Source organism: Mugil cephalus, chromosome 13 (genome assembly GCF_022458985.1).
Source record: "Mugil cephalus isolate CIBA_MC_2020 chromosome 13, CIBA_Mcephalus_1.1, whole genome shotgun sequence".
NCBI classification, from domain to species: domain Eukaryota; kingdom Metazoa; phylum Chordata; class Actinopteri; order Mugiliformes; family Mugilidae; genus Mugil; species Mugil cephalus.
Window position 1 is genome coordinate 9,085,528 of NC_061782.1, and position 116,888 is coordinate 9,202,415.

General features: G+C 43.6%; 3 protein-coding genes and 1 long non-coding RNA gene across 4 annotated transcripts; 3 read left to right on the top strand and 1 right to left on the bottom strand.

Annotated features, from left to right (window-relative positions):
• Positions 1-18,001: 18,001 nt before the first annotated feature.
• On the top strand, positions 18,002-24,749 carry btbd3b (BTB (POZ) domain containing 3b). The gene is made up of 4 exons (XM_047603387.1): positions 18,002-18,985; positions 19,807-19,897; positions 21,621-21,739; positions 22,394-24,749. The coding sequence occupies exons 1-4, from the start codon at positions 18,675-18,677 to the stop codon at positions 23,424-23,426; spliced, it is 1,554 nt and encodes a 517-aa protein (XP_047459343.1). The 5' UTR covers positions 18,002-18,674; the 3' UTR covers positions 23,427-24,749.
• Positions 24,750-53,033: 28,284 nt separating this feature from the next.
• On the bottom strand, positions 53,034-81,597 carry LOC125018667. The gene is made up of 3 exons (XR_007113985.1): positions 81,469-81,597; positions 55,801-55,959; positions 53,034-53,129 (listed from the first exon to the last, which is right to left on the bottom strand). It is a non-coding gene; the product is annotated as an uncharacterized LOC125018667 (long non-coding RNA).
• On the top strand, positions 81,424-103,913 carry sptlc3 (serine palmitoyltransferase, long chain base subunit 3). The gene is made up of 12 exons (XM_047602715.1): positions 81,424-81,652; positions 83,600-83,791; positions 84,618-84,772; positions 85,947-86,095; positions 89,372-89,496; positions 90,815-90,908; positions 92,896-93,001; positions 94,148-94,367; positions 97,640-97,766; positions 99,501-99,636; positions 101,401-101,530; positions 101,647-103,913. The coding sequence occupies exons 1-12, from the start codon at positions 81,551-81,553 to the stop codon at positions 101,758-101,760; spliced, it is 1,650 nt and encodes a 549-aa protein (XP_047458671.1). The 5' UTR covers positions 81,424-81,550; the 3' UTR covers positions 101,761-103,913.
• Positions 103,914-106,076: 2,163 nt separating this feature from the next.
• Positions 106,077-116,404, top strand: ism1 (isthmin 1). Its single transcript, XM_047602716.1, has 6 exons — positions 106,077-107,115; positions 111,757-111,975; positions 112,814-113,084; positions 114,478-114,621; positions 114,701-114,790; positions 115,099-116,404. Exons 1-6 carry the CDS (start codon positions 106,978-106,980, stop codon positions 115,614-115,616), a joined length of 1,380 nt encoding a protein of 459 aa, XP_047458672.1. The 5' UTR covers positions 106,077-106,977; the 3' UTR covers positions 115,617-116,404.
• Positions 116,405-116,888: the final 484 nt, after the last annotated feature.

Below are 116,888 nucleotides of genomic sequence, written 5' to 3' on the forward strand. Positions count from 1 at the left end.
ATGAAACCATCTCCCTCTCCCAGACACCCTTGTCACTGGGGTTAGTGCCAGATGGGAACTGTAGGGAAGGATTTGACCTTGCCTGTCTCCCCATATCTGGCACAGCACCCGGCCAAATGATGAGGGAAAGAAATGAATAAATAATAAAGTGGTTAATTGGGGAAAAAACAGATTAGATTTGAGAATGTGAGAATCCACCGTATGTGGCAGTTATTGCCATTAAATGTAATATTGCCAGGCTGGTTGATTAAAGGCAACGTGAGCCGCCTTTCTGTGTCTGGGGGAGGGGAGGTGTGATCAAACGGAGTGAGCGGTCAAGGGTGCCAAAAGCCGGAGAGGCTCAGAGTTGGCATTGTGTTGGCAATGAGCTGGGTTTTTGGGGGAAGGGGTGGGGGGATCGTAGCCTGGCAGCGTCGGTCTATAACCGTAGAGGGACCACATCTCAATGACTCCTAAGCTGTCTGTATTATGCTAAGACATGTACCCTTGAGGGAGCATGGATTGGAGTTGAATGTCGCTCAAGGACGGAGAGTTGCTGGTGCCAGTTAGGGGAAACCAGCTCCGCGTCCTGGATGACACACAACGCTGCGTCTGCATAAATTAGTTTAAATAGCTATATTCACGCCGACTGCTATTTTTTTCGCCCTTTGAAGAATTCTGTGCAAAACACCCACAGCGAAACTCTACCCACGTTTTATGGCGATGCAGTGAGAAGCTTACAATTCACAGCAGTAAACACGGAAGAGATGCATTTTAGACGCAAGGTTTAATGGGTTAATAAATAGAGACATCTGCGCTGTGTTTGTGTTATCTCGGAGTTTAACTGCACATGTTTTGATTTCCACCGTCTGATATAAATCTCCGACGCGAGGAGATGAATTACCACCCTCAGCTCATTTCCTCCTCCTTGCCAACCTTTACACAAGGTGACCTTGCGTGTAACATAATTTACAACTGAATGACATGTTTGCCGTTCAAACGTCTGCCGGTGTTATGACACATGGCTTCGCCGGTCTGTAGAACTAAATGGTACAATTCAATGAGGGAGGGATTGCATCCATATGCCTTCCATCTGCTTTGCTTACACTAATCCTTTCTTTCTACAATGAGACTGCAAACCGCTGTGGCACGTACGGGTTGATAAACAAAGCGCAGATGTCATTTCAGTGTGATCAAAAACCCTCCAACTTCTCTTCCAGTAAATCATTGGCTGAAGCGCAGCAGAGAAGCAGGGCTAAACGTGGACTCAGAGCTAATACGGAAGTAAAAGCTCTTACAACACCCGACCTACTGCACAATATGTACCTACTGCACCACTATAACTGGACCTTCTTGATTTCTCTAGTGGTCCAAGTCGCAGGCTGCATTGGCTGCACCTCGCATTCCTGTCCCCGTGCTCCACCAACCAGAGCCTGATGATGTGAAATATTGATTTGCATGTCCAACCATATCACCACGCCTTGGCTTTGCTGTCAAGTTCATTTAGAAGATGCCTCTTTAATGGCGCTTTGGTGCCAGTCTTGTGGCAGTAGCCAGAGCAGAGTTGCAGGAGGAGGAAAGTAGCTTGGGGGTGAAAACACAATGCGGACAAGAAGGCAAAATATATATATATATACTGAGTAGAGATCCTTATACTCTAGTACCGGGTTTAAAATCAACAATCCGCTGGCTGCAGTGGTGTAAGAAGCTACACAAGCACGGTATTTAGGGCATAAACCTGCAGTTACTCATGCAAAGGGAATACGTTGCTTGGTGCATCAAATGAGCTTGTACACTATATTTCCCAATTAGTCATTTCAGCATGGATACATTCTTCTGCTTCATGTAAACAGCCAACAGCCTTGCCTGAACTTAGACACACATGGGGATACTACACAGTCACACAAACACACACACACACACATTCAGAAAGAAATGCTGTTTTATGAGTTTCTTCTGAGACAGGGTGGCCTTTGCAGAAAACACGGGGTAAAAGGTTACCGCGTTGTCACCGAGCAAGGGTCAGTGTTACGTCCTGGGCTCAGCGGTCTACAGACAGATTTCAGGCTGGAAACTAATGCCACACGAGACTATGTGAGAGATAACGAGGTGACCTTTTCATGTACAGGATTTAAATGACAAATTGATGGTAATGCCTTGACTCAAACCCCTTTAGTCTTCTTCCTCCAAACAGACGGGCCTTTCTGTTTCGTTTCTTTTAACGAGAACGACCGGGCCGAACGCCGCACAAATGAGCTGCTTCTAACGGTGTTGTTTTCATCCCCTTTTTTCTAGCGAATTTTAGAGGAAGACCACAACAGTTCATCACGAAGGAGGAGAAACCAGTGGCCTTTATTCCCGCTGCCATGGTCCCTGACATTGTCTGAATGGCAGAGCGGAGAACAAATCTACTGAGACAACAGAGCAGGGCAGACGGGGCGAGGGGAGCAAAGAAGGGAGACAGGAAAAAAAAAGACAGACAGATATGGTCTGGGGACAGAATGAAGGAGAGAGGCCGCATCAACGTCAATAAGAAAAAGACTCCAAAAACCACCTTGTGTCAATGTCAGGGCTTTTGAAAAATATACCACTACATGAAAGCCAGAACATTCTCTGATGCTATGCTGAAGTGGGCTGAGAGAGGTGAGCCACAATATGCACTTGAACTAGGAGAGGCCATTTCAAACACAGCCACACTGGGATGAATATTGCAGGCGGCGTTGCGATAGACTCATTGCGGGTGGAGGCAGAAGAGAGGAGGTGAAGGAATGAGTAAGACGGGATTGGTCTCCATTACGCTCCCAGTGTGAAATCCAGACTCTTTATTGTTATAATGTCATTAGCTCATCCTGTGTCCCACTTCTGAAGATTTGCATCATCCCCTCTAAACCCCCTGTTTATTTATTTATTTGCACGGAAAATATAGGTCACACATTCATGCAGACCATACATTTTTAATAGTTTTGCAGCTTTAATTCGAATGTCTGCAAGCCGCCCCTGCGAGGAAATCTGCCACAGACGCTGAGTGTGAAAACAACAGGCACAATGCGCAGGAGTGCGGGGTGTCTTTTCAAAAAGCCCGGAGTATTTACAAATACATCTGCAGTGTCACTGAAAAACATCCTGCTTTCAGAGTGTCTGCTACGATATTCATCGTGAGGAGAGGGCAGGAAACTCGCTTTTTTTCTGGCTCATTAACAAACCCAGTAGTTTTATTCCACGCGGCTCTTAAGTGAGTCATGGATGACGACAGCAGAGATAAAGCTAAATGTAGAAAATCTATTAAGCCACATCCCCGGTGCATGGCAACAGCCCAGTGATCACCTGGGTAAATAATTACCTCACGGGCACACTTTTGCATCACAACCGCGAATGATTTCGCTTTAATTTGTGATGATCCAGAGTTTCTAGGAGGCATCGAGGAGCCCAGAGGCTATAACTGGCCTTTTTCAATCCCAGCAGCAAACTTCATCATTTCCGCTCATCTTTTTGCAGAAGACAAAAGGGAGACAACTCACCGTTTGCATCCTCAGAGCCAAAACTGATTTGGATCTAACGTGCAAAGTCATATAAGAAACTGATAAGATAAGAAAAATAATCTGCAGCCATCTTTGAATGTGACTCGAGGTTTCATGAGGTTATTCAAATCCTGAAAGTCACGGGGGATGTCCCCAGGCCTATATCGGTCTATATCGCCTATCTCAGCCATAAATTAAGGGGAAGGGGAAGAAGCAAAATGCAAAATTCAAAAAAAAAAAAAAAAAAGCAATTTAAGAAAATTCTGGCTCAGTGTTTAGAATATGAATGGTTTGGCAGTTATACTAGCATTGGAGCGCAGCAACCAGAGCAACATTTCTGTGGTGTTATGTTGGAAATAAAGGAGCGGGATTGATATTGTGGTTCCGCTGGTTCATTTGACATCTATTAAAATCTGATTGGAGTGAGATCCAGACAATCTGTTTGCGAATAAGGGGATACTGACTTCAGCTTTAAACAAGATTTCTTCTGGGAGGTAACAAGGTAATAACTGTCTGTAGGAAGGTAACAGGAGACACAAAAGCAGCACGAGGAAGATGTTAAAAACTATTGGATTCTTCATTTATTATTATTCTCACATCAGCAGTTTGCCAATTGACACTGCATTTCAATTACTACCCCCCCCCCTTCCTTTCTTTTTTTTTTTGTTAAAGCCAATTGCTTTAAATGTCTGCCAAATTGATTTCTGCTGGTTGCTTTTGATCTCACTGGAGCTGCATCTGTTTCAGACGTGTTTAATTGAGTGTCTATTCTAATCACCACTGAAATTTAACTGCAAATAAAGGGATGGGGACGCACCAGCGCACGCAAAGCTTCGAGCTCTAATGTGATGTATAGTCGCAGCACGGGCATCGACAATTCAACAGGTTCTCTGGCGCCTCTGCACAGTTAAGGCACTTCTTTCAATTGTCATCCAACGACAGCGACGACGCCACAAATTAAATGTTAGTTGTTAGTTATGCCTGATAAGAGAAGGACAAGCTGGTTCCTAAGCTGAGAGGGAGCTGTAGTAGTATTATATCTTGAACGCATTAAATGGGCAGAATCAATAAACGTCTGCGCTGTCAGCCTGACAGACCGGAAAAACACATTTTTTTTTATTTCACGCTCTGTCTAAAAATGAAATTGCCAAGACAACAGAATTTAACCATGGTTAGATTAAGACAGAAATGGTTTATTTCTCTGTGTGGCCAAGCCTTCTGCACACCAATCCTCTGACTGCAGCCTCCAGCTTTAAAAGACATGAAAAAAAAAAATCTATTGGAAGTAAATTTATTATTTGTACTTCAAATCCTAATCAAAATCTTTTCTATATTTAGATCTGATAAAAGTCAGGAGGCACTCTTACATATGTTCTTAACAAGACCAACTTAAAGAAAAAGTAATTTAAGTGGCAAGATGAGACATATCTATAATCTTTTTTTGCCCTGCTACCTCTGAAATGGCATTGCTTCATCGTTATTCAGGAACAAACTTTCCTGCACTGCATGTAGAGACTCCCTAAGATAACTTGAAACAGTAATTGCTGCCAAAGGTGCTTCCACAAAGAAGTGAATTAAAGGACAGAATTGAAAACCAGCAAGTAGGAGAAGAAGAACAGATTTGAAATTAGCCTTATGAAACTAAAGCTGTGACACAGTGAAGTGTGCAAAATGTGCAGGGATCTAAATACTTTCTGAATCCACCGTACCATGCTAATGTGCTGTTTACTCCAAGGCTCGTGTAACGCAAGAAAATATAGTTGTTTTCTGACTTTGGTGGAAGGCACATCTGTAGTTGTTCTGAAAACTGAAAACTTAAAAGGGGGCGATAAAATAATCATTAGATGTTTTGTCTCCTCGCGTGGCACTTCTTCAACCTAGCTAAACCCTCGACGTCTGCGATTGGTCCGAGAAGCACTTCATTGAGTAGTCAGCGGTGTAGTCATACAACACAGCTGACACGACAGTGCACACGTATACTTTGACCCGCGTAGCCCCCCGTGGCGTAACCTCCATGCAGACACATTACGGGAGTATAAGCCAAGCTTTAATGGAACTGAGTCATATACATTTACCAGCGGTTTCCCTGCTGTGAAATGCTGTTCATTAAATGGACTCCTCTTGTGGCATGACTGCATTCCCCAATGACCAGGCCTTTGCATATCCTCCATTAGGTTACCCAGTCATTAGCTGGCTAAACTGTTAGCCTGGGTGGCCACCAAAGCTTATTTTGCAAGCTAACAACAGGGAATGCAAAGGCATCATGAAAGGATGAGGCTGTAGGAAATATCATTCTTCGGGAATACAATTATAAAGAAAAACTAACATAACCCACAAAAAAGACACTTTCATTGCCATTTTTGTTTTACGGTTTAACTCTGAAAACAATTGCACTTTTAAGTAACATTTTCGGAATATTAAAGCCAATAATATTTTGTTGTGTATGGTCAAAATGAGTGCGTTTCATGCTCTCTTGACAAGAAAATAAAAATAAAATAAGAGTTCATTATGTAGCACCGAGACAGCAGTTACTAGGCTACAATCTACGCTATAAAATGTATCAGTTAATCAGCAGTCCTCAACAGTGCTGTCTTGCTCGAGTGTCTTAGTTATTTACACATCTTCCTTTATCCCAGACAAACAATTTAATAACGTCATTCATTCTCCACGCAAAGAGACATGCAGCACGTAGCATCCCAGCTGCTGTAAAGGCAAAAATGCGATTTAGCCAGCTGGGTTCACGATTTATCAGGTTTCGGTGTAATGTCATTATATCATAAGTTAGTGGGAGCAGCTGGAGAGGAGACATCGTGAAATGGACGGAGAGTGATTGCACAGATGAAGCTCAGCACTGATCCATTGTCGAGTCAGTGGTTTGATTAGGTGTGCTCTCGGTCTGAAAGTTGATAAGAGCATGGTCTTGTAAAACGGATTCTTTCCTTGGCACAAAGTGAATAAATTAAATGGAGAGAATCTATTTTCTTCCTTTTGTAGCCTTTATAAATTATGGAAAAACGCAACATTTAACCTTTTTAAAAATGCCACATTTTAAACATTTTACATGCATGTGCAACCTCCCCACCTCCACTGGTGAGACTTCATCCGTGTATTCTACATGCGAGCGGTGGCATGTTTGTCAGCACGCGGGTGACTGTGTGGGCAAGTACGCACGTGTGCGTATATGTTTTCATCCCAGTGAGCGCCGCAGTAAAAGAGCAGAGCTGACAAGAGCACCATCAGCCCTCTGTGGCACATCAGGGACAGCTGGATGTTGTCAGGCTGCTGTAGTGCTGATGGAAATGGGCTGATTGCAGCTCAGGGGCCCCTCCCACTTATAAATCAGCTTCACAGCACTCGGGGGTGGAATACAACAGCGACAGGCGCCACCACACCTACTGTACAGCACAGGAAGCCCTGCAGCGAACAGAACGTTCAAATGTTTGTTTTGCTCTGCCAGCAGATGGATGGGTGTTTTAGTGGTGCCATAATATGACATTTAAAATCTACCTAAATTGAACTTAATTTGCCATTCTGATAAAGAAAAACAAACAAAAAAATCCTATAAATAAAATACTAGCATTACATGCTAATTCTTTTTAATTCCATGTATGTTATTTTTACTGGAAGCTTTTTAAACCCCCCAAAAAAGAAACTGAAGGATTAAATCTGTGACATGACAAATACCTCTGTTACAACTGTACGTGCAGTCTTTTCTCTTGGCATGTTTAATATGAGCTGCCAGGCGTTCACACCACCCACATAGGCTGCACCACCGTCAGACAAATCTGAAATTAGAAGGTGAAACTGTAGCACGCCGCTCCAAAAAGCGGTATCATACTAATTCGTCAGCTCTGGCGCCGCTTCAGAAAAAAAAAAAATTAACATGTAAAAGCTCTCAATACATTGTCTTTGGACCCACAGTGGCATTCGATTTGATTGACATCAGCATTTTTGAGAATATGAAAGCACAAAACATGACATAGCTCCAGGATAGCGATGCGTGTTATCCAGTGTATTTTGATCTCTTTGCAGTCAGGAGTATTTTTAATGCGCATCAATACAACCACGCAAACCAGCAAATAAACCTGAAATATTTGACATTTCCTGCCATGTAAAAGGCACCTTAAGAAAAAAATAAACCTTTGCATCTGTGTATACTTGTTATCTAATTTTCAATCGTGTCACAGATTAAAAAAAAAAAAAAAATAGTATCTTAATTAAAATGAGCCATAATTCATCATTCACTACTGACCTTTTAATAAAGTTTACACAAATTAATTGGGCTGGGAATTTACCAAATGCCCAGAGGCTGAGCACACACAACAAATGAGAACAAAAAAACAACAACAACAAAACGTAGCTTTCATCTGACAGTCTAACTGCCACTGTGTGCACATGTTTGATTTGCATAGACGGGGAGGCCAGTCTCAGATAGGGTTTTTCCATTAGCCCAATTGAAGCCAAAATATGAAAGCTTTTTGTAGGCTTTATCCGAGCCAAGCCTTGATGAAATTAATTTCCATTACAGCCTCACAGTAGGGCTTCTTGGGTCAGACAACAATACGGTGAATGGGGTAAGGCATCAGGAAATATGAGACTTTTTAGAAAAGGAAATTGTCAGGACGTCTTAAAACCATCTATGACCGTTATCCAAAGGGTTTCAATGAATAAACCAACCTCAAGCACGAGCAGAATCCTGAGACGAGGAACTCCAAGTCACAAAACACTCATCTGTGTGTGACCTATTTTAACATTTGGTCTAGAGGGGACGTTTGGAGACATTCGCCATCCAGTCAGCGGGTCGTCAAGACTGTTAACTTCTCTAATTTGCCACAAGTTGAGCACTTGAGCATAAAATCATCTCGCCATAAAAACAAACAGAAAATAAAGCCAAATAAAGTATGTGGTTAAATTTACACTCCTGCTATCCAGGGCTGCAAATTGAAATCAAATGGCACGCAATGTGTTTCAAAGGTGCCATCGCATTATCCTGATTAGTGTCATTCTGTTTGTATTGCTGATAATAAAATTGGAAAAGGTCATAATTTTCCCCTCGGGGGGCCGCGCCGAGGCTTTGGAGAAATCATGAGAAATTAGCTGTGAGAAGGTTAAACCATCCACTGCCTCCCCAGCAGTAGGTAATTAGTGTAAGTGAATACAAATCTAGGTGGCCGCGGCGTACACTAGATTCAAATTGGTGTGAAAAATTTAAATGTTAATGCAGTGTCAGAGATTAGACTGAAGGGAGGGAGACGGGAGGAGGTCCGGGGTAGAAAGGGATTAAGAAACAGCTTTGAAGGGCTTTTCCCATGTGCTCCACAGAGCCATATCTCACTTTTTTTTTTTTTTTTTTGCTTTTTCACTGGTTTCTATAGGGACTGTTTTCACTCAGTTCAGAAAACCCAATCTCCTCTCTGACCTTCTCCTGCCCAGCAGTTTCTGCTGATTAACACACACACACACACCCACACACATACAAAGCCACATATACAATTTCGGGATCAACAGACTGCATCCTTTTTGCACCAACCTATAGCATTTGACTGCAATGCTATAGCATCTTAATAGCAGCATTGCACTGTGAAGCACATCCATTTAGTGTCTGTTTGAACTCGAATAAATTCATAATCTGACTGTAAATGCATTTGTCATTTGTTTACATGTTGTTGTACTTGCTGTATCTCAATATCATTTTGTATAAATGCGATGGAGCTGATCTTTACCTGGTGCATCATTAATGCCATGCCCTCCCGCTTTATTGAGACAGTAAGTAGACGTCCAATCCTCCCTCGACAAAGGGACCCTCATTACAAACTATCTTTACATATCTTTTCCATCTGTCTCCTCCCCTCTCTCTCTTTCTCTTTGTTTTCTTCATGCCTGCGTGTGCCTGGTCAGCACTCCGCTCCTCTGGGGCTCCTTTGATGCAGCTTGAACACATAAGGAGCCTGTTTAGAGACTCATATACATATTTATCACAGTCCAAGATAGCGCAAGTCCCAGAGTAATATGCAAAAATATATATAAGCAGAAGACGCCGCGCATTATTGCGGTGCTCTTGCGCAAACATACATCTGCATCTGTGCTGGCTGCAGACACGCTAAATCACATCACAGGATGAACCATATGGTCAGCTCTTCGTGCACCAGTGGGAATCCAGCCAACAGCTTCGTCAACACCTTGCTTTCCATATTTTAAGTACAGCAGAATCCCGTGCGCTGCTGCTGCTGCTGCTGCAGGAGTAGGCATCTGTGTTCCACACACGTCTGTGAGCATGCAGGTTTTATCCCGTAAACATCACTAAAAAGCTGATTTTATATGACAAGAACCTCCTGCCTGCTTGACATTATGCTAATCGCGGAAGTCATCTGCTGATGGGATGTTTGGTCTGGAAGCCTGCACGATTTACGCCGAGATTCAAATATTTTTAAATTTTGCGGCAGGAGGTGGAAAATGCAGGTAAGAATGTGAACTAGAACTCTGTGAAACCCACCTTAAATGCAGTCATATAGTGCTGGTGTACCTTAGTGGCACACAGAGTGCTATTTTCCGTTCAGCCATTCATGCACAGCAGTTGTGTCAGATTCAATTAGTGGACAACTGAATCCACCACCTGAGCAACAGCTGCCAAAAAGATCCTGAAAGCCAGTGTCAAGCTACTGAGGAATAGTCTCTCAAAACAGGTGTCTGTCTGCACTTGGACACACACAAACATTGGTTGCATCCAGGTACACAGTTTGTGTGGATGCGAAAAGAGGAGTCGAGTCGGCACGTGAGGTTTTTCAAGCAAATACCTTAAGCCGCAGCGGTGGTTGCGAACTGTTTACTCGGTGTAAATATGTCAAGTTATAGATGCAGTCCCTTATTTTCACAAGTTCATTTCAGGCCGACTGTGCAGAACGAACAGAGCACAGCACAGAAAGTCTTTACCTGAATACGGGTCATACATTATTCAGATATTCATATATCAGCTGGCAACACCAGAGGCGCCACAACATTGCCCGTTGCCTCTCGAGCCTACGTCATTAGATGACAGCTGATCCAGTCTGCATGGTGATGAGCGTGCAAAGAGACAGCATATACAGCCATCGGGCATAACATTATGACCACCTGCCTTACATTGTGTATGTCTCTCTCGTGAGTTTTGACTCATCAGTGAATGGACACGAGCCTCCTGAGGGTGTCCTGTGGTGTCTGGTAACAGGATGTTGTTAGTGGGGGCCTTTGGATCCTATGGGTTGAGGTGAGGTGACCAGTGCATCCCGCAGATACTTGATCAGTTTATTTGAGTTGGACCTAAACCATTTTTGTGCGTGTGTCAGGCTGAATCCTGCTGGGGGTGGCGGGTAGATACATGTCCAAGTAACGTCCACACCAACGCAAGGTCCAAAAGTTTCCCAGATGAACATTGTATTGTCACAAGATGGTCAATGTTATTTATGACACTGACACATCTAATGTTGTGGCTGACTGGTGTGAGTCTTTGACGGGAAGTAAACTGATCTTTACAAGAGTGCAAAATCATGTTTTTTTTTTGTGTTGATGTTGTAGCCCTTAAGGGACTTTCTGAAAATCCTGGTTGCAGCCCCTTCCACTGAACCGAGGGTGTGTCTTCCAGCATCCCCACTGAGCAATATCCTGCTTCCTACAATGACCTACCAGAGGCTATGAACTCCTCCCACATGAGCCGTCTCTTCATGGCAGAGCAAATATTCTTAGGGTCATTCTGAGAAAACAGACTGAAATAAAACCTACAGAGAACTAAAACCTCATGCACAAGCGTGTTGTTTTATGATTAAGGTTGAACTCCCATTACACGACTTAATGATAATCCCAGTAGATACTTTTTCAAGGTCCTTGAGGTGCTTGGCGAGAGAAAACAGATAAGAGACAGTTTGTTAGACCTGAAAACACTTGAAATCCTCCACCGGAGGACTTCCACTCGAGGCGGCGGATACCTCACAACCTAAGTGGCACAACACGCACAAGTGAAATTCAAATGAGGACTAAATGGGCACTTTCTGAACCTTGGCAGAGCCCAGATTTCAGTCCGCGAAAATCATTCTATGCAAATGCAGCCAACTTCTGAAAAGACGAACACTTTAAAGCAGTTCCCTCTCTGAGTGTATAAGACCTAGTGTAGCTTCCACACTGAAGTAGCATCCTCTCCCGGAGCTCCCAGGGTAAACAGTCAATCTCACATCTAAACTCACGTCAACAGGACATTAAGTGTTTCCACTGCAGCGCTTTAAAACAACCTCAGTGAGCTACGCAAAGGAGATAAACCGTGTCCAGGTCGGATTGGTATTGCAGGACAATCGATGCTGGTTGTGTAATTTAGTACATTCCACGTCAGTGATTTTAATGAACAATATGAGCTCATAAAGTACTACTTCACGTCTCTCATAAATTAGTGAAGAAGCATATCCCTCCAGTCAGACTCCAGAGTTAAGTCTGCAGCCAAATGTGTTTGAGATTTATGAATCACATATTGATCTTGCTGGGAGAAGAATTAGAAAGAGGATGAGGGAAATCCTAGCAACATTATTATTTGCTGTCTGGAGGCATATACTATGTAATAATTACCAATAATCTTGATCTTCTAAGGATTAAACTCATTAAAAAAAGCACCAATAAAAGTCTACAGTGTTTTCTGCATAGCACTCAGAGAGGCTTCAGTGCTGCCTGCTGAATAGAGGGTGTGTTCCCCCAGAATGTCTTCAGCATTCCCACTGAGTAATATCCTGATTCCTACAATGGTTTACGAGAAACTCTTTGAGGTTCAAAAATCAGGAGCTAAAAATAATTTCCCATTATGTATTAGTACTTCTCCCATATCAGCCATCACTTCTGGAACAGCAGGTGCTCCGGTCTTTGCGGCCTACATATTCCTCTGCACAGTCGATGAAAACCTGCACCAGAAAGTCTCCATCTCCGTGACATCAATAGAGTGTGCCACCAGTGATGGCAGGATTTTTTTCACAATTAAGACATCCGGGGGGGTAATTTTGATCATGCGTCCCCCCACTTTCAGCGGTGATGTAATTTAGATTCATGTCCACTATCGCACCCAAATGAAGCGCAATTTTCTGCCTTCCACTCGCAATCGGAGCCTCTCATGCGAGAGCTGCCAGCCGTCCTCTCAAATCACAGTTGCTGTGTCTTTAAAGCTTTCTGTTTTCACGCAGCGCGCGTGCAGTTTGCAGTGATAACAACAGATTTAGCAATTAAGGTTCTCAGTAACAGATGGAACAATGAGTCCTTTGTTTCAGAAATATGGGGGATATTATTGTTGAAAATACGTGTGAAGAGTTGTAAGTCTCGGTGTCTATGAGTGCGCATGTGTGTGTGTTGTCTGGCACATGTATGAACATGTGTTAAAGTACATAAATGTGTAGTTTTGTTGTTTTGAGTGAAAAGTGAATAAGATTTGTGTATGCATCAAACCAAATCTGCAAATAGGTGTATGCACAGTTTATGTCCAAATAAGTTAATGGGAATGCTGGTTAATTATGAGTAAAATCTGAGAGTATTTAGCTTTTATTCTGCAGACCGCAGTTATACTTGAAGCCATCGCTTTTTAGTGAACAGGTGAAATAATTGCATACATCATTAATGAAGTAAATAAGAATGTTTTGGCTTCTCTAAAATGGGAATATTTGCATTTCTTATTATTTTATGTAAAGAGATGTCAAAGATGCTAGACTGTGTTCGAGCTTTAGTGCAAATACATGTTTTTCATTTGAGCAAAAAAAAAAGAAAAAGAAAAGATGTTTGCTTTAAAACCAAGCCCAGTAACTATTTCAGAGCGTTGTTATCGTATGAGAAATAATGGTAATGTCTGATCTGGTCTCTAAAGCTGAGAAAATAATTAGTTTGGCTGGTTGGCGGGCGGATGATTAATGCCTGTGTGCAGATTCAGGCGGCGTCAGAGCCAATCCACGCACCACTAGTTCAAATAAACCTCAAGCACAGCAGGCAGGTACAAAAAAAGTCAGATGCAATGGGAATGGGTGTGAGAAGCAAACACAATTTTAATCCACTCCTTAAAATTTCAGCATTGTGTCATTCTACTTGGGAAAGGGTAAAAAAAACCCACAGAGATTATTGCTCCAGGCACGCCGCCTCCGCGTATAGAGGTTAGTCTTCAAGTCCTCCATGCATCTGAAGGTGTTAATTGTTCTGAATTATCTTCGTCGGGCTCCTCCCAGGTGCTAATATAACTAATCTTCTAGTATAATCACAAAGTTAATAAATGTAGCGCCAAGAACAGACGATAACTCGCGGGGCTTAGACAACAAATAAGAAAAGGCCGCCGCCAGGGGAGCGCCGAACTACACCGCCGAATTAACTCTAAGGGCGCGGTATCCAACAGATCTGCAAAAGGCCACCTCACAACGCGCTCACAACATTTAATCACACCGAAAATTACGGTTATCGAGTTTTACATGACAGCGGAGGGAGGGCGGCGAGAGCAATGGGAGAAAGTGTGTGGGAGGTGGCGTGTGAGCACGTGGTGGGCCGGGGTTATAAGGTCCTCTCTGCACCTTCATTACTGTTTCCACGCACTCAGCAGCAGCAGCGGCAGCAGCTCACATGCACACATACACATATATACAGCTGCAGATAGATGTAATATGGGTAGAGATAGGCGCTGCATGTGTGTGGGGGATGCACCTGTGTTAGCTGGTTGTTCTCGTGGCTCTGCCTGCCCTCCTACCATCTCTGCCTTTTTTTTTGTGCTTTTTTTGTGCTTTCTAGGCAAGTAAAATTACCCCCATACATCTTCTGACTGTGACATATTGATTGTAAGCCATAGGAGAGGCTATCATCTCATCTAGAGTGTCCTCTCCGTTCAGTTAAAGTGTGTTTGGCTATTTGTTGGACAAGATGTATGGTAAAAAAAAAAGAGAAAAAAAAAATCATGTTGATGAGGCGCAACGGTTCCACAAACACACATTAGGTGCTCACATAAGAGCGTTTACTTTCACATGCATACACAGACAAACGCTCGCACTGTTCTCGTCCCCGAGTGCCAGCTCTCCCCGAGTTCCCGTTGGCCGGCAGCTCTCTTTTTCGGGAGCTCCGAGCCCAGTCTCTGGGCAGACGCCACCGCTTCCGTCCCTTCCACCTGTCAGGTGTCCTTGCCTGCTTTAATGGTGGCAGCAGAGAGGGCAGGCGGCGGGGAGGGCGGGAGGGGAGTGTGTGTGTGGGGGGGGGGGGGTGCGAAAGCTGGACGAGCTGCTGGATCGTGTCCCTGCCTTTTCGTGTGCCAGGCCCGCATCACAGTTCATTTCCCAGCCTCCTCTCTCGTCCGCTACGCTCAGCCAAGCCTCTCAGCAGGTGTCTTTTTGCAGGAGAGTTCTGTCACCACACACAGGACGGCATCTCTGTGCTCACACGCAGAATGGCAAGCAGCCACCTCCACAATATAACTAATGACCTCAGGACTCAGTAAGCTTTGAAATCTACTTAGATCTTTCAAAAAGAAAAAAAAAACTCTGTCACTACTACACCTCTTCTCACTAATAAGGCTTTTTACATACAAAAAAAGTACTACCCAGCACTACTAATCTAAAATCACATATTAATGCATCTTAATTTCTCGTGTATTGATGTCTACCATTAATTAAACAGCAATTTGTTACCTAAAGCCACAATAAATAAGTAATTCTGAATGTATTCGTTATCTTTTTGAATCTATGCAAACTTCTTAAGCTTGTTTAAAAATGCAAGGAAACGTGGCCGACCTGATGTTAACAACAGCAGAGATAAACTCACTCAAGTGTCCTCCTCCACGACCGCAGCACCTGACAGTTTGTACTCGCTTCTGCCTTGCACATATCTCACACCGGTGGCAGTTACTTCTTCAGAAGATGAAGGTGTCCCAGTGTAACTACTTTGAAGATAAGGGTGTTGCACTGAGTACTGTCATCAAGAAGTAATCAACAAAGGCACAGCTGGACTTCTGCTGCTTTTTAACTTCCCCCTTTTGAAGTGAACGCACCGAGGGTCTGGAGCGCGGTGCAGCCTTGAAAAAGGAGGGAAATGTTTAAACTGGCACACTTGCATCAGAAAATGAAATTATTTAATATTGTAAGTTTTGCAGTTATTGTAATATTGCCGCAAATTTGTGAGAGACAGGCAGCTTATCGAAAAGCGGCTGACACACTAGCCTGTGCACGCTTATTTCAGCCTGTATTTGTGTCCAGTCTCACATGGTTTCACCCTCATCGGCTGCCCGAGGAACTCACGGCCTTGCAGCGGCAGCAGCCGTGTTTTTCTGCGAAAACGGCCGACTGTGAGATGACAAAGCGTGAGACGGAGGTGATGTTGGCGCCGTGACAGCGCCGTGATTATTTCCTCCTCTCACTCCTACCTCCGAAGGTGTGAGTAACAAGATTACAATTTCTGCTGATGAATGGAGGGGAAATGCAATTAAAGGAAGCGGGAAGCCGTTTAGGCTGATGCATAGTGACACCTTATTTATCATATACGGTGTGCGGCCGCTAGACTATGATAATCACAAAACTGTTGGTTTAACATGTGTATTCTGTCACCAGTTATCAACGGCGACTCTTAAACGTTACAGTTTTCATTTAGTGGTTAGTGGTGACGCCCCAGTGGGGGAAAATCGGAGTAAAAATCACAGTAAATTCAGATGTACCTCGTTTTCATGAAGTCAAAGGATGCAGAATTAAATGAGGCCCTTTCCCTTTACAATCATCATTGTTTTTTATGTCTGTGTACTACATTTCTGTCCTGCTGCTGCTGCTTGTGGATGTGGTTACCAGGGTAACATCTCTAGTGGCCTGCAATTTGAGAGTATGGTGCCCTGTAATGTAGGCTCTATGTTACCATAGCAAATGTCTCTGTTCTAAAGCGTACACTGTATATGGGGGCTTAGCGGACTAATGCTCCTCGGTGCAGCAAACACTAAGACAGTTAATTAGGGTTTATGGAAAAATCAATATTGTGACAGCGGTTCAAGGAAGACTTTCTCCATTAAATTTAGCCACCTAATCCTGCTCTTTTTGCCAGCTTTATATCCAGTCTTACAAATATAACTATGCAAATGGACGACATCGAACAGCATCGATATTTCAGACTATACTACTATCAACGCGACTCACACAAAAGCAGGAGCGTCGTCCGCGTGGCGTTTTAAAACAAAATAAACAGAAACTGCTACGTAAAATGTAGCCACACATCATAACATTTTAAACCACCCCCACCAAAGAGCTAAATCATCCCAGCACTTTAAATAGAATAGCCACCGTGCGCTGGGCCAAGTACACAGGAAGAGCGAAAGGAACAGTATGCATTATACATTGTGTAAAGAGTGCATTGCATTCTGTACTCTCCGGAAGACATGACTTTACAAAAAAGAAAAAAAAAAAAGCTTAGGTGCCAGCATATCCTTAGAAGACTTTTGTGTTTTTTTAAATAGAGGCTCTGAGGAAACATAGAAAGTGGTCTTTTTTTAAATGCATAAACAGGACAAATCTGTCAGCGGTCATGTAAAGATACAGGAATATAAGCAGAAGACATGAGGTTAGATCAGGGCTGGGCAATTCATTTGTACATGAAAAATCTGAGTCGTGTTGGGGGGCCGAACCAACAATAACTCAAACTTAATCCTGCTCAATATTAATTTTCTCCCATTGTAAAAAGCAGGAAATTATATATTTTGGAAAACTGCAACTAGTGATCAGAATTATAAGAATATTCTGTAAATTTTTACTTAAATTTAAGAATTTTGGTGTAGGTCGAAGAGGAAAATAGTGGACCAATAGTGTAGGTGCATGAATTATTTTCTGTATTTGTATAAACCTTAGTAAATGTTAATACAAAGCAAGAAGCTGTCTCAATCATCCTTTTTGAAGAATTAACGAATGCAGATTCTAACAGCGCCATGATGTAAATAATACAAATAACACAAAATAAAAGCAACACAGTTGTATTACATGCAGAGCCTAAATACTGCGGGGCGTAAAATGCCCAGGTCTGGGTTAGGTGAACAAGATCTAGTCATAATTGGACAGCTTGTGCATGATGTTTGTTTTTGCCTTTGCAGGCTTAAATCTGAAGAAGTGAAACATTTCAGAGGGCCTGAGTCCAGTCAAAGCACTCAAGTGAATAATGATTTGCACATTTAAATGAAAGAAAGCCTCATTAAAAAGCTTTGTTATGAATTAAGCAAATTCTGCCCTTAAAAGGAGCATGTAAATTTCTAATGCCCTTTTTAACTAGAATTAGAACACCGGATTTACTGGCGTGCAAACTGAACACTGTGGCTTCAGGTAAAGGAAATATAAATATATTTCACCCTTATGGGGCACGGCTGTCACTTTAATTGAGACGTTGACAATTGCATATTTAAGTATGCGCTGCACTCGGCTGCCTCAGCCAATCACCGCTGCCGCGTGCTGCCATTGGCCGAGCTCCGGAGAGAGCCGTGTACTGTGCTGAGAGGGGGCGGGAAGCCGGAGAGGGGGGCTCTCCATCTCCTCTGCGCTCTCCCATTCAACCTCTGTAGTCAGCAGAACGAGCGGGGCAGAGCGGCGGCGCAGCATCCACGGCCACAGCATCCTGCAGAGGAGTCTGCTCCACGGAGGAAAAAGAGCCGGTGCCCGGGAGGGGGGGAAAAGAAAAAAAAAAGAAAAAGGGTAGAGCCACACATGAAGAGAGGCAGAGAGGAGGAGGAGCAGGAGAAGCACAGAAGGAGTGCAAGATGAAAAGAACTGAGTAAACATTGCTGCCTAAGGATCACTGCAGCCACACTAAATCTGGAGCTGTCAAGCCAACCCTCGGCAAAGCAGTGAGTGAGAGAGGCAAGGGAGCGGAGGAGGAGAAGAAGTGATTTGAAGAGCTGATCACATCACTCTGAATGGGCAGGGATGGGAACCCCCGGAGCCTCTCTGTCAGCAGATCAAACTTCACACGGGGAAAGTGCATTGGATGGCCAGCCTGAACCTGCCTCTTCAGAGAAGTAAAATTAAAGAGTCTTTCTCATACTTCCCGAAACCTCATACGGGATCCGATTGGTACGCAGCTTAGCACAGCCCAAGTCACCGCTGTCACCTTCCCCTCTCCTCCATCCTCCATCGCACCTGCTGGCTCGCGGCGAATGACTTCTCTGCGCGCTCTCCCACTGCTCGGCAGTTGAACACACTCATGGTCGATGCCAAGGGAAGGAACATGAAATGTCTGACTTTCTTTTTAATGCTTCCAGAGTCAGTGAAAGGCAAGTCAAGTAAAAGCTCAAAGAAAGGGAATGCCAGCGGAGGCTCCAAGCTGCCTCCCGTCTGTTATGAGATAATCACCCTGAGGAGCAAGAAGAAGAAGAAGATGGCAGCGGACATTTTTCCCACCAAAAAGTCAGCCTCCGCCACCACGGTGCAACAGTACCAGCAGCAGAACCTCAACAACAACAACACCATACAAAACTGTAACTGGCAGGGACTCTACTCCACTATAAGAGAAAGGTAAGCACGACTGCCGAGCAGGAGGAACAGTTTTCATCGACGTTACGCGGAGTTTGAAATGTTTACCTGGGCATTTCTCATACAGTTTCTTAACAGGACCCCAAAGAAATTTAAAAAAAAAAAAAAAGCACCACAAAGCTCTCCTGAGAGGTGTTTACTCGTATATACTGTGTGCATGTGCGTATGCGTGGGCTGGAGTATGGGTGGGTGCTCTCTCTGCCCTGCCCTCTGTTTACACCCTCTCCTGATCCCGCAGACTTTGCCGCTCTGACATAACAGAGGGCGGACAGGCACCGGGTGCGTTTGATATGCACAACAGGCAGAGGACTGCTCTGCACTAAAAGCAAAATATTTACCTTGGCCTATCAGTAAAAGAGCCCAGCTGTCCAGAGCGAAATGTGTGCTTTCCCGACCTGGCTTTGTTGTCTCTCCAGAACATCATGGGGCTGTTTACCTACCCCTGTGACATGTTCCACTACTCAATAATATATGAACACAGCTTTATTGTTGGTTCCATTCTTTCACAGTGGGGATTTTCCATTGAGTTCATTGTGTTGTTTCGCTGTCTGTTAGGTAGGAAGAATGAAAAACAGGAGAAGGGTGATAAATGAAATGTGTGTGTTATCATTTCATACAACTCCACACAGGGTGCATAGTAACAGAAATATAAATGTGAATGTGCTTTCACCTAATTTAAAGACTCTGGAGTTTCATTATTAATGTAACATGGAAAGAATAACTTTCTGCGTATCATGTTCCTTTTAAAATACCTTAATACCCCCAATAAATTTCTCCTGTTTCTTTCCCTATTTTTTTTTTAGAAATTCTGTAATGTTCAACAATGAGCTGATGGCAGATGTTCACTTTGTGGTGGGTCAGCCTGGAAGAACGCAGCGGCTGCCAGGACACAGAGTAAGAATCATCAACCGGTGAAGAAAAAAAAAAAAAAACGTGGCAGCAGGGAGGAAATGAACAAACAAGCTATCAGCTACCAGCCCGGCCCATTGTTGCTCATATCATGCAGGCATAAAAATAATCTTCCTCATTGCCAGCGGTAATGGAACTCGAGTCCTTTGTGCTCCACTCTCACTTCCGCACCATGTGTCTTTTCGAGACAGTCCTCAATTATTTATGCAAATGAGGCTGACAGATAGAGGCAGAGTGTGAGCGGCGGAGGAAGGGATATCCTCTTCTGCAGTCATTTCACACAGGATGCCTTTGTTTCTGCTTCGACTCAGGTTTTTCAGAAGCTGCTCCGCAATTACCCAACTTTTAATCGCCCAACAGCACATGATGATAAGGCGCAGAGTAAGCTGCATTCAGCCGAACCTCTCGCATCCGAGCGAAACTTTTGTATTCATTCACTTGATTAGCATTTGAATTTTGGAAACGACAACAATCCACTTTAAAATACTGCTGATTATTAGCATTTGTGCCCACAGTCGTCCAATTTGTGCCCGCTCTAACCTGCAGGTGGTCTTCCTGGCTTCTTTGTTTAGTCCACCCTCTGACCTCATTACTTTTTCAAGATGTTCACATAAATGATTAAGGTTTACATTTGTCTAGAGTGCATGGCTCATCAAAAAGCACTTTAATTTCTTCTCTATTTGAATATGATTACAGCATTCACAAAAAAACATGCCCCAGCTCTCCATTTGTCATATACTAGATCTGAACTCTGAAGCTCTGAATGGGTCATCCAAATGTATTATCTATGATTGGTAGCAGCAGTGCACTTTGTGCATATAGAGGAAGCAGTTATGGTCGGACACCAGGGATGACTTGACTGCACTTTATGCTGAGACATTATGCCCGTGGGTTATAATGGCATTCATTGCAGCAATCTTTATTGTGTCCATTTGGCAGGAGGTTATATCCTTCCAAGACGCAGAATGCATCTAAAAATGTAGATATCTATAAAATCTAATGGGTCAAGAGGAGGGACTAATGTTACACTAATATCCAGTATTTGTATAGTGGTCTCTAAACCCACATAAAAGGGCATCTGTCTTTTGGCTGAACTTGCTTCATGAGAACAAGGAAGAAAGTAAATTGAATTTCAGTGCTATTGTTTTCAAAACCCTTTTTCTTTTTTTTTTCTTTTTTTTGCAAGCCTCATTTTCAATTGGTTTCCCTGCAATTTGGTTCGGAGAAATTCTGTGTGCTTTTCTGAGAAAATTTATACCACCCACGTACACACCTACACATACTTGTGCTGCAAACACACATATAACAGAAGCATGCGCATACAGCCCGGAAGCATAGAAGTGTCTGAGTGTAATGACAGAATCCGTAGCCTTGATTACAGTGCTTATATCCAAAAATATTAAATACGTCATTCACGTCTGCAAAATTAAGTTCTGTCCAGTTCTGTCAGACCTCCCTGTCTTCTAGGGAAGTGACTAAGAAGTGCTGAGAAACTCAACAGATACAAGCTCTCAAGAATTGAAGCTTTGTTCAAGATTCACTGGGAAATATTTGAAGAGGGAGGCACATATGTATTCATTGGATTTTCTACAATTGCCATTTCAAAAGTTTTTCCAAATGTTACCGCATGTTATGCGGAATCACAGATGAACTCTGTTTTCATTTCTTTTCCCTCCACTTTCTTTGTTTTCTCTTCTCCTTTTAACAGTATGTGTTGGCCGTGGGCAGCTCGGTGTTTCATGCCATGTTCTACGGTGAACTCGCTGAGAACACGGACGAAATCCATATTCCAGATGTGGAGCCAGCAGCATTCCTGGCAATGCTAAAGTGAGGATTCTCCACTTTTTTTTCTGAATTCTTGAACATCTTCCTTCAGCCCTGCTGGTCTCGCAGTGCTTTTGTTGAATACTGTATGCACGGCTCCTCTTTACAAAACTGCCATTTCGATTTGGTCTTGGTGAAAGGAGTGAGATTTGATAAGGCTATTTTATATAGTCTACACGTATATCTCCTCGCACATCTTGCATGAAATTGTTCGGCGCATCCTGTGACAGACAAATGAGATGAGGTGCTTCTTCCTCCTGTATCTGAGATGGAATCTATATCTGTCTGTTTCACTCTAATTTATCTCATTACACTTTCCACTTCGAGTCCCTTGATACTGTTTCCTACCTACTCCTCGCCTACCGTTCATCACTTTTATTCCTGAGTTTTGTTTTCTCTATCCTTGTTGGTGCACAACAGTAGGGGGTAGACAGGGGTGTAGGAGGAATGCTATTCAGCACTAATGCTATGCACAGTGATTTCATTGTTTTCCAAATATCAGAGATGCCGTTGCTTACAATCATGTAATGTAGATCGATTTCATCCATAATAACTATTCATATTGTGGACTGGTCTGTTTTTACAAAATAATTATCATGTTAACCTGTCATGTCTGTGGAGTTTGAGCTGAGAAAGTTGTATTTCTATGTCTAACAGGTACATTTACTGTGATGAAATCGACCTGAGCGCTGATACGGTTTTGGCCACTCTTTACGCTGCCAAGAAGTACATTGTCCCTCACCTGGCACGTGCCTGCGTCAACTTCCTGGAGACCAGTCTCAGCGCGAAGAATGCTTGCGTGTTACTCTCCCAGAGCTGCCTGTTCGAGGAGCCGGAGCTGACACAGCGCTGCTGGGAGGTGATTGATGCCCAGGCTGAACTGGCGTTACGCTCCGAGGGCTTCTGCGACATCGATGCCCAGACCCTGGAGAGTATCCTACAGCGAGAGACGCTCAACGCTAAAGAGATAGTGGTATTTGAGGCTGCACTTAGCTGGGCTGAGGCCGAGTGCCAGAGACAAGAGCTCACGTCATCGACTGACAACAAGCGGAAGGTTTTGGGCAAGGCCATGTACTTGATACGTATCCCTACAATGGCTTTGGATGATTTTGCCAATGGAGCAGCACAGTCGGGTGTGCTGACGCTTAATGAGACCAATGACATCTTCCTGTGGTATACCGCAGCCAAAAAGCCTGAGCTGCAGTTTGTCAGCCAGCCTAGGAAGGGCCTGACACCACAGCGCTGCCACAGATTCCAGTCCTGTGCCTACCGAAGCAATCAGTGGCGTTATCGAGGCCGCTGTGACAGTATACAGTTTGCAGTGGATAAAAGGGTTTTCATTGCCGGGTTTGGACTGTATGGATCTAGCTGTGGCTCAGCAGAATACAGTGCCAAGATTGAACTGAAACGTCAAGGAGTACTGCTGGGACAAAACCTCAGCAAATACTTCTCAGACGGTTCCAGCAATACTTTCCCTGTGTGGTTTGAGTATCCAGTCCAGATTGAGCCTGATACGTTCTACACTGCCAGTGTGGTTCTCGATGGGAATGAGTTGAGCTACTTTGGCCAGGAAGGAATGACAGAGGTGCAGTGTGGGAAAGTGACATTTCAATTCCAGTGCTCCTCAGACAGCACTAACGGCACTGGAGTGCAGGGGGGACAGATTCCTGAACTTATCTTCTATGCTTGACAACGCCTGTGCAAACCTTTGACCGATTATCAGTGCACTTATGGAAAATAGATATTTATCACTTTGTGCATAGTGTCACTTTCTGTTATTTATTTTTTTGTCACTACTGTGCAAAAGATCTGATCTCAGACCTGTGAAAGGTTTTAATGTGATTTTAATTTGAAGAAAGGGTCCACTTGAGTAGGACACAAATCTACTGTATGTCTCAAGATGAATGGTCCAAATACAAGGATGAACTGTGATAAAGTCCTCAAGATAAAAAGAATCTCTTGCACTAAATGTGCATATGTATGTATGAATATATGTAAATACTGAAATGTATATGATGCCACATAAGTGGCCAATGCTGATCACAAAGATATCTTATATGATGAATATGCTACAGTATGTTTATTATTTCTATGCTAGCATAGAATGCACATATATATCAGCAATACTTCATGATGATCATTTCACATCGTGACTGGACCATCAGCATCACGATGGAAGTGAAAAAAAAAAAAAAAAAGCTGTGGGACATTTAAAAACAACTTGATTCCGGTCAAAAATGCTATTTGTCCTCTTGTAGTAATAGCCATCTGTATTTGAGTGATTTCAATGGAATCTGAAGCTTTTTGATTCTTTGAATCTAGTGGACAGGGCACTTAGAATGGGCTTAAGGGGTCTTAGATTAGGAAGCACTAGATTTAATGAGTCACACAACCCCTACAGTATTTCTCTGTAGCATGTTGCTCTGCACCTATAATCATCACGTCACTCCGTTTAGATCAGTGTCATCACGTTTACAGTGAAATTTAGTTAGGACTTGGAACGAATACCATTCACCACGACATGGTAGTGTGAACTATTCCTTGGGTTTTCTATCTAATTCTGCCTGCACTGCAGTACTTGCAGCATGGGCCGACCGGCTCCATTTCAACTGGTGTGCACTACTAATTGTTCTGGCGCCTCCGATATTTGTTTACAGCAAACAGATCAACGATTGATTAGGTGTTAGAAGCTGTTAATCTTATGGATTTTTTCTTCTCTTTGTTTGGGGTATTTGAAGAAGCATACTGTACATGTACATGCTACAGAATTGCACTGATGTTGGTCTGCTAATTGACTCGTCTGTTCATTTGTTTCACTTGTTCATTTTGACGAGGCAGTTCTAATTTACCGTGCTACTGAATATATTCTTTCTCGTGTAGAATAAATGTCCACAGGATGATCTTCTGAAGATAATGGAAGGGTAAACTGGTGTTCATGTCTGTGTTTACGTGCTACGGAGACCAACGAATGTGTATGGTTTTTGATGATGCCAATAAACAAAACAAGTGGTTTGCTGGTCGTGTATCCCATCTGTGAAAGTGATAATGCCACATACTTTTTCTGAAATTAGGAGATGGGGACAGATGATTTAGCCCTTTAGCGCTTCCATTGAATCAATGCCAGCTACAGCTGTCTGTTGATTGATGACCCCTGTCCTCATGCCACTTGCACACTCTGTTTTTTATCTGTCAAATCTGTTCTTCATTCAACCTCTGCTGAATATGAATTTAAAGGGATAGTTCTGTTTCTTCAAAGTGGGGTCATATGAGCTACTTATAAATATTCAGTGTATTGCCATGGCTGTCGATGTGACCCCAGTTTGGAGAAGCAGTTTGGAGCTTCACTGAAGCCAAGAAATTAAGTGTTGTGGACAGGGTCAGCGGCAAAGCTGATTTTAGCCACCTAAAACAAGAGCAAAATCAATATCAGTTTAAGTGCTCGCTATATTTAGAATATTATCACTGCTTCACCTTGCGGTCAGACGGCCTTTTCCACCAGGGAACTGAAGTCACTATTGATCTATTCCAGTGGTGTTACAGCCCGCAGACTAACTGCAAATTTTAAACATGGCCGAGCGCATGGAACTTGAATAATGAGAATTTCTTTACAGGAAAATAAGGGTACGTGTGTCTAACTGATATGCAATGAAACTGTTGCTGTGGTGAAATGGTATAATATTCAAGGGCCCTACGTAACCAAATGTCGCACCAACACCAGTGCCGAACGAGAGCAGAAAATTACGTTAGTGGCAGCTAGTCTGCAAAGCTTGACTATTGTTTTATTTCATGCTTTAAGATGGTAACTTCATAAGAGAGTGCCTCATTAAAGAGTCAGGATTAATGTGCTTGGAAAAAAAAGGCAGGCAGTTAACAACGTTAGCATGTCTAGAAACACAGTTGTGCGACCAAGCTGCTGTGTGCTGAATGAGCTGCCAACTGTTTTTGTAGCAAAAGAAATGAAAACAAAAACTTTAATGGAAGGCTGTAATGCATTCATTAATACATAGGATAAGATGTTACAAGGCAAAACACATTCAGAAGAAGCCCAGTCCAATTGAAAACCGAACAGTAGGCTAGCAGTCAGCTACCAGCTAGCAACCAAAAAGAAGACACCAGCTAACTAGCCTAGCCAATGGCAGTAGGCAGTATGCAGCACATCATCAGCCAGGACTAATATAGCCAATATACCTTATCTGAGTGACGTAGCCCTTCATATAGTTGTTCGTATGTGGCCCTCAGTGAAAATGTTTGGCCCACTGCTGATATATGCTCTTTACAAAACCAGATTAAAGCGTGACAGGGAGCCTGCATGTTAGATCAGGTAAAAATTAACATGTTAAAATGCCAGTGTCTTGGTGGATCAATAGTAGATCAGCATTTTCTGTGTTCCACAAGGAAATATATCATAGACTTTGGTCATAAAGAACGGATCCTTGATAAGGCCATCGCACCATGTCAAGTTTCAAGAGATAAAGAACCAATCATAATACAATTCAAAATGTCTGAAACCCCCATAGCGTTGAAATCCTGGCATACTGCTCTGGCTGTTTGACCCAGAGTTGATCTTGATGTGTCTGTTTACAGATAAAAAGAAGACAGAGAGTTATGAATGAAGACTTATTCGTATCTTTTTTTCTGATAAACAGCCTTTGGAAAGAGTCCTTGCATATTGGAGATGAAGTTTAAAAAGTACATTCCCAGATACAATTCCTATGTACATGAACAAATCAATGAAATAAAAAATATAGAGTTTGGGCTCTTTCTGATTAACTGATGCTGTAAAACCTGAAAACAGAATGAGACATCTACTGAATCTTGAGACAAGCCATATCTCTTCAGGAGCTGTATGTTCAAAAAGATAAACCCTCCTGGGAGCTCATGGCAGGTACTTGATTATGAAAGCACTCAATAATGCAGGGACCAAGTTTGACATCGCCAATGAGCATGAAGCCGTTGATGAATCGAACGCAATATGTTGGGGGACTCTGTGCTTCAGTGCGATTTTTCATGATTGTGGCGTTAATGTTGTAAGCAAGATCATTAATTGCTCTAGAGGCAAGGGACAGGAATGTGCCAGGAGTTAACGGCTAGCCGGCTTTCAACAGACACAGAGACACAGCAGCAGCAGCAGCAGCAGCAGCAGCAGCACAATTACAATCCTAGTACTGTTAGGTTCAGTTAAATGTGAGAACCACCGTATGAAAAAGCATTTGTGTCACTGTTGATGCAAAAGCAACACCTCAGATCTCTAGAGATACCTTTCTTTTTTTTTGTTCTACAGGAACAATTGCTCCTCAGGTCTATCAATTTGTTATTTTTTGGTGTTTATCCCAGTCATTTCAGTAGGTGAGCAGCCAATGGCTACCAACTCCCTGCCAAAGCCGTGGTGGTGAAAAACTACAAGGGGAAACGACTACTGAATCAATGGCAAGACGACAATGAGCAGCTCCAATTACCTGCAATTCAAAGGTAGATATCCCGAAACCTTTTAATACATAAATGTATCATAGACTAATTATGTGCTTAGGCTATACTTAATGAAAACACTGTATTTTAATGCCGTTGGAGGTGATGCTTATTGTGGGAAGCCATTTTAATTATACGAATGAAATGCAATTAAATCCTACAAGGGGTAAGAATAAAATGCATGGTTAGACGTCTAATTATAATTAGCTTGTCGGTAAAGGAAAAACAGGAGAGACCTTTTATTACTGATGAGGAAGTCTGTGTCAGTATTTGCCCACAAAAGTAAATGACAAATATCTCACATGTACAACACTGGCAAGACATTTTAATTGAATTAGTATACTGTATTTCATCATTTATGACAGTGTAATATTCGTCATTCGTCATGAATATGTGAAATGCGTGAATTCTTAATACAGCCTAGATAAGCTTTGTACCTTCCATATGGTTTAGATGGAGATGGGAAAAGGGAAAATGGAGCTGGTGGACATTGACTGAGAATATATTAAACAGGAAAGTCTAGCTCAAGGTTTAATTACTGCTCACTACAAATTAAGGATGAAACGATTCAGTTTGACTGGAGGCAGGACTGTGGATTACCCCTGATCAACATTCTTAATGCTCTCAAAGATCGATTGTTTCAAGTGCAGATACGTCTGTGAACACAGCCAAAAGGTCTTATGGTATCTAATAGGGAAAGTGTTGTTTCCTTACTCTGCTGCACATTTGACTACTGGGCATATTAACGTGGAGTGGGCTCAAACAGGACAGAAATGTCCTTAAAATCCATACAACAGAACAAAATACCACTACTCACTGAGAAAACTGCGAGAGACACTGCACTCTGTTGTGTAACCCAGGGGTCTACAATGTTTTTCAGGCCAAGGACCCCCAAACTGATTAAGTAGGGACCCCCTACCTACTATATGCTTTCTGTATTAAGCTCAGGCTACTGCTATTTATAAATACATTAAATAAATATGTCGTTATTATCATTTTGCATTCAATATTAAGGTATCTCTTATCCATTGACTGAGATATGTTGGATTCATGTTAACGCACATTTAAAGAAATTTAAATTTGTGGGGGAAAATTGAAAAAGTAAATATATATATATATATATAAATGTGGAATCAACCAAAGATTTTGTGACCCGCCCTGCAGTTCCTGCCTGGACCCCCTAGGGGTCGCGGACCCCTTTGTTGAGGACCTATGGCGTAAACGTTTCGAACATGGCCCCGTTCACTGCAGGCAATCACATATCCTGATAATTTCCATCCCGGCAAAATGTCAGTGAATTAATAATGGCCAAAGAGAGGCAGGGAGAAACCACAGCTGTGGGTTTAAAGGATTCATCAAAGAAAATAATTTAAAAAGTGTGTTTTTTAATCCAACAAATCTCAGAGGAAATCTCATTTTCCCCTTAACTCCCCTTAAACCATGTGTTCGCCGTGTATCCATATTGAGCTGCAAGTGTTGAAAGAGTGGGTTACGTTTCACCATATGAATTCTGAGTGCAAAAAGTTCCCAGTAAATGTTATGAGAGCGCCTGGCAAGGGCTGCTGAAGGTTACAATGCGTTGTTAATCGACAGATTAAGGAATCGGCCCCCCCCACTCTGCTACTCAGACTACTGGCAGCAATGAGGCAACTGGTGAGAGGACAATGGAAACGAGGGGAGGTGGAGGTAAATCTGGCTAGTATTCTGGTAAAGTGGTCGTTTCTATAATAATCATCACATAAATTATCGGCGGACGGCCAAAGTAGCAATTAATCACAGGTGAGAATGGCAAAAGGTCCTCGAAGATCAGATGCAGGGAGCAGGTCATGGCAGGGGGAAGACAGGGAGTTTGACTGATGACAGGCCACCGTCACCTCTTTGTCAAGCACCACGGTGCTAAAGAGCTGCCAAATGTAAGGGATGCTATTCCAAATAATCTCCTATCTCATAGCTGTTGACCTCATTTGGCTGGCGTGCACTGCAGGCACGCGATTGTGCATTTCATTTATGTATTTATTTATTCATTGCTACCAGGCAGAGCTAAATCGTCTCAACAGGCTAGGACGCCGAGACGCAGGCTTTTATGTCAGATTGGCCTGTTTATAGCGACGTTGCTCCGCTAAATCTGGATCAATACGGCTCGGGTTTCTGGAGGTAAGTGCCGCATGTATCAGGTGAATTATGATTACCGAAAAGAGTGGAAATACATTTTTTTGGCGGACAATGGGAGCTGCAGAGTCTATTCAAGTCAGGCGAAAACACAGACAACACAGTGACAGGGTATCAGGCCCACACTGGAAGTAAATGATATTATCGTCCAGTTGTGCAGAAGTAAATACCCTGTTTACATAATTACGCGTTTGTCCTATGAAATACGACCGCAGAAGGAATATGAATGCGGCGGTCGGGCAAAAAGAAGTTCTTTCACGCGCTCTGAAAGCTAAATTTGTTGGTGATGCATTATGCTAATCAGGCTATTTATTTCCACAACCACGGTTTCACATACCTGTCAGCCACAGCCATTACAGAGAAGCCTGATCAAAACCTTGAATGTTGTCAGCTTCCCACCGCGAAAGGTGATGAGGGGCTGAGCACGCTACTTTTTTTTTTTTTTTTTTTTTGTATGTACTCCAGAGGCTGTATTCATACTGAAGCATGTCCTCTAAGGCAGCTCCACGGCTTTGATAGTATGGTGCAAGAGGGCCCTTCTCTCCCCAGGGTCTGATATAATGAGAGCGAGCTTACTAAACATGATCCGCGGCTCTCCCAAATAAGCTACTTGAAACGGCTCGAGACTGAAACAGTACAACAAACAGCACTGATTCATTTGTACACATGCTCTCGCTCTGTCTCTCTCTGTGCGCTGAACGCGGGGGGTTGATCTAATCTGTTTTAATGCGTGATAGACAAGTGATGCAGAGACGGAGAAAGAGCACAGGAGACCAGCTTTATTTGCATTCATCCAGGCCTCCTGCAGGAAACCTGGCTTTCCACTTTAATTACTTCTTGCGAGCAGGAAGAAAGGAAATGGGAAGGTTTTAAATGACTGCATTCATAGTTTGCATTTGTGCACATTTGAATGGAAACGCACGGAACAGTTATTGCCTGAATAATGCTTTAACGGCGCCGCTTTCCGCTATCTGCTTTGGCATCTTATCAGTCAGCAGTGGGAAGTCTGGTAATCAACAGAGACACAATACGGGCAACAAGGGATTTCTTTTGTCGAACGAATCGGAAACATCAACTAAACTGGGAGTCAGCACAATTTAACAGGAATTGGTGAGTCCATGAATGCACATTAAAAAGTATGAACTTTATTTGCTGAATGCCCGTTTTCTCTTGATTTAACCTTTATGTGACTGTACATTTTCCAAAGGCAGCAATTCCCGTCTAACTCATTGTAAGGAGTATAATAACGTCTACAGTAGAGTGATAGCGAGTTCTTTGAAATCCAGCTGAGCGCTAACAGCCTGCTTTAGTGTCCTCATTTAAGAAGTGGAGCGCTGTCTCCTGTTTCCCCTGCCCTTTTATATGCCCTTCGTACCACAGGGAAAACCGGTTACTCTGTCTAAGAGTCCATGCAATTAGCTCAAGAAAAGCATTAGCTAGGCTGTTGGGGTCTGATGCTAACTGCAAGGGCTGGTGACGAGCAGTTGATTAAAACGTGGAGGCAGGGATTCTGTGTTCAATCAAAAGGGGGGGATTCGGAGCAATGCAATGCCGCTCCACGTTAATTTAAAGCGTCTACACAAAAAATCCCCGCAGCTGCACGACTCAGGCCTAATTGTCAAGCCGATGATGAAGCCGATGTTGGCGAAGCAAAGAATCTTTTCTCATCTTACCATTAACTCAGATAATTGGTTGCAGCTGCCACAACTGTCAGAAAGTAAAGCAGCTTGATAGGTGCTCTAAAATGTCAGAAGTTATTTCTGTGTGTTTAATCAGACGAAGAAAATGTTAAATGCACAGATAAAGATATTAAATGATTGTACTTTAATCATTTAACGTAACGGTGAAGACGCATCGGTTCAAAGATTTATAGCAGCTGCGATAAGCGATCATATGTCCTAACTACAAACCCTCCCCTGCCTATGCTTTTTTTTTTTTTTTTTTTTTTTGAGTCAAGCCTCAAACTATTCCCTCTCTGCCCTCAATAATGGCCTCAATTTAAGCTTTACAGTGCCTTACCTTCCCTTCCCTTTGAGATACCAAAGCCTTTCTCACTCTGAGCTGCTGGAAATAATCACAGGACATGAGATGAATGAAAGCGTTGTGTTTGTCGAAGTTTTCCCGGTTGACTCTGCGCGTTACGTGCTCGTCCGCGGGCAGTCAACCCCCGGCGTAAAGCATTATTTATGCTTTGGACAGAAGAAAGCCAGGTGACAGCGCTGATAAATGCAGCCGCTGATAAAGCAGGTCCTATGAAAATAATGCAATTATGTGCCAAAGATAGATAAAGACGGCATCGGGCCCTTATTTGAAGCGCTCATCCCAAACACACCCACTGTCTGCATGGCTGTGAGTAATATGTTTACACTGGCAGGCAATCATACATGTGCACAAGCGTGGGATGAACATTATGTATTCAATCAGAGGAGGTGGAACATACGCTCCATGTGTTTTTTTCACGGGGTTGCAAAAGACAGAGAATAATATACATGACTGTCAGCGTGTGGGTAGATGTTCAGTGTTCACTTCAAATCCACCACTAAAGACTACTAAAGACTTGACATATTTACAGTTTGGCTTTTTTATTTTTTATTTTAGTGTGATTAATTTGTGCCTGCTAAGCAATTCATGAAGTTGTTGCCTTTAGAGAGCAACAAAACTGGGTGATTCCTTTAGACTTCTCTGGCAGAGTTGCAGAAGCCCTTGAGCAGCCCAAGGCAACAAGAAGTCAGCAGAGAGATGTAATATCAACCAGCCAGTAATGCAACATAATATCTTTGGCTATCAATTATTTTATTGTCACCCAAGGCAGCGCTGAAGCAAGCAGAGCAAGAACGGAACATCGCGGCTGCTAGAACAGAAACGACTGCTGCCTTACACAATTAGCATTTGCGAATAAAGGTGGTAAAAGCAAGAATGAGAGAAAAATGCAAGGTCAGGAAATGTGCATTGGTACAGTAAGTATGTGAATAATAATTATAGTTCTCCAAAGTGCTGTTTAAACACGGGGTTCACTGAAAAGGCAATTCTTGTACATTCTACTCGCACTTACACTTATTAGTTTGCTATTAAACCGAATGAGATTTTAACACAGGTTCGGCAGTTCTGAACATCCCCCTACAGCATTCTCTTGCCAATCCCTTTACAGCAAATAAGAGGCACACAAAATATCAAAAGGCCAAATGCATCAGCGCTCGAGAGATTGGAGTGGAGGGGATTTTCCTCCAGTGTGCAGAACTGCACCTCCAGCAAACCCTCATGGCCTTTGGGGAAGAGGAAGAGCAGCTGGAATTCCATTTCTCAATGATGAAATTCTTTTCATCATGCCTCCTTTGCATAACAAAAGGTGTGTAAATCCATTATTTATGGCAAAATGTAACTGTAAACCGCCACAAGAAGGTTGCTCCGGAAGAGGCATCTATTTTCAGGAATAGAAGCAATCGACTGTACGTGCGGTGTCATTGCCTTGGAGAGGTTAAAAATATCCCCACCCACTAGCTCCTCAGCAAGGCAAGCGTGCACGAGTCGCTAACTGAACATTTTATGTGATTAAAGCCCTCGTGTAATTTCAAAAGTGATTTATCCAGTGACCAATATATGTGAGGGCCGCCATTTCCTCACGATATCCAAACCTATTTGAACACTTCCTTATAATTCGCCGTGTCATTAAAGTCACATGAACCAATCAGTTGTTTCTTTCGACCCCACGTAGAGTTCAGCGGAGCACAGAGAAGGAGGTTTGTAATATTTCATCAGGGGTCTATTATGCTGATAAAAGGGACGGGGATGAAGAGAAGGGCCATTACAGCCGAGGATCCATGCCAGGTGTCACTCTAATTTAATCGAGCCACTAAAGACAAAGAGGCGGCCTGAGGGAAGCCTCTCAATAATAAGCCTGACTGCAGATGACAAGTGGCACAGCGTGCTGTGATTGAAGGGACTGACGTGAGGCTTTGGAGCAGCCTACCCCGCACAAATGATGAGGGGATTTAAGGGCACCAAGGCACAAAATTTAAGATTGTATGAATGGCTACAAATTGGAAAAGGAAGAGATTTGCATTAAATGTAACCTCACATGTTCTAGATGAAAAAATGTTTGTTTGCATGATAAACATTAAGGACGAGAGCCGATAGGAGAGCGTAGGTGCAGGTTTACTCGGGCTTTTAATAAAGGAGATATTTCGAGTTTTCTTGTGCCATATTGGATTTGTCTGCGGCCTAACCATGTGCAACCAATAGCTTCAGATGTTTCTCTGTCCGCAGCTGTGTATAATTACTACTTAGATCAAGGTAATCCATGATAAGGTCTGAACAGATCAAAGGATCTGGACACAAGAGTCTTGACAAGCAGTAGATAAATCTCACAGGTCCGAAGTTTTTTTGTGCCACGGACTCGGTGTGCACCGCAGTGAAGAACAAAAGAAAAACGAATGTGGTGGGAGAGAGGAGGACTTATCTTGATAAACTAACAGGAACCGCTAGGAACGATTGTGGACACAGGGAGACGCATTATATAAATTATGCTTAAGCAAGGCTATCCGAGCCGTTCGGATACTTAGATATTCAATACAGCGCTTCAGGTCCTCAAGAAGATTTGCAGGATTAGAGGTTGTAAACCAGGCCAGCTCGATATATCGATCCCCCCCTCTCACTGAGAGCTGCATTCAATTTCCCAACAATTAGATGCACCTGAAGGTTAATATGGTGTTCTGTTAATCTGTTGTGATGTCTAAAGCTAACTCTCTCCTTTTTTCCCGGATTTAACTGTTTTTCCCAACTGAGACAAACTGTGCTCACGTCTCTGGCAGGGCACTAGCCATGCTGCCGCCTTTTAATAATTAGTAATGCAGTAGTAATATTAAGGCATTAGAAGAGAGGGTCTCTCTTCCAGTGCTGCAAGGTTAGGAGCGCCGCTGGCCAAAATAAATCAGTTTGATCCCCGCTATGATCCCGTAACCACACTAATTGCTCTCATGACCGCAGTATGGTTTTAGTATGGCTCCCTTGTACATCCGCGCTGTGGCAATTTCGTTTCCATCCCCGCTGGCTGACTTTATATTCCGGGGATGCTGCAGGACTTACGGCCATGTGAGAATAACATTTCTCACATGGGATCTGGAGGATATTTCTCTGGCGCGGCATACAATGCGCTCGGAGAATTAGAAATGACAGCAACATTACATGGTTGAAATGAAACCTCCATAATGTTATCCATTTTTATTCATAAGGAGTTGTGACATGCCTCTCATTGGTTTCCCTGCGTGAATGCACTGTGGCGGAGGGGATTTTGTAGCAATTCGCGGTTATAAATCACGGACAAGTGAGAATTATGGGGTCAATATAAATATAAAGTGATAGTATATCTCTGCATGTGGAGCAAGTATGGCTTGACACAGGGCTCACACGTGTTCATTTCTACACAGCTGCAGCCGCAGCCAGCCCGATGGATTCATACATCCTAATCTCGGATGAACGTGCGCAGCAGAGAGAGGAGATTCTGACCAACTAAGGAGGAAGGAGATTAGCCACAGAGGTTTTTACTGCCATCTGCTATTTTAGGGGGTAACTAATGGAAGCAGAAAAAAAGGCAAACAATGAGTGCAGATCTGTTGCAAAAGCAGCTGAAGAAGAAGTCCTTTAATAGTTCTCCAGGTGAAAATGGGAGATAATACTTGTAAGGTAGTAACTGTCACGAATGCTTCTCTGTAATTCTTGCTCTGGAGGCATTATTACCATTAAGCCGAGAATTGTACACCTGACGTTTCCATCAAAGGGCCTTTTTCTATCAAAGCAGATATTTTAAACAGTGGGGACTAATAGAGTGAAACAACTGGCTGTTTTAAAATAGTTTTCCTCTGTTCTGGCACAATGAAAACAGTTTTAGGCAGAATCCCTGCAGAGGATAGAGTCGTGTAGACTTTTCCAGCCAGCTATATAAGATGAGAAATTACCCCCGATGGAAAATATATTACAACAGCTGTTTCCTTAAAAGCCTTCGTTTTACACTTGCTGCAGTGTGGGTAGTCACACTTCTATCTCATTTTGCCCAAAAAAATGCACCAGATTCAGTGATCAATCATCCAGAACTGCTTACCTCACACAGAAACGACAGGACTCCTCTGGTACTCTTTTTTTTTTTCATTTAACCTCCACTCCAATCAGTGTAAAGGTGACCGTAATCACTAACCCACTGTCCCTACCAGGTCCCAGTCATTTTCACCTTCACCATCCTCCCCTTTGGATTGTCTGTCAGCTCTACAACAGCTGATTCTGCAAAACCGAGAAATGAGAACGGGTGTGAGGGCGGTTTTACTGTGCGTGTGTGGTATATTGCAGTTGATGTAACAAAAACTTACTTTAATAAGATTGATCACGCTGCTGTGTCATTTAAAGCCAGCTGTCCGTACTGAAAACTGATAAGGCCGCCATGACTCACGCTGAATCTGGCATTTAAATATATGACAGCTACACGTAGCCTCGAGGCGACTGATTCACACCATACCCTCCTATAACCGCCTATGAAAGCTTCTTTCTGGAAATATCTACAGTGGCACATTTGTCCGTGTACGTCAGAAATGAGAAAGGAAAAAAAAAAAAAACGTCAAGTAAGCTCTAACTGAAACTGTACGGGGTGCATATAAAGGATTTCCTTCATCCCATCTTCTTTAATTTCGCTTTATCCCGTAGAACTGGTAATTTAAAACATTAATTCAAACTCACACCGCTCTCAGAATCCTTCCATTTCCCCGTCTCCTCACACACACCCTCCCACTTTCCCCTCCCGGTGGCGGACGGAGAAGCGGCTGGGGGGTAGCGCCTCGGTAATTGGAGGAATGTTCTGAAACATGCAGATGAAGCGGGGCTGAGAAGGAGAAAGACCCAAAGTGGGTGAGGAAAACAGACCGGATTCCTAATTATCCACCCCATTTTTCTCCTGTTCTCCTCTTTCTTGCATTGACGGGGTTACAGTTGCGCACCGGAGGCTGCTCTACGTCTCAAGCTGGCCTCTGCATAATTAGGCGCAGTGTACATGGCTGAACGGGGATTGATGCTCACATAAAGGCCTGAGTGAGAGCGGAGGCTGGTGCTCTGATGAGAGGGTTAAGAGCACTGTCAGCACACTCACGCTTACACATGTAGCCATGAATCACCCTGTCAGCTGACACACAATATACCTTGCATGGGACTTGCAACACACAGCTGCAGTCAAAAAAAAAAACAACACACACAGCACATGCACTTTTGCATTAAGACGCATTAAGGTAATCAAAGACCAGTGCATTATCAAAATGGAGGTAAAAAAAAAAAACTGTAGCCCTAAAAAGAAAATAGACATCTGTAATAAATGAGCATGTTTCAGCAAGGTCACATTCATTTCCTGTCAGCTGGCGAGGAGGATGCGACAGGCTGTCTGCTTTTTAATATAGCTAACAGTTCCCCTGGTAGCGCACAGCAGAGGCAAGAACATGAAGGGACTTACACGGCTGTATTATTCAAAACAGTGCACGGAAATTGTAGCTATTTGCATCTACAACATATTGTGGGTAAATACCACATTGCATAAGGTGGCTGTGTCTCCGCGAGCCCGCTGTGCTGTTTGTGCACTTGTCTCATATACTGTATGAATGAATGATAAATACGGAGCGTGCGTTTCCTTCTGCCTCGTCAAACAGCACGCGCCAACGTGCTATAACTACTGAGTTAGAGGAGGAGATGGCGTGAAAATGCAAAGCAGATGAACCCAGCCTGACTCCGAGGCACCATCAAAGGCCCAAAACTCGGTCGTATTTTCCTGTGAACCTGGAAAAAAATATATATCTCTGACATGTAAAATGAAGAGGGGCAGCACAGCGGTATGATGGTTCGCACTGATGGCTCACAGCAAGGAGGCTCTGAATCTGAATCCATCGGCCTTTCCGTGTTTACATGTTCTCCCCGTGCCGGCGTAGGTTTTCTCCAGGTGCTCCGGCGTCCTCCCACACTCCAAAGACATGCTCGTTAGGCTAATTGGTGAGTCTAAAATGGCCGTAGGTGTAATTGTGAATGGTTGTCTGTCTCGCAGTATTAGCCCTGTGATAGACAAGCGACCTGTCCAGGGTGTACCCCTGGGATAGGCTCCAAAGGACCCTCCAGAGGACAAGAGGTTACGGAAAACAAATGCAAAACGAAGCAGACATTTTTCAAAATCTGAACCTTATGAGGCAGCTTTCTTGCGAGATAAGATCAGAAGGCCACATGGTAATCCCTACTGCCTGGCTTTGAGCTACGCGTTTGTGGCGGGGCTACTCTGGAGATGGATACCTGCCCTAAATCTGGACAAGTAGGACTCCATTCTTCAGGGACAGGCAGCGCACTCTGGTTTGCATCATACTGGAGCAGAATAATGAGCCCAAAGTCACGTAAAAGCTTTGAAGAACGACTTGAAGACCAAAAAGAGAAAAGAAAAAAAAAAGTACAAGGAGCGCTGATCATCATGGAATTCGTCTCCCCACTCACTTGACCTTAACCCCCGTTAAAAATGTATGGAGCCACTTGAAGATGGAAAAGGACGAGCATCCATAACATCACAAGGAGTTCTTTAGAACATCGTCGGGTCACGCTGGGATAACAAGGACGGGCCGACTGAAAGTTGTCTTTAAAGCCAAAGGGGGACACTCCAAAGACAAACGGGGACATAAGAACACTTTTCAGAAATGTACTTGAATTGTTAAGTTGAAAAAATGCATTAGTGATACAAATGATGTCTAAATATGGCATTTTCACAATCAATCTTACCACATTTTGCAATCAAAATGTCATTTTCTGTGTTATTCTCTTTTTATCAAAGAAATTCAATTCCGCGACAATCAAATGATGATGTAGACGACTACTATTACTCTTCTGCCCATCGCCACATAAAGCCTGCCCAAAAGATTTGTCTGGCAAGGCAGATCTTCGCCAGAGCACAATCTGTTCCCGACGGGGAGGTTTTGTGGGCAGGGGAAGCCTATTTCATTGTCTCGTACATTACAGATGTTTGACCATCCATAAAGTTTCCATGCAATTTAACTTTTAACTAACCCACACGTCTTCGCAAAACCTCATTTCAGGTGAAACGAGGAGACGGAAAGCTCCGTGAAGCGCTCTCCCCATGGTTAAGCCACCCACCACAGATAGAAAAGAGGCCCAGCGTGTCCACTTTTGCAGCGTGCCAAGCTGCTCTTATCACCCCAGCCGCGAGGCCGGACAGGGGTAATAGGATTGTGATTCACAGAGAAGGTGCCATGCTCACCAAGCCTGGGAAGGGCTGAGGCTCAAGAGAGGCTGCCGCGCCAGTCCAGCATCGTGGAAGCGGAGATGAGCAGGAGGGAAGGATGTGTTCTCCTCGCTCCATAAATAACTGTGCTAAATTGCGGGCTTTGGAGGGTCAGTGGGACACTGGTCTGTCAGTGTGTATCTGAAGGCCCGGATATAACCTGTAATCCTGTAGCCCAGAAAACGAACAGCGCAGCAGTTACGGCGAATTGTATTTTCTGTAAAATGGAAGCCTGGGCATTTATGAGCTTGGGGAATGAGAGACAGAGGAAGAAAAAAGAGAAAGTGAGCAGAGAGAGTTGGGGTTGGGTGGGAGGATTTTATAGTTTGTAGTCAGTGTCTGAGTGGTAGACTCCTTCCTTGGCTGGCTGGGTCCCAGCAGCAACACAGCATTCACTTTGTACTCGGAGGAAGAAGATGAAAGCCGCACTGGGTCAAACAGGGATGGAAGGGGAGGGAGAGGAAAGGCAGATGAGGGGAGGAGGGCTTTATGTGACAGACAGTCAGATCCTTCTGGTTTCCGACGCTGACTGAATGCGACTGCTACTACTCAGCAAGAACTCCCGGGGTTAAGCAAGCATTCAGAGATTAAATATGGACTAGGAAGTTGTACTGATTCTCTGTGATGATTTGAAATCAGAACCCTGGGGCGCCAAAGTGAAACAATGTTTTTTTCCGTTCGCCCCTCTGCTGCGCGCACGGTGCTGCAGGGAAAAACCATTTCACCTGTCTACAGTTAAGCAAGTGGGTGTGTGTTTTAGTTACATCAGGCGCTCATGGGAAGGGCAGTAAAAGACACTGCAGGTGGTGGAGGAAAAGACTAAGATGGCAGAGACGGCTGTTACGTTTCGTATTTGAGAATATAGGCGCCTGAGGCAGCGAGCGGTGAATTGAGGGCTACAGTGAAGATTTAAGGTTATTACTGAGAGGCAGGCACGGTGTGACACTTCAAGATGCACACAGGCGTGGGTTTGACAGCTGTATCAGATCTGCGAGATAGCAGACCTCCCCTCCAGAACTGATTACCCAAAGAGCTACGCACCACACACACACAAAGCATTTTATCTAGGATTGATTACAATCTCACTAAAATTGATTGGTAATTGGGCGCACAGAAAGGTCTGTTTTTGATTATGCTGTTGAGTCAGTCTCATCTGCATGCCACTTCACACCTGCATCACCTGTCTTCTGGTTTGATTGATGATGCCGTTTAATGCGTCGCACTCCCATCAGGATATTTCTTCCACACACACTGGATGAGGGCAAGTAACCAGCCACTGCTGAGAAAGTTCAAATCCATGTGAATGAATCGCATCTCTCATGTGGGGAAGCAGAGAAGTCAAAGGTTGAAGAGTTTATCGGTGTCCACGTTTGTAAAACTGCAAAAACATCTGGAAGCCCCTCTTCAAAGAGGAACCTGCACTCTCACTTCCTGGTCTGGTCTGCAGCGTTTTGGGAACTTTTGTGTCCAAATTAGTTAGCACCATGACATCTGGTGTACAACACAAAATCTAAATATTTGAGGAACTATGGACTAACAGGAACTGGACGTGGCACCACTGTATCAAATCCACATCCTTTGCTGCTCTTTGTGTGTATAAATGGATGGTTTAGATGCAGAGAACAAATTCATTTCATGAGTAAATACTTGGACAAAATAAAGCTGACAAAAATACCAAGTAGGACCTGGCTATTTTAAGACACCTTTTGTTGAGCCCCACATCCACCCACACTTAGATTAAGCAAACTGGAGGCCTACGGGCAGTATAGACAAGAGATTATTCAGTTATGGCCCTGGTGGATTATTGATCCGATGCCCATTGTGTGTGCAATTATGGAAATCTGTACTTTGTTTGATGTGATTGCCAATTAAATAAAAATGCACCAGTTTCAATCTGAGCAACCTGTTCTGACTTATATAATACATCACATTAAACTCTGTATTAAACTCTGTAGTAGCATAAGTTATAAAGTGTCCATGCAGTGAGCATTGTGAGTAAGGTTAACACTAATTAAGCTAACCAGTAACTGTAGTAGGGTCAAATCAGTGAAGAGTAGTTTTAGCAATTGTAAAGTCAATTTTGATAGTGAAAGTAATATACAGCATTTCTGCCAGGTAGTCCTCATACTTCAAGACTTGGCTCTGTATTTTATTTGTCTCTTTATGGTGCACCACGCAGCAGTGAGCGTAATAATTAACCTTCGAGGCCAGAGGGCTCCCACTTGTATCTGACGTCAATGCTGGCGACATTTGGTGATGTTTGGGGTCATTGTGCACCTCCCAATTTATATCACCCGCTGTACACAAAATTGTACAGTGTGCCACAAAGTGTCACGGGTCAGTCTTTACAGTCACATCCACAGATCATCAAAATGGGAACACAGGGATTCATAGACAGCAACATGTGACGGGAGATTGCTGCAACACTTGTCAAAGATTTCATTCATTTTCTGCAACCACTAGTCCTCTGGAGCCTATAGTAGCTGTCACTGGGCGAAAGATGGGGTCTAACCCCCAATTAACCTAACGCGTATGTCTTTGGACAGGAAGAGGAGAAGGAGTACCCAGAGAAAACCCATGCAGACACAGGAACACACAGAAAGGCTTCGTTTTTTACCTCTACAATCGCCCGAATATTGCAAAAAACTACTGGTAATTTTTGGAAAAAACTCTGAACTAAACTAAAATATTTTTATGCTCTCATGAATTGTTTTTTCAGACATATAACAGTTTATCGCATTGTCCCGCGGAATTTAAGAGAATTATGGGATATCATGAGATATCAAAGCACAATTGTACTTTATTGAAATTACAGAAATATTAATAGTAATGGAAACGTAGCTACTGACATGTTTTCTTGACAAAAATCCATCACCCAAAACCTGATTTTGAATTTAACCAAAGTCAGTCTCTGCATGTTAAAATATCAGTGAGAATTACACCAAAATCAACGTGACGGAATTTAATTTTTTCGATCATTTGGAAGGCACCAACATTTATATTATCACATACAAGCTGTGCATCCAACTGTAACCATGCTTCAGATGCAAATGCATGAAATTATAGACTCGCTGATTGCAAAACAAGATTGTAAGCCAATGTCACACGTGTCACCAAGGACACTGCTTCTGTTTTCCCTGCGTTTGCCGTGCTCTTAATTTACTTCTTGTCATGCTTGATGAGATAAAGTGATGAGTGGTAAGAGATGGTTGTCAGGAGAAGACAGGGTCTTTCTTTCTGGTGGCTATAAGGGGGCTCTTATCAGTCTGAGAGCATGTCTGTCACACTGAGACGGACACGAGGGTCAACAGGGTCACACAATGCAAACTGTTCCTTCTGTGACTGACTCGCAATGTACATAGTGGTTGTTTGATGTTTGATATATTTAACACTACCCTTAAAGAAAAATGTGAATTGGAAATGTATTGCATATGGGGTGAATATAGTAGAATGGATTCATGCAATTCAAATAATAACACAAAAGATAAATGTGTCAGGTGTGTATGTTCGTAAGGTGGATTTCTTTTATATTTATGCGATAAACAAGCTGTCATGTGGAGGCTACTGACATTCTGCATTTCTAAATTCAAATGTGCCATCACTTTGCATTTGATGATGGTCACTTGACAACTTCGGTTTGTTTGGGGTTTCTTTTTTTGTCCATTAAAGGATTTGGCTTTCTTTGCAGATTTTCTTTCATCTAATATTACATATAGAGTATTTTTTTTTCTACTTGTCACATAAAAGGCTGTTATCTGTTCCTCTGCTGAATTTTCTACCGTCGAATGTCTGAATGATCCACTGGTCTGATCCTTCGGGTAACCATATGTCTTTCCTAGCCTTTGTAAAACATGATATCTTGATACCATTGTGGGGAGGTTTCTCTCCATATACTGCAGCTATTCCTCCTTCAGGTTTTCTTTTCTGGTCTGCCACTCTCTCGTGTGCAAGAGGGACATACTGTACTTTGTTACTTGGTGAGCTTCTGCTTCAAAACACACAATCCTGTTAGGAATTGGCACAGCCACGTCCATCTGATGCCAATCAAAACATTACAGTCTGTTCAATGATGTAATTAGCGAAGGGCCTAATGCAGGCCATAATGACGGATTAGATTGTTTATAGGTCTACGTTATGCAGCACACATTGGATTATAAAAAAGCCCCAGAATCAGTTTACCATCTTTTTTTGCTTTTTTAATGCTTATGCCTGTGGTTATTTCTGTTTGAACCTTAGCGGCAAGACACGGCTGCTCTCGTGACAAAGCGATGCACTTTACTTATATGAGCCAACCGTCTGATCAGGATTCAGCAGGTGTTCTGGGTAGAGGAGACTGACGTTTGCTTGGGAGCATCCATCAGAGCTAAATGGCAGATGGTCCTCTCTGCGGCCAGGCAGGAAGTGCACTAACACAATTGCTGCAGAAACACAGGGAGCACTCTACCTGCTGATAATCCACTTATGCACAGACAAAGCTGCTTTAATCTGCCCGCTCGTTCCCTGCACACCCCCTCGCCACACGACAAGGCCAGGCTCCGCGGTGGAGAATCACCATTGATCCGCTACACGTATGCACACAGGCTGAGCACTGACAGGCGACGTTATAATGAATCCCTAATCACTCTCGCTTGTGTGAGAAAGGATCTCGGACAGTGGGTACACAGACGTGCGACAAAATCTTTAATTTTGGTTGTAGTTTATTTAATTAGTTGCAAAATCTATGGCGTATTGAGTGCGAGCACTATATGCTAGTTGTGCTTGTTCATCATAAACAATGTGTGATGAACTGGTAGCTGAATGGAACAATGCAATAATAATCAGATGAAGCAAAAATAGTTGCTGGCAGAAGTGTATTGTAAAACCCCAATGACATGCTGCATACTCCCTACTGCTGTTGGCTAGGCTAGTTAGCTGGTGTCTTCTTCTTGTCTTCTTGTTGGTTGCTGGTTGGTAGCTGACAGCTAGTCGGCTAGTCTGCTGGCTGTTTGTTTGTACAGGGCATCTGAATGCATCTTGGCAGAGGCGAGAAGTGTTGGTTGACATGTAGTCGCATATCCCATCACTTCTTACCTACTGCTGTTGGCTAGGCTAGTTAGCTGGTGTCTTCTTGTTAATTGCTAGTTAATAGCTGACTGCAAGCCTGCTAGTTGGTTTTCCAGTTGGACTGTGTTTTGCCTCAGATCTTGGCACAAGGGATTGTAACATCTCATCCTGTGTAATAATGAATATTGTTCAGGTAGCATGAATTTACTGGAAGTTTTCTTTATTTCCACAAAGAGACTGAGACAGGTTTATTAACCACTTTTTCCCTCTTGTCCAGCCTCTTCTCTGTCTTCCACTTTATCCCGTTAATCAAAGGAGCACATTCCCTCAGATCGTCAAAAGCGGTTGCTCTTCTCACTGTCCTTCTACTGACATCCAGTGTCAGGGGGCAAGCTAATTAATATGAGGAATTATTTCATTAGCAATTTAACCATTTAATTCAGTTGCAATCTATACAAAAAATGTAGACCATATTCTAACTCTAAACTGCAAAAGTTACATCCTAACATTCAATATTAGTTATTATTATTTTTACTAATTATTTTTTTATATCAGTCCTTTGTTTGCAGTTAGGACACATTCTCCTTCATAAATTTACTCTCCATCTTTCTGACAACAGTGACTTTGATAAAAAAAAAAAAAAAAACACTGGCTTAGATGGTGCCTTCAGAAAAACTTGGAAATTCTATATTGCAACTTGGAAATTTCAGACTTCAGAGTTACAGGTTAAAGAGGAGAAAAAACAAGTTTGTGATGTTTTCACCATTTGCTGAACATTAAAATATGTGCAGCAGCTATTTTTATTTTTTATTTTGGAAGCAGTCATTTCTGAGTTTGACAACACAGAGCTATTTTTCTCCCAAGTTATCTTCAATGTGGATCCCAACCAAACTTTGCAAGAACCACCCCACCCTACTTCTGATTGGCTAGTGATGTTAGTTTGGAGAGGGAAAGCTGCTTTACTCTCATTCCATTGGTAGACGAATTTTTCAATAGTGATCGAATGCTACATGCCAAAGATCTGACATGGTTCTGGAATACTTTAAGCATCGTACATGTAGGGAGACACACGCAATACTGGCTGAAAATGGTGCACCCCCTGTGATCTCTGGCGCCACCCTTTGGTGGGGCGCAGACCCCAGGTTGGGAACCACTGTTTTAAATGATCACACTTCACGCTTGATAATCAATTTCTAATCCTTAAATGAACGAGTTTATATTTCCACACTTCCTAAATACACTGCAAAAGACACATTACTTACAGTACACTGCCTTTTGAAAGACAAGAAACTGAAATGCAATATACCTGTAACTAACATTATGAGCCACAAAATGTCAGAAATCCTGGTACAGTGAAGGAAAATGAACTATTCAATATCAATATCAATAGATGTGATATATTTCTGTGGAGTATATCCTTGGCTTCAGAAGCTAGTATTGCCCCCTGTAGCAAAGAAAATTCTTGTAGGTTTGGATAATCGTCCTCCAGTCTCTGACATCCACTTGATGAAATTTTTGAAATTCTTTCATGCAAGATTATTCCAGTGGCAAGATGTTTGAAAATTCCCCCGCCTGTACCGCTAGTTTCAAATCCCCCTAAAACATTCTTGGTAGATTTTGCTAGTGTGCGCTAAGAACCACGACCTTGCTGAAAGGTTCGCTTCAAGTAAGCCTTCAGGTTTCAGACACATTCTTCTTGGCCAAGTTGGTGCAATCGCTATCTGATTGTAGACACATGCACTTTGACCAGTGGATGCAAGAGCTGCCTCCAGATTCTGAGACAGAATTTATCTCACAGAGGAAAACATCTTTTCAGATCGGGCTCATTGGTGTCCACAGCAGGAAAGAGAGCAGCAGACACCAGATGTCAGAAGTTAAGTGAGACAGGTGTTCTACTCACAGACATCTTATTGGATGTGAAGGTGAGATAAATGTGATAAATGCTGATGGATCACTTCAACACATGTAATTTACAATTTAACTCAAACAAGATCCAATGTTGACAATTCTATATCATTACACATGACTGCAGATTGTCAGACAACGTCTAAATCATCCGACTAAATTAAACTAATATTGTGTAGTTTATAATGCTCGTGTGTTTTCCCCAATTTTGGGTAATGTAATGAGTACAGATGGCCAATTAACATTTGTGTCCACAATGCTTATTAGAAAAACCGGACTTGGAGCTGGACTCTGGGGGTGCATCGGGCCAGGACCCGGAGGTCCCACAGGGAGTCATTATATGAGTAGATGAAGTTTGATTGAGACGGTTTGCCAGGTTGTTCCCACTGATTGGGCTTCATTAAACAACACGGACCCATTGAGGATGAGCCGGCTGGGGGATTTTACGTTCACCGCCCGGGTATCAGAACACTCTGCTGTGCCCAGATCAAAACGGATTTATAGCAGGTTTCACCTTCTGTATCCTGGGGGGGGCTGAGCTGCTCTTGCCTATGAACTCGTCTGTTTAACAGTTTGAATAACGAGTTGTCCTCCTTCCTCAAGGCGTGAGCGGGGAGAGTTCTGCGGGCAGGAGGTGTCAGAGCGGAATAAGAGGGAGAGAGGGAATGAACAATTAGTGTAGAGAGGTGGAACAGTTCCACGCCGAGGCAGAGGCGAAGGGGGAGGGAGCCGTGAAAGAGGCCAGGTGCAATATCACATCCTTCCTGTCAGGGAGCTTGAAAGGAGAGCAGAGGAAGAGTGTTTAGCTCCAAGGGACGCATGTAGAATGCTGACCGCAGGTTGAAAGAATCGACTATTCAGAGTGTGTCTCATCCATGTGCCCTGTTGGATCGGGAGGGGGTGGGAGGGGTGGGGGTGGGGATTTACCAAGTAAAAAACTGTTGCCAGCATCTTCTGAGGTGCTTGGAATACGTACAAGGAAAATCAGGGCTGCAGGATGAGAGATGACCTTGATCACAGCAGCTGCGACGCTCAGCAGAGGTTGCATGAAGTCAAAAGGAGAATGACAAACCGTACATTTGCCTTTTAATGCTTCATATGCTGAGAACGTCTTCTCCCTTTAGCAATAACAATAAATAATGAAAAAGACATTTAATATATATCTTTCTTGCGTTTCTATGTAACCACTCCAGCTTAACTTTCATTACATTAAGTCTGTAGATGTGCTGTTTTTTTCATGTCACCACTACAATTATATGGATTTGTAAGTGTTGCTTTGTTCCTCTACTTTACATAGTCTGCTCCAAATCCCCTACATTCATATTCTCTGAGGAGCATTGTTGGGTGAGTTACTTCAAAAATGGGGTTACTGTAATTTAAAAGTTACATTATAATATTACTGTCTATGAACTGTAAGGCATTGCATTACTCTTGCATTAACGTTCAGTCACTTTCACCAAAAATAACTGGAAATATGGATTTTACGTTCTCAACAGATCTTATTGCATTCAGTGTAGCTCACGTACACATCCAGTAGAAGGTGATGGGAAATGGCTTAGTGACTAAGCTAGGCTTAACACTAACATGGCGGTGTTATGTATGGCGGTATGGTTCATGGTGCAATACACATCGTGATATAGATAGTGTAAATTTATATGTATTCATATTGAAATCAATATCGCTAGAAGCTATTACTGTATATTGTAACCGAACACCTAAAAAAAGTGTTGCACCACGCTAAATGTTTCCTTAAATTACTTGTGCTATTTCGTGAGGTACTTTTGGTTTCGCACACAACGTGAACTTAACTATAATGTTCTTCATAATGAGCATATATCCATCTCGCGACTGTAGAACTTAATTCATTTCAGCAGTGATTAATTTCAGGTTTAAAATCCATCGCATCCAAATCCAATGCGTTACTCCCAACACTGCTGAGCAGCATTGTTTTCTTGTTTAATCATTTATATAAACTGTATTCTATCAATATATTTAAGCAAAAAAATTACAATATTGCCCAGAAATACATTTGGTATTTCAGCTTTAGGGGTTGTAAGGTACAGTAAAGTTAAAATAAAATAGTTATTCAACTATATCATGCACAGATATTGCCGTCTGTGTGAATTGAACTGTTTTCCATGATATGAAAATAAATACCATACCACTAAAAAAATATTGATTGAAAAATTGATGAAGAAGTACTTTGATTGTTGAGCAGAAGATCGGACCATAAATTATTTACAAGACTTTCCATTAAAACTATGCATCAGTAGTAGTAAGAAGATCTTTCTCCAATCCACTCTGCAACGGCCCTGAGCCCATAAAGGCTAAAATGTAATGGTCTTTTAATTTCTGATTGCCCGACTCTTTGAGCGCTACCCAATCTCTATTCAGCAGAAATTACTATAAGAACCTGTCACGCCAGTTAATTGGTTCCATAACTACACTTTTTCCTTGAAAGGGCTTCCAGTTTCTCCCAAGGGCAGCAGGTGTAGAAAGAACAACACCGCAGCTCTTGAAGCTAAGAATATCACCCCGAATTACACTTGCTAAGGAAATTCAAATATAATGGCAAATGTGAAATTATGTGCTACTAAAGAACTCAGACAAGTTTGAGATTGGTTTAAGATTTTAACTCATATGTTGAACGATGAAGTTGCCTTTAAATCATCAATGTGCCTTACAATGTCGGTGGTATCTTTTTGTTTCAGTTCAGAGAATGATCCCAAGACGCACTTGCTTTGTCATTTTTTTGTGAAGCAGAGAAAGGTCCCCGCTGAGAATTCTTCATGTTTGTCCACTATTGATTAGGCGGTCTCTTAAGAAAACGCACACACATCTCAATCTTCTCTGGTGAGACGAGTACCAGGTTCAATAACCACCCTCCGCGTTCGTAGCCAGAGTGGCTTTTCGCTCGTCGCAACTATGCAAAGCATGGTCTTTCAGTCTGTATTGGCATTTTTGTTCTGAAGTCAATATCAGCCACTTATTCAAACACTCTCAAGAACAGAACGCGTCTAGTAGATAAAAAAAAGCAAGGTCACAATTCTTTAAAGGTTTTGCCTTGTGAGAAAAAACATTTCTCCTTCACAAGGACCTAAGGTGAAAATGTTTTCCACAAAGTGTCTGTTTCAAGGCATTCGACCTCTGCAGGAATAATGACAGCCAAAAATATTATTGGTAGCCAAGTGTGAGAGTATTCCCACGCACACGTGTGCCTATTCTCTATTGATCACATTGGGGACCTCAACCCCAGTTTACTATTTTGGAAAGCAAATGTACTGTTTGTGGTGCCTCAAGGCTGACCTGTTTTGTCCTTGCAGGACTTTCTTCCCACACTGTTTTTAGAGCACAACACAAGACTTCTTCTGAAAACTTTTAGTTGGAAGAGGTGGACAATAGGCAAGTAATACATTAAGAAGGTCACGCAGACAAACCAGCACATTGATCTGGCACTTCTGACCGCTGCATTGGTAGGAATAACTTAAAAAAAACATGAGAAACAGCCCAAAGTGTTGACCTGGCCTCCAAATTCACATCAAGTATGTGTGGGATGCACTGAAACAAGCGTTTTGGAGGCACAAGGGAGACCTACATTAGGACCTATATTAGAAAGGTGATCATAATGTTGTCAGTACAGTGGTTTCGGTGTGAATGTCAACTGCCTTGTGTTGGAACACAAAAACCGTTACCATTAAACCACAGTGGTTTTAATCAGCAACAAACCATGAGCGACATTATTTTTCAGCAGCAATTGAGGTGTCCGCTGATGTTCTTCAGGGACCTCTAATGAATAAATGGCCGGACAAATGCCGCATGACTTAAGAACATGCTCCAGAGCTAAAAGCCTAAAGTGAGATTAATCACTGCTGCTGAGGGGGATGATATTCTTTGTTTCTGTTAATTTATGGTCTCTTTACCACGGAGACCCTGAACCAGCGCCATGCCTCTCGCAAACTGTACATACTCTGCCACTAATCACGAGCCGCTCCTTGGGCACCTCTTTAGCAAATGTTCACAGCAGCACAAGATGACTTGCACATAAAAAAAAGTAATTTGGATAAAGAGTAAGGGTTCTTGAAGCTGTTATTGTGTCTTCCATCTCCCTCCTATGGTTCACCCGTTCCGGATGAGTTTATGTTAAAGTAAGATACAAGGTTGATGCCAAGGTGGCATGACAGAGGAAGAACATATATATGCAGAAATGGCTTGGCATGGGAAGAGACAGCCTCTAGTCAAGAGGCCCAGCAGAGGATCAAAGTTAACAGTGACTTCCCTTAGCCAGGTCTGATCCTGAAACAGGATAGTCAAGCACAGCTCTCCCTGCAGTCTGAACATGACTCATGGTATAGTGAATATTTCATGGCAGGTGTCATGGAGCTGCCAGTAGTGTTGGCCACAGGGCGGCTCTGATGGACAGAAGAAAGCATGCGTCCAGCAGGATGTTTTGGGGACGGGGCATTAGCATTCATAGGGACGATCTGTACCTAAACATGCATGTGCAACTACAGCAGACACATTCAACTACCTAACATTTCCTATTTTAGGCTTCATAAGGCTGCTGGGATGTTGAGCAGAGGCTTACCCGTATACAAACATTTCCCCATAGGCATATTAGAGAGCTTCTCTTAAAAGCTTTCCTTCCCTTGCAAAAAAAAAAAAAAAAAAAAAAGCATACCGTTTAAACGCTGTGCGACATAAAGAACAGAGACATTTATCTGGTTAATAAGGTGCTTGGTTATGTACTATTTCTTTGTCAGCCACACATTTTCATTTGCTTACATAACAGCATGGCATAGAGCCAAACCATTAAATGCATTGTTGGATCAGTAGTTTCAGTGAGCAGCATTCAGCTTCAGAAGTGTGGGTTGATGGGCTCTCTGGAGAGGCCAAATCATGTAGTCCTATTATAGAGGAGACAAATCAAGTGTACCAAAACCCTCCCCTTCAGTCCTACTTTCTCAAGGTTATTTTCAAAGATAGCTCATGTCTTGGTACAGTATGTGGGTTGGGCTTTAAGACAGGCCTGCCACTTGAGACACGCTGTAACCCTGCGCAGTAGCTATAAAGGGGGCTTCAGAGGGCACAGAGAGATGGGGGTATAACTAATTTAAACCCCTAGGAGGCTTGGATGGGTGCTGGCTTTTGTCCCAGTAGAATAAAGTCAGGCCACTTTAGTTCTGGACAAGTTAGTCTTCACACACAGCAGCAGCAGCAGCAGCAGCAAAGGCGCTGTCGACTTGTGCGTGAGTATAACAGCACTTAAAGGTAATGAGATTTAGGCTTTCTGCATCGTAAAGTGTGACAGCTTTGAAAAACCCCTGAGACAATGCCGGCCGTGTTCTGCCAAGGAGCACAAACAGACTTACATCATATCAGAATCACCACACTCCACAGTGAAAAATGGTAATGGGCTCCAGAGAGGCATGCTCCTTCTGTCGGTGATATTGTAGCGTCATACAGTATATATGTCTTTCGCTGGCTCCACATAAGCTCGCAGGAAGAAATATCGCCGCTGAATTCAGACAGAGGAATCTCTGCTAACACCCCGTCCACTGCCATGAGGACGCTCCTGTTTACTCAGTTCACGAGCATTAATCAGCAATGATCACTTAATAGTCAGATCCCCTGTTTTTAAACATACTGCAGCGCAAAGATGGAAGCGACATTGTGTTCTTTTTTTGGTGGGAATCCAAGCGTCAGTAAAACTGATATACTTATACGGCAGCATAATGAGCTACCTTCAGTCAAGACCTATCACAATGCATTAATGTCACACGGGACCAAATGAAAGCTTTGCTGCCTTTCAGGCACTTCTAAATGCAACGCAGCCAGATAACTACATGCAGACAGACAGCAAAACAGGAACACCGTGCAAATGGTTTGCATCCAGTCACCTCAGCTTCTTCATCTCATGTGATCATCACCCCATGTTTACTCAGTCTAATTCATTCCATAAGTGCATGTACAGTATAAGGAAGTATAAGGAGCTATTTTAAGAGGCAAACAGCGATATGGAGCAGCACCAGAGGGTAAGACGTACACAGATGTTCTGTTTTTGACATGCTGTATAACATTATACAACAACTTCAGCTGTGACTCGGCTGCAGCCTCGCAGCCCCGTTGGAATATATTTCCTCTGAACGTATGGCATTACCCTGCAGTGGCATCAGAACATTGAGGCCTGAATTTATCCACCTTTTAAACAATTTATTGTCAATATGCACCATTATATTTTTAAGCATTACCTTCTTTCTCTCCAGTGATTTGATGTCATTTTCCCTTCCTCTCTGAAGAAATGAATTAATCAAAGACCCACCGTGATGGCATTGTAATAGTTGCGAGAGATAACGGATCAAATAAACGTGGTTCAGAAAAAAAAGAAAAAGTGCGCGCATTAGCATATCTTCAAAGCGAGCGACGCCAGCTTGCCAAATTTAACGTATTTGGAGCGTGACTTGGTGCGCAAGTGCTTATTTTTTTTTCGCAGGTATGTTTAGGGGAAGCTATTTCTCCTAAAAGACTTAACAGATGGCTCCAAAATGTGGCCGGAGCAGGCATCTTGAGTGCATCCGTTATATAACTTCTACATAAAGAGCACAACCAAACTGTACTGTTTATGTCGACCGAGCTTGCCCGAGGCAGATATTTGAAAACATCCAGATGGCACGGCTTTCTCTGTGTCTCTACTTTTCTCCGTTTAACTCCGCACAACTAAATCAACAAAATTATACGAACTGAGAGAAGTAACAATGGAAGAATGCAGGCTTGGGATGCGGCACGTCCAACGGTTGACAGTAGTATGTGCGGCACACCGGTGCAAGCAGATGTGCTGGCCTTGTCACGTGCATGCACTAAGCAGGAGTAAAGAATTGTCATCCAGGCAGGTAATTGGCTGCTGTTTACATTGCTCTTGGCAAACCCTCCTCCCCAGCTTGACACATCTGTAGTGTTCATTAGAGCCGAGGAGCTCTGCTCTACACTGTGTTAGCAAATCTGGCCACTCAGGCTGTTCGCTGTGCAATCTGAGTTGCCAGATCAGTGCTCAGATTCTTGTTTAGAGGGGGGAAAAAGATCTGGATATTAAGTTATGTATCCCTTCAGATTAGTATTAGAATATCAAATTATTGCATTAGATTAAGATTTGTTGAACCTGTTCAGACAAACACATGCTGGCGTTTCCTGAAGGACTCGTGTTTTCTTTTCTCTGTGTGTGTGAGAGAGATATTACGTATTATTAACGTGATGTTTCATTCTAATATGCTAATGTTTTGGTTGAAAAGCAGACCACAGGGCTGTGAGCGAGAAGCAAAAAAAAAAAAAAAAAACGAGGTAATAAAGACAAGGCGTGCAAAGAAATCGTTTTAGAGAGGGAGATGCGAGATGGCGAGGTAAAGCAGTTCTCGGAGAAAGGCTTACCCTAGGTGCTTCAGCGCCAGATGGAGAAACAGCTGAATCAAGTCCAGGGAATACATTCATCATCAGCTCCTGCCTCAAAATCTTCCGTTTACGACCCTAAAGATAAAAGATTTAGACAAAGTGAGAGAAGTAAAGAGAAGAAATGCAAACAGCAGCTTGAGAAAGGACAAATTAAAATTCAAAATGGTTTCAAGGAAGAGCGTTTCAACTATATAATCCAAGGCTTAATAAATTCTATCACAGTGCTATGTGCATGCTAACCTTTCTATTAATTGCAGCTTTCTGAACATGTTAATTATACAGCCATAGTCCATGCATGTGCGATGATTTGAAAAGAAAGGGATGAGTGTACATCATCTTCATTACTGAAATTAGAACGTTACACTGCAAATTAACCCTTTAATAAATTACAGTATGTGCGTCTCTAGTCACACTTTCCCTCTCGACTCTTCGCTAACGCCAGTGACATTTCTGTAGCTGTAGCTGTGGCAGAAGACACGTAGAGATTCTGTTTTTGATCAAATTAAACATGTACACCAAGCAAACCAACTGCTTCTAGGGCGTAGTCGAGTCCAAGTCATCAACACGTTGTTATTTACCACCTCCTTGACATATGTCTCTCCTACTTTTTAAGTTTAATCATGCACATCCCATTTGGCATTACTCGTATTATCATCTTAACAAAGGTGATGCAAAAGCCATGTAATGCCTAAAAGTAAGTTTGAATGTATTATTTACATTTCCGCGGCGCCAGAAAGTAGGACAAACTCTGGAAATAAAAATTGTATGAGATGTAAAACTAACTAGCGCTGATGCTGCTAATGAGTTATCACATCATCTGCTGAGACATGGGTAGGTCATAGATCACACCATTTTTCTGCGTGGCCGATTCTGTTACCGATGCAAAATGTTGTGCTCTGCGTCATATATTGCATCCTACACTTTAAATCATCATGACACTTAACATAAATGTGCATTATAAATGACTCCTAATGAACAAGGCTATGTGACAGGCTACATTATATAATATACCGTATTTATTAAATAATTTGTACTTGCACTCACTCATCCATTAACATGCATGTAAATTCTGTCTGGATTGCATTAATTGCATTTTGAACTCATTGCTGCAGCTTTTCTTCTTAAATTAACTTGCTACAGCTAATTTGACGTGTTCGTTTCCTCTACGCATATTAAAATCTGAGCTTCCTGTGAGGATCGCTGGATCTCAATTCAGTGAGACTTATGGTTTGCGATTATGAATTATTACATTACACGTATTATTAAGGCTTTAAAGCTGCACTGTGTAGTTTTAATTGCACCGCGCAACGGCTGTTTGCTCCATACCTTTTCCCGTCCCTTTGTGTTTCTCTCCAATTTAGGCAAAATTATATTCAACCAGCCGACTGGGAAATCATTTCACTTGTGGTGGTGGGAGCACGAGAGTGGGCTGCAATAACACATGACCTGCGAGAAATGAGATGACAGCAAAAAAAAAAATCTTCTCCGAGACGGCCAACTGCAGCCCTATCAGCAGGTGTGTTTCTGTGTTGTTAGAGAGGGAGGGAGATGAGAAAAAAAAAAATAGAAGAGGCTGCCAGTTATTTTGAAAGTACCCTGTGGAGTTTTAATTACCAACAGGCCTGGCTTCCTTCACATTGCGTGTACCTTCAGAGCTCAACAAACATGTTGAATGCATTCCCTGCCCTGTAAAGTAAAGCCTTTGTTTTTGAATGGTCTAAACTCTGCGCCTTTTTACACAAGCTTGCGGTCTTCTTCTCTTTTTACTGGCGCATTGCTACTTTTAGGACACGTTACTGCCACCAACCGTTAACACCCTCCGCAGCTGGCAGAAATCTGGCAGAGCTGCAGTTGTGCGACACTGGCACGCACGTGCAGGCTTGTAAACACGCTGGTGGGAGACACCGAACAAACCGTTACACCAAAGTCAAGTTTACCGGTCGCATTAGCCTGTGTGCGGATAACCAGTGTGATGTATAAGTACAGGAATTAACAAATAAATTAAAATTCAACAGTGGTATAAATAAGTGGCGCACGATAATGAGTACAGATAATTCCACACACAGCACAAGTGCTCATTAAATGGTTTGACGAGGATGAAAATTAGCAACACGGTGCTCTCCCCCATCATCATCAAAACTGGGAACTCAGTGAAGCTGCTCGGGCTGCCTGCACCCAACTGAGACTTTTTATAGAGGTGTTTCTTTAATTTGACGAGCATCTCTATCTGTATTTTTTAAACCCAGATTTTACAAGAGGGTCCAAAACTATATGTCAACAAATTTAGTTCTTGTGGCGTCTCCATCAGGACATTTTATTTGCAAATGTTAAGTCCCATTCCCGTATATCCCTGTTGCTCAGTAACGCTACCTGGGTCCCTTACAAAAAAAATAAATAAATGTTGCTTCTTATGCCAGAGCGTTGTTACTTGCCAGATTTCAGCATTTTAATGAGTACAGAATTTTAATCCAGATAATAATTTGTACCACATCAGTAGAAGTCTGGAGCCGCATTTAATACAGTTCCGTAGACCTCACAACATATCCCATAACAAGTGTACAGATGAGACAGTTGGAATGGAGACAGCAAATATATTGCCTGAGAATAGTTCCTTTCCTGGCTCCATCAATACCATGTCACAGGCTGGACAGCCCCACATAGGCACCCTTCACTTGTTGTATTGGTTTCCTGATTGCCATGGGAGATTAGCAGACCTTAGGACCTCAGAGGAGCTAGTATTACTCACCTTGACCATGGCCCCTCTGCTCGGCAGGCTTCCAATCAGAACTGGCGCCAAGCTCCCCATTCCCCAGCAACCACACTAGGAGGTCACGTCTCTTTCGAACATCTGCTTTTGACAAATAGCTGGTGGAGGGTTGGCCCACAGAGACGAGAAGATAGGGGTCTGAGGAAAAGAGATGGGGGAGAAGTGGTACAGTATGTGAGCAGGGTTAGGGTAACCCTATCCCCAGGCGTACAGGATGCTAAAAGACAACTGTAGAATAACACATTGACCAGAGCTACTGTAGAGATTTAGAGCAAGAAGTACAATACGGGAGGTTACTAAATGTGCTTTTTTTCCCCCCCAGAATCTACAACCATTAATTATGAATTTTATTTTTGGGGATATTCACTGAAAGTTTTATTCTAAGTAAACAAGCCTATAATTTTAATAACCTCAACAATCCGGTCTCCCAAATCTCTTTCATCCTTGCGTGCATCGGACTCTCACTCAAGAGAATTTCGGGTATATTCCTTTTTGATTACCAACTTAGCATATAACTTACCTTCGGTTCACCTCAAAACTTTCAAAAAAAGCACACTTAAGCAGAGGAACCGAGAGGGAGGGGGCGAGAGGAAGAGAGAGTTGTCGAGGCTAAAGATGTTTTAAACATGAGGGGCTTTTGTTGCCCGTGTTTTGCTCTCAGACATAATTAAATTCTTAATTAGCGAGCCCTGTGGAAGAAATACATCAAGATGGAATTCAATTTAGAGCCCTAACTCATTTTGCCGACAAAAAAAAAAAAAAAGAGACAGGGGAAGAGACTGTGCAGAGGTAAGGAGGCAAACCTGGCGGCAGTAAATGAGCATACTGTTTTAACTTCAACTCTCTCTGTGCAAACTTTGCTCCTCCAAATATAGCTGTACCCATTACATTTACAAGAAGATTGCAGCTTATATCACCTCCATCAACGGCGGCCCAAAGAGGAATGGGAGGCTTATACTGAAGGGATGTCATTAGTGATTCCTATGTCTTTGCGACTTTATTGTAAAAAAAATTTGAGGATACGACTGTGCTACTGCTAGCCCTTCCTGATGTACTTTGGCAAAATGTTTAAAGAGAGCGGGCATGGTTAAGACTCTCCAGATTTTTTTTAGTCTAAAAAAAGTACTGCCATTAAAAAATTCATCACATCTATTCATTCGTGCACAGCTTGTGATCCAGATCATCTTTCTCCTTAACCCTCAGAGTTAACCATGCCACGCTGGACCGGGAAGCCTCTACCCACAGGCTGGCCTGATAACTTTTAACTCATCGAAGTGGGAAATAGAAAATCCATTTTTTAATGTGTCTGCTAAGGTCTTTAGTCATGCCTGGCCTCTCCCAGCGCCTGTCTGGTCTATCCCGGAACAGCTGCGACATAGCTGTAAGGTTCTGAGGAGAAGTGCGGATTTGCCGCAGCCCTTTGATGTGTCAGCACTGCGTTGGCGGCACACCTCTGTGAAATATTGAAATGTGATGCAATGACGATAGGTAAGGGTGAAGAAGTGCCAGGGGGCGAACTGAATATATGCTCTGCCCTGCACGGTATTCCAGGTCCTCAATTCCCCCCATGAAATTGCAGAATGTGTTGCGCGTTCGTGTACGCGAGGATGTCAAGAGCGCATGTGTGTGTTTGTGTGCAGACGTGTGACTGTACTACAAATGGGTGCGCGTCTGCTTAGTGCTTAGTGCTCAAGGAGTTCAAGTTCGATGAGCAAAACAATAACTCAACAACTGTTCGTTTGACCCATTTTCCTCTAAAAATAGACTGATTTTGAAAAATCCTCACTCAGAGTCCTCACCCGACTCCAAGAACTGATGTCGAGCCAGAGTGTCAACTCCCAGGCGGATCCAATGGCCACGGAGGCAACCTGACAAATTTACTCATGGTCCGACCTTCACGGACAACGCCGAGACCTGCTGATCTAGAAGTAAGCATCCTGGGAGAAAGGGGCCCTCATGGCCGGCAGTGAACCTCAGAGTGAGAGGAGTGATTGTGCAGTCAGATCAGCTCTGCGGAGGCGAGGGTTTAGAGGCTTTAGCACATACGCAGCACATGTAATCCCCGAGCCCCAGGGTAGGACTGTGTGCCAGTAGGATTCTCAACAGGGCGGCCATTCTGACTGCGACGGAGAAAAGAAATTTAAAACTACATTCGCTTATTTGCAGGTGCAGCAGTTTTCTTCGTACACTCCTCAAAGTCAACAGAATCAGCGCTCCGATGTTTATCTTTCGGCTACATTATAAAATAACCCTGGAGGCAAAAGCTGTCTGCTCGCATCTCAACTTACGAGCGGGTTAGCTTTGATTCATCAAACACAATCGGCTAGGTTAATGAGTATGTGGAGATCCAGCTACAGCCTCGGTGCGCATCTCTACGAGATTACCCCATCATCTAATTATAATAGCAGATATATTATTCAGTGCATCATGGGTATTGGGTTGCTAATGTTTTGTTTCTTTACAACAACGGGAAACTCTGATCTCCACAACAAGAAGATGTGGGCACTGCGCTTCTTGAAGTTTATTGTGTTGTTTGTTCTCCACCTCCTCTTTCACTTATCTCTACCCTTCTCTTAGTTCACACCTCCCAGAGGGAGGCTGAAGAAACAACACATCAGCACTGCTGCGTTGTGCAAGAACACTGCATGAGAGTTAGTCACGATTGTTACAGTATGTTACCTGGTGCCTTTGCTGAACTTGAACTTAAGAATCATCCATATCACAAGTAATTTTCACGATTTTGAGAAGGTAAATACCACACCACACTCTTTGGCTTACATGTTACATGAGTGAGGTCACAGTACTTTCTTGACTAATGTTGGAAAACTGTTAGGTCCCTGAACACCTGGGTGACCTACAATCACAACTAGTGATAAAGACATTTTTAAAATGATTGCATTGAGCTTTAGCCAAACCGGGTCTTTTAGAGCTTCCCTAAAACCAAAACCAAACCCGAGCATGTCTGCTAAGTGAAAGTGCTTTACTGGCAGAGACTTTCGTTTAACGGAAGCGGCGATGACATTGCTTTATATTGTTGTCGAGCAATGTGCTAATCTGAAGGGAAAATACAGGGCTCCGTTTACAAAGGTTTGACGGTGACCCTGTCCTTCCTTTGACCTCTTCGTTGTGGAGTTATTCATTTTGCACAACAAAGAACGCTCGACTGTAAATGCATAAAATAAAGTGAAAATCTGTAAGGAAGAGCTTAGAGGCAGGTGTTAGTTTTCCCAATGCTCTGTATATCTCTTCAAGTGATTGGATCAGGACTGGGAGGGGCAACAATGGGGGAAAATAAATACTGGATCAGGACCAGTGTTGCCACAGTTACCTTGCAAATGTAATCCGATTATGGATTACTGATTACACTTTAAAGAGTAGCTTATTTACTTTCTTAACCTGATGATTACTTATTGAAAAAAAGTTGCCAGATTAGAGTTATTCAGTAACGCCGGCATCACCGATCAGGACATACCTACCTACCTACCTAGAACTTAGTGTTCGTTGATAGAAGAAGCACTAGAGCTGCTGCTGTGCTGGCATGCTACTCACGACATGCTTTCGTGTGGACACGGCTCTTCAAACCACACGATAGCACTCAAAACGATGGGCTCCTTGAAACAACTGACTGACGATCTGAAACCGAAGCTAATTGCTGCCTGCAAAGCAATGGGAGGGTAGAAAACTATATCAAAGCACTTTGCAGCGTGCAGTTTAGACTTTCTGCAAGCAACTGCGAGAGCAACTGCAAAAGACGGGGAAAGATCTGTAAGATCTACATTTTCAAATAAAACTGCGTGTCTGCTTGGCAAAAAATGCATGCAAAGCACAGCGAAGCCTCCCGTGACTGTAACAGTGCTGCTGGAGCGTTCAGCTGACACTGGAGCAGCATCATTAATGCACAAACAGGGTCTGCATGTAAGAATCATCGGAGGAAAACCTTACAGGCCACCTCATCATAAAATTCAATGTTTACAACCTACAGAGCAACATCCAGTATGAGCCAGCATCTTCCTGCAGACACACACCGAGGATAAACGGATTTCAGATTGCTCTCTTTGGCCACAATCACCAAAGGTGTGTTTGGAGAGAAGCATCAGCATCAGGGTGGAAATATCCTGCTTTGGTGTTGTGTTGTGCTGCATGGGGTTTCTCCAGCAGACGGAACAATTATCTGAAATATGCAAATGTCATGCACCCTGTCAAGAAAAGAGGCTTGTTTCTGTATCAGGATGATGGTCCAAAGCTGCCTGCAATATGTGACATGAACAACCAGCTGAAACTTTTAGAATGGTCCTTACAGCCTGCTAGCTTGAGCATCACAGAAAATCTGTGCAATGCACTGTACAGCCAAAACATCAGTCAGGCATAACATTATGACTATCTCTCTAAAATTGTGCAGGTCTCCCTCATGGCATCGCAATAGTTGTGACTCATCAGAGAATCTACAGTCAGCCTTCTGAGGGTTTCTTGTGGTGTCTGGTAACAGGATGTTTGGGATCTAGTGAATTTGGAGGCCAAGTCAACACCTTGTGCTGGTTTTCATGTTTTTTTGAGTCGTTCTAAACTGTTTCTTTTTATGTGTGTGTCTGTTTCAGGCTGCATCCTGCTGGGGATGGCCACGGGGTAGGGGTGCCTGGTCTGGTCTAGGTGGGTGGTACATGTCTCAATAACATCCACATAAATACCAGGTCCCAGCAGAACATTGTATTGTCACAAGATGGTCAACGTTATTAACTTTTGATGTCAGCGGTGTTAATGCTGTGGCTGGCCGGCGTATCGAACAGAAAGAACAGAAAGGAATTTAATTAAATTTAGCACAAATACTGCCTTGGACGAAAGGATGAAGTGATTAGAATTTTGTGTTTGGGTGTTAAAGGTTACCTTATGTGTGTCCCGCTCTCACAACCGCAATAAAATCTACTTTTCAGTTTTTCCAGTTTGTCAGTGGTAGTTTCAGTGACATTTCAAAAGGAGCTTATTCCGCTTGCTGCACGGGATTGTATTTCCTTCATTGTGTGTGCCAGTTCTGCAACATATTTAATTTCTCAAGTGGTTCCCAAACTTGTGCATTCAAATGCAATTTAAGTCTGCCAGAAGTCTTGATTGTGTACTTTTCCACCCTCTACCAAGACAAGAATATTCTTAAAATGGAGCCAATCAGTCCCCCAGGTCGTGTTCATTTTAATCTTGTAAAACTTAGTGAGGGATGAAGACACCTAAATGCAACAGAGTGCGCTGCTTGAATTTAGGTTTGATTAACTATTGTATGCAGTTGATAATGTCCCATTCAAAGCCAAATCACCGCTCCGCCTGTAATCATATCAATGCCAATTTCAAATCCTTGAATTAATTTTCCTCTTTTCTGACTAAACAGGCACTTCATGACACACTGTGAGCAAGTGAGCAACAGCTGATCTACCTCATAATTTATGCAATCAGATACGGGCAAGAACTACTTAGAGGATCTTGATCTTCTAAGAGGTTCTTAAGGAGAAATCAATCTCATGAGGACGTGAACCCTAAAAATGTCTGATCCCGTCTGACAGATACAGGATGTTGGCTTATTATCACAATAACTACATCACCGACAAGTCACCCTGAAAGCGCTTTGAACGCGTGGTGCTCTGCATCGATATGCATGAACAAATGAACAAATTAAATCAGATTATTAGATTAAATGTGTAATCAGCATCTTACGCGTCGGCGAAGATTCTTAAAAGTACCCTGTGATGTGCGCTCTCATTCAGCTCAAAAGATGAGAGATGAGGGAAGCTGTTTAGCCAATTACACCTTATAACAGGCAATCGGAGCAGGAATAAATTAAATTTGATCAAGCATCTCCGCGTCATTCTGCCAGAAAAGCAAAAGCCATGGTTCAGGGCTCTTTCTCTTTGCTTGCTTGTCTGCCATTTATTGAATGGTACTTATTTCAAAAATAACAGAAGCTCATGTTGTCTAGGATTCTGGGATGTGTTTCATGCAGAATAGCTGTCAGCTAGCAGACTACCTTGAAACAAGGGTATTCATACCAAAGGTATGAATACCCTTATATATTTCTCTTAGTCCTTGCCCTGCGTGTCACCATGCTGCAGGGAGTCCATGATATCGACCTCTATTAGGGAACCTGGCTTTAACACGAGGAGCAGCCCTTCCTGCCCTGCAGACTAGATTGATGGTTGCTCTTCTCCTTTTAAATACAATTTTAGGCTGGTTTGAGGGAGCTAATTGTATCTAGGGCACTACTTTTTTTTTTTTACAAGATCTAAGGATATGGATTTTTTTTAAAGAAACAAAAACAAAACAAAACAATGAAAGTTATGAAAGGAAAAGCTGCATAGGAAGAACAAAAAAATGTGCCTGCATATGTGCTGGTGCAGACAACAGACTGACTTGTGCACAAACACACACTGCTTAAGGAATCCACAAATACTACATTAAGAAGCCTCTAGAGCGACTAAGGCACTGGATGGATGCCTGGAAACTGGGTCATCTAAAGCTTTAAATGCAGTCTTCTTTTTTTATTTTTTTTTTTTACAGATTCTAAGTAATTCTTTTAATCTTCAGCATCTAGCATTTGCATTTGCGCTCGCTCGACGCTGGAGAATTTGTTGAGCAGTGTAACAAGCGAAAAAAACTGTGGTGGACTGCGGTGTGAGGGAGCCGGTGGCCGTGCCCCACCACAGCGTCGTAGCGTGCGACGGAACATTCTGACCAAGCAAAAAAAAAAAAAACCCAAAAAACATCAAAGGATCAAAATGTTTCCGGCTAAGGGAGCTGCTCAAGATCACAATGGAACTTGCACAGCATCTACTGACAGGCATAAGAATACAGCAGCATGAGCTTACAGAGAAGAAATACAAAAATATTGTGCATGGAAGCAAAAAACAGATATATACTGGGTTTTTATGTTCATTACAGCGGGATAGTGTTTCTAAAAGTCTCAAACGCTTCTTTCCAAAAACCTGAGGTGAAATGAAACGTGTGACTCTTCATGCTGCGGCCTTCTCACATTTTACCCCCTCCTTGGTGAGCTAATTAGGTCATTCTCGGTGGGGGTTGTTAATGTAACCCCTGGTAATCTCATATAGTGTAGCCTTGCCATTTATCAGTAAGTGCTAGACCTGACGCGGGGCGTATACCCTGTACTCACTACACTGTAATGAAGTCACTGCTCTCTTCACCCTCCCCTGCCTCTCTGAACAAACTGGATCCACGTACTGTATGAATTGTCTGCTGAGATAAATGTGTGGTCCTGTTGTCGCAACACAACATTACACACACTTTTTATTGGACTTTATGAGCTGTATTGATGTTCACTCGACGATGGGGCCGAAATAAATCCAAGTACATCCCACATACGGGGCAAATAAATTCCCATTTTGATTAATGAATGTTCACACTTTTAAGTTCATGTGAGTAATTTTTAAAGAAGACATTTTTCTCGCATCTGAGCAATTTTTAGACGTACATGTAAGAGTGATGAGCGCAAAGACAATGTCCTTTAGTGTAGTAAGACACATTATTCTGGACTTTGCCTAAATAGAAACCATTTATAAAGCTGGCACTGATATGAAACACCTTCACCTATCAGGATCGTGAAAAAATACATTCACTCATGTGGTGAGGTTGAGCGCTTTGACGATTAAATAGATTAATCCTGTATCACTGTCACTGCAACATTAACCTGCCCAATAAGCACATGTGTTAGAAAGACATGAATGAAATAAAACAAACAAACAAACATCAGACTGCAAACATTTCACCAATCAGATGGAGCCCTGAATAAAACGGCAACGTTTTCATGCCAAATGCCAACAAGATGAAACCCCAAGCTAGTGCAGGGATAGTCTCAAACTATAATTATCGCCTCATGCTCATATTCAAGACAGAATCAGAATCAGCCTTATGGGCCATGGTATGTGTACACATACAAGGAATTTGACTCCAATCAATTTGCTTAATGGTAAAAGAAAATAAAAACACTTAGCATAAAACAAAAATGTACGAAAAAGAGAAAAACTATGCAACATAAGAAGACTTTCAGATAAGAAATAGTATATACATTCATGTATCTGTATATACAGTGAATGTTGACAGTAGACAATGACTCAGAGATGGACATTGGTGCAAAATCTAAAACACTAATGCTTCATACATGTCTTTAACCTATATACAATCACCAATTTCAAGACTGGTTCTCAACACAGCCTCCACACAAATGTGAATTATGGTCAGGCATAACATTATGACCACCTTCCTGATATTGTGTCGGTCTCCCGTGTGCCTCCAAAACAGCTGTGACTCGTCAGAGAATGGACATGGGCAACTACAGGGCAACTGGAAAGATCTGTAAGATCTACATTTTCAAATAAAACTGCATGCCTGCTTGGCAGAAATGTATGCAAAGCATGGCGAAACCCTCCTGTGACTGTAACAGTGCTGCTGGAGACACTGGAGTCGTGGGAAACAGTACCATTAATGCACAAACAGGGTAAGAGTCATCAAAGGAAACCCTTACAGGCCACCTCATCATAAAATTCAATGTTTACAACCTACAGAGCAATATCCAGTGTAAACCAGCATCTTACTGCAAACACACACTGAGGATAAACGGGTTTCAGATTGCTCTCTTTGGCCACAATCACCAAAGGTGTGTTTGGAGAGAAGCATCAGCATCGGGGTGGAAATATCCTGCTTTGGTGTTGTGTTGTGCTGCATGGGGTTTCTCCAGCAGACGGAACAATTATCTGAAATATGCAAATGTCATGCACCCTGTCAAGAAAAGAGGCTTGTTTCTGTATCAGGATGATGGTCCAAAGCTGCCTGCAATATGTGACATGAACAACCAGCTGAAACTTTAAGAATGGTCCTTACAGCCTCTTAGCTTGAGCATCACAGAAAATCTGTGCAATGGACTCGACAGCCAAAACATCAGTCAGGCATAACATTATGACCACTTCCCTAATATTAAGGAATATATATATATTGTGGCCTCCATGATGAGGTTGGGATCTAGTGAATTTGGAGGCAGGGTCAACACCTTGTGCTGTTTTTCACGTTTTCCAAGTTGCTCCTGATCTGTTTTTGTGTGTGTTCCTGTGTCAGGCTGCATCCCGCTGGAGCTGCTGCCATCAAGGAGGGTCATCGCTATTGGGTGGAGGTACCTGGTCTGGTCCAGGTGGGTGGTACACGTCTAAACAACATTCACATGGATGTCAGGTCCAAACGTTTCCCAGCAGAACACTGTATTGTCACAAGATGGTCAATGTTATTTACACTGTTGAACACTGGCCCCTGTGATGTTACATTGAAGATGACCTATGACCATTTGGAAATGAAAAACTCTGATGTCATAATACATCCTTTGACAACAAAAGTCCAATCAGTTCATCCTTAACATTTACAATTTGAATTGCATACGGTGTTCCTGAGAGACAGGTTTCCTCGGATCGATGGACAAACAAAAACAAAATACCTACAGGTTTCAAAGAGACATAAAAAAAGGAGTCCAAACAAAGTACACACTTGGCCTGAAAACTGTAAGGAGCAGGATGTCTAGACTACTTTGCTAAGCCTGGTGCTGGAGGGATTTTGCTAGAAGTCCAAAGAGAATCAGAGCCATTAGGAAATTAGTTTTGGATATTCTGAGACAAGATACCAATACCCCGCAGCTCCTAGTGTTTGGAAACACAGCATACTAAAAGTAGCCTTGGGCCAACTTGAAGTGCCTTCTCAATATGGAGTATTGCCAAACAGCACATTTATGAACTCCTCAAAATTGCTTAACTGGCGAGAACACTGGAGGAGGTTAATTGGGAGTGGAGGAAAATTATTTTAATTCTTTCAACCACCAGTCAAAAAATAGAAAAGGAAAACTGCGTTAACTGCGAGCATGATTCAGCCATTAGAAGGTTATAGTCATCCATTCTTTCATTTCTCGCAGACACATCTTAGTATTTAACTTCACACCGACGGGCCATTTTCCATATCCTGATCCCCAACTTCATCAACTGGAACGCCATTATGCAGATACTGTTCCGAATTGCTATCTGCAATTTTCAGGCGCACCCCGGAGTGTTGCATTATTAGGTAGCCGCTCTGATTTATTCTCACAGATGCTGTAGATCAATCTAAATGATGCCTTTCATTTCTTGGGTTGTTTGGAATGATGCATGTTAGCGCTCTTTAATTGAGATGTTCAGCCCCTCCCCAGTGTCCCTTCTGACATTTACTGGCGGTTTGGATGAAAAAGACAATTTGCATTTCAAACACTGGTTAAACTATTCTCCGGAGAAATCAAATTCCTTTCTCCATATAGCATAGTCGCTGTCTCTGTTGTTTGTTTATTATTTTCGGCATCATGATAATTTGATTACTTTAAAATTGAATGTGTCAGGAATATTTACTGCAGGAGGGTAAGTGACGTGGGGAGTTAGAGGGATCTGAGGGTTGCTGCTCTGAACTTCACTAAACATTGCGAAACACATGTTCGGGAAGAGGTCCCTACTTGAGTCCAGTTTTAGAGGTAGGATTTTAAATATGAAAGGTCCGATTACACATGGAAAGTGGAACTCAAAAAAAGCATATGTGTCCGAACTCTGCGTCTGTCTCAATGTGTACTAGTCAGATTAGAAAAATGGCTAAAAAGTCTCTTATTGTAAGAATGCAACATCACATGCGGCAACATAGCCCTCTATTCTCTCATCACCACCACTAGCCGTCATAAATAATTAACGATTTAATCTATGATATTTTCAAAAGGTCAGATGCACAACAAAGAGAGAGAAATGCCAGTCCTTCCTCTGCAGGAGCACACTCGGTAATCACTCCACACTGGGTGTGCGTTTTCACCTGAAAGGCTCTATCAAGTGGGCCGACAGATATGATGTGTGTGTGGAGGGGGTGGGCGGAGGGCTTTGCGAGGAAGAAGAGGTGGGGAGGCCACCATATAACCAAACAATGTTGAATCTGCCACTGTCGGAAAGACACCTCATGAATGTTTCATCCTTTTGTCTGGAACTGGGCAGGGCTGACGTCCGGGGGTGAGGGTGGGGTGAGGGGTGGGGGGGCGCTGTGACCATGAGACATGGGCGACTGTACTCGGTGACAACCGCAGAGGACAGCCCCACTTAGCCAGGCCGCGGGTTCAGAGCAAGAGGCCACTCACACTTTCATGCATAAATGTCGGCTTCATGCATTAAATGGATGTGGTCCTGATGGATTTCTGCTCCTGATGCATTATCAATGAGACCTGCTCTCTGCATCACAGCCCCAACGCAGACGGACAGAAAGGCCTCTATCATCTATTTCCCTCTTCAGTGCTTCTCTCAGCTTAGAGCCAATGGAAATTTAAAAATACGCCTCAAGGTGTCTTTTGAATCTTTAAACAGTCCGGTGTTGTTGAGGAAGCTTAGGTTTCTCGCATGTTTTGCATGTTAAGAAGTACAAACAATTTTTGACAAAGACAGCTGCTTACTATAATATTTAATAAATTTTTATTTATTATATATTTTTTTAATGTTTCCCTTTTCTTTAATTAGGTGAATATTCTGCTAAAGTTGTCAAACTGAGTTACCGTAGCAGGATTCGCTAAATATTTAGTTCTAAAGCAGCGGCTCTTTATTGAAATTATATTCATATTCAGTCCACTCTGTTGGCGGAGCTGACTCATCTGCTTGTTCTCTGCTTCAGTCTTCAGCTGAGAGCTGAAAGTTTTATCTCATCAAGCCACCCTGGCAGTAAAATGAAAAAAAGAAAAAAAAAGATTCCACAGAAGTGAAAGTTTCCCTTCGATAGGAGGTTGAAGGTAGCCTTAGTCTCTTTATTTTTTTTTTTTCTCCCGCAGACACATTCACACTTCATGACACACTTGACTAGTATTCCCTTTGTGCTGTCTCCTCTATAACGCTGGAAGAGTGGGATGCTGTCAGACATAAATAAGAAGGTGATTGTGTTTCTCTCGCAGACAGAGAGTCCGTTTTAATGTTGTTTGTTCCTTTATTGTCAAACACGGCATCAACACGCCAGTGGAGGTTTTGTTTTAGATTTTATTGTCATTATATCCTATGTGCCAAATAACCCCTTGCCCTCAAACCCAACTACCTTTTCCATCTTCTTTTAATAATATCACTTATTTGTGCCAACTCCTTCTTGCTATTGTCCTTCTTACTTGGTTTTCAAGCTGTTTTGTGACTTTGGAGTATGTAGTGAAATGTACAAAATTCTTTGAGTCACAAAAGGAGCATGTAGGCTGTGAGCTAGACTCCAACAACAACTCCTCACCCCTTCCTGCTGTTCCTGTTCTTCGTAAAATATCTGTTTCTCATTTCCCACCTGTAGTCCTCAGCCCACGCCTCTTCACTCAGCGTGAGCCTGCTATTTGTTATTCGAGCTATCTACTTAACAATCTAGTGTTCTTGGGTGATATCCGATGACATTAATTAATTTACTCTGGGTTGTCGAGCTTGTAAGAGCCGAGCAGGGCCACGGATACAATTCGAGGAGATGAAATGTGTGATCAAAACGTGCTAGTCCACGAGTGACAACGTGAGAATGGGAACATGTGTCTGTGTGCATCATCGTATGCCTCTCTCACCCGATGCCCAGCTGATTTCTATGAGCCTACACTGTAACGAATGACGGTGAAATCTACAGCTATGTGCTGTAGTAAATACAGTAATGTTACTGTGTTGGATTTGTACAGTAAAATGCTGTCAGTTTTACAGTAAAACTTTGTCCATGAGCCAAAATCACAGTAGACAAAGAGTTACTCAAAAGAAAATCACAGTAACCTGAATAGACTAAAGTAATTGACTGTATTTTTACTTTATTGATTATCTCATAAGAGACTTCAGACATGAACCACTCCTTCATTAGGGACTTATATAATTATTTAAATAAATAATTGCGTCAAACATTTTCTTGTTCTTTTATAGTTATTTTAAATAGTTTAGAATATGGATCATTATCTTATTGATGGGTAAAACAGAGTGAAACAGTAATTAAATTTTATAGTGAGAGTGAACTGTTACCTTTTGTTAATAGTACTGTATTCCCATATGCAACAACATTATAAAACAGCAGTGCTTAACTGGCTTGATTTGTACAGTTAATGAACCAGCGCTGTAGAAACAACTTAAATCACAGTTTTTAATTAGTTTTTGTTTTACAGTGACTACACTAATACTGTAAATATGTTTTATAGTATATCTATTGTAAATTATATTAACAGTAGATATGCTGGATAATTGTTGCCAGTAAGCTACTGTAAATTTTAAGGTAACTATTTTACAGTGTATGAGGAATGTTTACTTGTCAGAACTTGTGTTTGTAGTACTCTCTGTTCTCCATTCTGCCTTTGAGTTAGTGTGTTTCTGTCGTGCAGGAAAACCCAGCTTGGCAGGCCCAAAACAGCCAGTCTTTCTATTAAACATTCATGAACCGCGGAGCAATGGCGCCAGTGCAGTGAGGTCACTCAAGACTGATCGGTTTAGTCGGCTATGGCTCCACAAATCAACATGCCTACACGTAATAAATATATATATATACGTCCCCCAGAGACCTGCACCTGGCAGCCTGTTACTTTCATAATGGAAAAAGAAAATCCTGTTGCCTTATGTTGTCTCTTCAGAATGCGGTATTGAAGAAAATTACTTGACACACCCAAAGTGTCAGTCAAATCAGACACCTGCGTCTCTCAATGATGAGGTCACTGATTGTACCACTAAAGGGGCAGTAGACTCACAATACAATAAAAGTTACTTTTTTTTTCTCTTAAGACAGGACACTCTGGACAGGTGGTTAGTCTATAGCAGGGCTATCATGGAGAGACAGTATAAACCGTACAAAGATAGTTTTGGTTTGATTTGATGAGGTTTGTCAGTTTTGACCCCAGTTTGAATGGATTCTGTGGTATTTGTTTATTGTTATGCTTACATATATGAGGATCCATTACAAAAATATTACGGTCAACTCATCAGCCTTCTCAATACATGTCTTAAACATTTTGAAGAAAGTGCCCAGGATACTACTGTCCACGTAAGTAACTCTTTCATGCATGGTGAGACAAACACATAAATGCTCCCTTGTACCTCATACTGCTTGGCTAATGCAGCTGCAGCCTCGGCTTCTCTCTGTTGGATCGTTCGATATTCTCTCCACTACCAAAAGTGAACCCTGAGCCATTATTACAGTAAAAAACGACTTTTCATCATAACATCGACCTTCGATTCTGTGTGCACTACAACCAAGCGGAAGGATTTGAGTAGTATCGAAAGCACCTCTTTGGTGCCCGGCAACAGAGACTTGAAATCCAAGCTGAAACAACGTGTTGTTCTTTTGAGAACCAATGATGGTTACTTGTTCCAGGAAAAACCATAGACCTCGAAGCAGCTACTCAGAGATGCAGAGAACATTAAAAAAACATCAACAGTGTTGTTCACACTGAGACACTAATTCAACTCCAATTACAAAAAGAAAAGAGAACTAAGGTTGAAACTGACTGAAAGGTGTTTTTTTCTTCCCTCTGGTGCTTTGAATGCCAAAGAGGTGCATTTCATTGAGAGGAAGTACTTCTGATATTACCCCACTCTTCCAAGTCATATTACTGGGATGTGTAATTATGTTCAGTAAATGATGATGAGTAGTGGCTTCAGGCCTTTTGTGAACCGAAAGAGAGGATTTTTATAGAGTATGTCACATGAGGAAAAATTAATACTTCGGCCACAGCCACATTTAGTCAGCACAAATCTCCAGATGCACGTGTTGTTACGGCAACATCATTCTCCTAGCTTTGCACCTGGTTGAAAACAATCATTTTATGTACACTGCAGTGGCCCTTAAAAGACACCCAGTTTAGACGGTTATTCACTTTGCACACTGCCATTCCAGCATTAACCTTATCATTTTATCCTTTGCAGGAGTGGGTTGTTTAAAGCACATAGACATAACTGGGGCCATTAGCAAGTAATCACAAGGGACCTGATTCAATGGACTGGTAAGGGCTGCTGGAAGGGCCAGCAAAACAAATCACATTACACCTCAATTAACACCATGGAGGCCTCTAGAGTCCAGTTGCATTCTTAGCAATAAAACTCCCCTACCCCTCACTAACACACTGTGAGCATGCAAACACGTCTACGTACTGTACATTTGATGAGAGGGGAGGAAGAGCAAAAGCAGACTAAAGAGAACAGATGCGTTTACTGTACTCTGTGTGTATAATCACAGCCTCAGCAGAGCTAGTTACAGCGCGGAACTGCAACATTTCTCTCTGACCCTGGTTCGTCTCACTTGGTTAATTATAAAAGGTTGCATCTGGCTCAGAGGGCGGTGAGCTGATAAGACCGCCCCGTCGAGCTGCCCGGCGTCCCCATCAAGAGACAAGGACAGTCACACAGAGTGGCCACTATACAGCTCAGGGCCAATTACCCACCTGCTGCATGACTGCAGTTCAGGGGTGTCATTTCATGCTAATACCACTGCCATTATTGCTGTTGTTTTTCCTGTTAGGGGGTTATGGAAATTAGATCTTAAAAGCCACTCAAATTTGATGATATGACTGGCTAGCTTTGTTTGAACTGTTAGTTTCAAGAGCGGCAAATTACTGAGAAGAAACGCTGCCAAGTACTGATATTAAATAGACATTAGGCTCGAAATATTTGGCACCGCGTTTATCTAGTTATATGGCAAATTAGGTTTAATTATACCTGTTTGAAAACAGGTCCACAGCTATTTGAAAGGAATGCTCAATCTGTGTGATATTGCAACATTAAATTATCATGTCATCAAGCTAACCCGTTTATTGATGATATAATTACAAGATTGTTTTTACACTGTGTTGGGCAGGAGGGGTTACATAAAACTAAAGAATGAGCTAAACCCAAGAGCAGCAAGAGGACCATCACCAGCTATTTGCTACTGCTGTCTTTGGAATAACTAGTGTCTTGTTAATACCACAGCCAGCTCCAGAGTCTGCATTTAATTTCCCGTTCTCTTTGCCATCTTTTTCCTCAGGCCAAGACATGAAGTCAGGAAATCAAGGTCAAAGGGAAAATTATAAATACAAGAAGCCCAGGACTTGTACTTCAGTGTGACAATCCAGGGACTGCTAATATTAAGCAAGTGATTTATTGTTGCATGTGTTATAAAAAAAGAGAGAATAAATATCAGTAGGTCACACAGGGCTGCTCTCTGAAATTGCTTTGCAAATTAAATGTACAGATGCTCAATAATTAAAGCAGACGGCTTTCCATTGAGCGCCACTGCGCGGCACCCGTCTTATCAGCGCAAGAGCTATGTCCAGAAAACACGTTTTGAGCGGAAACGCATCCTCCACTCAGCTGTCTCCAACTCTAGACACTAATCATTCAGCGCTACGCTCCAGCTTTCGCCTCCGAACATATTAGCGAAGATGATGATGAGTGACGGGGACTTTTACATCTCGCCCCAATTAGCGAGCCACCCTTGTCCCCCCGCTCAACATTAAGTATTAGAGGAGGGTTGACACATGCCCGTCAGTCACTCCCCTCTCCTTCCCCCACTCGCCTTTCTGCCTCCTCCCCCCCCTGCCTTTGGGCCTGTTGCCACCAGTGTCACAGCCAGCCGCCATCATTCTCACTGCCTATTCTCCCTTTATCAACTGAGACACGGAGCCGGCAAAAGCTAAGGGTGTGAAAGGGAGCTCATGTTACCCGGAATTTGTTTCAGCGGTTTCATTGCTCTCCCTAAGATAAATTAGTTTGAACCAGTGCATCAGTGCGAGAGGTATTAGAAGCACATAATATTCATCGGCAGCGTTAACGACAAAATATGTGTGTAGCAGTCTAGCGGACACTCGGCTCTGGGAACAAGTTGAAGCATTACAGATTTTAACACTTCGGCTTTTAGCACCAAATCAGAGGCAATAAGCATCAACTAATAGTGTGAGCGTCCACTGTATGTGTGTACAACACCGAGGAGGAATGTTAGCGGATGAAGCTGAATATTACGTTTATGTACAAACAACATGTTTTTTTCCCCCCAATAAGTCCACCAAGTAGACTTAATTTATACTTTAAAAGCAACAAGTCAATGCACTACTGTGTTTTTAAAGGACACACCAGACAGCTGAGAAACACTGTGTTAAATACAACCATTTGTTTTATTGATCTTTTTTTTTTTTCACAGGATGAAAGTGAACCATTAACTTCTTTCTTTGCTCTGGGAGTTTCCTGTTATCGACCCGCTCTCGTCCAGGACTCTCCCAAAGTGAGAGTTAAGGGAGTAAAATGAACTGTAGACGCTGAAAAGTCCACAGATGACCACAAGCATCCACTAACTAAAGAATATGAGCATTTAATTCCATTCAGAACGGGAGCTGGTGTGACTGGCCATTACTAAAGCCTCCCTGAAAGCCACCTGCCAATACAGCCTCCCTCCTTCTAATAGCATGATTATTCTTTTCCTTTCAATATTTCAAAAAAAATTGCAATAATTACTTGGTTGCAAGCTCACGCAGGGCTTCGGTTTGCATTTGCACCCAGTCTTAGGAAAATAAGAGGCATAAATGTCAAGCTATCACCATGTGTTGCCTCACACAAGCCAGGATAAAACCTGCAGTGCAGTGACAAGGAGTCAGAGCTCTGAATGGCTTATAAGGCTTATTAACATTCATCTCCAGCGGAAGCTGAAAGAATAACAAATAGCGAATGTGACTTTAAAATATAGTAACTGTGTGATATACCCACTGTGGGTAGGCAAAGTGTTGTAAATGAGTGGAACTGCAGTGTGTGGTAATGTGGACTGATACTCTCATAATAACTGTGCTCGACTAAGCAGGCTTTAAAAAACCCTTCAGCTATCTGCCTCTCTTACTCTTTTTATTTCTCTGTCACACTGACTGCATGGCACACCACCACTAGGCATAACCGGTCCCACTATATCTTGTAGACACGCACGGCTCTGAATTAATGTATATAATAATTTCTGCAGTATATGTATTCATATCTGTGCATATCGTGAAAGTGTGGAGATTTAATCTTTGTTTTAAAATGGCTTGAATTGGTCTGAAAAGCATTCAATTTTCTTTGGGACAACAAGATTAAACGAATCGATATCCCAAACTACGAGTGCTCAGTCATCTCAGTCTAATTCACAACCAGGGACGTCTGGTATAAATGGGCTAACAGAACTATCCCTCCCAAGCTAACACAAAAAAAGATGAGCAAATTATTTTTTTTAAAATAACTTACAACAGATTGTTTCACATTCTGGTGAAACCAAAGGTAGTGAGAGACATAGAATACCTCAAACGAGTTTTTACCACCCCAGCATAAGTGATTGACAGGTGCCATGCCACGCCCCCGTCATTCACTGATCATTTGGGTTAAATCCAGGCAGCCCTCAGGCTGCTGGTCATTGGTCAAAAGTGCTGCTGGTGCCAGAGCGGGAGGAGGAAGGAGAAGTTCATCTATGGCAGGCGTTACCATGAACAAGGTGGATTACTTCACTTCTAATCCATTTTCCTCAATGTCTTTGGAGGAAAAGTTGGAAGTTAAGATACTGAGATCACATCAATCTTCCAGTTTTTCATGGGTCATAACTTAAAGGGACAAATGGCAAAATCTTATGTTTTGTGTCTCTAGGTTTGATTAAAAGGACTGGCTAACGGCAAGTGTAGCCAAGAATTCACTTCTCTGTTTTCTGTGCCTGCTTTTTGGAGGAGATACGGCATGGACCCAGCAAGGAACTGTGGATTTGAAACATTTGTTGGACAAAATCAGAAAACATGGATGCAGCGTAATCCAAGTCACGTTGGGACCTGCATGACGTGTGATTGGATAGTGCAGTGGTTAGTGATGCTGGCAACCACACAGGGTTCAAATCCTAGTGAAGATCTCTAGACTTATATATAAATAGATTATTTTTTCTCCATAGTGCAGTGTTGGTTGTCATAGTTTCAGTAAGTGAAGATTCTCAGCTAAAGTATTAATTGAATTTCTTTCATTTTTTGTTATCATTTCACATATTTTGCATGAAAACACCAACTGAGTCCGTTAAAAATATCTGTTTCACATCTGTGAAATTTTGTGATTGTCATGTCAGCCTTGCGATTAATGCTTGAAGTGACCGAATAGAACTACACTTGCAGCTAATTGTGGGTTGTTCTGGTTTATCATTACATTTGTGTTTTTTGTTCTTTCATACTGTGATATTCTAATCTACTGTCTCAGGGTCAAACTGCACAATCTTTTCATTCAATAAATTTGAGTTGAAAGTTGAACATTTCCTTTGATTTGGGTCAAGGGTCCCGATGCCAGACCAGTTGAGAACCACTGATGTAGTGCGCCAAAAAAGTAAAGTGTACCTGTAATTGATGTAACTGTGTGTATTGTAGGTGATGTTCCTTTGGCTGCTGTGTTAACTATTTATTCAGTATTATGCATTTGTTAGCCCAACCGCCAAATTTCACCACCGGCCGCCACTGTTCACGTCCCTTAAACGATATTTTCATCATGAATAAAGCAAACAACCCCTACATGTGTAAACAGTGCTCTCACATCATGCTTCTCTGCCCTTCTTTGTTCCTACTTCCTGTTGTTGCCAAGTTTGTCTATGAAACATTATATCTGGAAAAATAACAGTGCGACATCAACCATGTTTTTCTTGCAGTCAGTTGTCATTGATCAAACTAACTGTAATATATCTACACTATCTGCACACAGAAGAGATATGATAACTAACATCTCTGCACATCCATTCCTTTTCTTGGCAGCACGGCTACTATAAACTCAAACCTTGTGCAGCAGGAAAACAGCTGCCTGTGCCACAGCGTCTCTTCTCAGAAGACAACATTTTCTCCACCCTATCCTGAACACGGTAAACTCCCATCTATCCTCCAGGACATATTTGCCCAGTGTTGACAATGATTTCAGAATGGCCCAGCGTGGGAGGGGAGACCATCCGTTAAAATCAGGCCTACGATGATCCATACATCAATTACCCCAGAGCACAGAGCTCGCTTCCAGGAGGCCCTGCCTTTTTTTTTTTTTTTTCTTTCTTTCCCCAGTCCAGTCTGACTACCTATCGGGATGACTAACTGACAACATCAAGGAGATTTAGTGCGGAGTCTCAGTGGGCCCGGTCAGGACAATCCCGGTAGATGGGAAACAGTAATTACAGCTGAGGGGGGAAGCTCACTAGGTGTCTGGAGGCTTGCAGAGATTCGGTGTCACAAGGCCAATGGATTCCTGGGTGCCTTGAACAAATGGTTGCTTCAGTTGTCAGAGCAGGAAAAAAAAAATAAATAAAAAAAGAGCCACAGATTTGGGCGAATTTGACTTCAGAGGAGATGAGTTACAGGTTTTGCTCTCTGGTTTGTGACATTATTTACCCAGTTGGGGAATATTAAGACTCTGAGTTCACATTCTGACTTATGCATGAGTTATTCAACATTAATAACACTTCAGAAAGACTCATTTCATTCCGGCCGAATGTGCTGACAAACTCAGATACCTATATTCTTTCTGCGGCATATAAATATTTCAAATGCAGCTTTAATATTCTGCTTTTAGGATCATCGTGGTAATGCTCACGGACCAAGGAACAGACGACACATTAGGGAAACAACGGACATAAAAATACGCGACACACAGAAAGATGATATTTCCTCCAGCCCTTCGGTGACTCATTCACAGTATCTGCAGGCCTTAATTAGGGTCAACGCAGACAATAAAGCGCCAACCTGACCTACAGAGATAAATCTACAGCGGGGTCCACCCAGCCCGTGGTGATGTCTGCAGCATCATCCATTTCTAAACCCTCCCGCTTCATCTTTATTCTCCTCCACCTTCCTTTTGCAGCCAACAGCTCCGTCATTCTTCTCCTCTGTCATTCCCGCCGCTCCCTTTTACGCTAACCTTTCAAGTCGCAATCTCACTTTCTCCCACTCTCTCTATAAATAACTGTCTCAGAGTCTGTCTTTCGCCCCCCCCCCCTTCTCCCGCTCGCTTCTGAAGAGAACCGGGGAATCTTGCAACCCCTCGCGTCCCCTGTGGATCTGAACACCCACTCAGCGCTAGGAGTGCCGCAGCTGCACGAACTATTTAACAATAACACAAGACTAAGTGAAGCCATTTGTACCGTCCGCAGTTATAAAAGTCCGTACCGTCAAAGACCAACTAATTCATCTGCTAAACAAACCGTAAGCTATATTTAATATTTTAATATCTTTCTCTTATATAAGGCTACGTCTCGATCGGACTCCTCTTTCCCCAAAACAATACAACTAAAACACAATTAAAGTTTCATATCCTATTTTGGTGAGTGAAAAAAAAAACACATTTTGTGTTTGGGTGCGCCACAAAGCAAAAGGAAAAACGTCTTGTTTTTATGCATCAAACTTTTATAGTTTTCTTATTTCTCTTGCTGATCCAGACTCTGCCTCCTGTCAGGGAGCAAAAACAAACAAACTAAATTTTTAAGTATGAAAATTACAAGATAACCTGTAATATGTGGGGGGAGGAGGGGTCACTATTGTTGGACAGGGGTGTCAGCGCGGTATGGATTGCATTTATGTGCATCCGTTTGATTGTTCTGAACCATACTGGGATTGTCACTGAGTGGAAAATGAATAGGAAAATGTCTTGCCCGCCGCTACAGATCACAACCCTCCTTCTGTTCCGATGTCCAGACCTAAACTTGAGCTTATTTCATTTGTAAATCTCATGCGAAGATACCACGGTAGCTACAGATTTTTCATGTATTTTTATTCTTTTTTTTTCTTAATGCTGTCTGATGTGGGCATTAAAATGAGGTCAGGCAGGCCTGACGAAGAAATTACATGATTTAATGGCACCCCAGGGGAAGTTTAAATATAGCTCTGCATTACAACCGGCCCCCAACTGCACAGCATGAGTTCATCTGTAAACAACTGTCCAAATCCTGCATGGGCCCGGCTTTAAGAATTACTTCAAGCGCACACACGCACGACATGTCCGTGAAAGGCCTGTCCATCGCTCGTTGCTCATTCATTTCGTTGTAGGGAATACGTGGGCGGTGTGCAGTAAAGTGTGTGCCACACCTGCACTACCACAAGGTGGCAGGACAACCTACATCTGCCATAGGCTACTTCTCAACAATCTGTCACTGGTGTGAGTGTTTTGGACAGTGCTTGATGTTTTCAGACACACACAATTTTCTTTAACAAACACCCTAACACAGAAATAAATCCATGAGGCACATAAATTCATGAGGAAGATAAATAATTACTCAAGCTAGCGTCGAGGCTGTTAGTCTATTAAAAACATGCACGCAGATCAAATTTGGATTAGTATTCATCGTGTATTTAAGGAAAAGCCCATTTTACATGACATTCACATGAAAGCACTGTAGATGGATATGTCCCACTGGGCGCTGTGGGCAGCTTATTCCCTGTGTACGCCGCTTCACATTCATCTATATTCATGGTAGGAAATCTTATTCACAGGAGCTTCCAAATAAATTTTAAAGATCTGATTCTGCCAGCTTTGCACCACATCTTAAACAGAAAGAAAAACCCAACAACATTGAATATTCTCAAATGCCAGGATGAGAAAAAGGATCAATCCTGTGAGAAAATGAAAACATCAATCGATATTAAGCAGAATGCATTTCAAGCCAAGGAATGTGATCTTCAGTCATATTGCGAAACATAAAAGATGCTCAGTGAAGTGTAAAATGGAGAATTTCCCTGTGGAAATTAGCCTCATTTTGTCCTTAAAGACTAATCAGATTTTGTTAAACACAGAACGAGAGCGCGTTCGGCTGCAAGATAAGGCCACAGCAGAACACTCTGAGCCTTAAACTTCCGCTTTTAAATTATGGCTGGCTAAACGTGTGAATTGGATTGAAGAATTAATAAGAAAATGTTTAGGGGTTGAAATGAAGAGTGCAGTCCGGACTGACGTGGCTAACGAAGCCTGACAGATGTGGGTTACATCTGGTCCCACTGGCGGAAAGCTATCCCGCGGTGAAGGCGAGGAGACACCAGCCGCTGTGACGGCTCCATTCGCCACTCCCAGCTAAGATGAGGTGGGAGCCCTGGATACCATTAATTTACTAAGACTGCTGCATGCTACCCTTGATTCAGTCGTTCTGTCTGTAACAGTTGGATGCAGGCCGACTAATCCGGATTCATCACATGTCTGTTTCGCTCTGCTTCACGCAAACTGCGAAAACCCCGCAATCCCCCAGCGCTCTTCCTGACGGCTTTCCTAGTTTACGCTCCCGCAAGTGTCAACCTGCGCCCTCCCCCTTTCGGCTCCCCCCCCACATGATGGTCTTGAGTTATTAGACAACATCAACCCTCATCAGTTAGTGTCAGCGACGACAGCTCTGAGATGACGGCGGGTGACACATGTCATCCCACAGGGCCTTAGTGTTTTCAGCCAAAGCCTCACACGACGCATTCAGAGACGATCCGATTCTACCGGCTTTGCAATTTAAATGAAGACTTAAGAACTCCAGGCACATGTCAGAAAGACGGCACAATTTCCGATTGTTGTGGCTTGGGAAAGGAGGAAATGATGTCTGTCAAATGATGAATGGAACGAAGGGATCCGGCACCTATGGTGATGAATGATTGCTGTTGAAATGACACAGAGGTGGAAGCTATCACAGTTTTTGTAATATGCCCCACGCATTACTGGATTCCTATAGTGAAATGTGCACCCAGTCCAAACAGACACCAGCAACAGTAATAGTAGTGACCTAAAAGTGCCTAAGCAGAGTGTAGAGCAGATACTGCCACACAAAACATTTCCTAATCTTGCCGTATAATGTTCAGACATGCACTTGCATTCCGATCTACAAGTTTCCCTTCTCACTATCACTTTTACTATCTACTATCTATTGTGGTCGCGTACACCGACAGAGACGAGCTCTCGAAAAGCAACAGGTCAATGAAAACGCCACGGAAAAAGACTCTCATTTCACAGGCTGTCACGTGCCCCCGGGCCCGAGCGTATTCTGATTTACTGACACAAGACCACCGTGTAGGCGTCGACCTTTCACAAACAAACAATCCCTTTGTGTTTGCCCTAAAGAGGAAATGTCAAAAATGCTGGCGGACAGCGAGCTATCAACAGCCTTGCGCACACATCTAAGTTTACAAGGATATTTTAATTTGACCTAAATGCCGTAAGCAATGAGTCAGATTTACGACACTTTGGTAAATTATCAACTACCAAGACCAGTAACTAGAAACCGTAGCACACTTTAATGCTTTAAAACTGTAACACCCCTCTGATCTGTAAAAAAAAACCATGCCAGAGTAGCTGCAGGGGGTATAAAGCGTCCCATTAGGATGAGCCAAACTGTTAAACAGAGGGCCGTAACCTGAAGCATAACGTTTTTAGCTGGATGTAGACAACAAAATGCCCACATTACTCTTTACAATTCAGTACAGTAACACAAACTGTAGCTCAATTATCGTCTGTCATATGTCAAATTCGATGTATACCGCCTTAAAAAAAACTTTTTTTTTTTTTGTCTAAAGTGTGTCATGGCAGGGCAGTGCATGTGCATAAGTAATCAGGTCATTTTCTTTATCAGTTTGTAATCAACTCGATGCCAGCTGCTAATGATACGTTGTGTCACGTAGTCAAACCACCACAACTGGTTGGACCACAATCAAAGATAAGCAAAAGGATGCAGGAAATGGCTTCTGCAACATGTGAATAAAACGCACTTCGCTTTTAAACATTCTCCAACCACAGGTATCCAACTGCATGCAAAAACAGATTCATTATTAGCAAAACATGCACTAAATGACAAACGTATGTGTGTGTTATATATATGTGTGCATAACATTATGACCACCTTACTAATATTGTAATATTGTGTAGGTCTCCCTTGTGCCTCCAAAACAGTTGTGACTCATCAGAGGATGGACATGGGTCTTCTGAGGGTGTCCCGTGGTGTCTGGATGGATCTTGATAGTGGGGACCTGTAGGTCCTATGGGTTGAGGGGTGGATCAGGCTCGTTTCAGAGCTGGATACTTGATCAGTCTGGGATGTAGGGTATTTTTAGGTCGACGACTTGTGCTGTTTTTCATGTGTTTTTAGTTGTTTCTAAACCGTGTGTGTGTGTCAGGCTGCATCCTGCGGGGGTTGCCATCATGGAGGGTCATTGCTATGGTATGGGTGGTACACGTTTAAGCGACATCCACATGAATGCCAGGTCCATGCACTGTCACAAGATGATCAGTGTTATTTACTTCTCCTGTTAGTGGTTTTAATGTTGTGGCTGATCAGTGTATTCCTGTGTAGTGTGTACAATGCATTAATTGGACTTAAGCTGCGTTTTATAAGGTTACATCCACACAAAATAATAAACTATCACTAAAGTATTCTAGTGGTGAAGAAGTTAAAATAAAATGAAAATGTGTTTTTTTACTATTTGTAAATAGAATAGAATAAAGCTTAATTTTTTTAAAAAAATAAATAATTTTTCTTTTTTTTTCAACATGTAAATATAGTATGAGAGAACAGGAGTGCTTTCCCGCATACTCGAAACTTTTATTTTGACACAAAGGAGAAACGGGTCATTTACACGCAGTATCGAAAGAGAAGTGAAGTTCAAGCATTTCAAAAGAGGCCGAACCGAAAACAACAGAAGGAGGAAGTCACCTTTGGAAGTTCAGTGAAGCACGCCGGCTGTACACCTGCCATTAAAGCGGAGGAGACCGTCCGCTCCTGCACGTCTGGGAACATGGCCAGAGCTGCTGGAGAGGACAGCGTGAAGCCACAGCTGAACCAAAACGGACTGAAAAACGGAGACGTCGCGAAAAACGGCTTCCACAACAGGAAAGAGGTACGTCTGTCAACTGCCGGCACAATTTATTTGCTCGCCATATTATTTGGTTGCGACTGTTTTTAAGGTGTGGCCAGGTGTTTTATAAGTTGGATGTGCGGAAATGTTTTCTTTTTCTTTTTTTTTTAATTCATTCATTTTTTTTTTTTTTTTATTGGATCTCTTTACCTGAGAAAACCCATTTATCTATGGAGAAGACCTGCGTGACGTCAGCAAACTTTGCACACACAAAAACATGACATCACCACAACCACAGGAATTGCGCACCCACACAAGACAAATAAATAAAGAAATAAATAAATGTAGCATTTTTTTTTCTTTTAATGTGAAAACAACTTGACACAAGACCATTGGTGGTCAGACTACCTAAATATAATTTAAAAATAAAAATAACAAAAGAAAAACAATTTGGCGCAGTTTTCTTTTTTTTTCTTTTTCTTTTCTTTTTTTTTTGTAAACCGTCTTTGTAAACCGACAGTAAGAAACGACCCACCCTGAAATGCTTCATTTCATGCTAAGCAGGATTTGTCTGCCTTTAGGCTGTGGGTAGGTCAGAAGCCATGGATGTTGGTGATTTATTTATTTTTGTGCAATGCAATAACTTGGCTGCACCTTAACTGTAGCTACATTTGCGCGGATATACTTTTGTAACATTTGCCCCCTAATCATACATATTAAATGTCCGGTGCCAGTAGTAGAACAGTTATTTATGGATTAATTGTTTGCTTACATGGCTAAACGCTTAGCTTCATAGCATCTTGACTTTTTTTTAATGCTAGCTAGCATTACTTTCTAAGGCCTTTGTAGCTGAGTTCAGTAGCACTCACCTTTGCTGAAATGAGTTTCCAGAGTCCTTTAAAGACTTTTCTATACAAATGGCCAGAAACAATATGATGTCTGTTACTCAGATAGTAATAATTTGTATTAGTTATCAAAGCTGCGTTAGCTAAACGAAAACAAACAAACAAAAAACTTTATTTGTATAGCACAATTCATGCATAAAAGGCAACACAAAATGCTACAGAAAAGACAATCAAGACATTTATTAGAACTAAAAACAGTATAAAAAAGCCTAATAAAGTAAAAGCATGAATAATAATGAGAGGCCTAATAAAAAATCAAGCAAAATAAAGAGATGACTAACACTTAAAAAAGCCTAAAGTACATAAAAACACATTTCAAGGTAAGCAATGGTAAAAAGGCGTATCAGACAACCAGAAGTGGCATATCTTCATCAAAGTTCATCAGATTTGTAGATTACATCATTATTTTTAGATTTATCTAGTCTATGATTCCTACGTAAAGTCTCGTATTTGAAAGTTACTGTGTACATGTGTTCACAGTGTTAATAGCTTACCATCCAAAATGCTCCGAAGAGTTTATGAGTCTTGTTAATGTGCACATTTATGCAGCAAGACACCCCAGTAATTAAGCCATTTACTTCTCGTGGTGTAACTGTTTCTACTTTGTCTTGTTCTTGACTGATTTTGCTCACAGAGCAATTTTTAATCGCCTGTGCAAATGTTGTCCTTTCAACGCTTGCCTTAAATTAACGGCAGCCATGAATGTCGACTATTTGTAATTCACCCTTAATAAAAAAAAAAAAAAAAGCGTTTCTCAGTCGCTATCTTTGTAATTCAGGGCCGTTATGGGCGACCTAGAGCACCACCAGCCCAAAAGATCCCTTCATCCTGTACAGAAATGCTACTTGTGATTAATAATGTGTACAAAATGTCCCTTTTATGTGGTGTCATGTCTGCATTGCTGTGGACCCTCCTTGAGTCTTTCCTGCGTCAGCGTTAGCGAAAGCTTTGTGTCAGGAGCCAGGATAATTGGAGTGTCAGCAGCAACCTTTCCTTTAAAATCAAGCCACTTTCATTCAAACAGTTGTGCTCGGTTGTCTTGTCTGCCATGTAAAACAGCTCATGTGGGACTCTCGTTGTATAGAAAAATGGCCCCGGGACTGCTGATGCCTCCAGGCAGCACAGGCATGACTCCTTTGAACAGGCTCCCATGTATGTGGCTGTGATGACGTACCTGGGCTTCGGCATTGTCACCCTGTTTGGCTACCTCAGAGACTTCCTCCGAGCTGTGGGCTTAGAGAAGTGCCACGTTGCCCAAGAGAGGGGAGCACAAAGGGTAGGTAAAAGCAGGCAATCGACACAAACATGAGCGCACTGCAGCCTCACGCACATTCTGCACAAACCCCGGCGTACCCAGAGACTTGGAATAGAGGAGCATGCATGTGGTGTCAATACGTTTTGTTTTCCTCTAATTATTTCAAGTTTTTTCCTCGAGCGTTCCCTCTGCTTTCCTCCTTCATGTTCCCCTGCACTATAACGTTGCCATGGGTGAGACAAGACACCACAGAGAATATCTGTTCAAGATCTAATTAAATCTCAGAGGATTCAAGCTTTCTTTCTTTGTGCTTCGGATTTTAGACACGGCTCGAGCGTTGCCACGTGAGAGCCATTATGTTACCACAGATATGGTTTCTTGAACCCAAAAATTGCGCTTAAGATACATTTGCTGCGTTTAAATTAAAACGGGTACGGCAAAGAAAACTAAATAAAGGAACGCTGCAACCATGTTTTGTTGTTATTTTTTGTACGGTTGCATATTTAAAAGCAGAAAGAGTTAAGCGAGCTCTGTAGGAATTAATGCTGACGGCAGCGCTTGACAACAGTCTTTTTTAGGATGACGTGACGGGAAGAAGAAGAGCATTTCAGTACGAGTGCTCTGTCATGATGCTTTTCTCCAGAGAGTCGTTAATGGAGGCCAAGTCTTTTTATAACCTTGGTAAACGCTTTAGTGTGAAGACTGTCTTGAAATACTGTTAGAACTTAAAAGTTTAGATCCAACTCTGTTGTAGCTACGAACAAAAAGAGCAACCTTTCACGATAATAAATGTGTCCCGGACCTTCTCTGCTGTGGAATTATTAATAATGTTTCTCCTCGCCCTCAGGATTTTGTACCACTTTATCAGGATTTTGAAAACTTTTACACTCGAAACCTGTACATGAGGGTACGGGACAACTGGAACCGGCCCATATGCAGCCTGCCAGGACCCGTCTTTGACCTGATGGAGAGGGTTTCTGATGACTACAACTGGACATTCAGGTACTGGAGTTCAGTCGTCTGTGAGAGATGTACTGTAGGCCTGTAGTCACATGCACAGATGAGCCAAAACAGTATAACCACAATGCCATAACAACAAAACCTTCTGAGTGTATGATATATTAAATGGTAAGTGAACATTGTCAGTAGTACCTATTACTGGGTGTTGGGGTATTTGCTGGAAGAGATCCGACCAGTCCTGGCACCAGTTCCCTCAGGTTACCTCGAGAGGTCTTTTAGAGTCCATACCTCAGCGGGTAGGAGCTTTTTTTTGGCAGCTCACAGATGACCAGCAGCATGTTGGACTTTATACCTTGGCCCCTCCGTGTATAATTTAAGAACGTACAAATGTTTTTCCAGCTTAGAACAGACCAGCAAGTGCTTCTGAACAAAGAAAATCTTCTGGGACTACGAGCAGGACAGCGAAGATTTATCTGTTCGAATCAATCGCCTCCTCTCGAAGGCGATTTCAAAGACAGAAAGGTATTTGTCATCAGCGAAGATACGTCGTTCCCGAGCGCCAGGACCACAGTTGGTATTCCTCTGTGAGGCGCAGCGGGGTCAGGGCATACATTATGAAAAAAGACTAAGAACGGAGCCCCGGGGGAAGGGAAATGACATTATGAATCGGTAAAGAGGTGAGCGTGGATTACATGTTTAAAGAGGCTTAATGCCACGGGAAAAAGCGGAAACGTGGAGTCCACTTGTCTTTCGTGGTTTTGGAGCAGCGCGCGGGTTCACATGGGCTGTGAGAAGTAGGTCAGTAGAGGAAATGTTCTTCTTAAATACTTTTAAACTCTGACGAAGTGCGGCAGAAGTGTCCACACTTGACTTGAAGTGTGAGGGTGTGCGTTGTTTACCCGAACAACAGTTATCACAGTCAGACTTTACATCTTTCCTCTTCTTAATTATGGCGAAAGATGACTTCCAGTTCAAATTATTTGTGTGCAGTCACTGCTGTTTACATTATATAAACATTGTCATAATTGCACTTCCCATCAACAGAACTCCACTGAGAAAGTAACACGTTTCTGATTAGCAATTAGCATATTTAATTGAATGTTGATTACTTTTTATTCCATGTAATTAAATGTCTCAGTGTGTGTGTGTGGGGGGGGGGGGGGGGGGGGGGTTAACAGAAAAGCTAATTGATTCCTTAATGTACATGTGCTTGCAGGTTTACCGGGAGGACAATACCCAATGTCATCAACATGGGCTCCTACAACTACCTTGGTTTCGCTGAGAACAATGCTGATTTCCTGAAAACAGTGGCTGATAAAATGAACCAGTACGGAGCGGGGGTTTGCAGCACAAGACAGGAAATCGGTGAGTTTGTGGTCAGCGTTCAGTTTTACACTTAAGAGCAGCTGCGTGCTTTCCTTTTCAGTTAGTTTTAAGACAGTGGTGGTGGTGGTGGTGGGGGTATTTTATCTCGAGCAAAATATGTCCACTTCATAATTCAAGTTTTAAGAGCTGGATGGTAGCGTGAAGCGACGGCATTTAATGGGCAGAGCGTCAAGCTGGAAATAAAACTCCATCTCCCTCATCGCGTATGCCGTCATTTATTATATTTCTCGCAAATTATATTGCCCTGCATGTTTAATTATCTCTCAGTTGGCTGCAATATTATATGAATAATTCAGCTTTTGTTAAATAATGTACCATTTGAGCATAAGTTGAGATGATTACATATCGGCGTACACCGAGGAGCAGGGGAAGCTGTATCGTAGTGGGACGTGACACTATGAAACATCATGGACATTATGCAGGATGAAAAGGGAGCGTACAGTGTATGTACTGTATGCGCTGGAAGCGTTAGGACAGGGAGGATCAGAAAGCAGAATCTGTGTCTCCTTCAGATGAATCTTGAATGACGTTTCATTCTCTGAACCTCCGTCACCCTTTGCCATTGTGCGTATGCGGCTTTGTGAGCCTGAATCTCCAGTTGCGGTGCAGCAGGGAAATGTAACGACGGGCCATCGGCTGCGTGTTCGTTTGTGAAAAGCCAGCCCAAACGGTGCGCCGCTTTTTTTTTTCCAACGCGCATCAAGAGTTTACTCGTGAAGAATATTTTCCACTTTGTCAACGGTGTTTACTTGGTGACGCTTTGACGCCGGCGTGCGGCGCGTATATCTGCCGAGCGCAGGCTAGCAGAGCAGAGGAGTTGATACACCGGCTCAGCTTTGCGTGCGTGGTATCAGCAGTGAGACGGGAACAGAGGAAACCGGAGGAATTAAAGGGCTCCGCGATTATTAGTTGTACGAATGTTTCTCGGAGTGAAAGTACAACTTCCACAGTCCACCACACCCACCCGAGCACACAAACAAACCTCCACGGCATCCATTATTCATTTATGTGATTTATTTATGTGTTCATTTCTCCCTCAGACTGTTTTTTTTTTTTTTTTTTTCAGCCAGTTCACAGAGAGGGTTAAGGAACAACAATTCCTCCCATGAGACGCTATGAAACATAAATTATTGAGGGTCCCGGTGTCTCTGTAGTCGTAGGGATGCCATAATCACCGCAGCCAATCTGTGGTGGTGAGACACACAAAATCTTCAAAGTCGAATTTGCTGGGGTGCGTTTTTACTGAACTTCACAGAAATAAATGGATTAAAGGGCGCTGATTTATTGATATGACTGATATTTATCCCTGCACACACTTTTTAACATCAAATATTTAAAATCAATCTGACGCGGCCCCCCTCATCTCAAATAGTTCATCTCGTTTCTCCTCCTGCGTTCAAGATGTTTGTTAACAGAGTTGAGTCCATACAGTGAAATTCTTACTTTACAATTACTACTAACACTAAATAATAGCACATTATTAAGGTTTTTGTAAAACCAAACGTTCTGAATAAAATGTTGTAAATCATACTATCTACAAAGCAAATAGAGGTGATTTTGTTTTGTTTTGTTGTGTTTTTCAATCAATGGCCGTGCACTGTAATAGCAGATACAAAGTGCGCTCGTAGCACACCCTGTGAATAAACGCACAAGTCAAACATTCACGCATTTGAATGAATGGGTGGCTCATTGTTCTTGTTTTTCTCTTCTGCAATCATTAACATGTAACACACGTTACAGAGAAATATTAGGTGTAGCTTCCCCGCACGGAGTAGTAAAAACGCTGCGATGAACATGCTGATATACTAATGTCATAAAAGGCTTTGTGGCATCTTTACACGTCCATAGTAAAACAGACCGTGGTGCATTTGTTTATTGAGACTCCAGTCGAGCTTAGTTACAGAAATCATTAACTCTTCCCTGATTTTTTTTTTTTACCTTCTCGCTTGCTATAAAAAAATTCCCCAGTCACGTGTGTCCGCTTAAAGAGCCATATTTAACTTACACACAATCTTTATTGACTGTTGATTGAGGCGGCAGGAACGTGGCCAAGCTAACTTATTGAAATGTGCCCGTTGTTGTGGGTTTATTTCTCTCAACTCAAGTAGAGGTCTAACGTAACCACTCGCCCTCATCCGTAGAGCTCCCAGGCCTGTAATAGCTTTCTGACGTTAACATTTCAATAAGGAGGCCTGTAAAGACACTAAAGACACGGCTAAGTAAAATGTTCTGCAAAAAGAGCAAAGGCCAGTGCAGTCTGATTTTTTTTTTTTTTTTTAAAAAAGCATCATCGCATGCCAGCAGGGGCTGTGAGCCTGAGTGGTCGAAGGAAATGTATGAATCGATGTGACTGATGGAAAGCGCAGAATGGGAATCAACATAAAGATAGAGCTGCTTCGCTGCGCTGTGGTTTTATAGACATCGCTCAATACCCATTTTCCAGTCCTTCCTGAGACATGCAGTCTGTTTGAACTTTTAATGCCGGCTCTCTGTGGTTACTGATTGTTATTGATCATGACTACAATGCATAGTATCCCATGTACATGCAATTAATGCATAGTTTCTTTTAGCGCTATAGATATGGAGTGTATTTAAATCAGTTAGATGTTATATTTCTACCTTACCTACAGATTATGAAGAGATAAAATACCGTGTGTATTATTTATCTTACAGTACCTACGTCTCTCATTGTCGCTCACATTTATAACATTAATTCTTCAATTTATTAGATGACGATGACAAGTGCAGACACTTGAAGCTACCAGAACAAAAACAAAAAAAAAAAACAACTATATAAGGTGACAGTTCACAATCTGATCAGTTTTCTAAATGAACTCTGGTCCCCACCTGTCACAGCGGGTTACAACCAACACCGCCTTAGCCCCAAAAAGTGCAGCAGAATCAGTTTAGCACTTGCAGGACCTGCTCTGAAATTACCTGGGATATATATATATCTATATATATATATAAAAAGTGCAGCTGAACTAAATTACACATTTGCCACAGCTTGAAGCTTTCTAAATTTCTCGAGATCCCCAGAGAGTGAGAAACGCTGGTGCTGATCTTCGCGTTTGCTGTCGGGCCTCTTCTGCCTCTTATCAGGAGTCATTCATCTCTGTCTCAAAACTTGCGATTGGATGACCAGTAGCAGCAAAATGTAGCCACCAAAGGGCTACCAAATTACCCAAGGTACATTAGTCTTGTTGAGATGAGTAATCTTTTGTATGATTTTTTTTTTTTTTTTTTTTTTCGTAGGTAACCTCAAAATCCATGAAGAGCTGGAGCAGCTTGTTGCCAGTTTCCTAGGAGTGGAGTCTTCCATGACTTTCGGGATGGGTTTCGCCACCAACTCAATGAACATTCCGGCGCTTGTGGGCAAGGTAATTGCATACGCTAAATGCCACACGCTGCACATACAGTGGGAAATCCTGCTGCGTGGGGGGGGGTATCATTTTCACAGCGCAGAAGATATTAATTAGCCCGGCCTTTGTTCCTTTCTTTGCATATGGCCTAAATGAATGTAGAACTGTCAACTAAACTCGGCTGCGAACAACTCCCGACTCACCGCTGTTAATTAAAATCCTAATTAAACATTACAGTGGCCAGAAGGAAGAGGCTCTGGGCATACATGGCTGCTTTCAGACACATAGACAGGGAAGGGCGGGCTTTGTTAAAAGCGCTGCTCGAGGGTGCGATTACCCACACTCTGGGCTCTCGGCGCAGCAGCCCCGGCTCACGCGGAGGGGCCGCGGGTTACCAGGGGCAACACGCGGCATGAATACGTGTGATTGGGACGGACAGGAGGAAGAGGACGTCGACTGTTTAAGTGATGGGAGCGGGGTCGTTTATGCAGCTCAAGAGGTGCGGCGGCTCCTTGGGCCGCGGCCCCCTCGCTAACCCTGCAGAGGCTGGAGGTCAAACCTCACCGCCAGCTCCGTCCTACAGGGACAGGCCGAGCCAGATCAGGGCCATGCTGTGTAGGCAGAGCAACACGAGAGTGACAGCTGCTGGTGGACCAGGGACCGGGCCAGCTGGACCCCAGGCCAGACCGAGCGTATCTGTCACCGAGACGGTGTCAACATAACCCTCCACACGCCTTCATTCAGACTAATGCAGTCAAATGCTTAGAGCTTCAGTGTTATATATGCTAATGCACTGAAGAGAATTTCCTGGAACGGCTGAATTAATCTGCATGCTGATTTTTTTTTTTTTTTACACACACACGCACACACATATATATAATATGAAGCACAATACCCTCTGTTATGCGGTGTGGATGGGGGAAGGGTAAGAGGAACGAGCTGACATGTAATTTGCCAGGTGCATTTTTTTTTTTTTTTTTTATGTTATCATACATCATGTTATCATTCTTCAAGGATGCAATGGAAACCAGCTACATATTTTGGGATACGTAAGAAACAAATGTCACAAAAAACAAATGCAGTCACTTTTATAGTTTATATGTAAATTAATTAATGGATAATTGAATTAGTTCTCTAAGTATACACAAGTAAAACCTAAACACAGTTTTACCATTTCTATGCAAACTGTAGCATAATCGGTTTGCTCCTAAATCCTTTAATGTATTTATCAGTATATTTTTTGATTTCAGCGGTGCAGTAGCATTCAGCTGTTACTCTGGGACTGAATGACACTTCACTGTCTCATTAACGCCTCTCTGTTTTTGCTGATTTCCAGGGTTGTTTGATACTAAGCGACGAGCTCAATCACACATCCCTCATCTTGGGCGCCAGACTGTCGGGAGCAACTATCCGTGTGTTCAAACACAACAGTGAGTCCGTCCGGCGACTTCCTCTCATTTGAGACACACGAGTCATTTCTGCAAAACAGGAACACATATTTAAGTTATGACCGCGAAAGCCGCGCTGTCCTGATTTACCAAACGTCTTCGGTGCTCTAGATTCATCCTGTGTGTTGCGCCATACTTCAGTCTCTCTCTCTCTCTCTCTTTTTTTTTTTTTTTTTGCATGTCGATGAAGTTGAAGTTTCTGTTCGCTGCCGGTACTGCTGCTCACACTTCACACTGTCTAGCCTTTTTCCTTTTTTTTCATCCCAAACAGTTGCTACTGTGAGAAGCTTTTTTGTGCAGAACAAGATTCGCCTTAGGAAAGACCTACTTTAACATTCAGTGTTTAGAGTTGCAAATGTAAAAGCTTTAATGAAACGGGTTCGGTTTGCAGTCACGACTGCGCGTTTTTTTTTGTTTTTTTTTTGTCCTTCAGCAGCACAGCAGCAAAACAGAAGTTTTCCAACAAAAAAAAGCTCATCTTGCTCCAACTACTTCACTGTCACATTACATATTGTAATAAATGGATGTGAGGGGGAATTATTAAGCGTGGATGATAGAACATCCTTTGTGCTCGCCTCAGAAACATCCCCTCTCTTTCAGGAGACAGCGCAAATGAGCCAGTCCTCTGGCGGTAAATGTGTCCTGACAGGTACAAGCAGAGGCGGTTATGGGTCCTCCAAGCAAATCCCAGAGGCCTGTCTAAAGGCAAAGAGCCCTCAGGCACCTGAGCCGCTGACCCCTCCCTGCCTCTCAAAGTCCTGCACTAGACACGCTTTTATTAGCAGAATATTTAACTGAATATTTACTTAAAGGCTTTTACCAATCAACACACACTGCCTATAGTTACTTTTTTTTTTTTTTTTTTTATCTCATCTGGAATGTTTACCTTTCACATCAATGGAATTTCATGCCACAGACTGGTTCGACTGGTTTGCGCGGTCGAACGTCGTCGTACAGATTGTTTATTAGACCGGCATTCGTTCGAACAGTTAACCGCGTCCATGTGTCGGTAGCATGCGTGCGCTCAGAGGATCACGCCAGAGGAATGAGATGGCAGCATGGCAGCATTTTGTGCATATTCACGGTGTGCACACGTCTCGCGTGAAAGCGGAGATAACCATCCTCCTCCCGGTGACAGCCGAACAGTGGCTCGTATCGGGCCGCGGCTTAGCTCAAATCACTGTTAAACTGTGAAATGATCTTTTTTCTCATTCGTGACCGTGCACACGCACAAAACAACGAGCCACAGTGGATTTCTCTCTCCCTGTCTGCTTTTTTTTTTTTTTTTTTCTTCTTCTTCCCAGTCGAGACATTAGACGCGTTCTGTTCTGTTTAGCTTTCGGATGGTGGGCATCTGTTGCCTCTTAAGGTAACCAGTTTCTGTGTCGATATCAATCACCTGTGACAGACTATCAGCTATGACAGGCTTCCTCGTCGCTCAGCGGGAAATGTTGGATTGCAGTCATACTTTTGAGTGGTACGACTCATTAGCTACACCTGTTCAACACTGCCATCTGCTGGTGTGTGCGGCAGGGGGATCAAAAATAATGTCACCATCACTTATATCAGCGGGAAATTATTTTGCTGAAGCCAAAGTGTCAGTTCATATTCCAAGCGGGCTGCACTGAAAAGGTCTTCGGCCCCGGCCGACGTTAGCTCCGTTAGCCCTTCGATACGGACGTCGCAGGTGCTCGCAAGCATCAGGCTGCAAAACGTATCACCGGCGGGCTGTTTGTCGAAGGTGTTTCCGGCAAATAAAGAAAAGCTTTGTGTATTCTGCAAGCCGGCTTACCATGTGAAAATGATACAATGCGATTGTTGGCTCTGTCTGATCCCTCCGAGCTATGATTTGTTGTTGCTAAGCCGCGCCGTGCGGTGTTTTCGTTCATGTGACCGCACAGGTTTGAATCTATATGATGTCGACCGCTCGTTCACTCCTGTTTCTCTGTCTCCTTTGTTCGTCCGTCAGACATGCAGAGTCTGGAGAAGATGCTAAAAGAGGCAGTTTGCACTGGGCAGCCTCGGACCCACAGGCCCTGGAAGAAGATCCTCATCATGGTGGAGGGCATCTACAGGTCAGCCGTTACACAGCCCACACGTTGGCAGCATCGCTCCCGGAGACGTATGTCTCGAGTCGGTCGAAATCGAGTATCAATCTTTTTTTAAGTACGGGCTTCCAGGTGGTCTGTAGCAGACCGCTGCAGAGGAAAACTCAGGTACGAATCCTTATTTGTAACCCGAGGTGAGCCTGTGCTTAGCAGTCCCTGTAATGGCCTCTTTTTCAATTGCTTTCCCTCTATACCTTCGAATAATAGATGGTGTGTATGTATGCATGCATGTACGTGTGTGTGTGTGTGTGTGTGCGTGCGTATGCTTGGGTACCATTTGATTACTGGAGAGAGGAGAAAGGTATTATGTGTCTCTCCCGGCAGCGAGCTATCCCGAGCCTTAGTGACCCTCTCCATCTGCTCATTAGCTCCAAATCAAGGCCAAATGGAGCCACAGAGATTGACTTGGCTACACCCCCAGCTCCAACTGTTTATCACGGCCATTTCTTTTTCTTCCCTCTTTTTACCTTCTATCGCACGTACATCTCAGTCTCTCTAAGCTAAAACGTCACTGGAAATGAATTGATTTATTTAAAAAAAGAAGAAGAAAGCGCGCCCGCGTCTGTTGATATTATTATAGTGATTAGCTCCATCGCAATCCGAGGACTTTGAGAGACAACTTAATTGCACACGTTTTCAGGCTGCATTCATCAGGCAGATACATCTAAAGTCAAACGGAGACATGAGAGCGAGCTGCCGCCTTCCACTGCATCGCTGAAATAACTAATCCTCCATGTCTCACCTCCCTGCAACATCAAAAGACTTGGATGTAGAGTAAGCACACTTTAGCCATATCCCCAGCCTGTCTTTGATGTCCACATCGGTCCTGGTGAAACACTGTCTTATGTCATTTGGGCTGTAGACGTTCTCAGCAAGTATAGCAGGTCTGGGATTGCTCCATTCCCCCAGCCATATAATCACTCATGCTGTCTATTTGTAGCCTTAAAAGGTTTGCATCAGAGGGGAGGGAGGAGGGAGCGGAGTGAAAGAGGGCCAGCAGAAAGACTCTCGGAAGACACGTCGAATTACGAATTTGCAGATGCGGAGGTGCTCCGCCTGCAGCGGATGAAGTTGAGTTTGTTGAAATGTGTGTCTGTGATTCTCTGTCATTAGCATGGAGGGCTCAGTGGTGCGACTGCCCGACATCATCGCTCTGAAGAAGAAGTATAAAGCGTACCTGTACCTGGATGAGGCCCACAGCATCGGAGCGGTGGGGGCGACGGGGAGGGGCGTGACCGAGCTGTTCAACGTGAAGCCAACGGATGTGGACGTGATGATGGGGACCTTCACGAAAAGCTTTGGCGCTTCTGGAGGCTACATTGCGGGGAAAAAGGTCCCTGTATATCTTTTAAAAAATTCATTTTATTACTGGTAGATATACACCGATCAGCCACAACGTTATGACCACCAACAGGAGAAGTAAATAACGTTGACCATGTTGTGACAATTCAACCTTCTGCTGGTTGAATTGTTGTTGAACTTATGGACCTGGCATCACTGCGGGGATGTTACTTAGCCATGTACCACCCACCTAAACCAGACCAGACCAGACACCCCCAACCCCATAGCAATGACACTCCTTGTTGGCAGCAACCATCCCCAGCAGGATGCAACATGACACAGACACACACACAAAAAGGAAAAATTCAGAACAGAAACATGAAAAATAGCAGGTGGCGATGACCTGGCTTCCAAACTCACTAGATCCCAATCTGATCAAGTATCTGTAGGATGAACTTGAACAAGCCTGATCCACAAAGACCCCTCTCCTCAACCAATAGGACCCAAAGGCCCTCCACTATCAACATTCTAAGGGAGACCTACACAATATTAGGCAGGTGGTTATAATGTTATGCCTGATTGGTGTGTATATTAGATCCTGAATGTTAAACATCCCTATTTTCCCCCAGTTAAGGCTGGCCTGCTAAGGACACGTCCCGTGTTCTGTTTTTGTTGGTGCAGCACAGGATGACAGCAGACAGAGGAGCAGGGCGAGCCTATTTGTGTAGCCACAGTCACTTAAAGCGATTTGAATAAAACAAGATAGAAAAGAAAAACACAAACAAGATAAGGATCTTGGCTCTGTTTTACAGAACGGAGGACGCCTCCGACTTTCAATCTTCCTGACCGAATGGCGTCATTTTAAAGCTGGATGGCGCGCTGCGTATGCCCCGACCCGATGTGCACTTCCCCAGAAACATAGCTGGCACAGACCACAACAACTGTGATCGGTCTAAAATGCCACGTTTCTCACTGGCCGGACAAGAACTAACAATCGTCAGTCCGTTAGCCCCCTGCACACAATTTATTAAACTCCAGCGTCGGAGGCAGACAGAGGAACTGCTCAAACAATGTGGGCACAGCGGTGCACAAGGATGAATGCTACCAATCTGTCCAGTGTAGAGAGGGAAGAAAGAGTCAGAGGCACAAAACAAACACCGCACTCATTTTGTGGTATTTTTCAAAATCAATACAGCAGCATGTGTTTCCTTGCTTCTCTTGAAAAGATCTATTTCTCACTTTCCCTCCATATCACCAGTCCATCACCGCTGCAGAAGAGTCAGCTGGTAAACTCTGCAGCAGACCTGGTGATTCTCCAGTCAGGCAGAAACTAGCTGCAAAAAATAATCCTCCCCGCACCCAAACAGTGTCAGGGCAAATTTCAAGGAATAAGTAGGACAGTAAGTCAGTTTACACTGAAGCTACTCAAATAACCTCAGGGAAGCCATCTTAACTGTAAAAACTAAACCAAAGTGGGGCTTTTTGAGACTTTTCTGACACAGTTTAAAGAACTTTGTAGTAGTCGTCTATGCAACATTAACCCCTCTGCCTCCGGAGCACCTTAAAACAAATCATCCAAAGACGTATTTTCTGTGCATTTTTAGCCAGGTCTGTTATTTAACATATGTGTAAGTCAGTCACACTCCATCACTGCACCCCACCCCTGTCGTAGCTCTCACATGTCCAACAAATGTTCCCCACGGCCGTCACTTGGGGCCTTTGTAATTCCTTTTCTTTCTTTCTTTTTTTTTTTTACTCCATTAAAAAGTACACTTTAGTACATAACCACACCGGTTTTGCAACAGTTGATTAGAAAGCAACAGAGGAAGCGGCCATGTTGTTCGAATTAGGCATTCAGAGAGGTTCCCCTTTCCTCCTTCGCCTCCTTTCCTTATGTTGTTCTCAGCCGCTCTCCGCCGTAATAAGAAGGTAAAGCTGGCAGGCGGCCAGCCCCTTCTTGTGGCGGGGATCGGAACTGCGCTCCAGATTTAACAGGATGACTTTTAACAAGCATGATGATGTTTGAAGTATGAACACTGCGCCTGGTTTGACAGCTGGCTGTAGTAAACTCCTGAGGGGTGGGAGGAAAAATAAAGGCAGGAAAAGAGAGAGGGAAACTTTAGATTTGACGCATTCGTTGTTGCGGTGTAATCCCTCCAAATCCCGAATTTTAAGTGGATTCGGGTTGACCAACAAAAAAGGCTGCGCAGATGTGTGGAAAACAGTCACGTTATAGCTATTTTATGAGAGAACCAAAAATAAATACCCCAATAAATAAACTCCGAGCTCCTTTTAATTCACTACAACCTTACGTGTAGGAGGCTTTATTCAATAACCTGAAGTGAAATTGGGTCGTTAAATAGATCTGTAGAAAAAAAAAAAAAAACCCATGTGCCAGCGTGCGCTCCGTTTTGGCACCGCTCGCGCCCTGTGGCTCCGCGGACAGGAACTGCCACATCAGTATTGCGGCCACCGTGCGGCTGAGGAAACACTCTTAAGCTGTCACTCCGCGCCCCCGAGCGAGAGATGGATTTCGGACATGTTCCCTTAACTGGTTTATCTTGGTTTGCGCCGAAATCCTGCGGGGCCACAAAGCTGCGAAAATCTCCCGCCTTAAATGAAAACAGATGTCAGGTTGTTTCAGGGTTCTTATCCCCAGTTTGGAGCATCCCCTCCTCCCCCCTCCCCTCCCCTCCCCTCAAAATCCCTTCCCCGCGTGCGTTTGAGGAAGCCGCAGCCGCCGCCCAGTGGGGACAGATGGCGGTTAGTGGAAGCGGTGGCCAGACAGCATCTCCGGCTACGTGTCATCACCCCCGCACCCCAACGCTCCGCAACCACGCAGACACCGAGCTGAGGGGCAGCCGCTCACAGCTCTCCGGGCCCCGATCCCAACCTCAGGCTGCTCACACACACACACACACACACACACACATACATATGCTCCAGGGACCCATGACCAAATCATTTTTTTTTTCTGAAATCCTGCTCCTCTCTTGTCAGCCACTAGCAGAATTAATCTCCTGCTGACATTTAGGAATAATGAGCATGACAGTCCTCATTCTGGCTCATTTTGGCGCGGGTTGTTCCTCAGATTAATACGCCGGTTTCCCCCCAGAGTGAGGAGCGGGAACGGATCCAGAGCTGTTTTTGCAGTCAGTGCCAGGAAAGTCAGGGTGACAGAGAATTGGCTTGAGGTATTTTAATTGCTGCTCAGGTGTTGATGATGCGTGAGCTCTCTCTAGTGGCGCTGAGGGAAAACTGCAGGGCCGAGCTTCCGTTAACGGCGACCACGCACTCACACCGGCGCTGTGTTTAATGTTACAGGACCTGGTCGACTACATCCGTAGCCAGTCTCACAGCGCGGTGTACTCCTCGTCCATGTCCCCCCCCGTCACCGAGCAGGTCATCCGCGCCATGAAGTGCATCATGGGAAAAGACGGCACCACAGAAGGTGAGTGAGTGAGTTGTCCGTGGACTCACTCGGACGTCCTTTACCGGGGGGCAAATATTATTTCTGTCTTGTTAAAAGAGTTTTACACCTTTCGACAATTTTTTTTTTATTTTATTTTATGGAAACAACAGCAAACCAAATCCAGAGGACGCTGCCACAATGTTAACATTTCGGAGTAAGACCTGCAGGGAAAGGCAGGGAAACAGCTGCTCGGGCTTGAAAATGTGGAAGCAATTATAGGGGTCTGCAGCGGTAAGGAGAGGGGAGACGTGCAGTCCCCGAGCACATGTGACCCTAACGTGGAGGAAATCATTTTCATGTGTGCGTTGTGAGGTACGCTGTTCCTCTGCAGAGTTACTGCCTTAATGGCATCAGACACCGGGGGCAGGGAAGCAGTCGTTAGCAGACCAGTCGCAATACCACCAGAGGAATTCTTCTTGAGCTGTTATTGTAGTGGTACTTCTGATAATAGAGGCATCTTGAGATGGTAACGGTCAGTTAAGGACTTCTAGTTTTGCGTATCCACATTTAGAGGGGGCATCCGTGTGAGCTCTAAATAAATGTCGTGGATGCTGTAATGGGTTAATCACCACGAGGACTAAAGCCTGGTGTGTTATAGCCGAGGTATATTGTAGCTTCATGCCAAGATGAGTAGCTTTTTCATCTGGCTCTGACCCAGACATGCTTTGCGGCTGACGTAGCCCGGTGAAATAGCTGTTGTGGAAAAAAAAAAAAAAAAAAAAAAATCAGTCTTGACCTGTGTTATAGAGGGGAGGGAACACAGCAAACAGTGCAGCCTTTCAAAACATCAGCTCCGGCGTCCATCAAAACACTACGAAATCTCACCGGCACAAGAAACCTAACAAACTCCCGGAGTCATCTGCCTTATAATCTCCTTCTCGGCCTTCCTCCCTCCTCTTCCTCACCTTTCTCTTTGATGTTGAATTTCGCACAACTCCGACAGACAGCAACATCCACACGTTCTCCTCGCCCACTCGGACGGCTCTCTGTGTCTGGCAGCAGGTTTTTGACCTCCGCGGCCTCTGTCTCAGCAGAGAGGAACCATTTACAAAATGGGGACTGCGCTTTTTTCTTTTTTTTTTTTTTTTGGCATATGCCCAAATATTGTGTTGTTTTTTTTTATCCCCCTCCTCTCCTTCTACTGAGATAAGGGGATTTAAAGTGCTCTCTTACATCCCTTTGAAAGAACTGCCGATCTGTTCCCAGGTAATCAGAGGGGAACTGAGCTGTGTGTTCCAGTCCGAGGCCGGGGCCGTGCCGAACTCCCCCGATGATTCACAGCGTTAGGGAACATTTACCCAAAATACATGCGATACTGAGGCATTATTTGCATTTGGTCATGGCTGCGCTCCAGCGCCTGCCCACGGTCACTAATTTTGTGTGAAATCTATCATATCCAATTTGCAAGCGCGCTTTCCCGGAAACGTGCAAGTGCGTATATGTTATGCCATCAGGCGGACAAAACTGAACCATCTGCTGCTGCAGCTGAGTTGTAATCACGAGCAACCTCATAGCGGAGGCTGAGCCGGCCCAGACGGAGGTCCGGGATGAGATGGCTAGGCAGCACGCTACGTCAGCCGCTACTTACTCATAGGTGATGTCCTTCCCGGTGGGGGAGGCCGAGGGGGACGGTGGAAATATGTGGAGAAATGAAGTGAGAGGTCGCTTCGCTCATGTACATCTGGTGGTGTCTGTCCTTGTTTTTAATTGGAGGCATCGGACGCATCCGTCAACTGGCAGAGAACACCAGATACTTCAGGGCCAGGCTGAAGGAGATGGGCTTCATCATCTACGGCAACGACGACTCACCTGTGGTCCCGGTCCTGCTCTACATGCCAGGCAAAGTGGTGTAAGTGCACTCAAACACCTAGAAGACACTTTTGCAATAAGATTATCAATACGTACTCTACGCTCACCACGCTTAGATTTATTTTAAACCAGAAAATATTAACTTCCCTCGTCCCGTCCTCGGCATGTGTCACCCCTCTAAGTGATTTGGATGGCGGCCATATTGCTTTCTCCAAAGTTTCCATGAATCAGTAGTGTAGACGGACGCAGCCTGTAACCACTTAAGAGGCAACATCGGGTAATGATTAGGCAGAACTGTGGATGGTTTGAGTCATTCAGGTGTATAATCAATTGGGTATAAAGTGTCTTTCAATGCCAGTCACCATTAATATTGACAGAAAGGAATCGTGGGCATCACGAGTCACATAGTATTAGGGAAAACCGATTTGTTTAAGTATCTTTTATACTACATGATTTTGCTATCTAGTATTATTTTAGTCATAAAATATTTCTTTCTGTAGACACTAAACAGTCCAGACCTCTGAATCTTTCTGTGTGAGATTCCATTTTTCCCCCCAACACGTTTGTGATGTTTCACATTTCTCAAAACTTCCCGCAGAACGAGCCGTTCCCTCCGCGGCCTCATTAAAAGTGAAAGTCATCAGAGATAAGTTGCTTCTGGGCCGTCAGAGCCGTCGGCCGCTAGGAGCTCCGTCTGATTTACGGCCCTTTTGCGGAAATTATCACAAGTCGCTGTTACCACACAGCATCTGCATCGTTAAGGATGTGGAAGGGAGCGCAGCATTCCGCGCGATTTTTGATTTCACCAGGCGAAAGGAGCAAATGCTTCATCGTGTGGCTCGTCTCGGACGGTCGAGGCAAAAAAAAAAAAAAAGTGAGATACGTTCCAGCAAACGCATTCGGTTACACCGCGCAGATGCACCACGCTGTCACAAAGCACTGTCATTTTAAATCGCTGACAGCAGAAAGAATATAGCGCCCCATCATTAGCATAGTTAGCATATCTGATGCTCATGATTTTAATTGAGGTATAACAAGGAATGTCATAACAACGTCACAGATGACTGCAGTCAGAGAAGGTCTTACTCAAAAACAACCAAAAGAGATTTAGTTTTATGTCTGTGTTTGTGTATTAAAATTAGTGTATTAAATCTGTTATAATGAACTGTCTATGTACGGAAGAGTATTAGGGCCACCCATGAGAAAAAAATTACAGGTAGATTTTGAGAAAAAAGTTGAAATTTCAGAAAAACTTAGACTTTTAAACCGGTAGTACAGTACAGTATGTAATAATTATGGTAATTAATAATTTTGGAATATTAAATATTAACTGTACCATACTCATAGGATACTGTCGGTTTAAAGGGTCTACCTTCAACTTTCTTCTCGAAATTTCGCCTTTTTTTCTCGAAATTTCAGCTTTTTTCTCAAAGGTCATGATGAAAAAATAATTTCTAATTGTTTTCTCCTGGTTTTGCCCTAATACTCTTCCGTAGTTAATGTGTAAATGTGGTCATTCAGCTGTATGATCATTTTAGACTAAATTAAACACAAAAGTTTTGTTAATAAAATAAAATCAGTTTTTTTAGCCTATGGGAAAATAATAGAAACAGCACAATGCAGTTCAACAGTATCTTATGTTAAACCACAGCTAAATCAACAGCTTTCTCAGTTTTCTGAAACGAATGCTGAGCACCATAACCCAGTTTGTTAGGTAGGCTGATGAAAACAAACGGCTTCTGAGTATATATTGTAACGTACAGACGTATAAATTGATAGTTTTCTTTTTTTTGCTGCTGATCAGGGCTTTCGCTCGAGAAATGCTGGCGAGGAAAATTGGCGTGGTGGTCGTCGGCTTCCCAGCCACGCCGATCACAGAGGCCCGGGCTCGCTTCTGTGTTTCCGCGTCTCACACCAGAGAGATGCTGAACCAGGTACGCACAGAAAATAAGAACCTCACTCGCTGAAGTTCAAGCTCAAGACGCCGTCGTTACATATTTATTTTTATTTCACCAACACGCACGATCTAAGGCTCTCCTCTGTCCTCCAGGTGCTGCACCATATGAACGAGGTGGGAGACCTCCTCTGCCTCAAGTTCTCACGGCGGAAATATTCCTCGCGGCCTGACCTCTGCGATGACACAGACTTTGAGCTGGACAGCTGATATGACCCTTGACACCTTAACTTCACAGTGTCAAAACTAAGTGTCCACGCCACGGCAGACTCATAAACACACAAACGCAGGGTAACACCCGCATCTCACGGCACAACGGGAGGGCAAATGTGTGGCAGCTGCTTTTTACACGTTTGTATATGATTCAGCACAATCCTAATCTGTGCTGCTTTAAAAGAGAAACTACACGGACTGTGGAAATATTCTTATATACACTTATACAGTATAAACTGTATGAGGAATTGTTGCACAACACAGGGACAAATTATATATCATTAGTTTAGTCACATTTGGAGAAAATTTTCTATGTTATTCTAATTACTTATGTCTGTATTTAGACGCTCAACCCTGTTTTATGGAAGTTTTTTTGCTTTTCATAAAATAATATTTTGTAATTTGTTAAAAATGCTGATGGTGGAACACAGAATTTTATTTAAGAGTAACCATTATTTTGGAAATCTGCTCTGAAATATGTTTTTTTTCTCTGCATTCAGACACGTTCTGTTGTCAACATTGCTGAATTCTTAGTTATGAATATAAAGTTATGACTTTAAGCTACAAATTCTGAAGAAAGAATATATTATTATTGTTTTGAATTCAGTTGCTTTATATATATATATATATATATAAAGATAAAGAAATAAAGAAATATAAAGACAATAGTCAGGAGAAAGGAAATCCTTTTAGGCCAGAATCATTATTTTCTTAACGAGAAATCAGTTTTCCTCAAAATGTAAAAGATTTGCCCGCAGACCTGACTCCAAACTCGACACACGTACGCTCACAGTTCTGACTTGACATTCAGAGTTCTGAGGAAAAGAGATGAGTAATTGAGAGTCATAATGCAGACTCTTGTCCTAATCCAGTTTTTTATTTTTTTTTTCAGTGGCCCTAATCCTCTTCCCTCCTTTGTGTGTTTAAGTGTTTAACTTCCTGACACATGATTATTTGCACAAGTCAACAGATCAAGCAAAAAGATACCCGGACTTTTGCGGTTCACACTGAACTGCTTCCATGAAAACGTTCTCAGCGTAACACCACTTTCATCTCGGCAAATCACGGCCTTCCCGACAATAATAGATCATGTGGCAATTACTTCTCTGACATGCAGTTAAATATCAACAACCCGCATGCGGAATAGAAAAGGTGTTATGGCTTGTTTTGCGGCGAGACTGCTCATATTCGCCCGGTCTTAACAGCTTAATTGTTGATGTTTTAAAGACCCGCTGTTCTCTTTCACACACAAACTGCGTAACAGTTGTGAAGGTAAGCATGCAGAGTATGCAGCACCTGAGCCAACAGAAACCTTACCTAGCAATTAGCGCTGAACTCCAAATTCTCGTGGTATGGGGTAATCATTTGATTAACACAGGAAGGATTATAGAAGGATGATAAATGTGTTTTCACAATGTGCCAGATCGGGTCTAGTCGGCACTTGTTTTTCCTCGGGACGTTGCCATGTTTGTGTTTTCCTCCCCATAAACAACGCGGCGGCGGCGGCGCTCGACAAGATCAGAACACTGTTCGTGGGAAAGCACGGCGCACTAGATGCACTCAGATATAGCTTGAAAAAAAAAATGTCAAGAAAAAAGAAAATAACTCATTTTCCCCCTAAAGGAGAAAACTCTCCGTCTGCTCTCTACACTCGATCACTTTGTTCTGTAAGCGAATATATTTCACATCTGGCTCCTATAGCCAGAAACAATAGAAAACAGTTTCTTTAATCCTCAAATCTGTGATGTCATACCAAAGACGTGGAGGAGGTTTGGGTATGTGGGAAGGTGGCCTCAAACGCTGCGTCGGGGTGCGCTAACGTCCTCCGGATGTCTGTTATTAATTTTTGTTTACTTTCACCTTTAGTCTGAATGTGGACGCTGTTAAATTCGTTGCAGCAGGAGACAGATGTGCGCATGGGGGGAAAGTGGAAGGCTTGAATTCGCTCTCAGACGCTCCGAAACGCTGTGCGTCACAGGCACGGGGTGTTCAAATACTAAGCTCCGCCGCGATTATTCGGAGAGGCAAACTCCAACTTGCTGAGACATAGCGGCAACATTTTTGCACAGTTACACTGTGGGGGGAAAAGTGTTCAAGCAACTTCATATTTAACCATGAATTTGGGATGTGGCTCTTTCTGTTTTTTTTTTCTTGCTTTTCTTTTTTTTTAGTCAACGTTCAGGTTTCGTGTGTGTGTAAGAAACGGAAGCACGGTGACTGCTGGACGACAAATTTATATGACTCGAATGACACAAGCTTTCTAAACCCTAAACTTGAAAATCATAAAGAACATTATCTAGTTCAGAGGGTATAAATATATTATATTTTTTGTGGCAGCAAGACTTGGTCAAATGTATCCGTACAGTCCCTTTATAATACAACAGTCTCTTCTGATCTCTTCTGTATAGGGCTGCTAAAACTATAGTATTTTTTCCTCTAATGTGTATTTTCTGATGAACCATTAAAGCCACAGTTGTCATACCGGTGTTGTCGGTATCATTACTACTCCACGGGCCACGGTTTGGCAACACACAAACACTTGACTGTCAGAGCGGGGTGGGAAGCACAAGTCTTGCCAAGCTTCCTTCCAGTCACTTGTAACCGCCTTCAGCTTAAGCAGAAGTGGCAAATGGTCGGCGCTGGCATTCAAAACATCTGTGCAGCCAGGCTACTGGTGGCAAGGCCCCAGAGACCTGCCTGCCTGCCTGCCTGCCTGCCTGCCTGCACCAGCTTCTTTTGAACTGCAGATCCAAATGCGCTGCACTTATTGGAATGGCATGTAGCTGCTATTCTGAAGGGGGATCCTCCGCTGCACCTTTGATGTCCACCACTGTGTGCAAAGCAGCCGAGCTATTCTCACTGCCCTCTGTTTACCATTCAGGCTGAAGCTTTTCTGCTCTGGAAGGGGAGTTTGGATTTGAAAGGGAAACAGATTTGTGTGGCTTTGCCTGGACCAAGTTAAGACCAAAGATATTCGGCCTTTATAAGGAACTACTGGTTAACGGGGGGGAACGTAGTGAAATGGGCCAAGGCGGCGGAGATGACTTTAGAGGACTTATTGTATATTTCATCCACATTCAGACAACTCATCCTTCTCAGCAGAGATTTAGACTCTTATTTTCAGGTTTATATCTGGAGATGTTTTATTGTAGTGTTGCCATCAAATGCATTCTTCTTTAGAATGAAGCAAACTGTGCTTTCTGATGCATTCAGACATCAGATCGCTGGAGTTTCATTAAATGATGACAGAATTTAGGGCCTAAGTTTATCAAACTTCTAGGAATGTCCTCCAGGAAGCTTATTTCACAATTAAGAGCAGAAACTGTTTTTTTTTTTGTTTGTTTGTTTTTTTGTTAATGAACTTTCATTGGATCTATATGATGCACGAGGACTTAAATCATATGTAATGTGATGTGCACAACGCCTAACTCGTTCCTTTTAAGTTTTGTTCTTGCGGCGACGTGCGTCACGCGTAAGAATCGGCCACATCCTCAAAGATCATTCACGCGCAAAACCAAATAACCAACACACTGCGGATTTGAATTGCGGATTTGAATTACGGCCTCCGACTAATCTCTGGACTAAATGAACAGCTGTTCAGACGCTGTCAGGTAAAAGGTCCCCGTTGGTCATCGTGAGTAACAATATTGTTCCACTTGCGCCCCAAGTTGGACGTATCGACTTCAAAGGCGATGAATTATATGGCCTGCGCGCTCTTTTCCGCGCCCGCAGGATCAGTGGGCTGTCACCCACGCCGAAGGTGCAGCATCCCTGCCTGGTGCATAATTTGACACAGCGGCCTGCGCTTTGATGCGGACAATAAAAGGTCTCACATGGCCTAATCACATTACGCACCATTTGTCTTGCTTAAGCGAAGTGTTGCGGCACCTTCCGCTTCAGCTCGCAGACCGAGACAAGGCTGCTGCTGTACACATGTCAACATGAGAGGGAGACCTCCTGTAAAGCGCCTTCGGGTGTCTTCCTCTGCGCTGCGACGCGCTTGTGCACCCCGTGCGCCTCCGGGGACCACCAAGGATACTTTGAGCCGATCTGGAACTCCTTACTGTACATCTGTCACGATGTTTTTTTTTTGTTTGTTTGTTTCTTCCCAACAGTAAATTAAGCCGATCACATAATGAGCATATCATTAATATTACTTGAAAGTGACATTTTAAAGACACGTCTTCTGTCATAAATTCTGTCAACGGGATCTGCAGTGATAACAATGGAGCATATGTGCCTTTGAGGTGTTCTTCCTCTCTTTATCTTCTTCACAAGTTAAATGACTTTGAATCCCGGCCGGACCTCAGTGTGGTGAGGGCTGGTTCAGAGGGACGAAAGAGTTAATCAGGGGGAGGGCGCCCGCACAGGGGCGTTTAGTATAAAACCACCTCAAGAGCGCACAACAAGAACAGCGTGTGTCTCAGTAACCCGTAGTTTGATATGGTTTGACTTGTTTCCTCCAGGAGGACTCGACGCACGCCAGCCAGCCCCAGCCCGAGTCTTCATTTCTGTGCGTCCAGAGCAATGGATGAATGCCGCTTTTGACTAAACTCCGGAGAGAAGTCTTAACAAGGACTAAGTGTATATAGATTTTTTTTCCTTTCCTATAACTACCTGCACTTTTTCTCCAAAGCCGGGGAACGCAGAATGCGGACGCGACAAGAAAAGCGGACGAAGTGGATTTGAAGAAAAGTGTAGCATGAGGCAGAGAATGTGGCGGGGACAGCGCGGGGCCAACGGGGCTGCAAGTTTCCTGAGCTTGGAGGAGATCTGACGAGGGCGCAGCGGAGAGCGGAAAGCGTTAATGCTGCACGCTGGATCAGCCCTCTTCACTGTACTGTATCCAGCGGGCGCACCAGCGTTTCATGCTTGGCTTGCAATCAAACTTTTAATGAACAATCAGTAGAAGTGTACATTTAGGGAGATATCACTGTTTATAAAAAAACAAAAACAAAAAACAACAACAGCACAGGGATCCAAACTAAAGCACATCACTTTCCCCAGATCATCTGTCCGCCCCCCTTCCGATCCGTTTCCCTTCCTTTTTTTTTTTTTTTTTTTTTTGCAATTCTGATTCCCGAAGTGGCTCCGAAGTGGTGTTGCGGCTCCTCGTCCCCGGCGGATCCGGAGATCGGAGTCTCTGCAACGGGAGGAGGCGGGATCGGAGCTCCGGCCACACCGCAGGCTCCGAAGAGCGGTCGCGTCAAAAGGATGGTGCGACTGGCGGCGGAACTGCTGCTGCTCCTGGGACTTCTCCTCCTCACTCTGCACATCACGGTGCTGCGGGGCAACCCGCTGCCGCAGGGGAATGTAACTGTGAGCCTGGATCAGGACGCAGCGCTCAGAGAGGTGAGTGTTTGTTGTTGGGGGGGGTGGATTTGATGCGAAACGTGGGTCTCCTCCTCCGGCCACAGATGGGTTTGATGAAGTCTCTCGCATGAGAGCAGCAGCTCAGGTAAAACGGAGCCTCCGTTTTTCCCTCCCCCCCGGGGGTATTGGTGCCTGACATAAACACGGACGCAGTCTCCCGAAAGTGTGTCCCAAGGGAGCGGTGGTGAGCCGCCCGAGGGGTGGAAGATGAGGCAGGGTCAGAGATCAGAACCCCCCCTCCCTTCCCTTCTCTCCTCCACAGACACACCTCCTTATTGTCGCGGGTTAAATGCAAGCTCCAGGCGCTCCTCTGTCATCACGGGCTCATCACTGTCACCCCAGCAAAGGTGGAGGGTCAGAGCTGAACCCCTGGAGATGCCACCTCCCCTCCCCATCCTGGCATGATCCTGACTTCTGCACCATGAAGCCATTCTCTCTCTTTACTCACTCCCAGGGGCTAGAAACACATCAGATGGTCAGATTGATCAGCTTAGAAATAAAATAAATACTGGAAATAGGTTGGTGTGTTCTGGACAAAATGAGATTGTGTTCCAGCTCAAAAAGCGTGCCTCCAGAAAAGTTCCAAACGGACGACATCCGTCAGCGTGACACCACTAAAGGCAGGTTTAAATGTTTTAACCGGCCAGTTTATCATCGGCGTAAAGCACACAGAGTGCAGCGGAGCTCCCAAAATCCTGACCTCAGGGGTTAAGACGGGTCCGGGATCAACAGGCTTTTTTAAAGGGTGTTAAGCATCCTTCAGCTGCTTTTTGAAGTATATTTAGCGTGCTGCTGAAATGCTTTCTGCTTCTCCTGGTGATAAATGGGTATTTATGCCCACTGGCATGGTGTCTCTTTTGTAAATGCTTTATTAGGGTTCTATTTATTTATTTTTTTACTCAGGACAGAGGAAGGTTAGGTTTCTCTCATCCCCTCCATCACTGCAGAATGACCTGCGCACACGCAACAGCAAGCCCTGCATTTTGTTACCAGGCCATGCAAAGCTGGGGGGAAATATCCCAGGAATTTATCGAATGTTTGTCACCCAGCCAATTGCTGGAGTAGATGAGCGGGACGGAGAGAAGCAGCGGAGAGTGTCCTCTGAGGAAATTAAAGTAAAAAGTACCAAACACCGACCCTCCTAACCTCGGCAGCCCCTTTGTCACTCCCAAAATTTACATTGAGGCTTGCGATGAAGCCCGAAACTCAAAGTCCTGAATAGTTCTTCCCCCCCCCTCCGTCTTTCCTGCTCATGAATGCTCCGACCATGTGCTGATATGCTTCACCGACCCTCCACTGAAGACGGTGATGTCATCTTTCAGCCATGCTTGTCACGGCCCAGGGGGTGTATTGTTGTCCCGAGGTGTCAAATTTAAAACGGCATTCAGGGAAACACAAATGACAGGATGCAAACTCAGGTGCACCTGAAGTGGACGGAGGGAACTACTCGGTCCAAGGGGCGTTATCATCACCAGGCCGGTGAGGGCAGGTTCACCCATTGTGGCAACTGATGTTGTATTGAAATGGTGCCAGTCAGGATTGTGTTTTTTTTTTTCCAAAAGTATTTAACTTCTCAAAGAGTGATGTGCGTACACGCAGGATGAGGCATGTGACAGGGGAAGGACGGGTTTCTCTTCCACCTACATGAGCGCGGTGCTGAAAAGCATCTGGCACAATGTGGACTGCCTTCATTTCCTGCCAGCCTCCCTGGGGGAAGGACCCCCGAGTTGCTCCCAATTGAAAATAGAGTCATGCCCCTTTAAGCAGAGCCCTCACAAAGTGAAAACGGGGGAAGCGGGAAAAGAAGAAGAGATACGTTGAGGGAGAGGAGGGAGGGGGGTTCATGTGTGCAAGTGTTCATTCATTGGAGAGGGTTGGGGGGGGGGTTACATCCTGGGAGGCCCAAGATGAACTGAGGACTGGCGTGTCACTTTTGATCTCCAAATTAAAGTGTGCTCCTTGTTGTGGAGGATCTCAGATGAGCGATAGAGACTGTGCAGCAGCCCGTCATCAAAGGGGGACGCTGCTGATTTTTGAACGTTCGAATGAGTTTTTCCGTGCAGGGTTACAGTCGAGGAGGGGGGAAAAAAAGATAACAAACTGCGTGTTTTACGCAGTAATGCTTCAAACTCCAATTGACCGAATTTTCCAATTTATTCCAAACCGTCACATTTCATAAACTGTATATAAAAAAAGCTGTTTATGCGTTTACTGTTATAAAATAAGCATCAGTTCTGTTGACACCAAGGAAAGCGTGACGCCACGCACACACGCACCAACATCTATTATCCGAGGCTGGAAAATAGACACGTTTGAACTGATGTTTAGAGAGGACGAATGGTAGATTGCAAATTTTCCTTTAGAGACACGTCACTAAAATAGTAGTTTTCTTAGGAGCGGGGCGGAAAAACAGCTTCTAAATACAGCGATGATGGTTTGAAGTCACGACAGGCTGCAAAACCTTGGTTGCACCTTCATGAACGCTTTAGCGTGATTCCACAGTGGAAGATGCAACTGAAAAAAATTGTGTTTTTTGGACATTTTTCACATAATTTCTTAATTGGATTGGGTTTTGATGATTTAAATTGAATTGCCACAGAGTTTTATTCAAACTTGCACCAATTCTGCACTATCCAGTGGTGTGTTCTCCAACAATAATACATGGTCTAAATGTAAATCAAGTTAATGCCGCTAAGCTACCAATATTTGCCCACCTCACTGGGGCTCTCTGTGTTTACAAGCGAGATTCAGATCAGTGGCCTCTCGCGCCCAGCGAGAGTTTCTCCGGGATTAAAGCAGAATTCTCTGAAGTCCGACTTTAAATAAAGCAAATTTGTGTCCGGATTAGAAGAGCTGGCCTGCCGTGTGTGATGCAGCATAAAGGCCTGGATAGTGGATGGAGGGTTAATCTGCCTACTCGCACTGGGACCGGGCTTGTTTCTTTTTGCTCTGAGGAACGTAATGAATTCCCTTGAGCGTAAATTATGAGTAGCATTAGTGTTATAAAATAATAATGCCCGGAGAAACGTGTGTGATCTGCACCACAGGAGCCACTCAGATGAGTTTAGGGTTTCCTGTTTGTATTTACTTTGTGATTAAAGCTGAGCGTTCTGTCTGTCGGGGCTGCTCCCTCAGCAGCAGAGCTCGGTTACAGCCACCGAGTGAAATCTGAAGACTGGCAACTTGAAAGGCAGGGGTTATCACATGGGCATCTCAAAGTCCAAGCACTTGTGATAGAAGCAAAGAGGGCCCTGTGATGTGCAAATAAAGGGCCGACAGCTGATGCACTAACTGATCTTACGTAAATGCCGTTTTTTTCTCCGCCGAGCCCTCGGCCATAATTGTTTCGGCCGTGGAACCGAGACACCATTTTTCAGAATCGTCTCCTCGGTTTTTTATTTTTCCCGAACATAAATTCTCATTAAAAATCTCTACGGCGGAAACCCTATTTTTATTTGGTGGCTACAGGCAGACGATTCCAGGCATCTTCTTTCTCGGAATGATTCCATAATCATTGCAATTATGGCGACAGCTCGCGTCAAAGAAAATGTGATGGGAACGTTTTTGAAATTCTGTGAAATCCATCATATTATCCCCATCTGGTCTCCGGGTTGTGAGCTGCGCAGCGCTAAATGGATAATGGGGTCTCTCTGTGGTTGAATACAAGTTACATGTACATTTATAATCCTTCCTCCCTCGCTGTGCAGCCCCATTTACAGCGCCTATATTGCCCCAGAGTGCACCTTGGCTGGACACAAACAGCTCCACTGGGGGCTTTTATGCCCGCCACAATGCGGCTGAGCTGACACTTTGTCTGTGACTGGCCACCGCAACCGTACAGCACTGCTGCCATATTCTCAGGCCTCAGCCCCGGCCACAAAAACACTGGGGAGGAAGAAATGGGACGTGAAAAAAGAAAAACAAGGAGCGTGATTGATGGCTTTCTTTGATCTTATTTTCTGCCACCCCAGAATGGATGATTGCCGGGCTACTTATGGCTGTCTGTCCAATTGAGGAGTAATTGTTCCTTCTGTGCATACCTGATAGGGGACATAAGCCTCGACTGTCCTTCTGGGACGGATTTACAACGCCGCCGTCAGAAGACCGAATGTTTTTCTGTCTACAAGAGGGCAGTTGTAATTATTTTGCAATGTTTGCTTAGGTTTCTCTGTATAGCCTTTTACGCAGGGAAACCATCCGTCTTACATAGCTGTGTTCTCTCCAGCCAGCACCAGAACACGCTATATATATGTCCACTCCATATTACTATGGTGAAGCGGCAGCGCGCTGCAGCCGTTTAAAAATAGGAAAATGCACAGCCCAGCGGCTTTGAACGCAGGTTCGAGACAGATTATACTTTGCAGACAGACACGGTGCGATGTTTGTGGCCCTATTTCGGATTCTTCCTGGGCTCGGGGTAATTAAGAGTCCTCAGGATTTATGGCAGGGGTCACGGCCACGTGAACTTCCGCCGATGGCGGAGATCAATTTTAAAGCGTGCAGACGCTGCGGACGCCGAGTGACGCAAGAGGCTCTTGGTTTTAACACACACACACACAAAAGGAAATTCAATGATTCAGAAACATAGCTAAGGTTATTTTTTTTTTTTTCTCTCCTCAGCAAAAAAACATAAATGCGAGAAGTAGCTCCTCTGCTCAGCTGGCTCCCGAAGACCGAAGGTCTGGCCCAGAACAGCACTCGGCCCATCAGCCCGCAACCCTCCCCTGGGCGCAGGGCGGCAACGTGCACAGGGACGGCCCCGGAGCGTTCCTCCTAGACCTGCACAATTTCCCCGACCTCTCCAAAGCCGACATCAATGGACAGAATCCCAACATCCAGGTGATCACGTGTGTCTGCGCACCTGCCGGCGCACTTTGATGCCTTCGCCCGCTGAAGACTTGGCTACTCAAGCACACAGGGCAGGAAGAGCAAACAGGAAGGAGGAGAATAGTTTGGTGCACATCGCTACCCCTTTTTTCTCCCCCCCTCTTCCTCCTTCTGTCACCCCTTTCCTCCCCTTTCACACTTCCTGGCTCGCAGTAAAGCTTAAGATAGACACCGGAGCCTCGTGTCAATCACGGTGACAGCTGAAAGGCAGATGCTAACCAGCGACGCCTCGCTACTAACCCCGCGCGCAGGGAGAAGGGCGGTAGCTTATGTAAATGTGTGGCAAACCCTCGGCCTCTGTGATGCAGATGGTTGAGCAACCGCTGCCATGTTTAAATCATTCTCCTGTCTAATCCGGCGAGGGGGTCTTTCCATTTCTGAGGGCATCGCCGCTAAATCCGAGCATGAACAAAGTGTATTAACATCTCAAGATGTGGGAAGAGAGCGGGGCGACCAATTGAGCAAGGGCGTGAGGCTGTGGTAGAAGAGAGGGGGGGGGGCGAGGCGAGGAGGAGGGGGCGTCTTTGATCCTGGGATTCATCTGGCTTTCATGGTCTGGAGGAGGCTGAGTAGCCCTTTGAACTTTGTGTTTAGGTGGAGAGAGCCCGAGAGGTGGGAGGGCGACTGTGGGGCAGGGGTGGTAGTCCCCCCTCATCTGGGAGGCACATGTGTCAGGACAGAAAGGGGGGAGGGGGTGATATTGCGCGAAGGGGTATCAGAAAATGCCACCACGCCGCGCCCGATCGAGCCGCTCTGTCAAAGGCTTAATCGACTTCTTCCTCCAACGCAGGTGACCATCGAGGTGGTGGACGGACTGGAGGGCCACGAGCCGGAGAAGGGCCTCCGTAAGGAGAGCAAGCCCAGCTGGGCGTCTCCTAACTGGAGAAACTGGTGGCCTCACACTTCTTCTTCTTCTTCTTCTTCTTCATCCTCCTCCTCGTCCTCCACTCATCAAGCAGAGGAGAACGAGCGCTCGTACGGGAGCAACACTCAGGACAGCAACTTCCTCAGGCCGCCAGCGGACTGGGACAGGAGGGGAAGCAAGTCTCAAACTGAATATGGTGAGAATGACGAGCATGTGTGTGTGTGTGTGTGTGTGTTTGAGTGTGCGTGCCAGGAAATGAAGGCACGCTGCAGAATATTTAGCCGGGTCCACAGGCCCTCATTTGAGCATCGGTCTCCAGCGTTTCCACAGATGTCCGTAGTCTGATGTGGAATCTGTAATTTGCAGATTTGCTGATTTAAGCTGTCACCATAATAAGTGCAGTCATCCCAGGCAGGCCTTCGGGAGTCCCTGATTGAAGCCTTTAACACTCTTTTATGAGACGGATTCCTCTGTGTTGTGGAGCTAGCTACGTGACGCAGTTTAAACGCCTCGCTACATCAAAGTTGGGCAACAGGAATGGGGCCAGGAGCGCTGCTGGGCTTCCACACCATTCTCACAACGCTCTCCAAAAGTAACCCCACAGATAAATCTGCCGTGAAAGAATTTACGCTCACTGTCACACAGCGTGCGTCCGACCCGTGTTGAAGCATGCCCAAACCAATCGCGGTCGAGGAGGAATGCGCGCGCCGCGGAAAATGTCATTTTATCCACTTGCGCTACTAAAACCTAATGTTTCTGGCTTATCACCGTGGTCAGCTCTCGCCCGCGTTTCATTTCATACCACGCTAATGCACGGGGGGAAATATTTTATCATCATTACCGTCTCGGTTTGAAACTTCATAATCGTAATTGCGGACAGGCTGCGAGGGTCATCCATCACGGGCCGCTGATTCGGTTGTCTCTTCTGCGGTTCCGAGCGCAGGTTATTATCAAGTCCGACCAAAATCTGAGTTCTGCCTCGGCCGCCGCTGGCTCGGGGTAGATGGCTATCTGGCCTGCATTCATACAAAACGCTCATAATGAGGGGCAGATGGCAGCAGGGGGGCGCATAGGAAGGTTTGGACCCCGGCCAGAAATACTTCCATCCCAAAATGCCCACATTAATTCTTCTCATTGACGGAGCGCTGCTTTCAAGATGTGTGTGCATGCGTGCGGTAGGGTGATGGAGAGAGGTGGTCGTGGAGTAACTGTTTCCATGTATACACATTACAGTGATGTATGCAATGATAATTGGAGTTAAGGAGGATTTCTTGCCGTTTCACTTCTAATTTTCAAACCCCTGAATCACAGATATAGCAGCCGAGGTCCGTCTTCCGGGATCCCTCGCAGCTTTGTTGGGATTTGCCAAATTCTTTAGACTTACTTTAATAACTGGATCCTTTGCCTAGTTGGTTCAACAATTTTACGTTAGCATGTACGGCAGAGTGTCAAAGAGAGATCCTCCACTTCCCTTCTCATGTCCTAACCCCACTTATTCTTAGTGAGGCATGCTAACAGGCCCCAGTAAGTTCAGCATGTGGTCTGCATCAGTGCTGAGGATCTCTCGGTTTCTTTCTTTCTCTCTCAAGATTATATGGACGGAGAGGGCGACTGGAGTAACTGGTCAGCTTGCAGCGTCACTTGTGGAAATGGCAACCAGAAGAGAACCAGATCCTGCGGTTACGCCTGCACAGCCACCGAGTCCAGAACTTGCGATATGCCCAACTGCCCAGGTAAAAACGAGTCCATGTGTTGATCCACCAGTTGTTCACCTTTTGATCCGCCTTTCACCGAGCATCCATCTCTCTCAAGGTATTGAAGACGCCTTCAAGACGGCGGCTACTGAAGTGAGCCTGTTAGCAGGAACAGATGAGTTCAATGCCACGGAGCTCTTTGGTGTTGGTGAGATTTTCTCGTCTTACTCCAGACTATCCTTCACTCAGATGTTTTTACACTATCAAAGGCAGCTCATCCATCTGGCAGCGGTGCTCCTGCACGCGCTTAGCATTCCTCATGCTCGCGCCCTATTACCGCGCAGAGATGGAAATGTGCAGCAGGGCAGGAAGAGCACAGTGTGCCTCTGCCTGCTTTTGTTTTTTTTTTTCCGATATCTGTTTTTAATAAGCTCAGTGAAGACGCACCTTCATGTTTAATGTGACGCCTTCCCACACTTCTTCTTCTAATGCGAATGCCGTCTTCATTTCTCCCAGACACGGACAGCTGCGAGCGATGGATGAACTGCAAGAGCGACTTCTTGAAGAAGTACATGGTGAAGGTGGCGAACGACCTCCCCAGCTGCCCTTGCTCTTACCCGACCGAGGTGGCGTACAGCACGGCAGACATACACGACCCTCCCACGCGCCGAGATTTCCGCTGGAAGGACGCCAGCGGGCCGAAGGAGAAGCTGGAGATCTACAAGCCCACGGCCCGTTACTGCATCCGCTCGATGCTGACCCTCGAGTCCACCACGCTGGCCGCGCAGCACTGCTGCTACGACGACCACATGAAGCTCATCACCCGCGGCAAAGGGGCGGGGACGCCCAACCTCATCAGCACGGAGTTCTCCGCCGACCTGCATTACAAGGTGGACATCCTGCCCTGGATCATCTGCAAAGGAGACTGGAGCCGCTACAACCAGGCCAGGCCGCCGAACAACGGGCAGAAGTGTCCGGACAGCCCTCAGGATGAGGACTACTACAAGCAGTTTGAAGAGGCGAGGGAATTCTAGTCGGCTGCAGAGCGGAGGAAATGAACACACGCTGCTTAAATATTCAGCTAAACCCGCAAAAAAGGGTGCTGGAACCATTTCTAATTCTTGTCATAGATGAACTTTTAGGCTCTGAGGAAAGACTCAAGTCTCTTTTAAACAAAGAGGAATTAAAATCCAACAGAGTCAGAATCTCTATTCGCTGAAAAGGAACTCTCGACTTCACCAAAACCATTTTTAAAAAAGGTTTTTATAAAAATATGCCTCTGAAATTTTGTTTCCAATTGTGACAGATTTGAAAGGGAGAAGTGACTTAATATTCTAAAAAAAAAAAGGGAAAATTATTATTGTAGGAAATGTCCATTTAGATTGTGTCCCCGTAGATTCTCTGTGACGAGACGAGAAGACTTTGGTAATAGAATAATGAGATCCCCACCAGGAATGTGCCAGGGAGGGACATTTGTCATTCACAGTATCCAGGTTTCCATATAAGTGAGTATGTTTATTTAGCATGCATTCATTTTGTGTAATTTAACTGTGTCCCTCGTGTCTCTGAGGCAGATCTTCATTGTACAAAGCCTGCATTATTTTTGTAAAGTATTTATTAAGTTGTAGCTGTGTCAGAGTAGGGGCGTCTATGACTGTAGATTCACACGGGGCTGACCCCCTAACTTGAGGCCCCCTCCGTAGTTCCCACTTTGCACGTCAGCGTGCCGTGCCTCAAGTTAGAGCGTGACGAACGTGTGAATTCAAATGTACGGAAAGATTTTTTGAGATATAAATCTATAAATAAATTTTTTTTAAAAGTCGGCGAATGCGTCACGTGTCGGAATCCTCGGTATCGACGGGGAAAAATGTTGCCCCGGCTTCATGTGATCCACCCGCAGGAAACGGACGAAAGCGTCTCCTCGGTTAAACTCCTCCGCGGACTTAAGCCCGCGCACAAGACTTCCATTAGTTCCATCCAGTGTGGCCGCGCCTGCCTTTTGATGGGATGGTGTTATTTCTTCAGAGGGCGAACAGAAAGAGTGAGGTTCCCTTGAGTGCGACTCAAATTCTTTGTCTTTGGCATGCATCCTCACATTCCTGAGTAATTTCTCAGTGTACACTTGCACTCACACACACACACATGCTCACACACACACACTACAGTGCTGCTGTATGTCCGTAGCAGGGACCTCTGACCATGCCCTCTCCGCTGAGTGCCGCAGTCATTGTCACACAGAGAAAGCCATTCATGGTGCCCTCATTCCTGCAGCCCCGTGTATGGCACAGCTGGGCGGCCGCAAGGGC

Bases quoted from the DNA above. Each gene is read 5' to 3' on its own strand.
- btbd3b (XM_047603387.1), top strand. From the start codon at position 18,675: ATGGTCGATGCCAAGGGAAGGAACATGAAATGTCTGACTTTCTTTTTA. The intron at 18,986-19,806 runs GTAAGCACGACT...TTTTTTTTTTAG, and splicing joins TACTCCACTATAAGAGAAAG to AAATTCTGTAATGTTCAACA. The intron at 21,740-22,393 runs GTGAGGATTCTC...TATGTCTAACAG, and splicing joins GCATTCCTGGCAATGCTAAA to GTACATTTACTGTGATGAAA.
- sptlc3 (XM_047602715.1), top strand. From the start codon at position 81,551: ATGGCCAGAGCTGCTGGAGAGGACAGCGTGAAGCCACAGCTGAACCAA. The intron at 86,096-89,371 runs GTGAGTTTGTGG...TTTTTTTCGTAG, and splicing joins CAGCACAAGACAGGAAATCG to GTAACCTCAAAATCCATGAA. The intron at 93,002-94,147 runs GTCAGCCGTTAC...CTCTGTCATTAG, and splicing joins ATGGTGGAGGGCATCTACAG to CATGGAGGGCTCAGTGGTGC.
- ism1 (XM_047602716.1), top strand. From the start codon at position 106,978: ATGGTGCGACTGGCGGCGGAACTGCTGCTGCTCCTGGGACTTCTCCTC. The intron at 113,085-114,477 runs GTGAGAATGACG...TTCTCTCTCAAG, and splicing joins CAAGTCTCAAACTGAATATG to ATTATATGGACGGAGAGGGC. The intron at 114,622-114,700 runs GTAAAAACGAGT...ATCTCTCTCAAG, and splicing joins CGATATGCCCAACTGCCCAG to GTATTGAAGACGCCTTCAAG.